This window comes from Garra rufa, chromosome 16 (assembly GCF_049309525.1).
Source record: "Garra rufa chromosome 16, GarRuf1.0, whole genome shotgun sequence".
Taxonomy (NCBI): domain Eukaryota; kingdom Metazoa; phylum Chordata; class Actinopteri; order Cypriniformes; family Cyprinidae; genus Garra; species Garra rufa.
Genome location: NC_133376.1, coordinates 42,663,132 through 42,807,310, shown reverse-complemented (window position 1 = coordinate 42,807,310; position 144,179 = coordinate 42,663,132). Strand labels below are relative to the sequence as shown.

The 144,179-nt window shown below is 34.8% G+C and overlaps 2 protein-coding genes across 3 annotated transcripts in view; both read right to left on the bottom strand.

Annotated features, from left to right (window-relative positions):
* Nucleotides 1-26,037, bottom strand: part of atp10b (ATPase phospholipid transporting 10B) — a 100,282-nt gene extending 74,245 nt beyond the window's left edge. The window contains exons 1-5 of the mRNA XM_073820261.1: nt 25,628-26,037; nt 8,798-9,002; nt 6,659-6,744; nt 3,998-4,104; nt 1,762-1,893 (exon numbers count right to left, since the gene is read on the bottom strand). Coding sequence (XP_073676362.1) covers nt 1,762-1,893; nt 3,998-4,104; nt 6,659-6,744; nt 8,798-9,002; nt 25,628-26,037 — 940 coding nt within the window. The remainder of the gene's footprint in view (nt 1-1,761; nt 1,894-3,997; nt 4,105-6,658; nt 6,745-8,797; nt 9,003-25,627) is intronic.
* Nucleotides 26,038-42,272: 16,235 nt separating this feature from the next.
* On the bottom strand, nt 42,273-127,586 carry LOC141289044 (gamma-aminobutyric acid receptor subunit beta-2-like). Of its 2 annotated transcripts, XM_073821232.1 has the most exons (10): nt 127,322-127,572; nt 127,138-127,229; nt 126,544-126,611; nt 95,923-96,143; nt 64,808-64,890; nt 59,121-59,258; nt 55,859-56,011; nt 47,425-47,669; nt 46,905-47,045; nt 42,273-44,086 (listed from the first exon to the last, which is right to left on the bottom strand). In XM_073821232.1, the coding sequence occupies exons 1-10, from the start codon at nt 127,393-127,395 to the stop codon at nt 43,742-43,744; spliced, it is 1,560 nt and encodes a 519-aa protein (XP_073677333.1). In that variant the 5' UTR covers nt 127,396-127,572; the 3' UTR covers nt 42,273-43,741. The 2 variants fall into 2 exon arrangements, with proteins under 2 accessions (XP_073677333.1, XP_073677334.1); XM_073821233.1 differs by lacking the exon at nt 46,905-47,045 and having other exon boundaries at nt 127,322-127,586.
* Between the last annotated feature and the right edge of the window lie 16,593 nt (nt 127,587-144,179).

Below are 144,179 nucleotides of genomic sequence, written 5' to 3'. Positions count from 1 at the left end.
TGTTTAATCAGGAAGTTTGCTTTTAAATGCTTTTATTTTGTACAAAATTGCAAAAGGTCACACTTCTAGTGTTCCTGGTCAAAAATGACCGGACTCCAAACAACTGCTTATAAATCTCTCATTATGCTATATTATCACCTAATATTGAATTCAATCTTTTTGTCAACTTGTTTTCTTTCATTTAGGACTGGTTTTGTGTTTCTATTTGCATCTGATTAATCGTACGCCTCATTTATCCGAAAGTAGATACCTTGTTTTTTGAGTAAAAATATTTTTTTTAATGAATAATTTTCACAATATTTTAAAATTCAAAATTCTAAACATTTGCATGGTTTCTCAAAATAGTGTGCTTTAATGTTAAATCAGGAAGTTTGCTTTTAAATGCTTTTATTTTGTACAAAATTGCAAAAAGTCACACTTGTGGTATTCCCGGGTCAAAAATAACCAGACTCCAAACAACTGCTTATAAATCTTTGATTTTTCTATATTATCACCAAATATTGGATTTAATCTTTTTGTCAACTTGTTTTGTTTCATTTAGGACTAGTTTTGTGTTTCAATTTGCATCTGATTAATCGTATGCCTCATTATTTGAAAGTATGTACCTCGTTTTTTCAGTGAAAAAAAACAAAAACCCGTATTAATAATTTTCACAATATTAAACAGTGTTTATCACACTAGTGTGCTTCAACGTTTAATCAGGAAGTTTGTTTTTAAATGCTTTTATTTTGTACAAAATTTGCAAAAAGTCACACTTGTCAAAAATGGCCAGCCACTGAAAGCTAAATGAAACTGAAAAAACACGGCACCTACTTTCGGATAAATGAGGCCTATGATTACTCAGATGCAAATAGAAACACAAAACCAGTCCTAAATGAAAGAAAATAAGTTGACAAAAACATTGAATTCAATATTTGGTGATAATATAGCATAATAAGAGATTTATAAGCAATTGTGTGGAGTCCGGTCATTTTTGACCAGGAACACTAGAAGTGTGACCTTTTGTAATTTTGTACAAAATAAAAGCATTTAAAAGCAAACTTCCTGATTAAACATTAAGGTACACTAGTGTGAGAAATAGTGCAAATTTTTTGTTTAATATTGTGAAAATTATTCATAAAAAAAGATTTTCACTCATAAAGCAAGGTACCTACTATCAGATAAATGAGGCCAATGATTAATCAGATGCAAATAGAAACACCAAAACAGTCCTAAATGAAAGAAAAGAAGTTGACAAAAAGAAAGCATTCAATATTTGGCGATAAAATAGCCTAATGAGAGATTTATAAGCAGTTGTTTGGAGTCTGTCATTTTTGACCCGGAAACACCATAAGTGTGACTTTTTGAAATGTAGTACAAAATAAAAGCATTTCAAAGCAGCCTTCCTGATTAAACATTAAAGCACACTAGTGTGAGATACAGTGCACGTTTTAATAGTTTTTTATCTCTTATTGTGAAAATTAGTATTTTTTTCATTCAAAAAACAAGGTACCTACTTTTGGATAAATGAGGCCTACGATTAATGAGATGCAAATAGAAACACAAAACCAGTCCTAAGTGAAAGAAAACAAGTTGACAAAAAGATTGAATCCAATAAAATGAATGATTTATAAGCAGTTGTTTGGATTCGGTCATTTTTGACCAGGAACATCAAAGGTGTGACAGGAATCCAAAGACAACCAGAGGGTTAAAGTAATGTCCTTTGTGCGGAGCGTGTAGTGCATCTTAAAATATCGAGGGGGTTGTTCCCCAGTACTGTACCCAGGGCTCCAATGAGACACATGAAAAATAGAAGAACCACGCAGAAGAGAACATCCGTATTCATCTTCCTCTCGATCTTGCTGCGTTTGTACCTGGGCCCGCTGTTGTTCAACATGGATTTGGTCTCGTGTCCTGAAATGAATAAATCATGGCGTAAAAACAAGAGCATTTGTAAAATAGTAACAGCCATTTATAAGCCATGTCACATGTATAATTCATCAAGAGAAAAATAGTGGCCTACAGAAGACTTGAACTGTGATATAATGCTCTTACTATATTCGTGCTCGATTTACAGACGGCTTCATTGATTATAATGGGAGAGCGTTCTAGTTTGTTGCATCGCTGCTGGTGTAAATGGGATGTTAAAGACTCTAGTGGTATAGCATGGGTTTATTGCATTATTAGATGTTACAGTCACAGTATATTAGGCTTTATCGTTACAAATGAGGATCAGGGATGATGAATAAACCTTTACATTGTGAGTTATAAAAGCAAAACAGTTTGCAGATGAAATATGGGAAAGTAAAATAATATAAAATGTACAATTTAGGGTTGACAAAAGTATTTAATGTTACTAAATATGCTCGCCAAGGGATTAAATGATTAATTGATTTAACTTCTGTTAAGGTTTTGATCTAAAATACAGTTAAAGCTGTAATTATGAATTATTACAATACAGTTTTCTACGCAAATATATTGTAAAAATAATGAAAATATTAATTTACTTATTATTCACTTACTATATAATATATAACATATTTTTTTATTATTATGATATTTTATTTACTTTTATTATATATTTATTATATATTATTATGATATTTATTTTATATTACTATTATATAATTTATTTTAGCCACACTGGTCCAATGTTACTTAGGTGTGAAAATATATCTTTTTTTTTATAAAAAAATAAAAAAATTAAATTAAATAAAAACTAGAAGTTTTAGATTTAAAAAAATAGAAGCTTTTCTAAAAATAAATTGAATATCAAATATAGTAAAATCAGTAATATTGTAAAATATTATTACAATTTAAAATAGTTGTTTTCTATGTGAATATATTGTAAAATGTAATTTGTTTTGTGTGATTGAAGCTGAATTTTCAGCATCATTATACCAGTCTTCATTGGTAAAATATTGTAGTTACTGATCATTGTATATTTCCATAAATTAGAGAAAATTATTTCATCATCAAATGTAATTTATTTCTGTGACAAAAGCTTTTCAATTTTCAATCTTCAGTGTTATTTGATAATACATTGCTTCAGGATACTCTAAAAATGTTTAAGTTCAAAACAGAATTAATTTGAAATAGAATTTTTTTGTAACTTCATAAATGTCATTGTTTGTTGAGTTTAATGCATCCTTTGCAACATTATTGGTAGTGTACATTTTACATTACAATATCTAAATATCTAAATAAATGTACCATGGTAATACAAAGGTTTTTAGGACATTTATCATCACCAAAAAACAAATATATCAATCAATACAAAAATAAAAATCCAAAATATACCACGATATTATCAATGTAATTTTAATGAGCATATGCTAATCATTTATCATAACATCTTATATCAAAGTACTTTAATACGCTAGCACTAAAGTACTTTTTCAAGAGATAGTACGATAGCAAAACCCTCAGAAAAAAGTACAAAAGTTGTCATTGCGGCAGTACGCTTTGAAAACATTTAGGTACAAATATGTATATGTTAAGTAATGTGTAGTTTTAAAGGAACAGTTCAGAGAAAATGTTGAATTCTGTCATAATTTGCTCATCCTCAATGTTTTCGATACTTGTATGAGTTTCTATCTTCTGTTGTACACAAAAGAAGATATTCTGAAGAATGTTGGCAACCAAACAGTTGACGGTAGCCATTGACTTCCATTGTATTTTTTTCCAAACTATGGAAGTCAATGGCTACCGCCAACAGTTTGGTGACCAAACATTCTTCAGAATACCTTCCTTTGTCTTCGACAGAAGAAAGAAACTCACATAGGTTTGAAAACACTTGAAGGTGAGTATATAACAGACCTTGAATTTTTGTGTGAACTATCCCTTTAAGAATCTACTTTGCACCCTTTTGGGATAAATTAGGTATGAAGGTGTGTTTTTAAATGATTAATTACTTTAATAAAAACAATAATTATGTACACAAAATACTGACATGTACTATATATAGTGTATTTTAGTGTATCCCATGTGTAATGGCAAATGTGGTGCTGAAATATACCTGCGTACACCACTATTCCAGCTGCGTCATCAGTATTTTTCACCGTGCAGCCGCGCAGCAGAAGACTATCGATGCCGAAGCCCGTTCTCCTCTTATCAGGCCTCTCCCTGTGACATCAAACACAGCATCTTCCTTAGTCACCCAGACTAATTACCTCAGAGCGAGCCACGTGAGCAACGGGCCCGTCTTTCAATGGAGGAGCAGGATAAAAGCTTTATAATGCCTGGGAACATCAGAATCATCTCTCAGCGTGATAACCCAGTTAATATGGCTGCAACGGGACAAAAAAGGGGCCAAATCTGTTTTACAGCCTACTTCATGCCCTGGATGTGTGGGGAAACTTTGCAACGGGGATTTAAAGGAATAGCTCACCCTCATATATTCACCCCCATGCCATCCGAGATGCAGATGAGTTTGTTTCTTTATCAGATTTGGAGAAATGTAGCATTGCATCGCTTGCTCCATTGGAGTGAATGGGTGCCGTCAGAATGAGAGTCCAAACAGCTCATAAAAACATCACAATAATCCACAAATAATCCACACCACTCCAGTCCATCAGTTAACATCTTGTGAAGCCAAAAGCTGCAAGTTTGCAGGAAACAAATCCATCAACAAGACATTTTTAACTTTAAACAGCACTTTAGGCCAAAATATAAGTCCAAAATCCATAATAAAAAAGTTGACGGTACCCATTGACTCCCACGGTATTTATTTGTCATTCTCTGCAAGTCTATGGCTACCGTCAACTGTTTAGTCACCCATGTTCTCTAAAATATCTTTTTGTGTGCATGTTCAACAGAAGTAAGAAACTCATACAGGTTTGGAATGACATAATGAGTAAATGACAGAATTTAGATTTTTGGGTGAACTGTCACTTTAAAAATGTCTTAATAATGGACTCATTTATTACGAACACACAACTTTTGGCTTCTCGAGATGTTAACTGATGGACTGGAGTGGTGTGGGTTACTAGGGTGCAGCCGTGGCCTAACGGTTAGAGAGTCGGACTTGTAACCCAAAGGTTGCGGGTTTGAGTCTCAGGTCTGGCAGGGATTGTAGGTGGGGGGAGTGAATGTACAGCTCTCTCTCCACCCTCAATATCACGACTGAGGTGAGTTCCTTGAGCAAGGCACCGAACCCCCAACTGCCCCAATAGCTGCCCACTGCTCCGGGTGTGTGTTCACTACTGTGTGTGTGCACTTGGATGTGTTAAATGCAGAGCACAAATTCCTAGTATGGGTCACCATACTTGGCCTCACTTCACTTCCGTTCCTTGTGGGTTATTATGATGTTTTTATCAGCTCTTTGGATTCTGACGGCACCCATTCACTGCAAAGGATGCGATAAACACACAAAAAGGGGCCAAATCTGTTGTACAGCCTACTTCATGGCCTGGATGTGTGGGGAAACTTTGCAACGGGGATTTAAAGGAATAGCTCACCCCAAAAAATTAACATTGGATGAAAATATTCTCACCCTCAGGCTATCTGAGATGCAAATAAGTTTGTTTCTGCATTAGATTTGGAAAAACGTAGCATTGCATCACTTGCTCACCATTGGAGTGAATGGGTGCCGTCAGAATGAGAGTCCAAACAGCTGATAAAAACATCACAATAATCCACAAATAATCCACACCACTCCAGTCCATCAGTGAAGCATCTTGTGAAGCCAAAAGCTGCAAGTTTGCAGGAAACAAATCCATCATCAAGACCAAGACGTTTTAAACTTTAAACAGCACTGAGTCCAAAATCCATGATAATGCTTCCTCCAGCGGAAAAAGTCCATCTCCTGTTGTCTCTCATATCAAAATCCAGCCACATATTTGTTTAGAGCTGTTTTGAGCGGTTTTGACTTGTAAACGGTGCTTGATCTGTGTAAATTTCTCTCCTGATTCAGACCAGAACCCCTTTTTTTTTTTTTTTTTTATCAGAGAAAGCGCTATTATGGATAATGGACTTTTCCATTATGGTTTTCACTTGTCTAGAAAATCCTTCTTGATTTAAGAATTTTTTGATATTTTGGCTGGAAACAAGAGTAAAAAATCTAAGTAAGAACAGCATTTTACTGATGAACTAAAGTGGTGTGGATTATTGTGGATGTTTTTATCAGTTGTTTGGACTCTCATTCTGACGGCACCCATTCACCTCAAAGGATGCGATGCATTATCAGCAGATTTGTATTTTGTGCTGAACTATTCCTTTAATTCTCATGCTGGTGTTCTCTACTAAAACCCATTTGTAACCATTCAGGTAGAGGTTACATCCATGACCTTTGACCTTTACCCATCATTTTAGATGACTGTCCTCTATAAATGTGGCGTTTATTATTTATAACGGCATAAATTCAACATGGCTGATGAAAGTGCTCGTGCATCATGCTCTGAAATATTTACCATGACTTTCTATCGCAGCAGACAGATTGTACCTCTCACAAGAAAATTGGTAATGGTGATACACTTGCTTTTAAGTAAAGGAGAAACATTAATATGTTTTCCTTTGTGATGCATCAGCAGGTTTAAGCAGTTTCCCTGTTTGGGGAATGACAAACAAATGCTGTTCATTGGTGTGGATCTGACAAAAGAGGCAGTCACGATGGAGTCGTGATGTAGTTAATCGTGCATGAAATTGAGTGATTTGACTGAAATTGATTTTAGATACTCACACATAACCTTTGAACAGGTTGAGGTTGTTGTTGGGGTTTTCACACACTACGGTACTGTCGAATGTTTGAGGTTGGAAAGGTTCACCCTGAAACACAAGAAAAACATGAAAGGATGTTTTTTCTCCTTCTGTATCCTCATTTTTTGAATGATATGTGACCCTGGACCACAAAACCAGTCATAAGGTTAAATTTTACAAAACTGAGATTTATACATCATTTGAAAGCTCAATAAATAAGCTTTCTATCGATGTATGGTTTGTTAGGATAGGACAATATTTGACCGAGATACATCTGTTTGAAAATCTGGAATCTGAGGGTGCAAAAAAATCAAAATACTGAGAAAATCACCTTTAAAGTTGTCCAAATTAGGTTCTTAACAATGCATTTTACAAAACAAAAATTACATTTTGATATATTTACAGTAGGAATTTTACAAAAAAATCTTCATGGAACATGATCTTTACTTAATTTCCTAATGATTTTTGGCATAAAAAAAATCTAAAATTTTAATGCAATGTATTTTTGGCTATTGCTACAAATATACCCCAGCGACTTAAGACTGGTTTTGTGCTCCAGGGTCACATATAATAATTTGAACTGACTAGCTAGGGTTGTACAACAAGTAGTGCTGCTGTTGACGGTAAAACTACACGTGGCAAATTGAGCCGTCATCAGCACATGAGCACAATAAATGTCAACGAGTCTTTCCTGTATGTGTTCAAAGACGGAGTGCTTTGTGTGTCACTCAGAATTGTATGACAGGAATGTAAGTGTTTGGGAGTTGTCAGTTATCTATTACACTAGAACACTTAGTTGTCTTTTACACAATCACAGAGTTACGCTTTATGAACTTCTGAGTAGGTGGATCTGTATAATGAAACGTCAGTCAAAGACTAAGGTATAAAAACATTAAAAGATAGTGATTTAAAAAAAAAAAAAAAAATTCTGACTTAAAGTTACTTTTATTCAACCAGCAAGTTTCTTTTGGCCGGAAATGACACAGGCTTCTCCCAAAAGATAATAAGATGATGTGCAAGAGGCCTCATTGTGGAAAAAAAATATTTCTCAGCTTTTATTTCCATTTGAACAAAAAGTGGCATGTCCAAAATTATTCATACCCTTCTCAATAATAAATAGAAAAGCCTTTATTGGCTATTACAGCAATCAAACACTAACTATATAATTATTTTAATTAAATTATTAAATATATTATTATTATTATTATTATTATTATTATTATTATTATTATTATTTCTATAAAACCATGTTTTCTCAACCAGGGGTCTGGACCCATGACTTAAAATTATTTTAATTTTATTTAAATTCAATAATTGTTATAATTTAAAAAAATATTAAAACATTTATTTTAATTAAATTATTAAAATATATTATTATTATTTCTATAAAACCATGTTTTCTCAACCAGGGGTCTGGACCCATGACTTAAAATTATTTTAATTTTATTTAAATTCAATAATTTTTATAATTGTAAAAAATATTAAAAAAATTATTTTAATTAAATTATTAAAATATATTATTACTATTATTATTATTATTATTATTATTATTATTATTATTTCTATAATACAATGTTTTCTCAACCAGGGGTCTGGGACCCCTATTTTTAAATTCTTATAATTAAATTGTTAAAATAAATTATTATTACTATTACTAACAACAACACATTTAAAAAACAAATTTCAAAACAATTTAAATAAATTATATGTTCTAAGTTCTATGAATATTATATTATAACAGTATATATTTCACTTGATTTAATACTTTACCAACAACATTTAAGAATAAGATTCAGCTGCAAGATTTGTCAATCAATAGGATATTAAGTAAAGATTATGTTCCATGAAGATATTTATAAATGTACAATTTTGTATTTTGTAAATACATCAAAACTTAATTTGATTACTAATATGCATTCATGTAGACAATGATTTTCTCAGTATTTAGATTTTTTTGCACTCTCACTTTCCAGATTTTTAAATAGTTGTATCTCAGCTAAACATTGCCCCATCCTAACAAACCGTACATCAGTGGAAAGCTTATTTATTCAAATTCAATAAAAAATGACCCTGAAGACTGTTTTTGTGGTCCAGGATCACATTTAGACTTCAGCACTCTTACCAAAGTAGAAAAGCCTGGCACCACCTTCCTCTGTTTGAGGTTGGTCTCTCCGTCCAGATTGGCTGTTTCCATGTGACACACTCCATTAGGGTCGGACGTGTGCAGGAGCAGGATGTCAGCTGGGATGATCTCATTAGAGAGCACTCTCACAAAATCCCCCACGCGGACATCCTTCCATCTCCTCTTCACGAAACACATCTGCTTCCTGTGAGAAGACCAGAATTAATGCCTCATACGGACCTCTTCTCATGCATTGTGGGCTTACGCTGTCTGTGTAGTACATATAAATGCACAGACACACTCAGACACCATCAGTATGGGGATGAATACATGGATGTAGACAGCATAGCATATGTATTCAAAACGAATGATCGCTTGCAGTGCTTGCAATTTTCGTTCATTACTGATTACCAATGACAAAAATTGCATGATGAAGGAGAATAATGGTCATAAAATGATCCTCAAACACTGACACCAGACCATTAGACTTAAACAGAACTGAATTTAAATACACATGATAATAAGCATCAAATGAACAACCAATTAACTAAGAAAAGATCAGTAAGATTTTTAATGTTTTAAAGAAGTTTCTTATGCTCAAAACTGTGTTCATTTGATTAAAAATACAAAAAATAATGTAATATTGTGAAATAATATTATGATGCAAAACAATGTTTTAATGTACATTAAAATGTGATTTATATCTTTAATTAAAGTCTAATTAAAGTCTAATATGTGCTGCTTAATTTTTTTTTTTTTTTTTTTTTTTTTTGGAGCCTGTGATATTTTATCAGGATTCTTTGATCAATAAAAGTTTAAAAAGAACAGCATTTATTTAAAATTATTTACATTGTTAGAAATATAAAGATTTATATTCTTAATAACTGATGTTCTTTTTAACCTCGTCAAAGAATCCTGAAAAAAGAATCACAGGTAAAAAAAAAAAAAATGTTTTCAACATTGATAATTCTAATAATAAATCAGCATATTAGAATGATTTCTGAAGTGACACTTAATACTGGAGTAACAGCTGATGAAAAAAAAAATCAGCTTTGCATCACAGGAATAAACTAGATGAAAAAGACAAGACTAACTTTAAGCTGGAACCAGAAAGTTAAAAAAAAGTTTTGATTACATTTGACGGTTTTCAGTCTGAAATAGTTTGAAGTTTAAAGTAAGCTTAAATATTAATGGATAGATAGATAGATAGATAGATAGATAGATAGATAGATAGATAGATAGAAGTTACTAGCATGTTTCTAGCATGACTAGCATTTTGCTAGCATGTTTACAGCATGATTAACATGTTACTAACATGTTGCTAGCATGATTAGCAAGTAACTAGCATGTTGCTAGCATAATTAGCATGTTGCTTGCATGTTGCTAACATGATTTTATCATGGTTAGCATGTTAATAGCTTGTTTGCTAGCATGTTACTAACGTGATTAACATGTTGCTATCATTATTTTATTACGATTTACATGTTATTAGCATGTTTTAACATCATTTGCAAGTTACTAACATGTTGTTAGCATGATTAGCATGTCACTAGCATGATTGTATCATGATCAGCATGTCGCTAACATGTTGTTACCATAATTAGCATGTTGCTAGCATGATTTTATCACAATTAGCATGTTACTAGCATGTTGTTAGCATGATTAGCATGTTACTAGCATGATTTTATAATGATCAACATGTTGCTAACATGTTGTTACCATAATTTGCATGTTGCTAACATGATTTTACCACAATTAGCATGTTACTAGCATGTTGTTGCCATGATTAGCATGTTACTTGCATTTTGCTAGCATGATTTTATCATGATCAGCATGCTAGTATGTTGTTACCATAATTTGCATGTTGCTAGCATTTTGCTAACATGATTTTATCATAATTACCATGTTACTAGCATGTTGTTACCATGATAAGTCTAGTAGCTAGTCGCATGTTGGTTGCATGATTCTAACATAATTAACATGTTTCTAACATGATCAGCACGTTACTAGCATGTTAGCATGATTAGCAAATTTATTAGCATGTTGTTATCATGATTAACAAGTTACTAGCATGTTGTTAACATGATTCTAGCATGATTAGCATGTTACTAGCATGTTGCTAACATGATTTTATCATGATTAGCATGTTACTAACTTGTGTGCTAACATGAAATTATGGTAACAACATGTTAGCAACATGCTGATCATGATAAAACCATGCTAGTAACATGTCATTAGCATGTTGCTAGCATGTTTTTATCACAATTAACATGTCATTAGCATGTTGATAGCATGTTTTTTATCATGATTAACATGTCGTAAGCATGTTGCTAACATGTTTTTATCACGATTAACATGTCATTCGCATGTTGCTAGCATGTTTTTATCACGATTAACATGTCATTAGCATGTTGATAGCATGTTTTTTTATCACGATTAACATGTCATTCGCATGTTGCTAGCATGTTTTTATCACGATTAACATGTCATTCGCATGTTGCTAGCATGTTGGTTAACGTGATTTTAACATAATTAGCATGTTTCTAATATGATCAGCATGTTACTAGCATGTTAGCATGATTCTAGCATGATTAGAAATTTGTTAGCATGATTAAGAATTTACTAGCATGTTAGCATGATTCTAGCATGATTGGGAATTTGTTAGCATGATTAACTAATTACTAGCATGTTAGCATGATTAGCATGTTACTAGCAAGTTTATAAGCAAGTTAGTTTGAATGAGTTCAAATGTATTAGAAATATAACATAGAAGGGATTCAAGGGATTGTGGGAGTTTGAATAGTGTTGATCATTTGAACATTCCGTCAATGTAAATCTATGGGATTTTTCCCAGTTTTAATCACCATTTTTAAGAAAACAGTAAGTCTGATCAATTAGAAAAGATACAGCAGCTGGAGTCAGATCAGTCTGAAGATCTGGGCTGAGTTTGGAGTTTGTAGAGTTAAAGCTCTAGGAGGGGGAGCACTCAGAAATTTTAGTCTCAGAAGAATAATAATATTAAGTTTAAATAGCATTTCAGTGAGTTTTTCTCAAGCCAACTTAATTATATTTTAAAGTATATCAAAATAAAAAACATTATTTTATATTGTATTAACATTTTGCAATATTACCATTTTTTCTGTATTTTTGATTAAATAAATGCACATCTTTAAAAAAACATTAAATGTCTTACAGATCTCAAACTTTTGAACAGAAGTGTGCATACACACATCTATAGCCTATACACACACATACACAGTATATATAAACTACCAGGCATCTTGATCTCCAGGTTTTTGAGTATGCATAACCGGCTTAAAATTTACATTTTAAGCCATGCTTTTACAATAAAACTAGATGAGTTTGCATTTTGCGGTGTCTCAATGTCAGCTGTCAACAAAGAGCAAATAGCTGAAGAATCCTGGAGTCGCTCTGTGAGCGTCAGGTATGCTGTTCTACAGGAATATCTGGGTTGGGTGGGTTCTTTACTGACTGACGGCTCTTCAGCGTCACAGTCACACCTCACACACAAAGCTGACGTACAACAGAGGAGCGATTTTAAACAGAACTTCAGGGTGGAGCTCCTGTGTTTTCCTAAAATAGCTGTGAAGTTGCACAGAAGCATTTTGACATTTCATTTAATGGTTTGGCAAGCAGCGAAGTCTGGCTTAATCTCACAGGTCGTGTTTCAGCCCAAAAACAGAAGAATAAAATACTAAATAATAATAATTATTGTTATTAGGGATGCACTGAAATGAAACTTTTTGTGTTTGTCCCCCATGTATTTTGCCAATTTCTTAACCATTGCATTAATTAAATAGCCAATATTTGCATTTAACAGTTTTGTCTTGCTTTTCAAAGAAAAAAATCAACTATAAAACAATTTAAAAAAATATTTAACACTGAACATTTTTAACATTCCAGTAGACATTATAGCTAGAATAAGTTAGTAAAATAATACTCTTTGGTCATTTTTAAGACACCCTTCTTGAATCAGGCATGTGTTTTTAACGTACAAATAAATGAGCAAAGGAGAATGTTTTATTAAATATATTAATAGAGCTGTTGTAATGATTGTTATCATTATTTTTGCCTCTTGACTTGGCATTTATACATCATCTGAAAGCTGAATAAATAAGCTTTGTTATTTAATAACAAAATATGGTTTGTTAGGATAGGACCTAATATTTGGCCAAGACACAACTATTTGAAAATCTGGAATCTGAGGGTGCAAAAAAATCAAAATACTGAGAGAATCGCCTCTAAAGTTGTTCAAATGAACTTCTTAGCAATGCATATTACTAATCAAAAATTAAGTTTTGATATATTTACGTTACAAAATTTACAAAATATCTTCATGGAACATGATCTTTACTTAATATCCTATTGATTTTTGGCATAAAAGAAAAACTGATCATTTTGACCCATACAATGTATTTTTGGCTATTCCTACAAATATACCTGTGCTACTTAAGACTAATTTTGTGGTTCAGGGTCACATTTATACATCATCTTAAAGCTGATTAAATAAGCTTTCCACTGTACGGTTTTATTGGCTGAGATGCATCTATTTGAAAATATGGATTTTAAGGGTGCAAAAAAAAAAAAAAAAAAAAAAAATCTAAATCAAAATACTGAGAAAATCGCCTTTAAAGTTGTTCAAATGAACTTCTTAGCAATGCATATTACTAATCAAACATTAAGTTTTGATATATTTACGTTACAAAATTTACAAAATATCTTCATGGAACATGATCTTTACTTAATATCCTATTGATTTTTGGCATAAAAGAAAAACTGATCATTTTGACCCATACAATGTATTTTTGGCTATTCCTACAAATATACCTGTGCTACTTAAGACTAATTTTGTGGTTCAGGGTCACATTTATACATCATCTTAAAGCTGATTAAATAAGCTTTCCACTGTACGGTTTTATTGGCTGAGATGCATCTATTTGAAAATATGGATTTTAAGGGTGCAAAAAAAAAAAAAAAAAATCTAAATCAAAATACTGAGAAAATCGCCTTTAAAGTTGTTCAAATGAACTTCTTAGCAATGCATATTACTAATCAAACATTAAGTTTTGATATATTTACGTTACAAAATTTACAAAATATCTTCATGGAACATGATCTTTACTTAATATCCTATTGATTTTTGGCATAAAAGAAAAACTGATCATTTTGACCCATACAATGTATTTTTGGCTATTCCTACAAATATACCTGTGCTACTTAAGACTAATTTTGTGGTTCAGGGTCACATTTATACATCATCTTAAAGCTGATTAAATAAGCTTTCCACTGTACGGTTTTATTGGCTGAGATGCATCTATTTGAAAATATGGATTTTAAGGGTGCAAAAAAAAAAAAAAAAAATCTAAATCAAAATACTGAGAAAATCGCCTTTAAAGTTGTCCAAATGAAGTTCTTAGCAATGCATATTACTAATCAAACATTAAGTTTTGATATATTTACGTTACAAAATTTACAAAATATCTTCATGGAACATGATCTTTACTTAATATCCTATTGATTTTTGGCATAAAAGGAAAATAGATAATTTTGACACACACAATGTATTTTTGGCTATTCCTACAAATATACCTGTGCTACTTAAGAATGGTTTTGTGGTCCAGGGTCACATTTATACATCATCTGAAAGCTGATTAAATAAGCTTTCCACTGTATGGTTTGTTTGGCTGAGATGCATCTATTTGAAAATATGGATTTTAAGGGTATACAAAAAAAAAAAAAAAAAAGTTGTCCAAATTAAAATCTTAGCAATGCATATTACTAATAAAAAATAACTTTTGATATATTTACGGTAGTTAATTTACAAAATATCTTTATGGAACATAATTTTAACCCATCCACTGTATTGTTGCCAATTGCTACAAATACACCCGTGCTACTTTCGACTAGTTTTGTCATTCAGGGTCACTGCCAGGCAAATCATTCCCACTAAACACCCCCTTTTCCTTCATGCAAATACCATAAAATGAAGACAATTAACTAATTATGATGTTTTAACTAATAAAACGGCTGACAAAAGAATATTAGCTCCGCAAATCAGACAAGACTACTGCCGTTTTGTGCCAAGCAAGCATTTCTCTGAATGAAGTGTCTGATGTCTGTTCCTGATAGTGGCGTGAGATAAATCTTGCGAGGATCTCTCGCTCCTCCAGAAGGACTCTGCGTTTGCGGTCTGTGATTAGCGAGACGTCTATTTCTGGCATTTAACTGTCAGTCAAAATGTGTGAGTGTGAAAAAATGATGATGTGTGAGACAAACACCTGCTCGTGAATACTCTATCTTTGAACGAGAGACAACACCTCGTAGCATTTCAGTGCAAACGCGTTGCAACAAAAACACCATCTTTAAAGTCAAGTTCAAATATGATTATTCACACCAGGCATTTTACAATAACAACTCACCATAATCAAATCATAATCACAATCACTGCTACTGTCTGGGATGTGTGTTATTGAACTCGAGTGTTTCTGGTTTGTATTCACAGCGAACAAGTAGATGCATCCAAACTCTTTTGCGTGCAATGCATTTCAAATCTAATCCACCAATATATCTGCATTCCTTACAGTAAAGGGCATACATTACATTAAGACACACACAGTATGTGGGAAAGGTGCATGCATGCACACAAGCGCAACCATTTCTACAAGGTCGACGTGACTCAACAGGAAGGGAGGCATTAGTTACACTGCATCCTACTCACATTTTTGTGATACAAGCGCATGCCGTGTCAAACGTCAAAACTCGCGCATGCCAATCTGAGTCAGCTGACCTGGCAGCTATCTGTTGAAGTTTGCCATTGTTTGCAGCAGATGTGTTTCTTAATGCAAGTTTGGGGGCAGTGTGTTCTATCGCAAGGAGAGGGATCTATAAATAACTACCTGCCACACTCTTGACAATTCTTCCTGCATCCCTCCTCCACACCAACTGCCCCTCTCCTCTCCATACATATGTCCAGAAGCCTGATTACAGACTGCAAGCCAAAACCTGCCTTTTATTAAGGGTGTTTGGTAAAGCATGCACCACTATTATTGTTGCCAGGGCTGTCATTCCCATTCAAACTGAGAGAGCAAGAGAGAGCAAACATCTAAAATGTTAGGTTCAAATATGCAAATGAGCCCTTATTTAATGAAATATGCACTAATTTGCATACATTTCTAGTACAAAAATATAAACACTGAATGAAGTCAGTTTAAAAAAAAATCTTGTTTAATTTTTTGACATATTAGAGTCAAATGTTTTCACTGAGGGGATGTTTAAAAAACTTCAAACAGACAGAAAACTTTTTTTTTTTTTTTTACCATTTTTGGAGAATAAAATGCATAAAATCAATATAATTACATATGAACAAATCCCTCTGTAAAAACCTTCAGGATATAGACAGGAATAAAAATGTCAAGTTTGGTGTGTGTAAGTGCTACTGAAGTGGAGATTTATGGCTCAGTGTAGAAGAAAAAAACTCATTTTGGGAAAATAGCCTTTAAAATATGTATTGTAATTGAAATCTATTGACACAAATAGATAAAGTGCTATAAAGGAAAGACTTAACAGTGTCTTTTGGGTGTTTTCTTTCCACTAGTCTGAAGAAACAATTTATAAAAAAGCAAAAAGCACAAAATCGCAAATTTGACAAGTGCATGAAAAAGTGTGTTTTTGCCTGCAGTGTTTCCTCTTAAATGATTTTAAAAAATTTAAAATATGTTTACATCTGATAATTATACAATAATAATCATAAAATGACATATTTAATCAAAAATGCAACATCCTTATGGGAGCCTTTTAAGGAAATAGTTGCCCCCAAAAAACCTTACTGTAAATCTGCTCACCCTCAGGCCATCCAACTTGCAGATGAGTTTGTTTCTTCATCAGATTTGGAGAAATGTAGCATTGCATCACTTTCTCACCAATGGATCCTCTAGAGTGAATGGGTGCCGTCAGAAAGAGAGTCCAAACATCTGATAAAAACATCACAATAATCCACAAATAATCCACACCACTCCAGTCCATCAGTTAACGTCTTGAGAAGACAAAAGCTGTGTTTGTAAGAAACAATTTTTTTATTATTAAGACATTTAACTTTTAACCATTGCTTCTGGCCCAAATAATCTATAATAACACTTTCTTTAGTTTTAGATCTGTGCATATATTTTTTTCCTGATAGAGTACAGATAGAGTAGTTGTATTTATGCAATGGTGTTTCACCACAATTTGAAGTTAAAATGTCTTCATGGATTTTTTTTTTTCTTTTGTCTCAAGATGTCAATGGACTGGAGTGGTGTGATGTTTTTATCAGCTGTTTGGACTCTCATTCTGACGGCACCCATTCACTGTAGAGGATCCGTTGGTGAGCAAGTGATATAAGGAAATTTACAGTCTTAAAAAAAAGTGCCAGAAATGTCACTAATGACCTCTCAAAAATTAGGGACCCCTCAAAAGTTTGGGATCAAATAGATTTTTTTTAAGTCTCTCATGCTCATCAAAGTTTCACCTATTTGATCAAAATACTATACATTTTTTAATTATTTTAATATATTTAAAAATATAATTTATGTGATGCAAAGCAGAAATTTAATCGGCCATTACTCCAGTCTTCAGTGTCACATGATCCTTCAGAAATCATTCTAATATGCTGATTTATTACTTTCATTAGCAATTGTGCTTAAACTTTTTTGGGGAACTTGTGATACTTTTTCCCGGATTCTTTGATGAATAAAAAGCTAAAAAGCTAAGCATTTATTCATAATAGAAATATAAGTATTTACTGTCACTTTTTGTCAATTTAACACATCCTTGCTGAATAAAAGTTTTAATTTATTTCAAAAAGAGAAAGAAAGAAAAAAAAAACACTGACCCCAAACTTTGAACATGATGTTTAAAGTTTTCTATTTTAAATAAATAATGTTCATTTTAATGTTTTATTTAAAGAATCCTGAAAAAGGTATAACAGGTTCCAAAAAATAAAACTGAACACAACTGTTTCTAAAACTGATAATAAATCAGCATATTAGAATGATTTGTGAAGGATCGTGTGATACTGAATACTGGAGTAATGATGCTGAAAATTCAACTTTTTAAATGTTCATGTATGTTAATATAGAAAAACATTGTTCTACATCATAATATTTCACAATAGTCATTTTTTTCTGTCTTTTTGATCAAATGAACACAGCCTTGATGAGCATAAGAAACCTCTTCAAAAACAAAATATTAAAAATCTCTTTAAAAAATAGGTGCAAGATGCCACTGACTGTCTTCAGAAAGTGTATGAAGTCCTGTTTACTAAACAAAAGTGAGCACTAGCTACTTATTTTCTTGAATATTTCACAGTAGTAAAAATGCTCAGCAGGAGTGAATTAAACAGCCAAGACGGAATAAGCATCGCTTTGTCTGCCCTGAGCTGTTTTAATGAAAGGGGGTATGACTACGTGTGTGAACAATGTTATAAAACTCTCTCCCTTTGGGGTAGAATAGGAACTAATCAATCATAACCGCTGGAGGAAAGCACCACAGTTCATTCAAGTCCAATATGGGAGGGAAACGTGCACATTACAAGCATTAGCAACACTGTACAGCGTAAAACCGTGTGAAGTATTAGATTAGCGTAATGATTTTGTTGCTTTCAGACAGAAGGTCCCCTTGTGGAGCCGGTGGAACGAGGGATTGTCTGGCTGCTGGGAACCGTTTGAAATCGAATTGTTTATTTACGGCTATGAAAATCCAGCATGATAAAGCAATGTCATAAAGGAAGGAAAGCGGATGAAAACATCGCCGTGCGTCTTGGTGCATGAGCACAGCAGATGTTGCTTGTACATTTATTCTCTTGCTAGACTTAAAAACATTTCACTCGCTAAATGCAGGGTATTTAAGGAATATCACATGATACATACAATGCTTTTATAGTGCAACAGTTCAGTACACAAGTAGTTTGTATTAAACTGTTTACATTTTAGACGCTATAATCTGTTTTTGCCTGGCAAATTAAAATAGTTTGAAACAAAGCCATACTGAAACAAAACATAGCAGAGGTGTTTCAGTTCTGAACGAATCAGCAAATCGGTTAAGTGAATTATTCAATGACTCATTCATATCAATTGGTTTTTGAACAAATTGGTTGAATTAAAGGTTCACTGAATCAGTTATAAAGACATGTTAGCATCATTAGCAAGTTCCTAGTATGTTGCTATCATAATTAGCTAGTTAACAAGCTACTAGCATGTTTCTAACCTGTTTCTAATATGATTAAAATGCTATTAACATGTTTCTTAAATGATTAGCAAGTTAATAACATGTTTCTAACCTGTTTCTAGTATGATAAACATGTTATTAGCATTTTGCTAACATGTTTTTAACGTAATTGACACGTTACTAGCATGTTGCTAGCATGTTTCTAGAATTATCAACGAGTTACTAGCATGTCAGCCTGATTCTAACATGATTAGCATGTTACCCAGCATCTCAACCTTGTCTAACAAGATTAGCATGTTTCTAGCATAATTAACAAGTTACTATCATGTTGCTAGCATGTTTCTAGCATGATTAGCAAGTTACTAACTTGTTAGCATGTTTCTACCATGATTAACAAGTTACTAGCATGTTTCTAACTTGTCTCTAGCATGATTAACATGCTATTAGCAGGTTTCTAACATGATTAGCAAGATAATAGCATGTTTCTAACCTGTTTCTAGTACGATAAACATGATATTAGCATGTTGCTAGCATGTTTCTAGAATGATCAACGAGTTACTAGCATGTTAGCTTGATTCTAGCATGATTAACTAGTTACTAGCATGTTAGCTTGATTCTAGCATGATTAACATGTTGCTTACCTGATTAGCATGTTGCTAGCCTGTCTCTAACATGATTAGCATGTTACTAGCATGTTAACCTTGTCTAACATGATTAGCATGTTTCTATCATGTTGCTAGCCTGTTTCTAACGTGATTAGCGTGTTGGTAACATGTTTCTAGCATGATTAACAAGTTACTAGCATGTTGCTAGCATGTTTCTAGCATGATTAGCATGTCAAACTGTTTAAATACACCATAAGATACACTCTACAAAAGTTTTCACCCCCTCAATGAAAGTCTGGTTCAGGAAAATTATAAGCCGGATCAGTTCGAAAAAATATAGCAACCAAAGTCAGACCAGTCTGAAGGTCCGGTCCAAATTTGGTGGTTGTATCTTAAAAGCTCTAGGAGGAGATACACTTTAAAACTTAGTCTTAGAAGATCTAATGATTCCAAATTAAATATTGAACAACTGGAATAAACGGCTTATCCAAGTGTTTCCTGTACCTCACATAGCGTTTAACACCATCATGCAAACCAAACGCTACGCTGCTGGATCTGATCACAGATAGGGTTGCAGAATTGATGTCTCCTCTCCAACTGAACGGGGCTGCGCTAATATCCTTGTGCTGAAATGAAAGAACTTACATCATCAAAAAAAAGCTCACCAAAGGCTCTTCTTCCTATGACAGCTCAAAAAGTTTTGCCGTATCAAAGAAGGATCGGCTCCAGTTCTATAGAGCAGCCATAGAAAGCGTATTAACTTTTTCAATCACACTGTGGAATGGCAACTCCACAGATCAGCAGAGGAAGTTGGAGGACAGTATTGTGCTCCCTGACTCAAAAAGCATTGACTGCCATCTCAAAGCAAGCAGCGAAGGCTTGAAAACTCAAGATTCTACATACAGTAATACCTTACACAATGGCACTCACTGGAAGAATATCCCAAATCTGAATTCCTACACTTTCACTGTAGAAAGTGGTAAACTGCAGTTGTTACTTATGCTTAATTTATACCATAAAACTGCTTTTGTTTGGTATAAATTATGCATTTGGATTGATTCAGTGATGCTTGATAATGTTTTAGACATAAACTAGTTTATTTAGATATTACTATTTTTAGGTTAGCATTTCAGTACATGGATCAGACGAAAAAGGATTTAAGCATAAAAACAATAAGTGTACAACTGCTTTAAAATATTAAATATTAAAAAGTTTTCTGTTTAATTTAATTGCATTTTTGTTTTTGTTTTTACAAATTTCTTTCATACCAAATACTAATTAGTTGCAATTCTACATTTTTAAAAATTGCCACGATCCTAGGTTTTGCCCATTTGTCAATAATAATTGTTTTACTCACTTAAAACACATTAAAATGTAGAATGCTCCCTTATTCTTATGCACAAGTCAGAATAAGCATGTTGTTTGAGTTTTTACATACATATTGTGTTACACTGAATGACTATTGAATTACATTATTTCAACCAAATTTTGACATTTTATTCTCCAAAAACGTATTTGAAACCTTAAAAGTAGACACTTTACTTACATTTAATGTGCTTTCTATGGACATAAAACATAAAACTTTGACGTGGACATCTTAACGTCTTTGATCCACACGTATTTTGTGTGCGCTCTTAAAGGAATAGTTTCCCAAAACTGAAAATTAGCTTAAAATTTACTCACCCTTGAAAAAAAGGGTTTGTTTCTTTATCAGATTTGGAGAAATGTAGCATTCCATCACTTGGTCACCAATGGATTCTTTGCAGTGAATGGGTGCCATCAGAATGAGAGTCCAAACAGCTGATAAAAACATGTTTTCGACTTCAACCATTTCTTCCGGCTAAAATACATGTCCTCTATCTGTAGTATTGCTTTCTCTAGTGAAAACATTTAACCAGAAGAGATGGTTTAAAGATAAAATGCCATAATAATGAATTTGTTTCAGCAGATTTTCACTTTGCAAGATGTTAATTGATAGACTGGAGTGATTACTTGCAGATTATTGTGATGTTTTTAACAGCTGTTTGGACTCCCATTCTGACGGCACCCATTCACAAAAGAGGATTTATTGGTGAGCAACTGATGCAATGCAACATTCCTCCAAATCTATGGAATTTAAAGGTTCCTCATGGAACCATCAAAGCCAAAAGGGGTCACATTTAAGATTACAATTTTTATAAAAGATTATGAAGACAAAGTATGTCTTTTCAAATGCAGAAAATGTTCTTTAGATTTTTAAAATGTCCTTCAAATTGGTTCTTTTAAGAACTGAAAGATTCTTTGGGGAACCAAAAATTGTTCTTTCATGGCATCATTGGAAAAACACAATTTGGGAACCTTTATTTTTAAGTGTAGATGACCATAGTTTTAAAATGCTATAAACAACATTTTTAAATGTGTCTTGCAATTCTGATGTTGCATTCTGTAATTTCTTTGGATGCAATTTCAAAATGTGTTTAGCATGTCAAGAGTGCCATTTTTATGTTGTTTCACTTCACACAATGTTAATTAATGGACTTGAGTGATGTTGATTACTTGTGGATTATTGTAATGTTTTATCAGTTGTTTTGGACTTTCATTCTAATGGCACCCATTCAATGCAGAGGATCCATTTGGTGAGCAACTGAGGCAATGCAACATTACTCCAAATCTATGGAAGTTTTTAAACACTTTAGTACATCCACTATAATGCCACTCCATTTGACATTACATTCTTATAAAAGATTATGGAGACAAAGTACGCCTTTTCAAATACAGAAAGAGTTCTTTATGTCAACACAGGTTCTTAATATTTAAAAAGGGTGAACTGAAAGATTCCAAAACAAAAATGGTTCTTCTATGGCATCATTGTAAAAACACAATTTGGGAACCTTTATTTTTAATTGTAGATGACCATAGATTTAAAATGCTATAAACAACTTTTTAAAATGTGTCTTGCAATTCTGATGTTCCATTCTGTAATTTTTTGGATGCAATTTCTAAATTTGTTGTGCAAACGAACCCTGTTTATTAACATTTAGCATTGCTTTATTATTTGTGGATCATTGCAATGTTTTTATCAGCTGCTTGGACTTTCATTCTGATGGCACCCATTCAATGCAGATGATCCATTGGTGAGCAACTGAGGCAATGCAATATTACTCCAAATCTATGGAAGTTTTTAAACACTTTAGTACATCCACTATCCACTATTTTTATAAAAGATTATGGGGACAAAGTACGCCTTTTCAAATACAGAAAGGGTTCTTTATGTCAAAACAGGTTCTTAATAGTTAAAAAGGGTGAACTGAAAGATTCCTTAGGAAACCAAAAATGGTTCTTCTATGGCATCATTGCAAAAACACAATTTAGCATTCCTTTATTATTTGTTGATTATTGCAATGCTTTTATCAGCTCCTTGGACTCTCATTCTGACGGCACCCATTCACTGCAGAGGATCCCTTGGTGAGCAAGTATTGGAATCGCATGGTCCCATGAGGAACCTCCATGATATCCACAAATAATAAAGCAATGCTAAATGTTAAATAAAGGTCAAAGCCAAAAGGGTCACATTTAAGCCATAAAACACTTCAGTACATCCACTATAATGCCACTCCATTTGACAAGACATTACATTTTTTTTATAAAGATCATAAAGACAAATTCTACCTTTTCTTTGAAATAACATGCACTAATAAAGAACCAAGCCTTAAGAAAGTAGATAAATAAATATGTTCACGATTCATGTTGACATTATGCCTGTTACGCCTGAATAAATATACCCCATCTGTCCAAAACTGAGACATGTTTAAAAACAACAGCCAAACACAAACTGTGAGTAATAGAGATGGCAGAAGAGGTAGCTTTTCTAACACCCCCCCTGGGCACGACAGGCATGTCAGGACAGCAGTGGGTTTGAGTTTGGGACTGACCCGAGCCCGCTCCTGCCCCGTGCCGCTGGGCCACCTGGGCTCCCCGTATGGAAACACTCCGGGAATCACAAAATGGAGCAGCGGCTTAGCTCAAAATAAAATGAAAGAGACTAAGTAACCATGGCAATAAGTGATGGATTTGGAATCTCTTTTGGAAGTAAAAATATGTCTCAGGGTGTACCTGTGACTGCTGCGAAATCTCTCTCTCTCTTTCTCTCTAACCCCTAGTCTCTCAGTCCTTCCACCTCTCAAGTGTGGTGAATTACTCATTTTTTCCCACCAGCTATTCAGTCATTTTAAAATAGATCTAAACGATGCCTCTCCGTCTACCCCTCTGATGCAACGCAGTGATGAGGATCTCGTCAAAACGCACACAATGCGTTGGATGCAAGACATTGTGCAGCTCTTCAAAAGAAGGGGAAAAAAAAATCTCCCACACAAATTTTATTTCTAGGTCAAAAATTCCCATGGGGTTTCGAAACACAGATGAAGTGAAACACAAATTCAAGCGAGCCTGCGCCACGACAGAGCTCACTGAAAGATGGAGAGAGAGGGAGGCAAGAACCAGTGCACAGAGCAAGACACATTTGACTTAGTCACTGTATAGTCACAACAAACTTATTTATTTTATATACTTTATTAAAACCTACACGCATTTTCCAGTGGAATGCACTTAATAGAGGCATTCAGCACAGACAACTAAAGGATTTATGGGCTGCTTCATTGATCTGCACTACAGTGATAAATAATTGTTACGTTAGCCTATCTAAATAAATCCTAAACTCTTGAAAATAAAGATTATTTACTGGCATTCCACGAGGTGCCTTGAACATCTATGGAACTGTTCAAATGCAGAAAAGGTTCATTATAGTCAAAAAAGATTAGATTTTTTAAATGTTCTTCAAAATAGCTCTTTTAAGAACTGTTCACTGAAAGTTTCTTTGGGGATAATTTAGCCAAAAATATATAGCATGGGTCAAAATTATCGATTTTTCTTTTATGGCAAAAATGTTATTGCAAAAAAATTCTAAATTATTTTTTTTGCACTCTCAGATTCCAGATTTTCAAATCGTTGCATCTAGGCCAAATATTGTCCTATCCTAACAAATCAGATCAGATTTCAGATGATGTATAAATCTCAATTTTGAAAAACTGACACTGATTCTTTTGGTACAGGGTCACATATAGGGGTTTCATATATTAAATTAGACAACTGAGGGCCTGTGTTGCCAAGACCACAGTTTTTACCGACAGAATTTGGTTTTAGTCCAAAGCAAAACCCCTCGGGAATGCAGTTTCAACTGAGGAAGAACTGTTTTTGATAGCCAATTCGCCCTGAAAGGCAAATGGGATGGTTTTAGTTATTTAGAGTTCAGTAACAATTGGGCTGGTTTTATTAAGCAGACCTGGCAACCCTGCTGGAGGCCTTTGAGTCAAAACAGATAAGAATCCCTGCACTAAACTAATATGTTAAACTGACAATAATACAGTTATATTATTAACATCAAAATTTAATTTTTGATTAGTAATATTCATTGCTTAGAACTTCATTTGGACACCTTGAAAGGCGTTTTTCTCAAAATAAGAAAAAATAAAATTTCTTTTAAAATAAAATTACAAATAACTTCCCTTCCTCCCTAAACAGAAACACATCGCAAAAATAGTTCAAAAATAAAGGGGCTGGTCACCCCTATGGCTCCAAGATCTCAAACAAACCAAACAAATGTCTTCCAAAACAGGCTAGCATTTGGAACAAAACCCCTCGGGAATGCAGTTTCAACAGAGGTGGGACCAATTTTGATAGCCAATTTTTCCCAAAAGGCAATTGGGATGGTTTTAATTTTTTTTTAGATTTCATTAACAATTGGGCTGGTTTTATTAAGCAGACCTGGCAACCCTGCTGGGGGCCTTTGAGTCAAAACGGATAAGAATCCCTGCACTAAATTAACATGTTAAACTGACAATAATGCAGTTATTATTTTGAGTGAAATAGGATAGGAATCCCAGCACTAAACTAACAATAATACATCATTAATATAAATACTTTATTTCAGTTTAACCGTTCTAACAGATGTGATGTGCAAGCCGTTTACCTGCTGAAGATGTAGCAGGGCATATTGTTGAGCTGTTGGTCATTCTGGTACCTCCGGAAATCCTCCCAACCATCCTTGACAGCGGTCAGCGCCAGGATGATACAAATGGGTATGAGAGCCACCTCCGGCTGGAACGCGTTCACCACCGGGACGAAATTCAAGATGGCCAGGCCCACAAAGTAAATGTTGGCCATACGGTGGAACTGCTCGAATAAGTTCATGGGGATGAAAGACCACAGTCTGTATTTGTTGGTTTTGATGGCGTTGCCCTCATACTGTCGGTTCGGCTGCTCACGCTTCTTCAGATCTTCAAAGGGCAGGTTGGAGACCACCTTCCTGATGGGTCTGTCCGAGTCCCAGTGCCTCGTCCAGCCGTGCCGAAGAAGGGTGAGAGGGTTTGTCCAGGTCATGATGTCTCAGCTAAAATAAACCTCCCCTGCATGACACTTAGAGCTTTAATATAAATCCTGAGGGTCCTCTAAGCCCTCCGGCACAGAACCTGAAACTTCTAAGAAGCTGCCCTGCACGCCTCTCACATCACCTGTATGAGTGAGACTAAAACAGAAGTCAGGGAAAAAGAAAGAAAGAAAGAAAGAAAGAGAGTGAGTGAGAGAGAAAGTGGGTTGAGTCTACACCTGTTCAACTCCCCTGACCGCTCTCTGTGTGAACAAACACCTGTCTGAGGTGAAGGTATGCTGTCAGAGCACCACATGCCACAGGTACAGCAGCTGAATCAAAGCTGCCAATAAAGATTCAGAGACACAACGACACCACCGTGACCCAATTACATTAATGTCAAAAAACAGAAATAAGAGTTGTATCCTCTTATGTTCACTACAGATGCTCAAACTAGCAGTCAAAAGCCTGGGCACACTTGACTGAGCGTGCTTTCATTACTTGCTTATTTAAAAAAAGGCTGGTTCTGAAGGCTGAAGGAGTTATTTCTTAACTACACTCTTTGAAAAAAAAGGTACAAAAGCTGTCACTAGGGAGAATGTTTAAACGATACACTGTAGCTAAAAGGTGAATTAGTTCCATTTTTGTACCTTTTGAAATCCCCAGTGACATTAGTTTAGTTAGCTTTGGTTTGTTTATTATTCTTGATTACAATCGCCATAATTCCAGTTTCATTTCCTAGTTTATTAACTATTAGTCAGTCTGTGATTATGAGTAGTGTTCAAATGTTCCTAAAGGAACAAAGATCATAAACAGGCGTGGAGATACTTTTGTCAGGTGGCAGGAATGTCCATGTGCCCATGCAATCCAGACAAACTTGTTTGATGGCTGATGTCACAATTTCCTGCAGTTTTGTAAAGACCAACATGTCATTTTACCTGAAATGAGAACAACAATTAAAATCCTGTCTATCACCTCCATATATATACACGTCACCCTCGACCACAAAACCAGTCATAAGTGAATATTTAGAAATTGAGATTTATACGTCATCTGAAATCTAAATAAATAGGCTTTCCATTTGTTATGATAAGACAATATTTGGTTGAGATACAACTATATGAAAATCTGCAATCTAAGGGTGCAAAAAAAAAAATATTGACAAAATCACCTTTAAAGTTGTTCAAATTAAGTTCTTAGAAATGGATATTACTAATCAAAAATTAAGTTTTGATATATTAACGGTAGGAAATTTACAAAATATCTTCATGGAACATGATCTTTACTTAATATCCTAATGATTTTTGGCTTAAAAGATAAATCGATCATTTTGACCCATACAATGTATTTTTGGCTATTGCTACAAATATACCATCGCCAAGCAGCTTGGTGAGAAGGTGACAATAGTTGGTGCGAATAATCACAAATGGAAGAAATGCAAAATAACTGTCAATCTCCCTCGGTCTGGGGCTTCATGCAAGATCTCACCTCGTGGAGTTTCACCGATCATGAGAACGGAGAGGAATCAGCCCAGAACTACACGGAAGGATCTTGTAAATGATCTCAAGGCAGCTGGGACCATAGTCACCAAGAAAACAATTAATAACACACTATGCCATACATGACTGAAATCCTGCAGCGTCCACAAGGTCCCTCTGCTCAAGAAAACACACGTACAGACCTGTCTGAAATTTGCCAATGAACATCTGAATGATTCAGAGGAGAACTGAGTGAAAGTGTTGTGGTCAGATGAGACCAAAATGAGCTCTTTGGCATAAACTCAACTCACCGTGTTTGGAGGAGGAGGAATGCTGCCTATGACCCCAAGAACACCATCTCCACTGTCAAACATGGAGGTGGAAACATGCTTTGGGGAAGTTTTTCTACTAAGGGGACAGGACAACTGCTACGCATCAAAGGGAGGATGGACCATCAAATCTTGGGTGAGAACCATTGAAAATGGGTCATAGATGGGTATGACAATGACACAGCATGAAAATGACCAAAAACACAGCCAAAGCAACAAAGCAGTGGCTCAAGAAGAAGCATATTAAGGTCCTGGAGTGGCCTAGCCATTCTCCAGATCTTAATCCCATAGAAAAGGAGGGAGGGAGGGAGGGTGAGGGGAACTGAAGGTTCGAGTTGCCGAACATCAGCCTTGAAACCTTAATGACTTGGAGAGGATCTGCACAGAGGAGCGGGACAAAATCCCTCCTGAGATGTGTGCAAACCTGGTGGCCAACTACAAGAAACATCTGACCTCTGTGATTGCCAATAAGGGTTTGCCACCAAATACTAAGTCATGTTCAGCAAAAGGGTTAAATACTTATATCACTTATTTAAATGCAAATCAGTTTAAAACTTGAAAACTTTAAAAAAATGTTTAAAATACATTTTCTGGATTTTTTCTGTTGTAATTTTGTCTCTCACTGTTCAAATAAACCTACCATTAAAGGGATCATTTGATGTAGCTACAAAGAGCATTATTTTGTTTATTTGTTGTAATGCAATGTGTTTATGCAGTTTGAGGTTAAAAAAGAACATTATTTCCCACATACCGTACATTATTGTTACTCCTCTTTGCATCTCAATTTTTACAAAACTCATCGTTGATGAAAAACTATGTGTTCTCTGATTGGCTGAATACCTCAAGCGTGTGAAGGAAATGTTACACCCCTATCATGTTGTGATGCCGTTTCCTGGCACAACGACACAGAAATAATAAAACCCATTATAAACGAGGCATTTGTTGCATCCAGTGGAGACATAACTACCGATTATAATGGCTCATACTGTCTTTTTACGCGTTGCATTGCATCACGTGGCAAAAACATTACACCATGTCTGCATTTGCTATCGCAGAACGAGAAACAACAAGCTCAAAACTCGCATTTGAATAGTCAGTAGCAAATTCTTTAAATGTGAAAACGTACTTACAGGCCGTCAGTCAGAAGCACAGACTGTCCTTGCAACATTGGAATTTCCCCACTTTATAGCCTTAGGGTCATTCCAGCTGGAATCATCAAATTTTGGAAAATTTCCCCACCTGACCTCCTCAGATTTGTCTGAAAAAATCCATGTGATGGGTAATATGCCCTATTTTCAGATCTCTACTGAGCGTATACTTTCTTCACAAAAAAATCTGTAAAAAAGTTTGTTTTTTGGGATGGGCAAAACCCATCCCAATTTTTTGATATTTTATCAATAAGAACATGCTCTTTCAAAAAAAAAAAAAAAAAGGTTTCATGTTCACACCTGGTGTCATTCATGAGAAATATTGCTCTGAACATTGGTGTAAATGAGTTTTTTTTTATTTATTTTTTATTTTTGGACCTTAATATCTCAACATCCATAAGACTCTATTGTCTGATATCAAAGGATGTGAAAGACATGGTACATATCAGACCATTTACCAAGATTGATGCTTATACATTGAAAATTGAGGTTTCTATGGACATCTAAAAACCCTTAAAGTAATAATTTCAAAGAAAAACGGAGGGCCAGCATTCAGGCGTAAATTCAGTAACAATGCTGTGAGTTGTAATTCATGCAGTTCTGGACTAGGACTCTTAGCCCAGAAAATTGAATGGACCTGGCACAACTAGTTCTGGAGATACTAAACATGGTCACTCAGACTGTGATGCCAAAATGGGGTAAAAAACAAACTTTTTTTTACAGATTTTTTGTAAAAAAAAAAAAAAAAAAAGTATGCACAGTAGAGATCTGAACCTTTGTATATGATCTATTGGGCATATTACCAATCACATAGATTTCTTTCAGACAAATCTGAGGGGGTCAGGTGGGGACCATTTGATGATTCCAGCTGGAATAACCCCTCAACCCTTTGTGTACAGCTGGCATTGTAAGCTGCTCTCCTAGGTTCAGGAAACAGTCCTCCGTGAAATGCGTATCACCCACTCAAATATTTGCACTGTTCCAGAACAGTGTTGTAAATATAACTTAACCACTGATGTCAAAAGTACATTTGCTTTTGCAATGAAACACACAGCGTCTTCACAACATTGCGACAATATTACAGCCGGTAAAAGTTCTTCTTTCTTTCCATATACATATGGGCGGGGTTATGCAAATCTACCGACGCTGTGACATGGACCGCAATGTGTTGGCTGAGTCTCAACTTTTATAATAAATATCTCTTTGGATTTGAGACTTTAAGCTTTGCAACTTTACAGATCTTATGTATGCACAAACAGTCCAAAGACAAAGGAAAACAAGAAAACACATCATAAAATTAAAATTACACCCCTTTAAAATTATAACCTGATCATTTCTTTGTCAGTGGGCAAATGTACAGAATCAGCAGGGGATCAAATCATTTTTTCCCTCACTGTATATGAACCCAAGCGTTTCAAATAGGCTATGGAACTTCTGCTATATAATCACTGCACCTCCAGCTACTGCATTTGCGTGCTTAGTGACTAATAAATAAATACCATACTGTGATTAAAAGCAGTGAGCTCATATATCTGTCTCAGTGCATTCTGCACAAGTATAGCAGCACACACGCGCGCACACACACACACACACACACACACACACACACACACACACACACACACAGAGCCCATTCTGCAGCTGTCACTAGCTGACATGGCCCTGCAGCGCAGCATGTGTTGTGTAAGTCTGATGAAAGCAGAGGTTCAGTAGTGGAGCGTACGGCTGCCTCGTCCCAGGATGGCTGGCCCTCTTGTTTCGTGCGGCGCGGTGGCGCAGCTGTTATAGTACGGCATCGCTCCTCTCCCTCCATCTCCTTCTATGTTTCCTTCCCCTCCCTTCCATCCCTCCACTTCCTGACAAATAGGACAAAGATCTGTGAATCCTTAATTCCTCCAGTGGCACAGAAGCATTCAAGAGCAGAAAGCATCTGGTTATTCTACTCTTCTCTTTTTTTTCCCCCAGTCCTCTCACATCTCAACAACACTAGGGCCAAAAGAGAAAGAGAAAGAGGGGGAAAGAGGTCTTGCTTTAAATCCCTAAGATATGTCGATGGTTCTCCTGCATTTACATATTTGCTTATAGGTCTCATGTGTATTTCCAGCTTCCTGGAGGAAAATGTTGCTGCTCTGAGCTTGCTCTTTCCGAGCCTAGGAGACAGCTGAGTTTTATGCCATTTAAAGGTGAAGTGTGTAATTTTTTTTATACGTTACAGTTTAATATGCAGAGAAGCAGTTATAGCTGTGACTTACTGGCAAAAAAACATTACACTGTTCATTTGAGCGGTAATACACAGCCAATAGCGCGAGCTGTCTATCTGACATGGGGAAAACATCATTTTTTTATTTGATCCAAAGGAGAGCAAAACAATAAAATTCTGAAATATTTTTAGTATTTAAAATAGCTGTTTTCTATTTGAATATGTTTGAAAATGTAATTTATTTCTGTGATCAAAGCTGAATTTTCAGCATTATTACTCCTGGTCTTCAGTGTCTAATATTTCTATTTCAGATAAATGCTGTTCTTCTGAACTTTCTATTCATTAACGAAACCTGACAAAAATCTTCTGCTTTTTTCAGCATATTAGTAATAATAAATGTTTTTTAACAGCAAATTAGAATTTTAGAATGAGTAATGATGCTAAAAATTCAGCTTAAAAATCACAGGAATAAATGACATTTTGAAATATATTCAAATAGAAAACAGTTATTTTAAATATTTTATTATAATTAATGTCATTGATTATTTATAATTAATTTATACACAGTAAACGTTGTATATATTTTTACAGTTTAAAATATCTTTTCTTTTTCAATATATGTTAAAATGTAATTTATTTTTGTGATCAAAGCTAAAGTTTCAGCATCATTATTTCAGTCTTCAGTTCCACCTTCAGATGATCCTTCAGAAATTATTCTAAAATGCTGATTTGCGGTTCAAGAAACTTTTTTTTTTATTATCATCAATATTTTAAAAATAAGCTAAGTACATTTTTCAGGATTCTTCGATGAAAAGAAAGATCCAAAGATCAGCATTTATCTGAAATAAAAAGCTTTTGTGTACTTCTGAACTTTCTATTCACCAAAGACACCTGAAAAAAAAAAAAATACTCAGCTGTTTTCAACATAATAATAAATATTTTTAACAGCAAATCAGAATATTAGAATGAGTTCTGAAGGATCATGTGACCAGGGTAATGATGCAAAAAATCAGCTTCAAAATCACAGAATTTAATTACATTTTAAAATACATTCATATAGAAAACAGTTATTTTTTAAGTAGTAAAATATTTCAATATTAAACTGTTTTTGCTTTACGTTGGATCATATAAATGCAGCCTTGGTAAGCAGAAGAAACCTATTTAAAATTTTTTTAAAACTTTACTGTTCAAAAACTTTTGACTGGTATATATATATATATATATATATATATATATATATATATATATGTATGTATACATACAGTAAAAAGAATATAATTGTGAAATATTATTAAAATGTAAAACAACTGTTTCTATGTGAATATATGTTAAAATGTAATTTATTTCTGTGACCAAAGCTGAATTTTCAGCATCATTACTCCTCATTTATGATTATTAATAATGTTAACAACCGTTTTAGTACAATATTTTCAAAATATGTTTAAAATATGTTTGATATAGAAATCTTTTGTAACATTGCACTTTTTATCAATTTAATATCAATTTAATGAATTTTTAGATAATAAAAGTATAAATTTCTTAAAAAGTAAAGAATTTTCGGTAACACTTTCTATGAAGCCCCTATTTATAATACATTATAAGGGTATTTCTAAGGCATTATAATGAAATCATAATACATTATAAAAAACCTTATAATATATTATATCATCTCATGAATAATCATAACAACAATTAAAATACATTATAATACTTGAGTATTAGAGGATATAACTTTTAAGATTATGATTATTTATAACACACAATGGACGCCATATTAAATCTACTTAATTTATTGGACTATATCATATTACATTTATTTATTTTTTACATTATATTATGTTTTATTTTGATGGCCCCCTTAGTCTATTGACTATAAGCTTAAACTTTCCAACTACATGTCAACTAACACTCCTTAGAGCATTAGTAGACTTAGGTTAAGATTAGGCTAGGTAGAAGGTTCACATACTAGCAAAGTTACTTATAATATAATAGTTTGTCTTTTGGGGAAACATCAACATTTAGTGTTAGCATATATTTAGCATACTACTAATAATAATTACTGCTAGCTGACATGGAGTTGCAGAGTTACTTATCAAAGGCTGTCTAAAGGTTACCATCAAAAAAATCAAACTGATAATACAAATGTGTCATATTACACATTAATCTGATCTGATGCCTGATTTTAGGGTTCTTTGGGAAATATTTTTATAATTACTTATAAGTGGTCTTTGTATGCTTTAAGTAAAGTGACATGAGTAACATGGCGAGATATGAGACGTATAAAACGTTATAACTATGAGGAGGTATTCATACTCTTAAAAGCTATAACCACAAATAAGTAAAAATTATAATACATTAAAACTGTTCTTATGAATACTGATGAGATGATATAACATATTATAAGGTTTTTTATAATGCATTATACATTCATTATAATGCCTTAAGAAAACCCTTACAATGTATTATAAATACAGGCTTCACAGAAAGTGTTATTGAATTTTTTATTTTTACACATGGTGGATTACTTGCCATGGAAGACAAACGGATTAGTACAGGAGTTAGTACAGAACAAAATATTATGTTTTAGATGATAATACTGACAGCCAAGTTATTAAAAATAATATATATATATATATATATATATATATATATATATATATATATATATATATATATATATACATAAGGAATAATTGGCCGTTACACTTCGAGTGTGCATTATTTTCATAGAATTCTACGGCCCGAAGTCAATTTTTCCGCATATACTACAGTTACCACACCTCAAGACATCGATCAAATGATATATTTGAAGACATTCGTCCGGTTTTTATCCTTAAAATGCTATTGTGAGTATGATTCATTTCTTACGCAGCTTATCCAACAGCTTCGTTGCTAGTTCCAAAACGTCATTTTAGACCTAGTAACGACGCTTGAGCCGTTGATCACACTGAATGCGTTTTTGCAGTGAGAGGCGCCTTTTTTGAATGGTTTTCTGTTGGCTGTAAGCGTTCTGCGCGCTGCTTATGCGCCCTGGGCGCCTCGCGTTTTCGCCGCCTGCTGCGCCTCGCGTTTTTGCAGAAGCGCTCTGAGCACCTGAAGTTGAAAAAAAAGCAACTCTGAGCGGAAAAACGCCTGACGTCATTCGCGTATTTTCCATTGTCCAATCGAATGAATGGAGAGGCGGTCCTTCTGTTGTGGTGACGAAAGTTTACCGTTGCTTAAAAAGTCCGGAGACTGCAAGAAATGGAGGAGAAACTTTTGGTGTCTGTCGTGGGTAACACAGAGCTGTATTTTTTGGGGTTTCTGCTAATATGACAGTTTAATTAACAGCAAAAACCAAAGATTTTAGAGCGCTCGCGCTATAATCCTTTGATTTGACTGACAGGACAGCTGTTTTGGTCGTTGCCTAGCAACATAGAAAACTGCAGCACACTGCTCTTTTTTAAAAGTCACCAAAAAAAGGTAGTGCTGTGCCGCCTCGCGTTTTTAGAACTAAAAGATGCGTCCGGTGTGATCGTGGCCTAATGCAGTTAATAATGAAGTTTAGACAGACCAAGGGACCGATCACACCGAACGCGTCTTTTAGTTCTAAAAACGCGAGGCGCACAGCACTGCCGTTTTTTTGGTGACTTTTAAAAAAGAGCAGTATGCTGTGGATTTTTTATGTTGCTAGGCAACGACCAAAACAGCTGTCCTGTCAGTCAAATCAAAGGATTATAGCGAGTGCTCTAAAATCTTTGGTTTTTGCTGTTAAGTAAACTGTCATATTAGCAGAAACCCTAAAAAATACAGCTCCGGGTTACCCCGGGTCTTGCAGTCTCCGGACTTTTTAAGCAACGGTAAACTTTCGTCACCACAACAGAAGGCCCGCCTCTCCATTCATTCGATTGGACAATGGAAAAAAATGCGAATGACGTTGGGCTTTTTCCCCTCAGAGTTGATTTTTTTTCAACTTCAGGCGCTCAGAGCGCTCCTGCAAAAACGCGAGGCCTAGCAGGCGGTGAAAACGCGAGGTGCACGGGGCGCATAAGCAGCGCGCACAACGCTCACTGCCAACAGAAAACCATTTAAAAAAGGCGCCTCTCACTGCAAAAACGCGTTCGGTGTGACGGTGCATTCACACTACAGCGTCAAATTTGCGCTCAGTGCCGCTGGCAACGCTACAACGCCACTGCTTTGGGGTGTGTCAAAATTAGGGCAGAGCACGCCTCCGAAAAACAATGTTCACACCCTATCTACGTTCCATTGTCTTCTTTTAACGGCGGTTCGCAAACGAAACTGTAGCGTATAATAACAACATGCAAAGTACATTTACTTTTGCGTGACTTTTTCAATAATATGTGATTTCAGCTCAGTAATCCACCAGTTTCGGAAACGCGTCATAGTCTTTCCTTGCCAACTTCTCACACCGATTGGTTGTCGCCGGCGTTTTGCGCTCGAGATTTGCATAAAGTTGAGGAATGCCCAACCTTTTGACGCTCTCAGCCGCTCTCAACGCTTTCTCCGCAACGCTTCCAATCCCAAAATGCACCACGCGACCGTTTACGCTCAACTTCCACATGAATGAATTGAAAATGCTCGCTTCGCCCCGCTCGCTACGCGCCAGTGTGAACACACCGTGAGACGGACAGAGAGGGAGAGAGGATATTAAGCAGTGTTGTTTGCGTCAACGATGACGATGACGAAATCATTTCGTTGACGCCACTTTTTTTCATGAGGATACCGAGTCGATGACGAGATAAAAATGGCTCGTTGATGACTAAAACATGACGAGACGTGTGTGAATTTTCGTTGACGAGACGAGAATAGATGAAAATGTTAGTGGGTGGTCCGTCAGACGTTTAAAATGCATGACATTTCTGCTTATTGTGCATGTCAATCAAAATCTAAAACGTATCTGCCGCTATGGCAAGCCGTTTTAGCATTAAATAGTCTTTGCCATTATTGTATGGCAAGCCGTTTTAGCATTCCATCCTTGTTTGTCTTTTATGTTTTAAAACATTCCTTCATTATTGTAATTATTGGTGAAAATAGTCGATCCGGAAGCTCACATTGTGTTGAACTATAGATCTGCTATTTTCAGAACTTATAAGTGACACTACCCAACAGCAAAATACTTACTGACCTACATTAATTTGTTAAAAGACTACTTTTTCTCCTTTTTTGACTAAAACTAGACTAAAACCTTTTTGACTTTTCGTCGACTAAAATTGGACTAAAACTATCACATATAGAAGTGACTAAAATTTGACTAAAACTAATAAGCATTTTAGTCCAAAAGACTAAGACTAAGACTAAATCTAAGATGGTTGTCAAAAACAACACTGATATTAAGTGCATATATTACCTCTCTCAAGTCTGTGTGTCTCTCAAAGGTGACTGGCAGCATCGTCTCTACTAACAGTTAAACTTTATGTTCATTTTCTTCAAGACCACGCCGTTGTTACCTCGCTTGTGAGAACTGTCATGTCGTTTTCAAGTTGTTAATCGTCAGAGCAGCGCTAACAACATTAGCACGAATGCTAACGCGAGTGCTAACTGTATGTGTGTGTGTCTGTGAGTGAGAGAGAGCGAGAGAAATAGAGTATGTGCTTTCCATACATAACAAAGCGTAATATTGTGGAAAAAACATGGACATAATCTGTAGTTTTTATCCTGATGTTTACTGTATTTATTAGTTTGGCCAGTGTCATTGTGGGTTTTGGTTATTTTGCTGTTTTGGGCTGTAAGGACCTTTGAAATAACTGAAATCGTGTTGGCGAAGTGATATAGACATGTACTGCGGTCAAAAGCTGCCTGTTCGCTGTGCGTTTCCCTGAAAATAATGCACACCTCTAGAACGTTCGCCAGCCAATCAGATTCAAGCATTCAATGGCTCTGTAGTATATATATATATATATATATATATATATATATATATATATATATATTAGATCAGGGTTTGAACCTGCGTCTCTTTGCACACTTTATGAAATAAATGACTAGACCAGTGGGAGATTAATGGGATCTTTCTCAGGCGAAAAATATGAGAAGCGGGAGACTGGATACTTTCTGAGACACGATTGAGACATTAAAGAGCCAGTCACAGGAGCGAGTGGAGCGACTGCACAGACGCTGTGTTTTGGGCAGACTGTCGTCTGTAATGGTCCCTCTATGGCAGCGGATCAGTGCAGCCCCAGACATGACAGTCTTGCCTCTCGCTGGCCGGTGTGCAGACTTTTACTATTTAATTACCGCAGCTCCCGTCACACTGACTGCCAACTCCAGCGGTGAACGTGCAACCCTGTCTTTAAGACGGCCAACTTGTTCTCTCACTTCCTGGCAGAGAGATCTCCATGGCAACTACACCTGAAATTGACTAGAGCTGTGCGGCTTTCTTTGTGCAGGTGGAGTTCTTTAACATCGTTAGCGTCAGGGCCATTAAGAAAGACAGGAATTTCGTCCTCAGGAGTGAAGCCATGACTTCTGCATATGGAAATACACTGTAAAAAAGGTAAACGAAGATTACTGGAGTACATTTGACAAGTACTATTCCAATCTTTCTCATTCAGAACTTTATGTTTTGCTTGTAATTAGTTGTTAAATGAATTACTTCATTAATTAAAGTACTTTTACAATACAATGTCTGATTTTATTAGTGTGTAATTTTTTTGTGTAAATTCTAACTCAATTATTTACTCATTTTTTAAGGTACGTGGTATTTATTTTAGCTACATTTAAAAAATGCTGAAAGTTAACTAAATTTAACTATAAAATAAACGTATTATTTAAATCTAGCTAAAATAAATCGATTGCAACCACTTACCTTAAAAAAAATGGTAGTAAATTCAAATAATAATTTTTTTCAGTGGATAATTATTATTATTATTATTATTTTGCAAGCTTAATATAATGTGAATAGCCCTGGCAAATTATCATTAATAATAATAATAATAATAATTTGCAAGGGCTATTCACATTTTATTAAAGCTTGCGAAATCATAATAATAATAGTTATACTGATAACAATTTACAAGGGTTATTCACATTTCTTAAAAGCTTGCAAAATACTATTTATTATTAATATTAATTTGCCAGGGTTATTTACATTTTATTAAAGTTTGCAAAATAATAATTAGTAATAATAATATCAATTTATAAGGGTTATTCAGATTTTTTAAAAGCTTGCAAAATACTATTAATTTATTATTATTCATTTTCCAGGGTTATTTACATTTTATTAAAGCTTGCAAATTATTTGTATTTTATTAATAATAATAATATTATTATTATTTAGCAAGGGTTATTCATATTTTATTAAAGCTTGTTAAATATTAATATAATTATTAATATTTTGCCAGGGCTATTCACATTTTTTAAAAGCTTGCAAAATATTATTAATTTATTATTATTAACTTGCAAGGGTTAGTTACATTTTATTAAAGCTTGCAAATTATTTGTATTAAATTAATAATAATAATAATAATATTTAGCAAGGGTTATTCATATTTTAAGCTTGCTAAATATTATAATAATAATAACAACAACAATTCACAAGTTATTCAAAACATTTTAAAAGCTTGCAAAATACTACTGTTATTATTAATTTGCAAGGGTTATTTACATTTATTAAAACTTGCACACTATTGTTTTTCTGATATTATTATTATTATTAATAATAATAATAATGATACAAATAATAGTACTTTGCAAGGGTTATTCACATTTTATTAAAGCTTGTTAAATATTATTATAATTATTAATATTTTGCAAGGGTTACTAACATTGTATAATCTGGATGTCTAAACATTAAAAAAATGAGTAAGAAAAAAAGATTTTTAAAGTTGTAAAAAGATTATTAAAACTACTTTTCTGTCTTTCTACTTTAATATTTAATGTGTTACTTGCCATTTCTATTGTAATTATTTACAATTTCTGAGTGATAACTGTTTCTACACCTTTTTTTTTGTTTACAGCGCATTTTCATAGTCACAAAATAACTAAATTTTCCACTTTACAACCCACTGTGAGAATAAATGAATAATAAAACACATAAACAGTGATGCCCTTTACAAACAAGCATTCACGGTTCATACATCTCGTAACCAATAAATTGCCATGATTTTGAATGTTTCCAATCAATTAATTATTAAATATGTACACAAATGTATTTCTAGCTATGTAAGCATAACAAAATTTGCATTCCTTTGCCGAAAATCACAATTTTAAAAATGAATACATGTTTGTGATTCAGTAAGAGTTCTGTTAAGGTGAAAAATCGTTATTTTATTTGATCTCTCTTTCGGCCTAGCTTTCATTTTTCATCTCCTCTGGCCTACAGGGCCATTCTTTTACACCGAGTCCAAAGTGTACTGGAACGTTCATGCCTTTCTGGCTTAATGTCCCCTGTGGCAGCCTCCATCGCCCATGAGAACTGCGTTTTTCCCCCCTCTCTGTCTGTCAGAGGAGTGGAAGTGTTGCCTTTTCGTGCATTATGCATTCTGGCACCCAGTCAGTCATAAAGCGGGCAAAACACCCCGCTCCAATCGCTCCTCAAGCACACACAGCCGCCTCAATCACCTGCGACAATAACGCGTCTTAATCTTCACTCCTTTGCATGGAGCTCACGTGGATTTATGGTAATTTAAGTGTAATACGTCAACGCACGTTGAAGGGCTATTGAAAATCTTCCAAACTTATTAAAGCGCTCATCATTTTCCAGGGAACCATAAAGATATTAGTCCAGTGCTGTGTTCGCACAATCCATATTTCAAACAAACAAGAGATAATGAACTGTGAGCAACATAATCATGTACAGGTCCCAACTGGCCTACAATGGGATTAAACGCACAACATGACTGAGAACAAATTCAATATTGTTCTTCGGGTTAATCTAATGAGCCGGTGGATATGTTCAGAATAGTACACTAGCACTATTTCTGAAATATATAGCATGCATAAAGTGTGCAATATGTTATAGAATGACCATGACCTCCTACATCTGCTAAAATGTGCAATGATGCACAGAATCACATATCCCACAATGCAAAGCACTCAACTTGATTTTCCACTATTAGTGCGAAAAATGAGCCAGAAATAATTACAACTGTGATTCTAACATCTCGCCAAGGAAAGCAAAGCTATTCTGGAATATGTGACCATGGACCACAAAACCAGTCTTAAGAAGCATGGGAATATTTGTAGCAATAGGCAAAAAATACATTGTATGGGTCAAAATGACTGATTTTTCTTTTATGATGCCAAAAAAAGAAATTTTGTAAATTTCCTATTGTGAATATAACAAAACTTAATTTTTAATTAGTTATATGCATAGCAAAGAACTTCATTCTTCAACCTTAAATCCGATTTTTGGCACCCTCAGATTGCAGATTTTCAAATAGCTATTTCTCGGCCAAATATTGTCCTATCCTAACAAACTATACATCACTGGAAAGCTTATTTATTGAGCAAAATATTGACCCTCGTGACTGGTTTTGTGGTCCAGGGTCACTTATTTAATTATAATTAAATTAAAAATGTTAAATACTGATGGCACAACGAATGTGAAGAGGTTATGTGATAACAATGAAGCACTGAAATGTTATCATCGCGTTGTTTTAGTTTTTAAAAATAGTAGGCAGTGTACACTAGCCTACTTGTAAACACATTGCCATAACCCTATATTAAACATTAGGGAGACCTTTTAAGATGGAAAAATAACGAAATAAAACAGTTAAGGAAAGTCCATGTCTAATTCCAGTTGGGAAGTATTAATTTTGAACTATTTCTAAACAATATGACGAAAATGCGGAACGTTGCATACATCTTCAAATTCAGGAATTAGGTATTAGGTATCAATCAGGAGTCAGGTAAATGACAATATTTTCTATTAAAAACAGCCGAGTTTGAGAAAAAAAACGTTGAATGGTTTGTATCCTTGAATATGTCGATTGTTTAACATTTCTGAGGTAAAAGTTGTCAAATAACGCATGTTTTGCTACTTCCATCTTACCTCCGTCTCTTTCAATGTGAAAACGGACGCTCTGGAAGAGGGTTGCCAGGTCTGCGTAATTAAACCATCCTTCAGACCTTGCCAAAAGGATCCCAATCCAATCGCGTTTTGAAGGTAACTGGTTATTAAAACTGCTCCATAATCGCGTTCCAGGCGGTCCTTCTCAGTCATAATCGCGTTTTAAGTGGGAGTGATTGTTCGTTTAAATACGCGACAATATAAAAGCATCCTAAATGCGCGCTAAAACGACAGACTTGGCAACCCTGCTCTAGAATTTGCGCTCTTTTTTCTGTAGACAGCGATTCCCGCCTACTTCGATTTGATTTGCCATTTCTATCATTTTGACAGTGAGGAGCGCCAGCTGTTAAACCAGGTTAAATAACTTTTAAACTTTTTGCTCATCATAATAACAAACAAAGTGTAGCATACTAGCATCCAAGAATTGCAGTATTATTATATCTTATTGAGGGTTTGCTCTTACGTCACGATTTACCCGGATAAGCGGCCAAACTGGCGATACTCGAATGTAAACAACAGCCTGGATTGTAAGGTAAATGTACTACCTAATATGTTGTTCTGCAAATGTATGCTGTCTAAACCATTGAAAAACGTTTGGAAGCTGCTAAATCATATCGAGAAGGACTTAGTAAACAGGAAAGGGCGGAATATTTTGACAAAGTAAAGTTAATAGGTGGTGAAGATACGAACAAGCAGTATTAATTAAGATATCAGCCAAATATTTTACCTACCTGACTGGAAATGATAAGAACAAACACAAATGTTCTTAAGATTCTTGCTTCGGAAATCCTGGTTTGGTTTGGCCGACCACAAATGGCTTTTAATTCCTCAGGCAGTTTTTTTGCTCTCTTCTTCTTGATTTGTTATAACTTCTGGCAGTCTATAGTACTCCAAATGTTTTTCCTGGTTTGAGTGATTAGTACAGGCCAAAACATGACAAAAAGTGAGAAATAATAAGCATTCACATTCAGTGTGTTTACATTCAGTGCCACCAATATGGACGATTGATGACGTGTCGTATAAACACTATTCCTCTCTGACGGTAGCCACCGTAAAACTGTAAGGAAAATTCCGTAAGGTAATGGTTTAAGAGATATAAGCTTCATTAAGCTTTAATAATTTAATTTAGATACATTTTCATTATTGTTGACAATCATTACACAATATATATATTTACAGGTCATTATGAAATATCATTATAATTTACAGGATTTTGTACAAAATTGCCTGACAGATGCCTTGATTGTATGATCCAGATCCTTCACATATTGTTAGTGAACTGAAGTGATAGTTACCATAAATTTCAAGAGTAGCAATGATCGGTTTTCTTGCTTAAATTCAACTGGTGCGCTTTGAGGCCTTTGAAAAAGATTCAGATCCTTCGCCCAATGTTTAAGAAGCAAGAAGTTTTTTTTTTTTTTCATCAACCAAAGTCTTTGACATTAAGAAATCTAATACACCAAAAAATACGTTTAAATAAAGAACCATAACATTAACATCTGATATTATAACTATTGAATCAGAAAGTTTCTTTTTTTTTTTTACCATGATGTAATATCAGCTACTAGTTTTCAACTTATATCTATCGATAGTGTTAATGGTTTACAGATATATTGCGTCTTTCTTCGTTGAGGTTAAGTCGCCTCGTCCAGCAGAGACACTTGAGAGATGTTAAACAGCCGTTTCCCCTCTCAGCGGCTCACCACACAAAGTTTATACAGTGTAGAGATGAGGACTGTTTAGCATTTACACGGCCAAGGTGCTGTTGAAACAGCCGGAGCGGACAGTGAGTCCAACCACCAGGGTAATGGTCCATGTCAGTCCGTCCTTTTTCCATGGGATCGCACGTGTCCTTCGCCGTGGCCCAGCCTGTATCAGATAAAACCTTTGTTTTAATAGGGCTGAGTTTCCTTGTTGGCCCAACATCAAAAAAACTAAAAAAACAATAGTAAAAGGACCTGTTGTGAAAATACCCTGTATGGCTTCCTGACAGTGTCTTTGCATTGCATCCTGCAAACTCATTTGAAAGAACAGAAGAACCTTTAAAATGTCAAACGAAAATGCATTGTGCTCTCTGCAAGAGATAAAGAAAACAAACCAAAGCATGCTTTTAAAAGATATCTGATATACAGCTTAACTATAGGAAAATAGACTTTCGAGACCGACTCCTCTTGTAAAGCTTTCTTGGATGCAGTTGGCTACGAAGTAAACATATACTAACCCAAAAAACAAATCCTTAAAATATATGCAAAGACAAGCATAAATAGTTGATCCACAGAGTAATCTACATATGACAAATATAAGTGGTATATTGAAACTCTGGAACAAGCCCTGTACTGCGTTTTTTTTTTAATCTTTCTCCAGTTCCACCGCCGACGCGTTTCCTCAAAGTCTTTAGAATGAAAAAACAAAAAGAGTCGTCCTGATTATTTTTTAACTTCCTTAGTCTTTCTGCTATATATTTGAAATAAATCAGCAAAAGGTGTATTGTTTTATTCTCTTTTTTACTCTTCTTTGTTTTCTTTTTCGGGTCCGTTCCGCTCTCCGGATGCTTTTAATGCACGTAGTAAAGCCAGTAAACTATGTTGAAGAAGGAAAAGACGGTGGGGAAGATCATCCTCGACCACTTGTCGATGGAGTTGACGTCGGACAGGTCCGGGATGTTAACCTTGAGCTGGGAAGCCCGTCTCCTGAGCCTGCTTTTCTTCTGGGTGGCGTGGCGTTCCAGGGCGCTGTGGCCGTAGTTTTGCCGAGCCATGGCCGCCCGACGATACTGCAGGGTGGAGCTGTCATAGGCTAGCATGGTGTTGCGTGGGTCACCCAGACCTCGGGACAAATCGGACGGGCCCATTTCGTTCTTCATCTCAACCGTGGTCAGCCGGATATCATCGGGAGTCATCTGGAGAGAGAGGAAACACTAGAATCAGGTGTAATTATGAATCACTTTCGTCAAATGGTGTACATTACTGAGCTCTTTAATATAGTAAGTCAACATTAGATTTGCAAAACAGCATTTTTCTGAGATCTGTTGGTAAGGTATTTTCAAAAAACTCTTGATGCTGCCTTTATCGTCTTTTTTGAACCACAGACCGCAGGCTAATGCTGTTTTTCCTTGAGTTGAAATGATGCACAATGATGGATTTCATGAACTAGATGTTGAAAAGAAGTGGACTGTCCCTTGAAAAACCATGATGAATGCAGTACAGCCATAGTTGGTGAAAAAGAGTTCAATGAATGCACTGCACTCATAGTCAGCTGTGGAGTAAAGCTTTTCAGGCAATAATACCCAGGATTATTTCCGAATTTCAACCATGGCATGGTTAAAATTCTGTCTGCGTATAAAATCAGCCAAATAAATGCAAATTAAAAAAGGCAAAAACATGAAGGCAAAAGTCTAGATCAACAAGGTTGCGGAGATGGAGGTAAGGAAAGGCCGGGGCGGGAAGGAAAGCATTCGCTCGCTTTCACTTTCCACGATAAACCTACTAAAACGTTTTATGTTTACATTTTAAGCTTTATTTTAGCTTAAGCTGCTCACTGATCAAAACCACTTTGCAAATTGGTTTGGTAACTGCCAATGCAAGTGTTTGGCTAGTGATACAGCAATTTATCAGAATATATGGTCAAATAATTTTGATTTCATCAAGACTAACTAATAACTAACTAGACTGAAGCCTGGTTTCACAGACAGGGCTTAGACTAAGCCAGAATTAGGCCATAGTTCAATGAAGACATTTAAGTGATTTTCATAAACATTGTTTGTGTCCATCTTGAGACAAAACAATGGCAGCAATATATTTTAAGATCCGTCCATGCAAGTATCTTTTAGCTGAAACAGTTTAGACTTACATTTTAGTCTGGGACTAGGCTTAAACCTTGTCTGTGAATCTGGGGGTAAGTGTTAGTTCCCCATTGTGTTGTTGACCTTGTCAATAGATTTTCTGTTTTGAACATTCAGTAGGCTAAATATTGTTTAACAGAAGTTTATTCAGTTAATTTTAACATTTTTAACTCTCTTAAATTTTATTATATGTGACCCTGGACCACAAAACAACTTTTTGTTTGGATAGGACATTATTTGGCCGAGATACAACTATCTGAAGGTGAAAAAAAATCTAAATGCATATTACTAATCAAAAATTAAGTTTTGATATATTATGGTAGGAAATTTACAAAATATCTCCATGGAACATGATCTTTACTTAATATTTATATAAGAAAAATCGATCATTTTGACCCAAACTGTGTATTGTTGGCTATTGCTACAAATATACCCATGATACTTATGGTTTTGTGGTCCAGGGTCACATCAAATACATTTATCTGCAATTTATTGACAATCAGCCACTTTGATATTATGTAGAGAAGAACCTTGGCTATTAAAAATTTTTCAGGACTCATTTTAAGTTTCTATGTAATTACCCCAAAATCAAATACAGCGCTCTAAATGTCCCGAAAATGAAGGCCCGTTCACACCAAGAATGATTAATGTAAAGAAGTATATATTTAAAGCAGGATGGCCAATGCCAATATTTTAATTGTTTTGACAAAATCAATCTTCTGCAGAGTTGGGGAAGGTTGCTTTTAAAAGTAATGCATTACAATATTGAGTTACTTCCAGAGGTGGACTGTAGTAAAGTACTTTTACTTTACTCAAGCACGTTTACTTTCCTTGGAAAACTTTTACTTCATTACATTCCAAATCAAAATGTCATACTTTTTACTGCACTACACTTATTCAAAAAAAGTCGCTTTATTTACCTTTAATACTTAAAAACATTACAAATGTAGTACTTTCTTGTACTCAAGTAAATTACTGAATTGCTTTTACTTGAGTAAAAGTAAGAAAATACTAAATTTCTAATGTAATTAAGTATTGAATGATGTTTAATATGAAACATAAGTGCAGTAAAAAGTACAATATTATGCTTTGGTAATGCTGTGAAGTAAAGTTTTCCAAAAATAAAACTGTATTTAAAACAAAGTAAAAATACTTCACTGCTGTCCACCTCTGGACTCAATTAAAAACTATTAACTAATTGCGTTAATTAGTTGCTTATATGGAAACTAATGAGTTATGTATACTTTGGCTTTGTTATTTTTAATAACAACAAAAAAAAAAAACGTTATATTTTTTGGCAACTGTAAAGGCCCTTTCACACCAAAAGTCAAAGTTATAAGCCTAATAAATGGAATAAGTTTTTACTTAGAATAAGCAAAATAATCTGACAATGCGATAAGAAAAATATCTTATTTCAAACAGAAAACAAGATTATTTTTCTTTCTGAAAACAAGACAATCATTTTTACACATCTAGAAAATCCATTTTTAGATATTTTGGCAAGTAAAAAAGCATTTTTTTTTTTGCAGAATGATCATTAAAACTTGTTATAGTTATCGTCCGTGGTGTGAACGAGCCTTTAAGCTACTAAGAGCTGCTAAGCATCCACTGCACAAAATGCTACGTTGGGCGATCGAAGAGGAATGGGCGTCTGGGAAAAAGGCTCGGGTGCAAACTGTAACTGAAAAAGGGCAGGACAACGTAATGGTGGAAATGATGATGGCTACCATCATTACTCTAAAGGAAGAAGAACAGAAAGTCATCCAAAGAAATGAGAATAATCAAACAGAAAGAGCTGGGGTGTGTTTACTTCTGGTAGTAAATCGATGCAGAGCCATTGCATTGTTTCTTTGACTTCAGGTCAAATATTCAGTACCTTAAGTCTTTGATCGCCTAGTCCTAATGCCGCATCCTCCGCAAAGATCGGATCCCACATCGAGTCATACCCGTCAATTTCCCTCTGTTTCATTCTGGCATAGAGAGCATCGTCTCTCTGAACTACACTTCCCACCAACCACTGCAAGCATACAAAATCAGCACTGTTACAGAGGTCTGCCGCACTCGGAGAGAGAGACACAACTCTTTCAATGAGATTAGAAGGAAAGCCCTAGAGGCTCCGCCAGGCCGCGCGCTCGGACGCTTGTTGTTTACGGCTAACAAAAGTCTGCGCCCATATATCTCATCACATGTTTCTGAGGGTAAAAGCCCATTAGGTTGCGGTTGGTGAACAAGCTTATGCCAGTGGAAAAAATACAGCTATACATCCGGTGTTTTAACAATCTGACCCTGAAAGGACACAACATGTTACCTCAGAGAACCGGCCACCTACTGACCAGAGGCCTTTGTCGGCAAACCCTAATGACGCGCCAGTGTGTGTGCGAGCAGCTCGGCAGTACCTTGTTTGGGTCGGGCCTGAGTTTCTCGTTGTTGGCCGTGGCGGCTTTTTCCGCCGCCTTCTTCTGCCGCTGAGGGCCTCTCCCGAAGAAGATGTAATTGACGAAGGCGTACTCCAGCAGCGCCAGGAACACAAAGACAAAGCAGCCCATCAGGTACATGTCTATGGCTTTCACATAGGGAATCTTGGGAAGGGTCTCTCGCAAGTGAGTATTAATGGTGGTCATGGTCAGCACCGTGGTGATACCTGGAGTTCAAAGAAAGCGTTCAGGCATAATTAAGTACAGTACAGTGGAGCTCAAGTCACTTGCAGCTTTATATAACAAGAGACGTAATTATCCGCCGAGCGCCGAGTACAAGCTGCCAACTAAGCAATTACAGAGGTTATTCATGTGTCATCTTCCAACTTGAAACCATTATGAAAACTTTGACAACAGTCAACTCCAACACAATGTGCTGATGCAAATGCGAAGCTGCAGCGCTTCCAGAGAGGAGCATTAAGGTACACCTAGAGATGTGCGTTTCATATCCTACTTGGGGTACACTCTTAAAAATAAAGAACCTTGCTTTAAAAGGTCGTTCACAGCGATGCCATAGAAGAACCATTTTTGGTTCCACAACGAACCATTCAGTTAAAGGTTAAAGATTTAAACACATTACTTTCCATAAAAAGTAACTAAATAATTAATTAGTTACTTTATTAGGGAGTAACGCAATATTGTAATGCATTACTTTTAAAAAGTAACTTTTCCCAACACTGATTACAATATTGCGCTACTTCCTAAAAGAAGTAACTTAATATGTGACCCTGGACGTCTTAAGTCGCTGGGGTATATTTGTAGCAACAGCCAAAAATACATTGTATGGGTCAAAATTATCAATTTTTCTTTTATGCCAAAAATCATTAGGAAATTAAGTAAAGATCATGTTCCATGAAGATTTTTTGTAAAATTCCTACTGTAAACCTATCAAAATGTAATTTTTGATTAGTAATATGCATTGTTAAGAGCTTAATTTGGACAACTTTAAAGGTGATTTTCTCAGTATTTTGATTTTTTTGCACCCTTAGATTTCTGGTTTTCAAATAGATGTATCTCAGCCAAATATACATCAATAGAAAGCTTATTTATTGAGCTTTCATATGATATATACATCTCAGTTTTGTAAAATTTAACCTTATGACTGGTTTTGTGGTCCAGGGTCACATATGTTACTTAGTTACTTTTCAAAGAACCACCTCTTTCTTACCTTTTTATGATCTGAAGAACCTTCCTTTGCCACAAAGAACCTTTTATGAAACAGAAAGGTTCTTCAGATGTTAAAAGTTCTTTACGGAACCATTTAAACAAAAAAAGTTCTTCTATGGCATCGTGAAGCACCTTTATTTTTAAGAGTGTGGGACGAGTTGCATTACGAAGTTTTATACCTGAAAATATTTGCAAAACTTAAAGACTTGCAGTGAAGGAGAGGCATTTTATGCTTACCAAAGCTGTATTTATTTAATCAAAAATACAGTAAAATCCAGTGTTGGGAAAAGTTACTTTTAAAAGTAATGCATTACAGTCATTGTTGGGGGTAACGCATTATAAGTAACACGATTTACGTAATCAGATTACCTTTTTCAAGTAACTAGTAAAGTAACGCATTACTTTCTCATTTACAAGAAAAATCTAGCAAGTTAGTTTTACAAAAAAGTAACGCCAGTTACTTCACAGCAAAAAAATGCTTTTCTTATTTATTTTTTGTCTTGTTTCTAGCCAAAATATCTAAACTCTTAAATCAAGAAGTTTTTTTTTGTTTCCTTTATGTATTAAATCCCATTTTATTAACCAATGTCTTTGCTGCTGACCTTTATTTCACTTTTCGGTGTGAAAGGGCTTTTACATTTGCAAAAAATCGAATTGTTTTTATTAAAAATCAAACAAGCCTTGCCCAGATTTAAAAAGTAATGTTAAAAGTAATGTAACACATTATTTTCCCTAAAAAGTAACTAACCTAATTAGTTACTTTTTTAGGGAATAACGCAATATTGTAATGCATTACTTTTAAAAGTAACTTTCCCCAACAACGATTACAATATTGCATTACTTCCCCAAAAAAGTAACTTATTATGCTACTTGGTTACTTTTTATGGAAAGTAATGTGTTTCGTTACTTTTGTGTTACTTTTTAAATCTGTACAGGGCTTCCTTGTTTGTTTTTAATATAAATTTTGGGCAAATGTAAAAGCTTTTTTACACCAAAAGCCTCAAGCTGATGGAAAAGTAAATTCACGTCTGTGCAGCAGAATGCAAAAGAAGAAAGTTCAACACACATCAAAATAAAAAAAAATAATAGATAAAAAAACAAAAACAAATGTTAGTTTATCTTGAGAAATGTTTGCTTATTAGTATGGTAGAATTAGATTGTCAGCAGCAAAAACACTTAATAAAACAGGATTAAATACAAACAAGAATATTTGTATTATTTTTATTTTTATTTAATTGAAGGTTTGTGCCATTCTGAGTTGCATTTCACAGTTTTTATTCATTTTGAGGAATACCGAAACTGTATTTTTGTGTGTGAGTGAGTGAGTGAATTAATGCATGTTCACATTTATTCTAGAACTAGAGTAACATCTTACGATTTCTCTCAGCATGGACACAGGAGAGCTTTCAACCAATTAGTTAAAGCATTAGTTAAGCTTAACTTGTGTTACTTGTAAAGCGTTACCCCCAACACTGGTAAAAATATTTTTACAATCTAAAATAACTGCTTTCTACTTGAATGTATTTTAAAATGCTATTTATTCCTGCGACGCAAAGCTGAATTTTCAGCATCATTACTCCAGTCTTCAGTGTCACATGATCATGCAAAAATAATTCTAATATGCTTCCTTAACTGGAAATTTATTATGCTGTTTAATATTTTTTGCAGAAACAGTGATAGATTTTTCAGGGTTCTTTTTAAAAGTTCTAAAGAGAATAATTTATTTTAAAACAGAATTTGAATAATAAATGTCTTTACTGATCAATTTTATGCCTCAAATGTATTTTGAATGGAGCATGTATATTATAAAATGTCAAATACAGTTTTTTTTTATGGATTTTTGCCTCTAAGCTCACCTCAAACCATCTGCCAAATCAGTCAAAGAACAATTCATCAGAATTCGTCCCTTATTCCCAAATGTTTAATTTGTTTATCATCATGTGACTCACACATATATAGCAAACATGTTCAGTGCAGAAAGCACAAGCAATTCATTCTGAACCTTCGTAGAGAAATGGGATGTCGAGTCTGTAACAGAGCTGCAGTATTTCTGTTTAAACAATACAGCAAGGTTGAGACATGTGTTTTCTTGTCACATGCCCCTCACCGCAGACAGATTCATTCTGACAAGTTCACCCAAACACAAAAGGCCCGGCTCCCTATCATCAGTGATCTATTCTCCGCCGTCTCCCCCCCAAGTATCAGCGTCAGAAGAAGCCATTTTGTCATAATGGCAGGAACATGGCCCTGGACATAAAACACGTCAGTAAAGAGCGACCGGAGGAAAGTTTGTCAGCTTAATCAGCAGTAATACATCAGCGCAGATCAGCAGAGGCTACAGAGCACTCCTAATAGAGTTCGGAGCGGGAGAGAGGGAGGGGAGCACTGGCAGCCGCACATCTTCACTGGAGTGAGGCAGATCTAAGACCCACTTGAGTCCAAGCATCATACAGTTTCATTTGCAATTTGAGCCTTCTCTTTTGAAGCACGGGCAGGTACTGCCCAAAGGAAAGCACAACCACAATATCTAGTTCCTCCCACGCAGCAATGAGGAAAAACTGAAGAGCAAATGGAGATTCATCTCGTGATTGTCTCCTTTAGAGTTTCAGAAGAGATTGCGTTCAATTACGTTGTCTTCTCAACAAACATCTGATCAAAGGACCAGCAATTAAAAAAGCACCCTCTGAGCAATTCTCTTCTTGGGGAACAGATTGATTTTGCCAAGGCATGTTCCTGAATCAACATCTTTTGTTGATCATACAGTACATTGGAAAACTGCAGTAGACTGTATGATGCATATTGCACATTTAGAAAAGTCAGAACTTGAGCATGCAAAATTTCTTCAGATACTGCAACTGCCTCTTTAAAAACTTTAATTCAACACATATGTGACCCTGGACCACAAAACCAGTCATAAGGTTAAATTTTACAAAACTGAAATATATACATCATATGAAAGCTCAATAAATAAGCCTTCTATTGATATATGGTTTTTGTTAGGATAAGACAATATTTGGCCGAGACACATCTATTTGAAAATCTGGAATCTAAGGGTGCAAAAAAATCTAAATACTGAGAAAATCACCTTTAAAGTTGTCCAAATTAAGTTCTTAACAATGCATATTACTAATCTAAAATTACATTTTGATAGGTTTACAGTAGGAATTTTACAAAAAATCTGAATGGAACATGATCTTTACTTAATTTCCTAATGATTTTTGACATAAAAGAAAAATCAATAATTTTGACCCATACAATGTATTTTTGGCTATTGCAACAAATATACCCCAGCGACTTAAGACTGGTTTTGTGGTCCAGGGTCACATGTATACAGTAATAAAAACTAGGGATGCACCGAAATGAAAATGCTTGGCCAAAGCCGAACAAAATTACACGCTGGGCAGAAAAGGCCAATTACCGAACACGGTTTTTCGTGTTTTCCCCCTTGTATTTTGCCTTTTTATTCACCATTGCATAAATTAAATAGCCAATATTTGCTTTTAACACTTTTGTCTTGCTTTTCAAAGGCAACAATTTAAAAATATTTATTTAACACTGAACATTTTTTACATTCTAGTAGACATTACAGACTACCAACAAAGCACAATTTGACTTAAAATTACTAAATTAGTCAAATGATATTATTCGGCCTTTTTTAAGATCCACTTCTTGAATCAGGCATGTGATTTTAATGTACAAATAAATGCAGCCTTGCTGAGCAAAGGAGAATTTTATAATAAATGTATTAATAAAGCGGTTGTTATGATTGTTATTGTTTTTTTTGTCCTTTTATTTTATTTTACAGAACTACAGTAAAATTACAATACTAACATTTAAGAATGTTGATTTTTATTTTAACCTCAGAACTACTTTTTGCTGACAGCAGCAGATTTATGAATGATTCTCATCGCGCAAGTTTTCCTCGCGTTTTGGACTTTGAACCCTGGCTAAGGAGCTGGTGCAGCGCTGTCAGAATAAATACAATTGGTGCATGTATTAGACCAGATAACCTTCTGTAGTTTATTGCGATGCGATAAACAGTCTCTCACTGTCGGTGCTTGTAATGATTTTTGTGTCTTTCTCGGACAGTTTTAAATGCAAAAAACAAGTTATTTGGTTGAAAATAGCAAAAGCAAAAAAATAGCAAAAAAAGCTCTTTCGGTGTTCGGCCGAATAATTTCGGTTGCCGAACATTCGGTGCATCCCTAATAAATACTTCACTTTTCTGCAGCACTAAGTTTCAAATTTGTTCTTTTAATTCAGCCATAAAGTCATTCCATGATATATCAGTCTTCTATTGATCACACGGTTTCACATGATATGAATTTGCAGCTTGAACTATGTAATACAACAAAATGCGCATGCGTATGAATGGAAGCCAGTGGAATAAAATTAAAGTGTGACGAATTAACAACAGCTAGCACCACCACAAACCCTCTTTTGGCAGTGAACAACTAAAGGCATGCAGTCAAAACTCAGTGCTTAAAAGTCATTTTTGGCTGATCTTACAGCATATGCATTTGTAGGAGTTTCCCTTTCAGACACAAAAAGGGAAACATCACATTAAACAAATGAACTGTTATTGCTCACTTTACATGTCAGTCAGACTGTCTCTGTCCTTGGGCAATTGGAAGTGTCTATAGAGCCCAAACCCTATGGCCTCAATTAAAAGTCTGGCTGAGCGAGACTATTGGACTTCCAACTTGGAAACTTGCGATGTCTTATGAACATGAGGACACCTGGGGGATGTAATCACGTTTCAGCAAATTCAATGAATTAATGAGTTGAAGCGCCAGCATTATAAGATATAACCTGATTATCAAGCATTTGTTGAGGAAAATACACCTGCAAAATTAATGCATATCACCGCTTATTCTCTGCAATTTGGTTTGTAGAAGACTCTGAACACCTGCAAAGCTAAACGTAGTGCTGATGTCTTGTTTCCTTATACGTCATCTCTCGAATGTTGAGCAAAGGAACACATCTATGGTTGGAAATTCGAGATGTTGAATAGGAATATCCTATATATGACTGTAAATGGACGGTCAAATCAGATATGTGACCCTGGACCACAAAACACAGTCTGACTAAATTGAATAAATGAGCTTTCCATTGACGTGTGGTTTGTTAGGATACGACCATATTTGACTGAGATACAACAATTTGAACGTCTGGAATCTGAGGGTGCAAAAAACTGAAAATATTGAGAAAATCGTCCAAATGACGTTCTTAGCAATGCATATTACTAATCAAAAAGTTTGATATAATCACGTTAGGAAATTTACAAAATATCTTCATTGAACATAATCTTTACTTAACATCCTTTTTCGGCATAAAAGAAAAATCGATAATTTTGACCCATACAATGCATTTTTTGGCTATTGCTTTTTGTGGTCCAGGGGCAAATATTAAGTACTTGTAATTAGATTATATTACATTTTAAAATACTAATCAGATTATAGTTACTTTTTAATGGATTACGTAATTACATATTATTCACAAAATGGCAGAAAACTATACTTAAGTTATTGATTCACTCACTTATTTTTCCTTTCTATATAAATGAGACCAATAATTATAATAAGTTACTAAACACTGCCAATGCATAGCTGAAATACTATAAAAGACATTGACTATGTAATGTTTTGATGTTTATTAATGCATGTTCCTGTAATTCCCAAGCTTTTGACATTTTATGATTTCAGTGTGATTTTAGGCTTCTCATGAACCCCAGGTTTTTTTTTTTTTTTTTTAACCAAAATTAGTTAAATAGTAGTAAGACTACATTGCCTAGTATGCGACCCTGGACCCCAAAACCATGTCTTAAGTAGCATGGATATATTTGTATACTCCATGTTCCATGAAAATATTTTGTAGATTTCCTACCATAAATATATCAAAACTGAATTTATGATTAGTAATATGCATGGCTAAGAACTTCATTTGGACAACTTTAAAGGCGATTTTCTCAATATTTAGATTTTATTGCACCCTCACATTCCAGATTTTCAATTAGTTGTATCTCGGCCAAATATTGTCCTATCCTAACAAACCATACATCAATGGAAAGCTTATTCATTCAGCCATTATTATAACCATTATGACTAGTTTTGTGGTCCAGGGTCACATATGTGTAATCCAGATTATGATACTAACTACAGTTCCATAATGTAATTTGCAGTCCGTGGTGGACTACAATTTGTAATCTATCCAGCACTGTTTGTTTGTTAAATGCCTGAAAAATGTCTGAGGTAAACGCAAGCTCGAGATACTATCAGGTGTTATTCTACACCATAAAATACCCCAGTAACACCCCCTTGTGATTTTTTTAAGCTTTTACTTGATGGTTCATAACAAGTGTCTAAATGGGTCTACAGAGGTTGTGGGGGACATTAAAGGTTATCAGACCAAACAGAAAAACTACTAGTTCACTCCCACAGCCTTGTTTCACTGCAAAAAATGCTTTTCTTACTTAATTTTTTGTCTTGTTTCCAGCTCAAATATCTAAAATTCTTAAATCAAGAAGGATTTTCTAGACAAGATAAAATTAATCTTGTTTTCAGAAAAAGAGGTCAAAATTAAGCAAGTTTTCTGTTTGAAATAAGATTTTTTTTTGCTTACCCCATTGGCAGATTATTTTGCTTGTTCTTAATTCCAACATGATTTTTTCTGAAAACAAGAATAATTTTACTTGTCTAGAACATACTTCTTATTTTAAGAATTTTTAAATATTTTGGCTGGAAACAAGACAAAAAAAAATCTAAGAAAAGCATTTTTTACAGAGTTCACACACAGGCTTCAAAATGCATAAAAGTTTGTGTAAGAAACATAAACTTTTGTTGGTCCCAGAGGTTATTTTCTGCAATAATCCAAATGCCAACATGAAAATTCTATTGGGTTTTTGTTGAGAAAACCAGGTTGAGGTTGACAAAATTATGCCATCACAGCAGCACAATATAGCAATGTTTTTCCAGGACCAACAAGGATGTTGATACAGAAACTCATCTTGGCAAAATCACAGTCGCTGATGTATTACTGAGAGGCAAACAGAAAAGAGTCTGCAAAACAAGTACTGGAAATCCAAAGAACCATCGTAGCAGATCCCTGAGCATACAGTATAAAGACACAGTGTAAAATGGTCATCACAAGCCCAACAAACCAACAATAATCACATGATCAGATGTCCCACCTAAAGCCACACGGGCAGCAGAAGCGTCGTAGTTGATCCAGAAGGAGACCCAGGACAGGATGGTGATGAGGATCGAGGGCATGTAGGTCTGCAGGATGAAGTAACCAATGTTCCTCTTGAGTTTGAAACTCAGAGACAGACGTGGATAAGAACCTGGCGCAAAAAAAGAAAGAAAGAAAAAAACAACAACAGTTTCATTCATGCTCTAATGAGAATGGTTTGGTAAAATGTTTAAATGCTCCCAAAAAAGCATCTTCTGCTCAACAAGGCTGCATTTGTTTGATTCAAAATACAGTGAAAACAGTCAAATATTATTGTAATTCAAGACTAGATAAAAAAAAGTTTGTCAAGACAAACTTTAAGTTGGCTTGAGAAAGCGGGACCAGAAAGTTTAATAAGTTTGAAAAGTTTTAAAGTTTTAAGTTAGATGGTTTTCAGTCTGAAGTAGTTGAAGTGAAGTGTAAAGTAGTTTTAAAAGCTTAAAGTTTGATAGATGATAAGCATGTTTCTAGCATGTTGTTAGCATTTCAAGTAAATCGATTAAATGCAACTTGTTTCGAGTTTTCAGATATTTATACTAGAAACCAAGAAAAAAATACAAAGAAGATATTTTTTTTGTAGTAAGGCTGAATTTTCAGTATCATTACTCCAGTCTTTAGTGTCACATGATCCTTCAGAAATCATTTTAAGTTGCTAATTTGCTGCTTAAGAAACATTTTGCATTATTAAAAACAGTTGTGCTGCTTAATATTTTTGTGAGACATTATTTTTCATGTTTCTTTGATACGTAGAAAATGTAAAAGAACAGCATTTATCGTTTTAATTTGAACATGCAATGCATTGGTCCATCTCTAGTAAACACACAGGCCACCTCAAATGTATATTTGGTGGCGGAACACTCTACGATCTTCACTGTATACATTAAATATAGAAGATTCTTATCTTTTTTTTGTATATTTGGTGGCGGAACAGGTCACAATAATAATAAGCGGCGTGTCTGAGAGTGTGGGTAGAGTCAGACAGCCAGACTGCGTGACTTTATCTGTTCCTGAAAGGCAGACCAGTGATGATAATAAGACTGGAGAAAAACACAAATTATGTGCACTTACTCACATGCTTACTCATCGCATACATCGCTTCAAGGTTTAGCAAAAGGACACTGTAACTATATATTCGTGCAGTAATGTCTGCACCACAGCATTTCAGCTTGTGATGATTTCACGCATAAACTGTGGGATCATACCGGGCCAGAAGCCTTTGAATGTTGTTCATCAATAAATTCAAGGTGAGACCCATCCATTTTATACTAGTTTTGAATAATCATATCTTTTGGTTTATGTACGTCAAGTTTCAAATACCTAAATACTAGTGTTGGGTTCGAGTCCACCTAAGTCGAGTCCAAGTCTGAGTCCAAAATGGGGCGAGTCAGACTCAAATGCGAGTCCAAACAGGTCGAGTCCAAGTCTTTAACCAATCGAGTCCAAGTCTGAGTCCAAAATGGGGCGAGTCAGACTCAAATGCGAGTCCAAACAGGTCGAGTCCAAGTCTTTAACCAATCGAGTCCAAGTCTGAGTCCAAAACGGGGCGAGTCGGACTCAAATCCGAGTCCAAATGGGTTGAGTCTGAGTCGAGTCCAAGTCTTTAACCAATCGAGTCCAAGTCCAAAACGGGGCGGGTCGGACTCAAGTCCGAGTCCAAACAGGTCAAGTCTGAGTCGAGTCCAAGTCCGAGTCCAAAATGGGGTGAGTTGGACTTAAGTCCGAGTCCAAAATGGGTTGAGTCTGAGTCGAGTCCAAGTCTTTAACCAATCGAGTCCGAGTCCAAAATGGGGCGAGTCAAACTCAAGTCTGAGTCCAAATGTGTCGAGTCTGAGTCGAGTCCAAGTCTTTAACCAATCGAGTCCAAGTCCAAAACGGGGCGGGTCGGACTCAAGTCCGAGTCCAAACAGGTCGAGTCTGAGTCAAGTCCAAGTCTTTAACCAATCGAGTCCGAGTCCAAAATGGGGCGAGTCAAACTCAAGTCTGAGTCCAAACAGGTCGAGTCTGAGTCGAGTCCAAGTCCGAGTCCAAAATGGGGTGAGTTGGACTTAAGTCCGAGTCCAAAATGGGTTGAGTCTGAGTCGAGTCCAAGTCTTTAACCAATCGAGTCCAAGTCCAAAATGGGGCGAGTTGGACTTAAGTCCGAGTCCAAATGGGTTGAGTCTGAGTCAAGTCCAAGTCTTTAACCAATCGAGTCCAAGTCCAAAATGGGGCGAGTTGGACTTAAGTCCGAGTCCAAACGGGTCGAGTCAGTGTTGAGTCCAAGTCTTTTTACCAATCAAGTCCAAGTCAGAGTCCAAAATGGGGCGAGAATGTAAAATGTACTGAAGTAAAATAAACAGTCTAATGATTAATTACAAGCAAAAGAATAAATGAATATATTAATCAAAATATAAATTAAATAGTTTAAGTTTTTTAGATTGGTCTATATAGTACAGGCTACCACAAAATAGCTTACTTCAAACATTTAATGAAGTAATAAATGTAAAAATAAAACATTCTACGATCTTCACTGTATAAGTTAAATATAGAAGATTCTTATCTTTTTTTTTTTTTTGATTATGACGCAGGTTTACGCTGCTGTCGCTTTAAGACCGGACGCACAGATCATATTTTGACACATCTGGATTTCTCTCAACTGTTCAAATTCACTCAAGACAAAACTGACTGCATTTACATGAATACTCTCCAAGACAGAGCATTTTGACATTACTTTTCGTGTTATTGTCTAGCAATAACATGCAAAAGATAACTTAATTCAGCATTCGCACGCTGACTGAGAGGCGCTTTAGGTGAGCACGCTTTGGGTGTGTGTATGCAAAGGAACCAGCAGGCTTTCAAGTACTGGCAAGACTTTTAAACACATGCCAACACTGAATGTCACTTTCGTAATAATGCATCAAGTCAGTAAAATTTCTGTCAACTGTCCCTGGACTCGGCAATAATTGACGAGTCCGAAAAGCTTGAGTCCGAGTAAAAATGCATCGGAGTCTGCTAAAAATTGTACTCGAGACCGGACTCAAGTCCGAGTTCCCTTAACTCTACTAAATACTTGTAAAATGATTATTTCATTAAATCATATGTACAGTCATCATGATAAAACGGCTCATACCGTGATATAATATTCTGGTCCTACCGCCCACCCTTAGATCAAACATTACTTTTGAACAGATCTGACTCATGGTCCCAACTGTACAACACAAGCAAATGAGAATAAAGTCAACCTGTGGAGAAAACCACGTTCTTCGAGATGAGTTTGTAGTCCACGATGGAGAACTGAGGCAGCTCAATCCTCTCCACCCCAGTAACAGCTCCATCTCCCCCTCGCCAGTAAAACTCGATATCATCTGTGGTGTAGCCATCTGGAGGACCCAAACACACGTGCGTTATAACAAACTCACATCTGAGTGCATCTAAGTACACATGAGGACAACAGAGGAACAGCAGCAGAAGATGAGCTATGCATAGAGGTTGACTTTGAGTTTTGATTCTTTCTGCAACCAAGCCTAAACAAAAAGAGTGTAAAACAGGGCCTAAAAATGCATCACTCATTTTGGTCATTATTTGGTCATATTATGTTAACTCTAAAACTAGCTATGTTTCATTCTAGGTTATATTTTAGTTACCACTTTATCTAACAAACTCAATAGCATTGGATTTGTGTTTTTAATACTTTACATAAACCGACGGAATACCAAAGTGCACCATATTCATGGAAAGTGCAGTATAAATATTGACGGTGGCATTTAGATTTGAAAACAAGTGATCATTAAATTATGTAAGGGGACAGCTGGTTATGAAACAGACACACATCCACATCCGTGAAGGAATCTGTGTGTTTGCTTGTTCTCCGTCCTCGCTGAGGTTCCTTCTCCGTCTGCAGCAGTTTGTCTGCGTGCAACTTATAATGAGAACCAGTGACCTATTTAGCGTATTGAATAATTAACGACAAGCTTCTGATTTCTTCATATTCAAGGGAGTTATCTCTGCATGACTTAGCAACCAGGTACAGACTTAAAAAGGCCTTATAAAGCATTAATGCAGCAACAGAGATAACAAACACAGCTTTTTCATTGGGTTTAATGGGGCAGAGAGCAATGTGATGTAAATACGACAAGATCTTGAGCCATGTGACAATCATAAGATGTGTCTTCCTAGTGTGGGAGCGTTTGGAGACCATCATAAGGTTGCGTCGTGTTCACCCGCTGTCTGAAAAGGCTTTTAAATGGTGAGCAGACGAAAGCGAGAGGACTCTAGAGAGAACTGCTGTTGGACTGGGAAGGACTGGTGTTTCACTTTCCATTAAATCTATTATCTCTGTGCCACCGCGTCTGATTCTGTCAATTGACTGGCTGATTACTGTCAACAGATCACATCACTTTACTGCTACGGCTCCATTATTCCCTCGGGGCCTTAAAAGAAACTACAGAAAAAGGGTGAGAATCAGACGAGCTGCAATCCACATCTGAAGTGAGCGACTCGAGCGCTGAGCTTCTGCTTTAAAATCTGCTTCTGAATCGCGGCCATTAAAAATGTATCAAGAATCAAGTTTATCAGGGAAGAGGAGGCTTAAGCTCGAGTCTCATTAGCCCACACAAAACACAGCTGTTCACTTTTACACGGAGCACAGACATGCAGATGAAAATTGTGGGGAAAAACACGCAATTGTGCACAGACATGGAAAAATAATCGTGAGAAATGAAAGCAGGGTTGCCAAATGTTCACAAGTTAAATTGATTTTTTTGAATTTTTTTCAAACATCCGTTGAGATTCTAAGATCTGTATTAATCTTTTTATATATTTTAGTTTATGTTTACTAACTATATGTGTGTGTACTTTGTATATTTAATATGTGGGTCAAAGACGAAAAAGGGTTTAAGCATAAAAACAAAAAGTGTAATGCTGCTTTAAATCAATGTTTTTCCCAAAAAATATTAAAACGTTTTTTTGTTTAATTTAATTGCATTTTTGTTTTTGTTGTTCTGAGCAAATAATAAATATCATACATTTTCCCCTAATTTACAGAAGACGCTTATTAGAATGTAAGGATTATTAACAACAAAACTCAATTAATGGCATTCAAAGATTAATTACTTTCACCTCAAATATGAATAATTCTACATTGTTAAAATTTGCCACTAAACTAGGTTTTGCCCATTTGTAAAATAGTAAGACTTTACTCATTTAAAACACAATCAAATTTAATATGCTCCTTATTCTTATATATATTTTAATATGTACAAGTCCGAATAAGCATGTTGTTTGAATTTTTACATAAATATTGACTGAATGACAATGTAACATTATTTCAATCAAATTTTAACATTTTATTCTCCAAAAACGTATTTAAAACCTTAAAAGTAGACACTTTACTGACATTTAATATCCTCTCCATGGACATAAAATCACTTTTGGAATTTTCTGGACACGTTAACATCTTTGACCCATGTATATATTAAGAAAATACGGTAACACTTTAGAATAGGGAACACTTATTAACTATTAACTACGACTTTTCCCTCAGTAAATTCCTAATTTGCTGCTTATTAATAGTTAGTAAGCTAGTTGTTAAGTTTAGGTATTGGGTAGGATTAGGGATGTAGAATAAGGTCATGTAGAATACGGCATTAATATGTGCTTAATTAGTACTAATAAATGGCTAATATTCTAGTAATATGCATGCTAATAAACAACTAATTATGAAACCGTAAAATAAAGTGTTACCGAAAATACTTATACTATAATTTATATTATATATAAATATGGATATTTTATATATAAATCTATATTTTTCCTAAATAAACTGTATATGTGTGTATTACAATATACAAAATATACACAGAACACACACATACTGTATAGTATGTAAACAAACTTTTTTAACGGGATTATAGAGAGAGAGAGAGAGAGAGAGAGAGAGAGAGAGAGAGAGAGAGAGAGAATATTGTATATAATGTAATAATTTATGCTTTGACCAATGAAATGCCTCATTTCAACATCAATTTTTATATACATCTTAATTAAAACTATAATAATATCCCAGTTATATTAAAATAAAACTGTGCTTCTAAAGGTGTCACAAAATTTAGAGCTCTTTTTAATTTCAAAAGTGTACATTTAAATTGAAACAGCCACACCAGGGTTGCCAGGTATTGCTCAATCACAGCCAAAACCACTCCAATTGCATTCCAAGGAAAATTGGCTATTAAATGTTCCAAAATTGTGTTCTAATGGGGCAGGTTGATTCACTTCAACCCCAGAACTAAAAAAAAAAAAATCTGCGATAACAGTATAAAAGTTGCCCAAAATAACTTAAATAAATTAAATAAATAAAATGTCATTTTTATTAGTTATTTTAAATGTCTGTTTCTTTAATTTCATTTTAGTATATCAAGTTTAACTACAATTGGAAATGCTGCTTTAGCATTTAAATCAAATAAAAGTAGTAGCGAAACATGTTTTTTTTTATGGTTTTAGTGGACTACAATAACCCCGAGAGGGAATGGGTAGAAAAGTGCATTGGTAGCTGAAGGAAGTCAGGCCTGACCCTCAGTGTTTCTGTGCTGCTTAACGCTTCTGGCAACTTAATGATCAAACGGAGCAGCCTGTGCCGGAGCATCACATCACAGCGCTGTAATCCAGCACTCCAGGGACAAAGATAAAACACTGAGAAGACCTCGCATTCTTCTCCTGTGTCTTTCATTTTTTATTACAAGAAAAATTGCGTTACACACAATTACAGGCAATAATGACAAAATAGAAAGCCCATTCATCTTGATAAAGAGGGAGATGATTAGCTTTTGTTATGGCTGTAAATGCATAATTTACCACCGCTGTCACGGCACAGCTGAAAAACAGATCATCAGACGGGTCGGGGGAACGGATAACCCGGAATCGCTTCGGCCTATGTTTTTAACATATTTCTCTGTTTAATGGGTTCTGTAATATCGGGTTCACAGATCAATGGCAGCGCTTGGTGTGCTTCTACAGAACAGAGCTCTAAAGCAGCATTAAAACACTGGGTGTTCAACAAGAAACGAGTGACTTTCTTAATGCATCGCTTACATCAATTATTCACCTGTAAACTTTAATCTCAAATGTAAAATGTGCAGATTTCAAGCTTAATGTTACATAGTTGCTGTCTAAAAGAAACATGAAACTGCATGTAACCATATTAGCAGTATGTATGGCATAACAAAAATAATGTCACCCTGGATCACAAAACCAGTCATAAGGGTCTTTTTTTTTTATTCAGATTTATACATCATCTGAAAGCTGAATAAATAAGCTTTCCATTGATGTAGGATAGGACAATATTTGGCCGAGATAGGACTATTTGAAAATCTGGAATCTGAGGGTGCAAAAAAAAAAAAAAAAATCAAAATATTGAGAAAATCACCTGTAAAGTTGTTTAAATTAAGTTCTTAGCAATGCATATTACTAATCAAAAATTAAGTTTTGATATATTTAGAGTAGGAAATTTATGAAATATCTTCATGGAACATGCTCTCTACTTAATATCCTAATGATTTTTGGCATAAAAGAAAAATCTATAATTTTGACCCATACAATGTATTTTTGGCTATTGCTACTTAAGACTGGTTTTGTGGTCCAGGGTCACATATAAACTATAAACAATAGTAATAATAATAATAATAATAATAATAGTTATGTTATTGTTGCATATTTAATTGCTTTTGAAAATTATTTTCTTTTAATAATTATTTTCAATATCATTATTTTCAATATATATATATATATATATATTTTTTATATATATAAAATTATTGTTTTATGTTTTAATAAAACAAAATTAAAGTAAAAAGTAAAAATCATTCTGCATACTGTTTATCAGTATATTATTATTGTTGTTGTTAGTGCAATTTTATTTACGGAATGAACAAAAAATATAAAAACAACAAAAAATATATTTTAAATATTTACAATAATTACATATTTTAATTATTACAAATAATATTAATAAAATATATATTGTTACATATTTTCTTGTTTTTAATAATATATTTCAGTATTATGTTATGTTTTATTAGAACAAAATAAAGTAACAAAAATCATTCTGCATATTGGGAATCAGCATATTATTATTATTTTTCATTATGATATAATATAACAATTTATACAAGTGTTACATATTTTGATAATACATTTTTCAATATATACTTTTTTTTATAAAACAAAATAAAAGTAAAAATCAATTTGCATATTGGTTATCAGTATATTATTATTGTTGTTCTTAGTGCTATTATATTTACGGAATGAATGAAAAAATATAAAAAACAAAAATGTCATTAAATGTCAACTAAAAATATTTTTGTTTTAAACAATATATTTCAGTATTATGTTTTAATAAAACAAAATAAAGTAACAAAAATCATTCTGCATATTAAAAATGAGTATATATTGTTAATATAATGTTTTATACATTATTGTTATTATTAGTAGTAGTAGTGGTAGTAATACTATTATATATATATATATATATATATATATATTTTTTTTTTTTTTTTTTTTAATGTTTTTCAATATTACGTTTTGCATAAAAACAAAATAAATATTGGTCATCAGCAAAACATCACTGCTGTTGTTTCATATTTCATAATAATATACGATTTATAAATGTGTATTATTATCATTATTATATATTTTATTGATTTTAATAATAATAATAATAAGAATGTAATAAAATGTAATTATTTTTCATTGTTTTTTTTTTATAAAATGAAATTGAATCAATCTTTCCTTCATATCAGTTATCAGTTCAACATAAAAATAACTGCTAGGATTCTCTGTCCTAAAAACAATATGGTTTGACCTCTGGTGAGGGTGATGATGATAAACAGATGCACAGAATGTGAGCGGGGTCAAGAAGGACAGAAGGTGCGGCACTCACAGCTCTCGATCTCCAGCGTGCAGTTCTGCTCATCCAGCGGGTATCGCCTCAGGTCCATCATACAGGCAGCGGTGGTGGTGATCCTGAATGCAAAGCAGAGACAGGGGACTGTGGGGATTACTGACGCTTCTCAAGGACAACAGAGACGAGGAGCAGCCCTCCTCCCTCAACCACACTGCTGCTCTCCACCTACAAACAGCCTTTTTCTGCCTTTTTACTATTCTTTACATCCTTTTTGCTCTTCTATAAAATATAGGAATTCTATATAATATGAAATATATATATATAATATGATCGATCTGACCCAACTGCAGCAGCAATGCCATTCTCACAGCAAGTACAAAAATCTAAAATTAAATAGATGTCTCTGAACTTCATTGCGGGTTGTTAAAACTTCATCTGAAGAACTGCTTACCTTTAATAATTTAGTGCACAACTCAATTCCAAAACCCTTTACTTGAATTCTCCAATGTTCGTGAGAGCAACTTCACTCCTTTTTCTTTTTTGGCAGAAAAAAGTGAAAGTTTTCACCATGGCTGGACTAAATTGTCTCATCAAGCCTGCGTTTATTTTAATTTCAGTCAAATGATCAGAAATACAGTAAAAGCTCTAAAATTGTGAAATATTATTACAATTTAAAATTTATTTCTGTGATCAAAGCTGGATTTTCAGCATCATTGCTGTAGTCTTCAGTGTCACATGATTCTTCAGAAATCATTTTAATATGCTGATTTGATGCTTAAAAACATTATTATTATTATTATTATTATTATTAGCAATATTTAATGTTGAATACAGTTGTGCTGCCCAATATTTTTGTAGAAACTGTGATACATTTAATTTTAATTATATATAAATATAATATAGATATAAATTACTTAAATATAATAAAACAATATAAATAATTAAAAAATTTACTATTTTTAGCAAATTACCATCAGTCAGCTTCTACGACAGCGTTTTAGTTCCACGTTAATAAATTTAAAAAGCTAGAATAACAAAAATAAAGTCGTAACAAAGTCCTAACATTTTGAGAATAAAGTGGAAATTTCAAGAATAAAATTGAATTATGAGAATAAAGTCAAAATATTTGAGAATAAAGCTGAAATTGTGAGAATAAAGTTGAAATTTCAAGAATAAAGTTGAAATATAAGAATAAAGTCATAATATTTTGAGAATAAAGTTGATTTATTTCGAGAATAGTCATAATATTTTGAGAATAAAGTAAAAATATTTTAAGAATAAAGTTTAAATATTTGAGAATAGTCGAAATTTCAAGAATAAAACTGAAAAATTCGAGAATATGAAATTCAAGAAGCTGAAATTGAGCTTCTCGTCAAAATTACGAGAATAAAGTAAAACTATTTTGAGAATGAAGTCAAAATTATGAGAATAAAGTTGAAATATTTTGAAAATAAATTCGAAATTACAAGAATAAAGTCCAAATATTTTGAGAATAAAGTCAAAATTATGAGAATAAAGTCAAAATATTCAAGAATAAAGCTGAAATTGTGAGAATAAAGTTGAAATTTCAAGAATAAAGTCATAATATTTTGAGAATAAAGTTGTTATATTTCGAGAATAGTCATAATATTTTGAGAATAAAGTAAAAATATTTTAAGAATAAAGTTTAAATATTTTGAGAATAGTCGAAATTTCAAGAATAAAACTGAAATATTCGAGAATATGAAATTCGAGAAGCTGAAATTGAGAGAATGAAGTCAAAATTATGAAAATAAAGTTGAAATATTTTGAAAATAAATTCGAAATTGCGAGAAAAAAGTCAAAATATTTTGAGAATAAAGTCGTAATATTCAAGAATAAAACTGAAATATTTTGAGAATAAAGTCGAAATTATGAGAAAAAAGTCAGTCGAATAGAGTTGAAACATGAAATATTGACTTTATTCCTTTGACTCTATTCTTGAAACATTTGGACTTTATTCTCATAATTTCACTTTATTCTTGAAATATTACGTCTTTAATCTCATAATGTCAGATTATTATTATTTTTTTTTAACATGGCACTAAAGCACTGTTGTTATTTTCCATCATAACTAATGAACTTGTCACTACTGGTTGTGACTTTAGTACCACTTTGATTTGATTTAAAGCCCCACCTAAACTTATACTTTTCATTTTTGCAGTTTTCACCGTATATGTTATGAGTTATGGTTTGTCAGCATAGCGAAAAACAAGCCTCATCTCTTTCTTTGCTCACCCAAGACAACATTCGGGGTCAGTAACATCAGTATAATAAGATAAGTATAGTTATAAATCAGTAAAATATCTGTTTCAAATAAATGAGTCTCTTTTTGATTTTGATGAAAAGCAGCAATTAAACTTGGGTTTTTCAAGGGTTGCATTTTTTACCCTATACAGTTCTGGTTTGTCAGCACAGCGATTTCTCTCTTTGTTCCCGGTCATAAATCAACATGCTTAAAACATCAATACTCCCGAGGTTGCTACTGCACCGTCCCGCAATCACAATTCCACAGGAAGCGCTGGAAGTACTGGGAGCTCTGGGAAATCAGGAAATTAGGCCAAGATGGCAGAGGTAAAAATAACAGGCTATTTATAGGTCGCTACATCATCAGCAAAAGTCTCTGTGCATTTCGGTGTCTAAGAGATGGATGGATGAGAGAGTCATTGGTCCCTACAGCTGATGAGCTTTGGTGCTTCTAGAAGCGTTGAAGAGTTGATCAGTCTCTAGATCAGATCTCTAGTTCCTCTTCTCGCTCTCTTAACATTACTGACCCTTTCTCAATCTCTTTCATCTCTGAAACCCCTTTTATCTTCTCCTTCTCTTTCCATCTTCCATCTTTCTTTCACTACATGCATATTTCTCTCTGACATGGAGAGAGACTAAATTACATTAATCACAAATCGGCTTGAATGATGACTGTAAGATTATTTTTTAAAGAAATTCATGTTTTTATTCAGCTAGGATACATTTAATGCTTCAAACGTGATGGTAAAGGTGTTTATAATGTTACAAAAGATTTCTATTTCAAATAAATGCTGTTCTTTTGAACTTTCTATTCATCTGTGAACGCTGCAAAAAAATAAATGCATCACTGTTTCCACAAAAATATTGGGCGGCACAACTGTTAAGCAGCAAATCAGCAAATTAGAATGATTTCTGAAGGATCATGTGACACTGAAGACTGCAGTAATGATGATGAAAATTCAGATTTGATCACAGCCGTTAATTACATTTTAGAATTTTTCTTTAAGGGTCATTGGCGCATAAGGATTTTTGACAGACCCCTTTAAAAAATAAAAATAAAAAAACCACATCTTTTGCAGTTGTTCAAACATTTAGAATGTTGTGTACACATAAATTCATATTAAAATGTTAAATTAAGAGATTTTTTTAATTGGCTTTAGCATTAAAAAATGTCATGTGGTGCAACCATGAGTTATATTAACATTTATTTCTTTTAACTTTTTTTTCTTTTTAAATTTTTGTAAATAATGATTTATATATTTTGTTCTATAATTTCAAAGTTGTCTTCTTATTCATACAGAATTAACATGATGCATTTTTGACATTTTCAACAATAACATTTTATTTTGCTTGACAGTCAAATCTGGTAAAATATATTAAAAAACCTAACTAACACATAAAAATACTAATAAATGCATAATTACCAAACTGAAATTACATGATCTAATTTATTTATTTAGCAATTTTTTCCTCTATATTGTACAAAGATTGATTATAAACCATCTGAAATGGCCCAAAGTGCGTAAAAATCGATTCCAAATTTTACTAAAATAAAGTATTTTATTATTTAAATATTTTTATTGAATATAAAAGCTCAATCTGGGACATATATCTAAAATGGAAAACACTCTGCAGTGTTTGAGCCACATGACTTTTAATATATATATATAACTTATTATATATATTCATTGTTTTTTTATTAAGTCATACCACATGATAAGGATTATCGACAGGCCAATTTTAAAATACAAAAAATATTAATATCTATTGCAATTGTTCAAGCATTTAGAATGTTGTGTACACATAAATTCATATTAAAATGTTAAATGAAGTGATTTAAGTTTTTTCCTCTAGATGAATTGGCTGTAGCCTTAAAAAAATGTCATGTGGTGCAAACATGATTTATTTTAAAATTGATTCTTTTCCTTAACATGTTTAACTTTTTTCAGATGTTCTCAGTAATTAAAGTAATTGCATTTCTTTTGAATTTTTTATTAATAATAATCTCATATTTTGTTCTATAATTTCAGAGTCGCCTTAAATGTTTTTAGACTTTTTTCCTGTAAACTGCAAACAACTGATAAAATGTTTTAAAAATACCATTCACTTAAGCATACTGTAGTAGTAATCCATATTTCAACCACAGAAATCACACATTTTATTTTTAATGTAATACAGTTATTGCTATTATTGGTTGCACCACTATTAATTCCCCATATTGTACAAAGATTATGCCCAAATTGCATAAAAATATATTCCCAAAATAAAAGTATTTTATGTATATAAACCATCAATTGAATCTAAAAGCACAAAAACTGCCAATCTGGGGCATATATCTATAATGGAAAACACTCTGCAGTGGTCGCACCACATGACATTTCCAAATTTAGTCAAAATTTACAAGCACAGAATTGGCCACCTAAACAAAACAATGAACAATTTAATGGATTTCAACATAAAAGTCCCAAAATAGTAATTTCTGGTTAGTCGCACCACAAGATATTTCAGACAATGGACATCATCAGACAAAGTTTGTTTGAATATTATGATGGCAATATAATACAAATGCTTTGCAATTTTATACAGGATTAAAAATTATGCCAAATAGTGCAGAAAATTAATCTGAATAAATTTAGGGTCTTTTCAAAGATCTTTCCAAAAAGTAGTTATGGTCGGACTGTCGCACCACATGATATTTTGACACTTTGAATAACAGAAATATTACAAACAACTAATGTTATTTGAAAAAGTGAGTATATACTGTACATGAGAGAGGTACTTCATATATATGGCATCTTTTTTGTGCATTTAAACCAATTTTTAAATAAAGAAAATGCAATCAGACAGAAAATTTAGGCATGCATTATTCCTGACAGCCAAAGAAATTGTAGAATTTAAAGGAGAAAACAAACTCACAAATCCATATTAAAGCAATGATATTATAACCTGTCAGTCAAGGACATATATCTATAATGGAAAGCACTCCGCAGTGGTCGCACCACATGACATTTTCAAATTTAGTCAAAACTTACAAGCACAGAATTGGCCACCTAAACAAAACAAGCTATCTTCCCACAAAATGCTTTGAATAGATTTCAACATAAAAGTCCCAAAATAGTAGTTTTTCAGATGGTCGCACCACATGATATTTCAGACAATGGACATCATCGGACAAAATTAGTTTGAACATTATGATGGAAATATAAATACAAATGCTTTGCAATTTTATACAGAATTAAAAATGATGCCAAATAGTGCAGAAAATTAATCTGAATAAATTTAGGGTAATGTCAAAGATTGCACCACATGACATTTTGACACTTTGAATAACAGAAAAATTACAAACAACTAATGTTATTTGAAAAAGTGAGTACATACTGTACATGAGAGAGGTACTTCATATATATGGCATATTTTTTGTGCATTTAAACCAATTTTTAACCAAAGAAAATGCAATCAGACAGAAAATTTAGGCACGCATTATTCCTGACAGCTGAAGAATTTGTAGAATTAAAAGGAGAAAACAAACTCACAAATCCATATTAAAGCAATGATATTATAACCTGCCAATCTGGGGCAAATATCTATAATGGAAAACACTCTGCAGTGGTCGCACCACATGACATTTTCAAATTGAATCAAAATTTACAAGCACAGAATTGGCCACCTAAACAAAACAAGCTGGCTTCCCACAAAATGCTTTGAATGGATTTCAACATAAAAAGTCCCAAAATAGTACTTTCTGGATGGTCGCACCACATGACAATTCAGAAAATGGACATCATTGGACAAAATTTGTTTGAATATTATGATGGAAATATAAATATAAATGCTTAGCAATTTTATACAGAATTAAAAATGATGCCAAATAGTGCAGAAAATTAACTTTTTTTAAGATTAAATAAATTTAGGGTAATGTCAAAGATGTTTCCAAAAAGCAGTTATGGCTGGACAGTCGCACCACATGATATTTTGACACTTTGATAATAACTAATGTTATTTGAAAAAGTGAGTACATACTGTACATGGGAGAGGTACTTGATATATATATATATATATATATAAAAAGATATATATCTTATAGACGTTTTTCCTGAACACGGAAGTAAGTCCGACTCTAACTGAAAGAATGCTTTGCATTTCCGGTCTGCATTGTTTCTAGTCAAATTAGGGTATATTCCGAGCTAATAAACTAACGTTAAACCTATTAAAATGTTTTCAAAAAGCACATGGCTCCATAGCGCCATCACTTGGCAATGTCGCAATGACCGTCATTTGTCAGTGCCTCACTTTAAAGAGTGTGTAGATGACACGAAGCAGCGGACGTTAGCTACATTAAAAACAGATGGACGCTATTTGAATGGGTTCCTATGGAAACCGGAACAGAAAAGCATTCAATCTGACGTTAGAATTCGTAATGCCAGCGCTCATCGTTTACTCAGGAAAAAGGTCTATATAAAGACATATCTTTTTTGTACATTTAACCCCTTAACTGTCACTCGTCCACCAAAAATCTACTTCATAACAGGAGTTCTGACCTTTGTCATAAACAGACTTTTTTGATGCTTTTTGATGACTTTTTCCCTATTACACTTTAGAAATCATAAGAAATGATATATCAGTTGAAAACTTAAAATATCAAAATTCACCCTTTGAAAGCCATTTAAAAATAAGACAATGAATTTACACGGAAAATGTACATCAAAATCATATAAAAAAATATTTTTGTTCATGAATTATAAAATAATTAGGTTTGAATTCTTCATTTTCACGTCTCTGTTTTAAAAGTTCAAAAGTAGATGTGACAGTTAAACCAATTTTTAACTAAAAAAAATGCAATCACACTGCAAAAAATGCTTTTCTAGCTTAGATTTTTTTGTCTTGTTTCCAGCCAAAATATCTAAAAATTCTTAAATCAAGAAGGATTTTCTAGACGAGTAAAAATCATTTTCTTGTTTTCAGAAAAAAAAACAGTAATTTTTTTGTCTTGTTTCCAGCCAAAATATCTAAAAATTCTTATCTAAAAATATCTAAAAATCATTTTCTTGTTTTCAGAAAAGTCAAAATTAAGTGCATTTTTGCTTAAAACAAGCTAAATAATCTGCCAATTTGGTAAGCAAAATAATCTTGTTTTGTCTGTTTGAAATAAGATTTTTTTTCTTACCCCATTGGCAGATTATTTTGCTTGTTCTAAGCAAAAACTCACTTAATTTTGACTTGTTTTTTCTGAAAACAAGAAAATGATTTTTAGATTTTTTTAGATAAGAATTTTTAGATATTTTGGCTGGAAACAAGACAAAAAAAATCTAAGCTAGAAAAGCATTTTTTGCGGTGCAGAAAATGTATTATTTATTTATTAAAGCAATGACATTATAACCTGGATGTGCTTTTTCATCCGAGTGGGCTAATATGATTTATTTGTCAGGTGTCATAATTGCCCCTAACCACTCCAACCACTCTGACTATGGTCTAGTCCTTCTCATTATATGTGTATTTATTGCCAAACCCACAAAGACGGGAGGTATATTTGTAGCAGACTGTGAGTTAGGAAGAAAAACGTAAAAAGATTTTGCCCCCAGTCTCTCTTACTCATCTCTCCATTTCTCTGCTCTCCGTCTCACTGTGACCCGCTGCTTACTGCTTGATTTGTATCCGCTTGAAGAGGGCTTGGCTCAATATATTAAGAGCAGAAGGAAGCTAGGCCTGACCCTCGCCGGTTTAGTGCCGCTTAACGCCTCTGGCAGCTTGTATCAGCTTGAAAAGGGTCTGAGGAATAAAAGTCGGAGCTGTTTACTCTCCAGTACCGTTAGACCGCTACTTCCCCGCATTGAAACCCACCAACGTCGAGGTCTTCTCATGTGCATGCATTCAAGAGCACTCTCTTTAGCAGCACACTAGACTTCATCTATCCGGTTTCCCCACACACCGCACAGGTTCATGTAAGGGTTGGGTACAGACCCCAAGGCAGCATGTGTACCTTTATTCCAAACGACCTTGTTTACTAAGGCTTGTGCTGCAACACACCACGCAGGGGTCTGACTAAATTACATTATGAGGGTGGCGAGAGGATGAGGAGAGCTGCAAACACTGCAGCCAAAATGGTAGTCCTGAATCGGATCAAGGATTTCGCACTAGAAAGTGATTTTTTTTTTAACCTTCTGGTCTTGTTCGGACATTTTTGACAGAAAATTCTTACATTTAGTTTTTTACATCATGTTTTTCTTGGTATTAAAGGTTTCGACATTTGCTATGTGAACACAAAAAAAATGATGGACATGATTCGAAAAGGTTAAATAGTCCTAAAAATGTCACACATATTGTTCACAGTCAAAAATTACAGCATTGGAGCTAAATCACTTCTTTAAAAAGAAACCTTAAGTTAACTTAAATATCTGCACCAAAGCACTTCTGCTTTTTTTAAAATTTAAAAAATGTGGATTTTTTCAATCCTTCAAATAAGAGGCATCATACAAAATGCATGTTATTTTTGGAATAAGATATTTCACATAAAAGACATTTACATATTGTCCACTAGAGAAAATACTAGTTGAATAGTTCTTCCTAAAAAAGTCACAGTCAGAAAATGACAGCACTGGAAATGAATGGGAAGCAAATTTCATCTAGTGGAAAATCTTTCTGAAAGATATCAACCTTAAGCTTGTTTAGATCTATGGTTTGATTTTTTGTTCATCTTTAAGCTAAAACATGTTTTGGAAAATATACGTTTCTTGTACAGTATTTTTTGTGATTTTTTTATAATAACAAATAATTAAAAGATTCAAAATAATAAAGTTTCACTTTTTGCATTTTTTTATTCACTTCAGCAACAATCAGCTAAATCTCTTCTTTAAAAAGAAAGTTTACATACACCTTGCAGAATATTCCATTTTGTTTTTTACATTATGTTTTTCTTGGTCTTAACCTTGGTAAAGTTTTTGACATTTTTGATATATGAACACAAACAAAAAATTCAAGGACATGATTTGAAAAGGTTAAATGGTCCTAAAAAGTCACACATATTGTTCACATTTAAAAATGACAGCATTGGAAATAATTGAAAAGCAAATTTCATCTAGTGGTAAATCTTTCTGAAAGATATCAACCTTAAACTTGTTTAGATCTATGGTTTGATTTTAAAACATGTAAAACATGTTTTTGAAAATATACATTTAATGCGCAGTAATTTTGTGCATTTTTCATAATAATAAAGTAATAAAAATCAAAATAACAAAGTTTCAATTTTTGCATTTTTTTTTTCACTTCAGCTAAATCTGCTAAATCTCTTCTTTAAAAAGAGACCTTAAGTTAACCTAAATATCTGCTCCAAAGCATTTTTGCTTTGTCATAAATCAGTCAAATTGTAAAAAGTTGGAAATTTTATTTTCAGGTTTTTGCTCAAAAAGTGGTCAACATCAGGTTATAAATGGATCATAACTATTCAATATATATAAATTACTACCATAAAAATCCCCTAAAAATACATCATACAGTTGAAGTAAAAAATAAATAAAAAATTGCATACACCCTGCAGAATCTGCAAAATATTCATTATTTTACCAAAAGAAGAGGGGTCATACTTTTTTTTTTTTACATTTTGATTTACAAATCAAAATTTTTACATTTAGTTTTTTACATTGTTTTTCTTGGTATTAACCTTGGTAAAGGTTTGCTATAAAAAAAAAAATCATGGACATGATTCGAAGAAGGTTAAATGGTCCTAAAATGTCACACATATTGTTCACAGTCAAAAAATTACAGCATTGGAAACGATTGGAAAGCAAATTTCCCCAATTTAATAAGTTGAGTTTTACGGTTTTGAAATGCATTCAGCCGTTCTCCTGTTCTGGCGATATCACTTGAATAGATTTCAAAACGGTAAAACTCAACTTATTAACTCGGGGGGAGTTGGAGAATGAGCCTATTTCCAAAAAAAAGTGGAGTGTTCCTTTAAGCTTGTTTAGATCTATGGTTTGATTTTTTTTTTTTTTTCATTTCTAGGGTATAACATGTTTTGGAAAATATAAATTTCATGTGCAGTATTTTGTGCATTTTTTGTCATAATATTTTTTTCCCTTTTTTCACTTCAGCAAACGTAACTTAAATATCTGCTCCAAAGCATTTTAGCTTTGTCGTAAATCAGCGAAATATTAAAAGGTTGGATATTTGTATTTTCAGGTTTTTGCTCCAAAAGTGGTCAACATCAGGTAATAAATGGATCGTAACTACTCCATAAATATAATTTAGTACCATAAAATTCCCATAAAAATACAACATACTTTACAGTTGAAGTCAAAAGTTACACCTTGCAGAATCATACACAAAGCATGTTATTTTTTATTAAGCACTGACCTGAATAAGTTATTTCACATAAAAGATATTTACATGTAGTCCATAAGAGAAAAGACTAGTTATGATTATAAAAATAACCCTGTTCTTCTTGGTATTAACCTTGCTAATGGTTTTGAATTGCTACTTGCTATGTGAACAAAAAAAAATAATGGAGATGATTGTAAAAGGTTAAATGGTCCTGAAAATAAATTACTTGTATTGTTCACAGTCAAAAGTGACAGCATTGGAAATGAATGGGAAGCAATTTCATCTAGTGGAAAATCTTTCTGAAAGATATCAATCCATGGTTTGATTTTTTTGTTCATCTTTAAGCTAAAACATGTTTTGGAAAATATACATTTCTTGTACGCTATTTGTGTGCATTTTTCATAATGAAGTAATAATAATAATTTAAAAAAAGCTTCTTTGAAAAGAAACCTTAAGTTACCTTAAATATCTGCTCCAAAGCATTTTTGTTTTGTTGTAAATCATTTTAAAAAGTTGGAAATGTCATTTTTGAGCTCAAAAAGTGGGTAACTGATAATAGATGAATCAAAACTTCTCTATAAATTTAATTTAGTATCATAAAATCTGCTAAAAATACAACATACAGTTGAAGTCAAAGGTCTGCAAAAAAATGTTATTGTTTTATCAAAATAAGAGGGATCATACAAAATGTATGTTATTTTTTATTTATTACTGACCTGAATTGGATGTTTCACATGAAAGACAGACAACTTGGTTAGATTTATGTTTTTATTTTTGTGCATTCTTCATAATAAATAAACTTATATAGCTTTCACTTTTACTTTTTTTTTCACTTCAGCAAAAATCTGCCGAATCTCTTCTTTAAAAAGAGACCTTACATTAACTTAAATATCGGCTCGTAAGTCAGCAAGAGTTACGAAAGTTGGACATTCAACATCAGGTAAGAAATGGATTGTAAGTAACCCATGAATTTAATTTAGTACCAAAAAATCCTCTAAAATAAAAGTCAAAAGCCAGCAGAATCTGCAAAATGCTCATTATTTTATCAAAATAAGAGGGATCACACAAAATGCATGTTATTTTTTATCATTTTTACTATTATTTTCTCTTGTGGACTATAAGCAAACATCTTTTATGTGAAACATCTTGTTCAGGTCAGTACTAAATAAACAATAACACGCATTTTGTATGATCCCTCTTATTTTGGTAAAATAATTAACATTTTGCAGATTTTGCAAGGTGTATGTAAACTTTTGACTTTAACTGTATTAAATAAAAAAAGACATTATCAAACTGAAGTATAGTATATTCATTTCAATGAAAAAAACACTTTTTTCATCAATTTTAACCACTGTGCAAACAACACTGGAATGTTAAGCAAGTATAGCAATTCTCTCGACAGTGAAAAACAGTTGCTATATGAAAACTAGTTTAAGGGAAGGGGCTTAAAAGATGTGAACAGACATTTGAGTGCATATACACATATAATGTGCACATATGGACTAGGAATGTGCATTAAGAAAGTGTTTCTGTAAAGCATAGCATTAAAAGCACCAAGGTCATTTGTTTAATTCCCACGAAATGCATGAACTGATATAATGTATACTTTGAATCCAGTTGCTTTGGATAAAATCATGCGCTAAATCCAAAAAATGTAAATGAAATCAATCTAATTTAAAGTTCATATTGAATTAAACCACCAAAAAAGTGTTTTTGAACATAAATCTGCAGATTGTTTGAAAAAAAACTGCAATCTCATCAATGGTATAAATAAAAACACTATCAAACTTAAATATAGTACATTCATTTCAATGAAAAAAAAAGCAAAAAAAACATTTTTGTCATATTTGACCACCATGCAAACAACACCAGAGTGTTAAAAAGTATAGCAATTACTTCAATGGTGAAAAATGGTTGTTATATGAACAAGGTAATGGGTTTGAGTCCCAGGGAATGCATGAACTGAAAAAAGCATGTGGCAAATGCAAAAAAAATGCTAATTAAATCAAAAACATAAATTAAATAAAAGTGCACATACAAATTAGAAATGTTCATTAAAATATGTAAAGCATAGCATTAAAAGCACCAAGGTCATTTGTTTAATTCCCACGAAATGCATGAACTGATATAATGTATACTTTGAATCCAGTTGCTTTGGATAAATCATGCGCTAAATCCAAAAAATGTAACTGAAATCAATCTAATTTAAAGTTCATATTGAATTAAACCACCAAAAAAGTGTTTTTGAACATAAATCTGCAGACTGTTTGAAAAAAAAAAAAAAACCTGCAATCTCATCAACGGTATAAAGAAAAACACTATCAAACTTAAATATAATACAATTATTTCAATGAAAAAAAAAGAATTCGTAATTTTTGACCACCATGCAAACAACACCAGAGTGTTAAAAAGTATAGCAATTGCTTCAATGGTGAAAAATGGTTGTTATATGAACAAGGTAATGGGTTTGAGTCCCAGGGAATGCATGAACTGAAAAAAAGCATGTGGCAAATGCAAAAAAAAATGCTAATTAAATCAAAAACAAATTAAATAAAAGTGCACATACAAATTAGAAATGTTCATTAAAATATGTAAAGCATAGCATTAAAAGCACCAAGGTCATTTGTTTAATTCCCACGAAATGCATGAACTGATATAATGTATACTTTGAATCCAGTTGCTTTGGATAAAAGCATGTGCTAAATCCAAATAATGTAAATGATTCAGAGTTCCTATTGAATTAAACATAAACCTGCAGAATGTTTGAAAAAAAAAAAAAGAAATCGGAATCACATCAGGAAAGAATGTGACATAAAGATGAGAGCATTTACTTTTATATTACTCTAATATAGATTTCTTGTGTGATCCTGCTAAGCCACTATTGACTATTGTGAGAGAAGGACACGGTATTGAATTCCGCTACCAATTCAGCAATTTTCCTTGCAGTGATGCCTCTCCTGAGTTTCTTATTGCCGCTGGTATATTCACCTTCCTCTACGCAGAAAGAAAGCACAGGAATGTGTGAATATACAAAATAAAATAACACCTCCCTTAAATAGAAGCTGTCCTATTCTGCCCTTGGACATCTTCAAGCTGCTGTAAAAAAAAAAATAACACCAGCCATATAGTAGGCAACCTTTTCTGCAAATGAGAATTAATGATCACGTCTCCATTTTATTGTGTGGCTCATCCACTGTACACGAGAAGGTAAACAGAAGACCTCTTCTTCTCTCAGTCACTATGTGTAGTAATTTAGATTTGCTCAAGTCTATTATGTCCTAAATTAGTTGATTGCGTTTAGACAGAAGGGGCCCTAACCGCACTTTAACGTTTCTTAATAGGCCTAGTACAGAGCCTTGCTGAACACCTCATGGTGTGTGCTTACCAATTTATGCTCTGTGCTTAAATGCTGAGAATGTGAGATGCCACAACAGAATAAGCTGATCGCTGCTAAAACTATACTTGAAATGTTGGTTTAATTCAGACAGGAAATTGTTTACATTTAAACCAGACACTAGTCTCAGCCTAAGGCCCTGTTTACACTAGTGCGTTTTCGTTTTTCAACGTTTTAAAATGAAAATGATCCTTGTCTACACTGGCAATTTCACTGCTTCTCAGAAAAAAATATTTTTTTCAAAAGTCTCTGTTTTGGTCTGTTTACACTGATATGCAACCCCAGAGTTTTCAAACTCTTCAGTGTTTTCGATAGTCTCTGTTTTTGATGGTTGAAAACACCGGAGTAGTGTAAACAACAGCCTTAACCATAGCAAAAGTTATGCGTTTTACAACAAAAACACATTAGTGCGAAAAAGCGAAAGAAATATCGCATGTCCTGAAATTAAACAACAGATTCCTATGGATGCGTTCACATAGACAGCAAATTTTTTTTTTTTAATAATCAGTCTGACCAATCTTTTCAGTTTCGCAAAGCAAAAACATGGCCTTCCAATAAGATATGAACATTACATCACATGCACAACTCATGGTATTTTTTATAACATTTAAGGAGGTTTATGATAACAAGCAGTGAGGCGTTATTAAACATACAAAGATAGTTTGTGTTTCTGGTGTAAAAATATAACTATTTATCATAAGTTAATGCTGTATATTAAGCATCGGATGATGTTAAATCCATATACAAGATATATATCTGAAAAAAAATGCATTGTTGGTTGACAGTATCTAGCGTGCAGGCGTGAATTAGCAAAAGGTGAACGATCGGTTTGAGCTCTGTGTGAAAACACTATTCACCAGCGTTTTCGCATCACGCTCGGTGTGGAAAAGCCTTAAGACCCCGTTTACACTTGTGCGTTTTTGCTTAAAGTGAGTCACATGACCATTCAGGCTGCTTACGTCATCAAGGATGTCTTATTTAAGATAAATTCCTTTTTCAACAGTGATATTTAAGTTACTCTTCTAAAATAAGCCTCCGAAATGAGACGCAACAAATAAGTAAGATGTTATTGTTTACATGGTCGTCAAGAATACACGGAGCGAATGTGGGCAGCCCTAACACTAAAACGCAACACCGGAGTTTGTAAAGTAAAACAGGGTCTGCAGCATTTCTAAAGTGTCTGTTTTGGTCTGTTTACACTGAAATGCAAGCCCAGAGTTTTCCAAACTGAAACAGGGTCTGCAGCGTTTTCAAAAGTCTCTGTTTTGGTCCAGTTACACTAAAATGCAAAACCGTAGTCTATAAACTAAAACAGGGTCTGCAGCATTTTCAAAAGTCTCTGTTTTGGTCCGTTTAAACTGATATGCAAGCCCAGAGTTTTCCAACTAAAATGGGGTCTGCAGCGTTTTTAAAAGTCTCTGTTTTGGTCTGTTTACACTGAAATGCAAGCCCAGAGTTTTCCAACTAAAATGGGGTCTGCAGCGTTTTTAAAAGTCTCTGTTTTGGTCCAGTTACACTAAAATGCAAAACCGTAGTCTATAAACTAAAACAGGGTCTGCAGCATTTTCAAAAGTCTCTGTTTTGGTCCGTTTAAACTGTTATGCAAGTCCAGAGTTTTCCAACTAAAATGGGGTCTTTAGCGCTTTCGAAAGTCTCTGTTTTGGTCTGTTTACACTGAAATGCAATACGTAGTCTGTAAACTAAAACAGGGTCTGCAGCTCTTTCAAAAGTCTCTGTTTTGGTCCGTTTAAACTGATATGCAAGCCCAGAGTTTTCCAACTAAAATGGGGTCTGCAGCGTTTATAATAGTCTCTGTTTTGGTCCGTTTAAACTGATATGCAAGCCCAGATTTTTCCAACTAAAATGGGGTCTTTAGTGCTTTCGAAAGTCTCTGTTTTGGTCTGTTTACACTGAAATGCAATACGTAGTCTGTAAACTAAAACAGGGTCTGCAGCTCTTTCAAAAGTCTCTGTTTTGGTCCGTTTAAACTGATATGCAAGCCCAGAGTTTTCCAACTAAAATGGGGTCTGCAGCGTTTATAATAGTCTCTGTTTTGGTCCGTTTAAACTGATATGCAAGCCCAGATTTTTCCAACTAAAATGGGGTCTTTAGTGCTTTCGAAAGTCTCTGTTTTGGTCTGTTTACACTAAAATGCAATACGTAGTCTGCAAACTAAAACAGGGTCTGTAGCTCTTTCAAAAGTCTCTGTTTTGGTCCGTTTACATTAAAATACAAGCCCAGAGTTTTCCAACTAAAATGGGGTCTGCAGCGTTTTTAAAAGTCTCTGTTTTGGTCCAGTTACACTAAAATGCAAAACCGTAGTCTATAAACTAAAACAGGGTCTGCAGCATTTTCAAAAGTCTCTGTTTTGGTCCGTTTAAACTGATATGCAAGCCCAGAGTTTTCCAACTAAAATGGGGTCTGCAGCGTTTTTAAAAGTCTCTGTTTTGGTCTGTTTACACTGAAATGCAAGCCCAGAGTTTTCCAACTAAAATGGGGTCTGCAGCGTTTTTAAAAGTCTCTGTTTTGGTCCAGTTACACTAAAATGCAAAACCGTAGTCTATAAACTAAAACAGGGTCTGCAGCATTTTCAAAAGTCTCTGTTTTGGTCCGTTTAAACTGATATGCAAGCCCAGAGTTTTCCAACTAAAATGGGGTCTGCAGCGTTTTTAAAAGTCTCTGTTTTGGTCCAGTTACACTAAAATGCAAAACCGTAGTCTATAAACTAAAACAGGGTCTGCAGCATTTTCAAAAGTCTCTGTTTTGGTCCGTTTAAACTGTTATGCAAGTCCAGAGTTTTCCAACTAAAATGGGGTCTTTAGCGCTTTCGAAAGTCTCTGTTTTGGTCTGTTTACACTGAAATGCAATACGTAGTCTGTAAACTAAAACAGGGTCTGCAGCTCTTTCAAAAGTCTCTGTTTTGGTCCGTTTAAACTGATATGCAAGCCCAGAGTTTTCCAACTAAAATGGGGTCTGCAGCGTTTATAATAGTCTCTGTTTTGGTCCGTTTAAACTGATATGCAAGCCCAGATTTTTCCAACTAAAATGGGGTCTTTAGTGCTTTCGAAAGTCTCTGTTTTGGTCTGTTTACACTAAAATGCAATACGTAGTCTGCAAACTAAAACAGGGTCTGTAGCTCTTTCAAAAGTCTCTGTTTTGGTCCGTTTACATTAAAATACAAGCCCAGAGTTTTCCAACTAAAATGGGGTCTGCAGCGTTTTTAAAAGTCTCTGTTTTGGTCCAGTTACACTAAAATGCAAAACCGTAGTCTATAAACTAAAACAGGGTCTGCAGCATTTTCAAAAGTCTCTGTTTTGGTCCGTTTAAACTGATATGCAAGCCCAGAGTTTTCCAACTAAAATGGGGTCTGCAGCGTTTTTAAAAGTCTCTGTTTTGGTCTGTTTACACTGAAATGCAAGCCCAGAGTTTTCCAACTAAAATGGGGTCTGCAGCGTTTTTAAAAGTCTCTGTTTTGGTCCAGTTACACTAAAATGCAAAACCGTAGTCTATAAACTAAAACAGGGTCTGCAGCATTTTCAAAAGTCTCTGTTTTGGTCCGTTTAAACTGATATGCAAGCCCAGAGTTTTCCAACTAAAATGGGGTCTGCAGCGTTTTTAAAAGTCTCTGTTTTGGTCTGTTTACACTGAAATGCAAGCCCAGAGTTTTCCAACTAAAATGGGGTCTGCAGCGTTTTTAAAAGTCTCTGTTTTGGTCTGTTTACACTGAAATGCAAGCCCAGAGTTTTCCAACTAAAATGGGGTTTGCAGCGTTTTTAAAAGTCTCTGTTTTGGTCCAGTTACACTAAAATGCAAAACCGTAGTCTGTAAACTAAAACAGGGTCTGCAGCTCTTTCAAAAGTCTCTGTTTTGGTCCGTTTAAACTGATATGCAAGTCCAGAGTTTTCCAACTAAAATGGGGTCTTTAGCGCTTTCGAAAGTCTCTGTTTTGGTCTGTTTACACTGAAATGCAATACGTAGTCTGTAAACTAAAACAGGGTCTGCAGCTCTTTCAAAAGTCTCTGTTTTGGTCCGTTTAAACTGATATGCAAGCCCAGAGTTTTCCAACTAAAATGGGGTCTGCAGCGTTTATAATAGTCTCTGTTTTGGTCCGTTTAAACTGATATGCAAGCCCAGATTTTTCCAACTAAAATGGGGTCTTTAGTGCTTTCGAAAGTCTCTGTTTTGGTCTGTTTACACTAAAATGCAATACGTAGTCTGCAAACTAAAACAGGGTCTGTAGCTCTTTCAAAAGTCTCTGTTTTGGTCCGTTTACATTAAAATACAAGCCCAGAGTTTTCCAACTAAAATGGGGTCTGCAGCGTTTTTAATAGTCTCTGTTTTGGTCTGTTTACACTGAAATGCAAGCCCAGAGTTTTCCAACTAAAATGGGGTCTTTAGCGTTTTCGAAAGTCTCTGTTTTGGTCTGTTAACACTAAAATGCAATACGTAGTCTGTAAACTAAAACAGGGTCTGCAGCTCTTTCAAAAGTCCCTGTTTTGGTCCGTTTAAACTGATATGCAAGTCCAGAGTTTTCCAACTAAAATGGGGTCTTTAGCGCTTTCGAAAGTCTCTGTTTTGGTCTGTTTACACTGAAATGCAATACGTAGTCTGTAAACTAAAACAGGGTCTGCAGCTCTTTCAAAAGTCTCTGTTTTGGTCCGTTTAAACTGATATGCAAGCCCAGAGTTTTCCAACTAAAATGGGGTCTGCAGCGTTTATAATAGTCTCTGTTTTGGTCCGTTTAAACTGATATGCAAGCCCAGATTTTTCCAACTAAAATGGGGTCTTTAGTGCTTTCGAAAGTCTCTGTTTTGGTCTGTTTACACTAAAATGCAATACGTAGTCTGCAAACTAAAACAGGGTCTGTAGCTCTTTCAAAAGTCTCTGTTTTGGTCCGTTTACATTAAAATACAAGCCCAGAGTTTTCCATCTAAAATGGGGTCTGCAGCGTTTTTAATAGTCTCTGTTTTGGTCTGTTTACACTGAAATGCAAGCCCAGAGTTTTCCAACTAAAATGGGGTCTGCAGCGTTTTTAAAAGTCTCTGTTTTGGTCTGTTTACACTGAAATGCAAGCCCAGAGTTTTCCAACTAAAATGGGGTTTGCAGCGTTTTTAAAAGTCTCTGTTTTGGTCCAGTTACACTAAAATGCAAAACCGTAGTCTGTAAACTAAAACAGGGTCTGCAGCTCTTTCAAAAGTCTCTGTTTTGGTCCGTTTAAACTGATATGCAAGCCCAGAGTTTTCCAACTAAAATGGGGTCTGCAGCGTTTATAATAGTCTCTGTTTTGGTCCGTTTAAACTGATATGCAAGCCCAGATTTTTCCAACTAAAATGGGGTCTTTAGTGCTTTCGAAAGTCTCTGTTTTGGTCTGTTTACACTAAAATGCAATACGTAGTCTGCAAACTAAAACAGGGTCTGTAGCTCTTTCAAAAGTCTCTGTTTTGGTCCGTTTACATTAAAATACAAGCCCAGAGTTTTCCATCTAAAATGGGGTCTGCAGCGTTTTTAATAGTCTCTGTTTTGGTCTGTTTACACTGAAATGCAAGCCCAGAGTTTTCCAACTAAAATGGGGTCTTTAGCGTTTTCGAAAGTCTCTGTTTTGGTCTGTTAACACTAAAATGCAATACGTAGTCTGTAAACTAAAACAGGGTCTGCAGCTCTTTCAAAAGTCCCTGTTTTGGTCCGTTTAAACTGATATGCAAGTCCAGAGTTTTCCAACTAAAATGGGGTCTTTAGCGCTTTCGAAAGTCTCTGTTTTGGTCTGTTTACACTGAAATGCAATACGTAGTCTGTAAACTAAAACAGGGTCTGCAGCTCTTTCAAAAGTCTCTGTTTTGGTCCGTTTAAACTGATATGCAAGCCCAGAGTTTTCCAACTAAAATGGGGTCTGCAGCGTTTATAATAGTCTCTGTTTTGGTCCGTTTAAACCAGGGCTCTGAACCGGTTCAAGGAACGAAAACGAAAACCGAAAACAAATGACATTGTAGAGGAACAAAAACAAAAACGAAAACAAAATCAAATTTAATCGTTCTGAACAGAAACGGAAACAAAAATTCCAAATTAACCGGTTAATAACGGTATTTTTATCGTTCTCTTTATTATATCAATTTGGCAGACCAAAACATGAATTCAAATTGTGTGCGCAAATGCGACGGTGACGCATACAACGTGAAATGCCCGCGAAGCAGACGTCATAAGCAGAGCCCTTTCTGATGCGACGAGCTAAAGGTTACCAAGCACCTGGCTGTTTCATGTGCAAAGGTATGTTTAGGTTTAAGTTATTGTAGCCTAATTAAAACTTGTAGTTAAAATTACACAAAATAATTTCTGATTGTCTATTGTTTTTAGATGGGTCGCCATAAAGAAAATCCCTTTCGTCATTTTTTTTCATATGACAAATCGTCTGATAAATCGATCTGTAATATTGAAGGATGCGGGGCAGAAATAGCTGGGAATCATGGCGGTAACCTGCAGAGACACATTCAACGTAAACATCCAACGAAATATGTTGATTCGACCAGCAATAAAAGGTCAGCAGCTGATGGACAAACGACTCTAGACGCGGTCGTAGTGAAAAAGCCAAAGACAGGCCTACATGTTCAAAAAATGTCTCCAGAATGTCTAAAAGATGCGTGCATAGAGCTTGTGACGGTCAACGGGAGACCATTTACATTAATGGAAGACACTGGCTTTAGAAAAATTATCGAGCCACTACAAAATGCTATGGGAAATAATTTCGTCATCAACTCCTCAAATATCCGTGACATGGTGTCAAGTGTTGCTCAGGAGGGCAGAGAAGAACTGAAAAACGACTTAAAAGGCAGGCTACTAATGCTTAAAATTGATTCTGCCACATGCAGAGACCGATCAGTTCTGGGCGTAAATGTACAATACACTGACGGAGAAAAAATTGTTCTGCGCACTTTGGCCGTAAGAGAGCTCAATGACAGACACACGGCCGAATACATTTCATCCGTCGTGCAAGATGTCTTACACGAATATGATGTTGAATTACGGCAAGTTTATTCAATAACTTCGGATAATGGCGCTAATATGATAAAGGCAGTGTCTTTACTATCTGACATACAAGAGGACACCATGTGTAATGAGGTAAATGAGGCTGATACCATGGATAAAGAAGAGGATGGGGATGAGACTAATATCCAAGACGAAAGTCAGGAATTGGTACCGGATTTGACCATCGAACTTGATTCTGTGATGCAAGAACATGTGTTGCGCAGTGTGCGGTGTTCAGCTCATACTTTGCAGTTGGCAGTTGATGATGCATTAAAAGAGCAACGGTCAACAAATTTGCTTTCTAAAGCGAGACGTGTTGCGAAAAAGTTACGCACACAGAACGTAGTTGTTCTTCTAAAAAGGATGGGGCTAAAGAGAGCCATTGTGGACTGCCCAACGCGCTGGCATTCAACTCACGATATGCTAGAGCGGCTTTTGGAGCTCAAGAATTTTTGCCAGGACATGTCACCAAATATTAAAGAAGTAAATTTAAGTGGAAACGAATGGGAAGCAATAGCCAACTTGGTAAGCGCTTTAAAACCAGCGAAAGTTGCTACGAAAAGCCTTCAGTCTGAACAGCTCACCGCCGGCGACTTCTACGGTGTTTGGCTTAATTGCGTCTTGTGCACCGAAAGAATTGACAATCTTTTTGCAAAACGACTAGTTCAATGTCTTAAGTCACGACAAACAGCGCTTTTTGACAACGATGCCTTTGTGGCTGCTTTATTTCTCGATCCGAGATACAGGTTTTTCCTCAGCGATCTTCAATCCGAAAGGGCAAAAATTCACTTAAGTCGTGCCTGGGATGCCATTCAAAATTTGTCAGCAAACAACAACACTGTACAACGTAGTCCATCGCAGGCATCCGACGATGACGACGAGATCGAACAGCTGCTGATGGCAAAAGAAAAAGAAATCACAACTGTAAAACATACTCGAGTGTCAATCTCATCTGCTTTGGATATGTATTCGAGAGAACCCCGTCTTAAGAGAAGTGAGTGTCTTTTTAAGTACTGGGCAAGCGTTGCTACCACTAAGCCAGATTTGCACAAACTTGCTATGAATGTAATTGCGCTACCTGTAACGCAAGTAAGTGTTGAGCGTGCATTTTCATGCCTCAAGTACATTCTTTCCGCTCTGAGGTCGTCAATGAATGCACAGGTCCTAGAGGACATTCTCTTTGTACGATTAAACAAAAAGTATGGACTTTAAGTAAGCCATAGAATGACTGCATTTTTTTATTTTATTTTTATTTATAAAATATTAATTTTGCTGGAGCCTATCCAGTCCTAGAGGACATTCTCTTTGTACGTTTTAACCCAAAGTAGCCTATATGGACTTTAAGTAGGCTATAGATTTACTTTTTTTTTTTTATATAAAATATTTTGCTGAAGCCCATCCAGTTTTTCCAGTACCCTTTTTGGTTTGGTATATTATAATTTAAGTTGTTGATCTGTTGTGTTAAATGTTTAAAAAAAATCTGTTGTTGTTTTATAATGTTACAATGCATTACGTTTGCTTTTACTTTTATGCATTAAATGTAAAATCATATCTATCTGGAGTTCTGTTTTGTTTGAGTGAAAATAGCCTATAATAGGCTATTATGCATATTAGGCAAGGAATAAGTCAACAGGTTTTTATCGAAGATTAAGCCGTGTGGTCAGGATGTTAAGCGGATGGTCTTGAAGGGGCTTATTTCGCTGTAGTAGGCTATTTTCAAACAAGAAAATTGTTTTAAAAAAATTATTAGCGCATTTGTAACGAGTTTCCAGGTGAACTCGTTTACTTTCGGTTTTAAAGACAAGAAGTTCAAATGACACGAACACGGAATTTGGTTTAATCATTTTTAAACATAATGCCAAACATGTTATTAAAAGGCACTATCTATCTATCTATCTATCTATCTATCTATCTATCTATCTATCTATCTATCTATCTATCTATCTATCTATCTATCTATCACGCCGTGTAATAAAATAACGTTATTAACCGGTATTTTTTCTAGAAAACCGTTTTCGGAACGTATTGTTTAATGAGGAACGCAAGAACAGAAACGTTATAATATCGATTCTGCTCGGAGTGAACCGAATGGATTTTTTTTTCGTTTTTAAGCCCTGGTTTAAACTGATATGCAAGCCCAGATTTTTCCAACTAAAATGGGGTCTTTAGTGCTTTCGAAAGTCTCTGTTTTGGTCTGTTTACACTAAAATGCAATACGTAGTCTGCAAACTAAAACAGGGTCTGTAGCTCTTTCAAAAGTCTCTGTTTTGGTCCGTTTACATTAAAATACAAGCCCAGAGTTTTCCATCTAAAATGGGGTCTGCAGCGTTTTTAAAAGTCTCTGTTTTGGTCTGTTTACACTGAAATGCAAGCCCAGAGTTTTCCAACTAAAATGGGGTCTGCAGCGTTTTTAAAAGTCTCTGTTTTGGTCTGTTTACACTGAAATGCAAGCCCAGAGTTTTCCAACTAAAATGGGGTTTGCAGCGTTTTTAAAAGTCTCTGTTTTGGTCCAGTTACACTAAAATGCAAAACCGTAGTCTGTAAACTAAAACAGGGTCTGCAGCTCTTTCAAAAGTCTCTGTTTTGGTCTGTTTACACTGAAATGCAATACGTAGTCTGTAAACTAAAACAGGGTCTGCAGCTCTTTCAAAAGTCTCTGTTTTGGTCCGTTTAAACTGATATGCAAGCCCAGAGTTTTCCAACTAAAATGGGGTCTGCAGCGTTTATAATAGTCTCTGTTTTGGTCCGTTTAAACTGATATGCAAGCCCAGATTTTTCCAACTAAAATGGGGTCTTTAGTGCTTTCGAAAGTCTCTGTTTTGGTCTGTTTACACTAAAATGCAATACGTAGTCTGCAAACTAAAACAGGGTCTGTAGCTCTTTCAAAAGTCTCTGTTTTGGTCCGTTTACATTAAAATACAAGCCCAGAGTTTTCCATCTAAAATGGGGTCTGCAGCGTTTTTAAAAGTCTCTGTTTTGGTCTGTTTACACTGAAATGCAAGCCCAGAGTTTTCCAACTAAAATGGGGTCTGCAGCGTTTTTAAAAGTCTCTGTTTTGGTCTGTTTACACTGAAATGCAAGCCCAGAGTTTTCCAACTAAAATGGGGTTTGCAGCGTTTTTAAAAGTCTCTGTTTTGGTCCAGTTACACTAAAATGCAAAACCGTAGTCTGTAAACTAAAACAGGGTCTGCAGCTCTTTCAAAAGTCTCTGTTTTGGTCTGTTTACACTGAAATGCAATACGTAGTCTGTAAACTAAAACAGGGTCTGCAGCTCTTTCAAAAGTCTCTGTTTTGGTCCGTTTAAACTGATATGCAAGCCCAGAGTTTTCCAACTAAAATGGGGTCTGCAGCGTTTATAATAGTCTCTGTTTTGGTCCGTTTAAACTGATATGCAAGCCCAGATTTTTCCAACTAAAATGGGGTCTTTAGTGCTTTCGAAAGTCTCTGTTTTGGTCTGTTTACACTAAAATGCAATACGTAGTCTGCAAACTAAAACAGGGTCTGTAGCTCTTTCAAAAGTCTCTGTTTTGGTCCGTTTACATTAAAATACAAGCCCAGAGTTTTCCATCTAAAATGGGGTCTGCAGCGTTTTTAATAGTCTCTGTTTTGGTCTGTTTACACTGAAATGCAAGCCCAGAGTTTTCCAACTAAAATGGGGTCTTTAGCGTTTTCGAAAGTCTCTGTTTTGGTCTGTTAACACTAAAATGCAATACGTAGTCTGTAAACTAAAACAGGGTCTGCAGCTCTTTCAAAAGTCTCTGTTTTGTTCCGTTTAAACTGATATGCAAGCCCAGAGTTTTCCAACTAAAATGGGGTCTTTAGCGCTTTCGAAAGTCTCTGTTTTGGTCCATTTACATTAAAATACAAGCCCAGAGTTTTCCAACTAAAATGGGGTCTGCAGCGTTTTCGAAAGCCTCCATTTTCGATGGTCGAAAACACCAGAATAGTGTAAACGACAGGCATAACCGTAGCAAAAGTTATGCATTTTAAGGCCAATTCACACCACACAGTCAAACGCCAAAAAATAAGCTGGCTCAATTTGGCTGATGTATTTAGAATTTTTGTGAATGTTTCATTTTTACATTGCTCCAACAAACACCAACAAACTGAGTCACAGAGAGTCAAGTAACACAGTTGCTGCATCCCAATTCACCTACTGTACTTACTGTATACTATGCCCTAAAAGTATGTATTCTTTTTGTGAAGAAAAACGACATACCTTTGAGTATGTAGCAGAATACTAGACAAGCTTTGGGACATACTTCATCATAGCTGCCTCTTCTAACAGACGCTCTGTTGCTTAGTTATGTGTATCTTGTCACTGTTTAAACTTCCCTGTCAATCATCTTGTCAAACTGTTAACATCATCCACATTTCATTTCATTTAATGTCCTACCGTATTGGAGAGAAATGAAGAGGCACGTTGATCTTTCATGGTGAGAACTCATGCTCATGTGTTTGCATAATGATGCATTTTAAAGGTAATGACCAAACGTATCATTATATTTAATCTACAGCAACATTGTGAACTTTTATATTGTGGACAACATTGAATAAATATTTTTTCGTCAGGTTAGACATTATTTATTCACTCAAACCCCTTTCTCTACCTGTCCGTCGGTCGCGCATATCTGCCATGTTTGTAGTTTTTAAACACTTTTTTGCGTGTTTGTAGTTCTAATTGAATCCTTGTTCACCACGCAATGTGTTGTGGGCAATTTTGGATGTTAGAGTTTGCACTGATCCGCACTATTTTTGAATACTATTTAGGACGGATAGTATGCGAATTGGAATGCAGCATGTGTCTACACGGCCGCATCCAGTTTAGACAGCGTCTCTGATTATAATCAACAGAACTTCTATTGTATTTTATCGTGTCTATTTGTTGCGTATTTTAAGTCTATTATGTCGTAAATTAGTTAACTGCATTTAGACAGAAGGGGCCCTAACTGCGCTGTAACGCTTCTTAACTGGGCCTAGTACAGAGCCTTGCTGAACACCTCATGGTGTGTGCTTACTTGATCCTGTAACCACGATCAAAATTTTACTTCTATTAATGTCTTTGCGGATCATTCTATGCCTGAAAAGACGGCAAATAAAACAAAAGAGGCCATGGGTGAAGCACACCATGCGCATTGTCATAGCAAAGGTTCCTGACCACGTCAGATTACGTCAAAGGTTGTTGGAAAACCACGACCCAACAAAGGCCGATTAAGCATGTTCAGTCGGATGAAAACAAACTACAACCAATGCCTACAGTGGCCGACAGGGGTAACACACTCATCCAACAAACTCCAACAGACTAGTTTGTTGGTGTTTATCTGTGCAGTTTGAATTGCCTTCATTAAAACAAAACACACTAGGTTTCTGGTTCAAGTCAGATAGGGTAGGGTATGTCGAAAAATTCCCATCTAATTTTCTCCTCCAACTTCAATATCATCCTACATTGATGCAGACGAATGTTTAGAAAAGTGAATGTGCAAAGAAGATCAAACGCCCTTTACAAAAAATAAAGGTAAAACAGTGATGTAGGAGTTCACACAAAGTGAGACAAGACAAGCATATAAAGTTAAAAAATATAAAAAATAAATAAAAATAAAAATAAAAAACCGATCATTTCACTAGATAAGACCTTTCTTCCTTGGCTGGAATCGTTCAGAGCCATTTAAAGTTGCATTTAAACTGCATTTTAAGGGATCAAACTTGCGGGCACCATATAAGTCCACAATATGGAGAGAAATCCTGAAATGTTTTCCTCAAAAACAATTTCTGTATGACTGAAGAAAGAAAGACATGAACATCTTGGATGACAAGGTGGTAATTATCTGTAAGTTTTTGTTTAGAAAGTGAACTCCTTTAACATACATCTTGCAGACTCCTCTGTAAAAACCTTCAGGATATAGACAGGAATAAAAATGTAAAGTTTGGTGTGTGTAAGTGCTACTAAAGTGGAGATTTAAGGCTCAGTGTAGAAGAAAAAACTCATTTCAAATATGTATTGTAACTGAAATCTATTGACACAAATAGATGAAGTGTTATAAAAGAAACACTTAACTTAGTCTTTTGGATGTTTTCTTTCCACTAGTCTGAAAAAAATATTCATGAAAAACCATAATTGCACCCCATTCCGCCCCTTTTCCAGTGGTGCGCTTTAGCTTCTCCATGAAAACCAAATTTCACATGCAAATCAGTAAAATCACATAATGTGACTTTCATAAAACGGGATGTGCTTGATTTATTAGATTTATTTATTGATTTATTATAATCATGTTAAATACTCGTGATTACAATATTGACCAAAATAATCGTGATCATGACTTTTGCCAAAATCGAGCAGCCCTAATTTACAACTTCACAGAAAATGTTTTGAGATTAGTCCATTAAACAAGGACGACACAGACTGCTAAGCTGTAACGTGATTCACTTGTTGTGTTATGACTCAGAAATTATATTTAAGCCTGTGAATTTTCATCCCCTGGCCGGCGCCTGTGTTATTGGTCGAAGTCTTTTAGGAGCAAGATAATCACATCTACCTGCCTGTGCTAAATTGTCAGACCGGGCTCTCACAGACAGCAATAGAAGAGCGCTGTTATATTCTTATCCTGGTAATTGAGGAACATGCTTTGGCAAGCTTAGAGAAGCAGGGCACCCAAGGAACACGGACAACACACCCCCACTCATCGCAAACGCATACACACTAAATCCAGAAAGCCCATCTTCCAACACTCTTTCATGTCAAGCTGCAACAGAGCACAGATTCGCACTAAATTTCAGATGTCACAAAAGAGAACGCTCTATTACTGCCTCCTCCACACATGCGCTCACATATGGCAAGCCGTTTTAGTCTGTCACTTGTCATCATTGCATTTTTACAAGTAACAATGCTATAACAGGGCTCTCTAGTTCAATTCTTTCTCATAACAATTCCAATTACAGAGCTCTCTAATTCAGTTCTTACTGGTAACAATTCCAATTACAAAACTCTCTAATTCAATTCTTTCTCATAACAATTCCAATTACAGAGCTCACTTATTCAATTCTTACTGGTAACAATTCCAATTACAGAGCTCTCTAATTCAGTTCTTACTAGTAACAATTCCAATTACAGAGCTCCCTAATTCAATTCTTTCTCATAACAATTCCAATTACAGAGCTCTCTAATTCAATTCTTTCTCGTAACAATTCCAATTACAGAGCTCTCGAATTCAATTCTTACTGGTAACAATTCCAATTACAAAACTCTCTAATTAAATTCTTACTGGTAACAATTCTAATTACAGAACTCTCTAATTCAACTCTTACTAGTAACAATACCAATTACAGAGCTCTCGAATTCAATTCTTACTGGTAACAATTCCAATTACAGAGCTCTCGAATTCAATTCTTACTGGTAACAATTCCAATTACAGAGCTCTCGAATTCAATTCTTTCTGGTAACAATTCCAATTACAGAGCTCTCTAATTCAGTTCTTACTGGTAACAATTCCAATTACAAAACTCTCTAATTCAATTCTTTCTCATAACAATTCCAATTACAGAGCTCATTTATTCAATTCTTTCTCGTAACAATTCCAATTACAGAGCTCTCTAATTCAGTTCTTACTGGTAACAATTCCAATTACAAAACTCTCTAATTCAATTCTTTCTCATAACAATTCCAATTACAGAGCTCACTTATTCAATTCTTACTGGTAACAATTCCAATTACAGAGCTCTCTAATTCAGTTCTTACTAGTAACAATTCCAATTACAGAGCTCTCTAATTCAATTCTTACTGGTAACAATTACAATTACAGAGCTCCCTAATTCAATTCTTTCTCATAACAATTCCAATTACAGAGCACTCTAATTCAATTCTTTCTCGTAACAATTCCAATTACAGAGCTCTCGAATTCAATTCTTACTGGTAACAATTCCAATTACAAAACTCTCTAATTAAATTCTTACTGGTAACAATTCTAATTACAGAACTCTCTAATTCAACTCTTACTAGTAACAATACCAATTACAGAGCTCTCGAATTCAATTCTTACTGGTAACAATTCCAATTACAGAGCTCTCGAATTCAATTCTTACTGGTAACAATTCCAATTACAGAGCTCTCGAATTCAATTCTTTCTGGTAACAATTCCAATTACAGAGCTCTCGAATTCAATTCTTACTGGTAACAATTTCAATTACAGAGCTCTCGAATTCAATTCTTACTGGTAACAATTCCAATTACAGAGCTCTCGAATTCAATTCTTTCTGGTAACAATTTCAATTACAGAGCTCTCGAATTCAATTCTTTCTGGTAACAATTTCAATTACAGAGCTCTCGAATTCAATTCTTACTGGTAACAATTCCAATTACAGAGCTCTCGAATTCAATTCTTACTGGTAACAATTCCAATTACAGAGCTCTCGAATTCAATTCTTTCTGGTAACAATTCCAGTTACAGAGCTCTCGAATTCAATTCTTTCTGGTAACAATTTCAATTACAGAGCTCTCGAATTCAATTCTTTCTGGTAACAATTCCAATTACAGAGCTCTCGAATTCAATTCTTACTGGTAACAATTCCAATTACAGAGCTCTCGAATTCAATTCTTTCTGGTAACAATTTCAATTACAGAGCTCTCGAATTCAATTCTTTCTGGTAACAATTTCAATTACAGAGCTCTCGAATTCAATTCTTTCTGGTAACAATTCCAATTACAGAGCTCTCGAATTCAATTCTTACTGGTAACAATTCCAATTACAGAGCTCTCGAATTCAATTCTTACTGGTAACAATTCCAATTACAGAGCTCTCGAATTCAATTCTTTCTGGTAACAATTTCAATTACAGAGCTCTCGAATTCAATTCTTTCTGGTAACAATTTCAATTACAGAGCTCTCGAATTCAATTCTTACTGGTAACAATTTCAACTACAGAGCTCTTTAATTCAATTCTTACTGGTAACAATTTCAATTACAGAGCTCTCTAATTCAACTCTTACTAGTAACAATACCAATTAGAGAGCTCTACAAATACATTTTTACTAGTCAAATGCCTCCATTGACTTCCATTCATTTTTAATTACAGAGTTTTACAATTGAATTCTTACTAGTAACAATTACAATTAGAGAGCACTCTAAATCAATTTTTACTAGTTATAAATCCAATTACAGAGCTCTCTAATTCAGTTTTTACTAGTAACAATTCTAATTAGAGAGCTCTCATTTAATTATTACTAGTAAAAATGCAATTACGATGAGTAACAGTATATTTTAGGATAAATAGCTTGCCATATCAATGGAGACATATGACTAGTAAAAATTCATCTGTAGAGCTCTCTAATTGGAATCGTTACTAGTAAGAATTGAATTCGAGAGCTCTGTAATTGGAATTGTTACTAGTAAAAAATTGATTTAAAAAGCTCTCTAATTTGAACTGTAATTAGTAAAAATTTAATTAAAGAGCTCTGTAATTGGAATTGTTACTAGTAAGAATTGAAATAGAGTGCTCTGTAATTACAACTGTTACTAGTAAAAATGCAATGATGACAAGTGACAGTATATTTTAGGCTAAAACTACTTGCCATACTCTCTCTCTATCTCTCTCTCTCATACACACACACACACACACACACACACACGGCCGCAGCCGGCGCTGTCTCACATGCGAAGGTCTCCATTGACAAAGTAGCGCGCTGGCAGTCCCGGCAGCGATGTTCTGTGGGCCAGGTCACGGCACACTCACACATTCCCATCAATGTTTCATCATGTGCATTTAGTGTTCCTGCACACAGATTCCCTTTTGGCTTATGTAAAAAATAACTTATGTAATTGGGCACTTACATAATGAAGCGTTATAAATTATATTTATTGATTTCGGTCGCCTTAATAACAGTGAATTATCTGCCGCAATGCAGCTTTTTAATTTTTAAGCACACTTGTGATAAGGATACTGCTGTCAGGCTGAAAAACTGCGAGCACAATGTGCAGCTTTGGAATTAGCAACAACAATTTCATCCTTTCTAAACATAGACAGCGATGTTGAGTCATTTACACCAGCATAATGCATCAGCAGCCTGGGAAAATAAAAACAGACCCGGAACATGGCCTCAACGCATCGTGTGGGTGGTTTGCAAATGGTTTGCGAGGACAGGGCGACAGCGATGACCTCGAAGGACGTACCTTAATCCGTAGAGCACGGTGCCGTCGGGGTGCAGGCGTATCATTCGGTTCTTGACCGTCACTCCGTGAACGAAGGATTTCTTATCGTTGAGGAAGTAGGTGTCGGGCACCCAGAGTTGGTCAGCCACACGGTTATCCAAGGTTAGATTCAGAGGGATCTCGGTGTAAGACAAGCGCTTGTCTCGCCAAGCCTGCTGGAAATACATGGTCAGGGTGTAGTCCTGAAAGTAAGAGCAAAATTAGAAGACTAGTGAGAAAATAAAACATTTTTCTCACACTCTTAAAAATAACGTGCCATGGAAGAACCAATTTTGGATTCACAAAGAACCATTCAGTCATCTCTTTCTTACCTTTTTTTAATCTAAAGTACCTTCTTTTGCCACAAAGAACCTTTTGTGAAACAGAAAGGTTCTTCAGATGTTAAAGGTTCTTTATGGAACCATTTAGACAAAAAAGGTTCTTCTATGGCATCGTGAAGCACCTTTATTAATTACATTAAATTTCCACCCCAAAAAAGTTTTATTTGTATCTTTTTTCTATTGCATTGCTATCTTTAAATTAATCAATAATATAACATTCCAGACCCACTTATAATTGTGCTAAGGTGAGACACTGAAGGTGAATAGGGATGCAAACATTTTTTGTATTAAGTTTTCTCAAATGTTAGGTTTAAATATGCAAACGAGCCATTATTTAATGAACTATGTGCATACATTATTAGTACAAAAATCTAAACACTGGATGAAGTCAGTTTCAAAATTCTTTAGTAAGATTTTACAGAGGGAATTTTCGGTCTTTCATTTCGTCACAAAAGTTTCACTATTTTTTTGGGGTATAAAATGTATAAAATCAAGCAAATTACATATGAACAAACTCCTCCGTAAAAAACCTTCAGGATGCAGACAGGAATAAAAAATAAGAGCAAAATTAGAAAACTAGTGAGAATTTAAAACAATCATCTTACACTCTGAAAAATAAAGATGCTTTAAAAATTTCCTCACAGCGATGCCATAGAAGATTATTTAAAGAAACCATCTCTTTCTTACCTTTTTTTATAATCTGAAGATTATATAATAATTCTTCAGATGTTAAGGGTTCTGTATGGAACCATTTAGACAAAAAAGTTTCTTCTATGGCCTCGTGAATTTTTAAGAGCACCTTTATTTTTAAGAGTGTATGTTGTGTCGACTACCTTTTTATTTTCATGTTCAATTTGATGATTCCTGGTATCTAAAGAAATATGGACATGTACTTTATGAACATGCAACTGACACTGTAATATTTTTAGATGTTTATCAATATTTAATATTAATAAGACTGACGTTAATATTTAAGAGTACACTGTGATTAATATTTAAGTATTTAATATTAAAATTTAAAACCACACTGTAAAAGTGGTAACCTGTGAATGTCACTTTAAGGAGCTCTTTCCACATGACCTAAACCTTTCTTTTAGTGTAGCTGGAACCGTCTTGAAAAAATGTCTGTATGCAGTTAAAAGATCATGTTCCATGAAGATATTTTGTTAATTATATATCATAAATAAATCAAAACTTAATTTTTGATTAGTAATATGCATTGCTAAGAACTTCATTAAGACAACTTTAGAGGCGATTTTCTCAATATTTAGATTTTTTTGCACCCTCAGATTCCAGATTTTAGTTGTATCTTGACCAAATATTGTCTTATCCTAACAAAGCATACATCAATGGGAAGTTTTCAGTTGATGCATAAATCTCAATTTTGAAAAATTGACACTTGTGACACATACATTGCCTCTTTGATTAGTTACTACTGATTGCTGAGCTGTTTTTTTTTTTATTACCATCCGCCATCTTTCAGATCATTAGTTAACAAATCCTCAGTAAACACCGCAGGTGGTGGCAGGCTCGCAGATGCACCTTTTAATTTAACCCAGCTGAGTGCTCACTAAAAACCGCCTCGCTCACAAATCACTCTGCGCTTCAAGTCATTACAAGTTCATTTCCATTCGGATGTGACCGAAAGTGATGATGTCCGAGTGTGAGATGTTTACTCTGTAATTAGCTCATCCATTTCCAGCCGTTTGACACATTCAGGCCGATACGTTGAGGAGCTGCGCTTCTGATAGGCTGCCATTGTCTAACTGACAGGCTAACCAGCCAATCACAGTGAAGCATCCGCCAATGTCACTGCTGTTAGTTCATGCTCATATTTGCTCAGTTTCTCATTTTAATTCTGTACCCAACTGTTTTCTAAGCATTGCCTCCTGGGATAAAATGCCCCTGATTGTATCTGAGGTTTGTTTTGGGAGTGCAGCGGATGTGTTTATCAGCGTGGCCAGAGGATGAGGGGACAGTGGGCTGGCGGTTTCTAGCCCCATATTTATCTCTCCGTGCTTCTCCAGCGGTGACCTGTGAGGGAACTCTTAAAACGGCCAATCACCTTCTGCCAAAAATAACCAGCACACTTGATAAAGTTACTCTCAGGCATTAAAGAAGCAAACCTCCCTCTGATTCAAAAGCTGATGGAAGAACCAGCTGTGACTCACACTGTCCTGCATGTGCACATATAAACAGCCACTTCAGCATGAGCAAACACACGCTAAACACACCTGAACACTCACATGCACGCCCCAATTCTCAAAGACACATCCTAAACACAAATATTATCCCGCGACTAGTTTTTGCACCACATTTTTAGACTAGAAGAATCCAAGAAATTGGAAAATTCTTGGCTGAAGCTGAATCCAAACATGTTTTTTTTTTGGTCTTTTACCTTCATGCATTTTGCCAATTTCTTCACCATGGGATAAATTAAATAGCCAATATTTGCTTTTTACAGTTTTGTCTTGCTATTTAAAAATATTTATTTAACACTGAACACTTTTAAACATTCTAGTAGACATTATAGCCTACCAACTAAGCACAATTTAACCTATTTAAAGTGAATACATTAGTAAAATAATATTCTTTAACCATTTTTACATCCCCTTCTTGAATCAGGCATGTGTTTTTAATGCACAAATAAATGCAGCCTTGCTGAGCAAAGGAGAATGTTAGAATAAATGTATTAATAGAGCTGTTGGAATGATTGTTATTTTTGTCTTACTTTTTTATTTTATTTTGCAAAACAACAGCAAAATTACAATACTAACATTTATGTTGACTTTTATTTTGGCGGAAACCCGCAAGAAGCCCTGAGCATGTTTACATGCACACCAGTAACTTGATAAAACAAGTTTATTAATAAATCCGGTTATTTCTTTTTAGTGACATCCAAATGTAATAATTTGAGTGTCTGACTTTGAGTATTCCATATGTTTGTCAGTTGTGATGTTAAATAAAGTTTGCAATGTCAGCGTGAAACTTACAGCTCATATTATCCTCTCATGCGGTTATAAATGCAGCATTTTGACTGAACCACATCTACTTTTGCTGCACGGGATGAGAACACTTTTTATCATTTTCTGAGTTATGAAAGAGCCTTTCTTTACTGTAAAAGATGAACTTAAATCTGCACTAACTATGCATTCCTGTCACGTATCACACATGCGCACTTCAATAAGCCGATAGAAAGCAGGTTATTGTTTTTGCATGCCGCCTGAAATCAGGGTAAGAGGCAAAAAACTACCTGTGCCGACCGGTTTATGCTTACGCCGATTATGACCTTACTCCGGTAAAAGAAAAACGGGTTACCGCTTTTACATGACCACGTGCGTTTTCGGTTTATTAAGCACAATCGGCATAAGAACGTGCATGTAAATGCACTCAGTGCTACTTTTTGCTGACAGCAGCAGATTTATGAATGATTCTCATCACACAAATTTTCCTCGCACTTTGGACTTTAAACCCTGGCTAAGAAGCTCATGCAGCGCTGGCAGAATAAATATAATTAGTGCATGTATTAGACAACATAACATTCTGTAGTTTATTTACTAATGGTTTGAGACCATTTCGTGATTTCAGTCATCATACAGTAAACAGCAACAACCAGCCCTTTCTCTTCTCATGGAAGATATGCAATGCGATACTAAACAGTCTTTCGCTGTCGCTGCTTGGAATGATTTTTGCATCTTTCTCAGAGAGTTTTAGATGCTTCCACACTGTCGACATGTTTGCTGCATTAGTGCGCGCATCTATTTAATAACGTCATGTCATTGTTCGCTATAATTTCTTCTGCCTTTTTACTTATACTATGCTATTTTCAGCTAAATAATTTCGGTTGCAGAACATTCAGTGCATCCCTAATCAAAATGATTGATAACCAAAATAGTATACAAGGCTCCTAATGAGCATGCAGATGGTTTGTCATCAACTGTCGACTCTCATAACATCCTCCGATCTTTTGCATTTGTCATTATGCAGGTTTAGGATGGTAGTGGAGTAGGTTAAGGATGGTGCTGAGCATCACCGCTGAAGGTTTTTCTCAGGAGACGCATCTGACGCCTTAGGCGACAGAGTCACTTCAGCACTCTTAAAGGGGCAGTTCATCCAAAAATTTAAAATAGTTGTCAGTTTATTCACTCTCAGACCATCCAATATTCTTTCTTTCTCTTTAGTAGAACAGTAAAGAGGATTTGCAGTTGACATCATGGTTGTTGGTGGTTCATTAAATGGCTACTGTCACTTTGAGAGTCAAAAAAAGCATATCAAGGAACACAAAATTAATAACCATGGATCCTAATGATATACTACGGTTAGGGGTGGGCGATAAGGGCAAAAAGATCATATCAAGATTTTTTTCTGAAATATCACGATTCTTTGTCAGAATGGCAGATGTTTAGGCCAAAGTGGGCAAAGATAAAAAAAACTTTGTCATTATTTTATCCTTGTTATTAAAGGGGTCATCGGATGCCCATTTTCCACAAGTTCATTTGATTCTTTAGGGTCTTAAAAATTCTCAATAGTAGAGTAAAAAACACCCTTTTACCTTGTCAAAATCAGCTCTGCATGGGCCCTTTAAATGCAAATGAGCTCTGCTCGCCCCGCCCCTCTCTGCTGAGGGATTACGAGCTGTAATGTTTACTTTAGCCGCGTTTATCGGCAAAACTTGCCAACAAGCACATTATTAAGAAAGGCCATTTGCAAAGATGCATAAAAAAGCCTTCTACTCACTCCTGCTGTGGGTGAAGCTGCATCACGAATGATTCACACGAACATAGTCGCATATGTAGATCAGGATCTGCGCTTTCATTTTAAAAACGAAAGTAACGTTAATCCTCTGCCTCTTAAGTGGCTCAGATGTCGGGAGTAAATGATGACTGCTACGTTTATTATTACATCCAATAAAAGAACATACCTGAGTCGACACAATGGCAATTGTGTTCGGTCTGTTTCAGCTCGGTGAGGGCGGGTCTAAGGTCAGGCGCTCATGTCAATCAACTGTGTTTGTCACAACAACAAGAAGCTGAGAATGACCTGATTTCAAAAAGGGGATATTACTTTAAAAGATTAAAAAAAATACCACTGGCTGGATTGTTATCATTGTAGGGTGGTTGTGTACACAAACTGCCAACACACATTAATGTTCAAACAACATGTAAAAGTTAGTTTTGCATCTGATGACCCCTTTAAAGAATATGTGACAAACACACATAATATACAAATAAAACAGTGCTTTAATTTTCTTTATAAAACGGCTAGTTCCATTCCTCAATTCTGATTGGTCAGCAGCTGTGTCGTATTCATGATACGGCACTGCTATGACCGCTTCACTCAACGGTTTTGTGTATCATTGAACCCCCTTAGCAACCACCCTTAGCAACGTAAACACAGCTGCAGCAGTTAGGGACTACTTTTTTACAGCGGAAGGCAGTTAATGATTTTACTTTATGAAAACGTACAACTTAATATATATAAATTAATATATATTTTTGATTTTAATATTTCTATTGTGTGGTAACCGTTTTATAAAAGCAATAAGGTACTTGAGGCCGTGCTGTATCATGAATAAATCACGCTTCGCGTCGTGCCTAACAACGCCCTTCAGCCGTGATTTATTCATGATACAGCACGGCCTCAAGTACCTTATTGCTTAAGTACAGTAGGTGTATTTAGCAGTACTGTCCCAGAAGCTGGGTTACACAAAAAAAGCTGTGTTTGGGTTACAATAAAATTACCATGTTTTGTCATTTATTTTTTGAGGACATGTGCACACTATAAAACAACTGATGCAAGCTGGAAATCACTCAAGTTGGTCCACCAATGTGTCCGTACCTCTCCCTATTCTCGCAATTTAAAAATTATAATCAATGTAGTTGCACAACAAATCTCTTTTTTTACATCATGTCTATACTTTGTGTCATAGTCAGCACCGGTGTGACATTGCGCCACGACATGGATTTTCTAATACCGTAATAAATAAATTATGTGCCTCACGGCTGCATTTACATCAATAACAGCTCATTCTAAATAATAAGGCATTACATTTTCTTCAAACGTTCAGTTGAGGTCTGAATACCTGTCCTTATACTATATATCTTGTTGTAAATAAAAAAGTAAAACATATTCGTATCAGCTTTGCAGGTGATAGGTAAAAGGGGAGTGGCCATTAAACGACTGGTGAAACATTGTGAAGAAAGGTCGGGCCTGTAGCCTATACCAGGAGCGGAGTGACAATGTAAAGCCGAAGGATTTACACAGTGGATCACAAATTGAGCGGCGTGAGGCGAACTAATATTGTATATAATTTTTTGCACTTTCAATATGCAGGGTATAGAAATCGCTTTTAACTGAGTGCTTGCGCTGTTTACTTTTACTTTCGATTTTGCGATAATGCACACTCTGTGTAAAGAGAGCAGCACATCTTATAACAGACATTTGTCAGTCAGTACAAGATTGCTGCAAATCCTCCAGTCTATTTTTGTCATCTCTCTTTACTTTCGACCAGTGATCATTCAAATCTAAAGGCCATTGTACACTGAGTCCGATTTTCGTATGCGTTTTTTTTTTAGTTTTCTCATATTCGCCATCCTTATCAAAATGCTTATTATGGATGCGAAAATGCAGAAAATCAAACACGATCCAAATTTTTTTATGACGGACGAAAGTTTCAGAGGCAGTGTGTAAACTCGATTAACTAAACCTGTATTTTTTTTTTAACGTGCAAAAATGTCAGACGAAAATTTCACACTCATGTGTGCAATGACATTAACTCCAGCAGTGTTGGATGCAGGGTTGCCAAGTCCGCGTTTTTCCCCACAGAATTGGTCTACTTTTAAACTTTAAATATTGCAGAAATTAAATTTCAATAAAAAATAATTTTTGTTTTGTTGTACACTAAGTAAGAACTTTAGGTTTTTTGCAAAATAAATAAGTTGAGAATGCATAATACTCTCCCATGTCTCTTTTTGATAAGGATTCCTACCATTTACTGATTATATTATAAAAATATTCACTTTATTCACATACTAAAGGGACAGGACAGGCTACTCCTCCCAAAATGTACCAAAAAAAGTAATACCGTGATATTATACCGTCACCGTTCAAAAGATGAAAAATACCATGATATTAAATTAATTTTAGGTCATATCGCCCACCCCTATTGGCTACATTACTCATAGCTACAAAAACACGCTGAACTGATATCCAGAGCGCAAACCATAACACACTGGATAGTAGGGGTGCAACGGTTCTCAGTAAAAAAACGAACCGTCCCGTTCTCCTCCTACGGTTCGGTGCACACCAGGACCACGGTTCAACTTGAAACTGACAACGCATCTGTAATATGTTTTAAATAACAACACGTAAAACAAACAGGGTTCGGCTAATGCATGTTTCTGTTGATGGATGCACATTCTGGCTTTTTAATACGTTACAACAACAGCCATTAAATAAAAAACGTGGACAAACCATTCTTGTCCAATGCGAGTGCCGTATGATGGAATATGAGCAGTCATTTATTCCGTCATCTCCTGGGTGCTGATAGCGCTCGTGTGCAGGTGAGACCTGAACAGCAAACATTGCTATCTGGACTTAAACTAAACTCATTTAAGCTTTGCCAGTTTCAACATTTAAGAGCCATAAGACGCAAACTCGCGTGTGCAGTGAGAACTGAGGAGATCTCTGTGTGCGCTCATCCGAAGATGTAAACTACACGCGCAAATATTAAGCTCTTTTATTGTGTTTGAATGGACAAATTCACGCAAAAATTGTCAAAATTCCCGTCTTGGCAAGTATCCTAGCAGACATAGCCAGCTAAACGTTAAGTATCAGAGCATTCTCTTAAACTGACAGCAATTTGTTAACATTTAACAGCAACAAGAAGGAAATCACTCACTGCTCTTGATTGAACAGCTTTAATAAACTTCAATTAATACTGCAATGCTTTTTTACATTTATTCATTTTGATCAGTTTCTGTATCTGTACCTAAAAACTAATGTTAGACCTAAAAAAAAAAACTATTTTATTTGTATCTTTACTCTATTGTATTTATTTGTGCTGTTGCTTGTAGTTTGATAAATTATTCTTATTTCTTTACTTTTATTTTTTTTTTACCCTAAACATAGCACATACTGAACCGTACCGAAACCGTGACTCTAAAACCGTGATACAAACCAAACGGTAAGTAAGTTGAACCATTGCACCCCTACTGGATAGTTTGCCAAATATGCAATTAAAAGCTATTATTACAACTGAGGGTGCTATTGATTTCATTTGAGGGCTTAGCACCCTTTAGCACCCTGTAGAACCGGGCCTAGTTCCTCCAACATTTGCTGAACTGAGGAAACGCTTCGACTCAAACCAAAGACCTATAAGTCGCTGATATGCACATGCATGAATTGATTGCATGAACAATTGTCTTGACTTTTTTTGACTTCTAACTTCTTTTGTCAAAACACAGAAGTAAGTCATAGAGGTTTGGACTGACATGAGGATGGGTAAAGAATGCAAATATCTTTATTTGAGAGTAAACTATCTGTTCAATAAAACCCTATCCGTCATGTCTGCCTACTGAGACATGAATTCCATACCTTGTGCGTTTGTGTTGAAAAAGCTGATTTGAAAAGATATAGAGACTGTATTTCACTAAATGGAATGAAATATCCATTTAGTGAAATACAGTCTCTATATGTTTTAAACTACATCTTGTTTTTATCAGCTTACAAAAAAAAACATTAGTCACCTTAATTAGTCATTCTAAACCTGCATCACTTAAGGTGCTTTCCATTCGACTGAAAGTGAACTGCAAAGTGGACTCAACATGTTATTCTGTCATCTTAAATGAGATTCTAGTCCGAAGGGAGCAAACATGTTAAGTTCAAAGGGCATAGGGTATAAGGGTACATCGATACAGCACTTTACAGCAAGTTCATTCTATTATTAAACAACACAACAGACTGTCATGCACTCTAAAAAATAAAGGTGCTTTAAAAGGTTCTTCAAGCGATGCCATAGAAGAACCATTTTTGGTTCCACAAAGAACCATTCAGCTCACAAGCATAAAATGAAAGTGAATAAGAATCAACAAAAAAGCACCATAAAAGTAATACATGCAACTTGTGTCTTATATTTAACGAAAAATATAAGTGTGTGACTTAAAAAAATGAAAGTCACTAAAAAAAAAAATAATAATACTTTTTTCGAGTAACTAGTAACGTAATGCATTACTTTTAAATTTACGCAACATATCTGATCACCATTTCAAATAAATACCACAAGTTACTTTGTTTTCCCATTTATTCACTTACAACTCTCCTGTCCCCATGTTGAGAGAAATTGAAAGTGAGATGCAGAAGCACTTCCCTCAGCTTGAGGCTTATTAATTTCACTTTTGGTGTGAAATGGCCTTTGCATTTTTCAAAAATATAACTTTTGAGTTTTTAGTCATTAAAAAACAAATAAGCAAGCTCAGCCCTGGTGACAAAAAAGTAACGCAAAAGCATTACTTTCCAAAAAAATTAATAACATAATATTGGAATGCATTTTAAAAAAGCAAATGTCTTTGGATTGATTGCATTTATTGGACACAACAAGCCAGATTTGATGGATAAATGGATAAACGAGGTACATTTCAGTCTGTTCCTCACACAAAGGTATCATTTTGTTTTATATGACTTTAAGGCGAGAAACTGCAGGTGAATAGGGTTAAAAAAATAACTAATAGTTATCACCTTACTTACTCAGTTTATTGATTACAGTGATAATTGCAAACATTTTTTGTATTACAGGTTTTCTAAAATGTTACATTTAAATATGCAAATGATGCATTGTTTAATGAAATATGCGCTAATTTGCATACATTTCTAAAACAAATATCTAAACACTGGATGAAGTCAGTTTGAAAATTTTTGTCTAATTTTTTGGACATATTAGAGACTAAAGTTTTTACAGAAGGAATTTCTCTCTTTTTTTACAGATTCTCATTTCGTCACAACATAATTCAGAAAAAAAAAAAAACTTTATTTTTTTTAATAAAACTTTATTTTTTTTTTTTTACCATTTTTGGGGGAATAAAATTTATAAAATCAAGCAAATTATTTATGAACAAATCCCTCTGTAAAAACCTTTAGAATATAGACAGGAATAAAAATTTAAAGTTTGGTGTATGTAAGTGCTACTGAAGTGGAGATTTATGGCTCAGTGTAGGAGAAAAAACTCCTTTAAAAAAAACGGCCTTTAAAAATATTGTATTGCTATCGACACAAAATAGACACACTTAACAGTGTTTTTGGATGTTTTCTTTCTACTAGTCTGAAAAAAACACTTTGTTAAAAACCAAAAAGCCCATAAACTTGATAGGGGCATGAAAAAAACTGTGTTTTTGCCTGCAGTGTCTCCCCTTAAATACAAGTTTTAGAGCTTGACAAACCTTGTTAACTTTAATCCATGTATGGAAAAGAGCAACATGAACATTCTATTAAATATCTGCTTTTATGTTTCATGTAAGAGCTTGTTTGGAACAACACAAGGTTAAGCAAACTATCCAGATAATTCTCATTTTTAGATGAGCTAAGCCTTTAAGAATTTGCTATGCATGAAAAAATGTTTTAATGATATTTATGCCTAATGATATTCCTCCATTCTGAGCTTTTTAAACACAGTGTTCCCGTGACGTACGACAGTGAAACAGCAGTACATAAAGCATATGCTGATGTATTACGGTTATTAATCACAAAGACAAAAACTGGAGAAAAATAGGAGGGGGAAAATCTGTCTGTAGATTAACATTTTGGGAAAAGAGGTTAAATATACATTTTTCTGAGCGGAATGTGGATGCCAGGGTACAGAATGTGGAACACCTGGGCTTGGAACTTTCCTCTTGGCTTCAGTGCCAAATGTGAGCATAATTACTATGGTCACAGATGGTAGCAGATGCCTCTTTGGGCTCTGTTTACTCTTCTTTGACATCAATAGATCTCAAACCGAGACGCAAACACACGGCTTCTGTGAGCTCACATGCGACCGAGTGGATTTATCCACATTTTTTACTCTCTACTAATAGAATCGTGCGTGAAAACAGAGGTGCATTGATATATAATGGGTTATTGACAAATGAACACTTTTTAACATGTACTAGCTGTTCTTTTCCAGTCAATCGCAATGAAACCAGATATGAAGCTTTTAAGTTTTAAAAAGGACGCAATGCAGCATAGAAGTGTTTAGCTGCACAGAACGTGCCCATTCAATTATTTAGAAAGTAGTGTTCTTTTGTGTTCCACAGAAGAAAGTAACTCACGCTTTGGATCAACATGAAGGTGTGTAAAGGATGACAGAATAGTGGGTTTTGTCTGAACTATCCCTTTAAAGCATTTCGAGAAGCAGGGATGTTCTGCAAGAGCAGAAAAGCCTCTGTTAGGTTGTGCTGTTTAATCATCGTTAACAGAGCTGAAATTTGCAAGTGCAAATTAATTTAATCAAGGACGTCTCTAAATCTGCAGCATAAATGTACTAATTAAGGGCGCATCGGTTATGAATTCTTTATGTGACATGAAAAATCGTCAACTAAAGAAGTCTGAGACAGGAGAAGAAGCTGTCTTTGTAGTGAAAGTCACTGAAACGGCATCCATAATTCTCGCTGCAACTGACCGACTTCCTTCTATTGGCTTGAGCAAACATTCAAAAATACCTAACCAGGACTCAACAATAAGGATGAACTCATGATGCAACAGTCACTGTGATCTTACTATATGCTGTACATGTTCTTAAGCCTGCATAAAAATGTCACCATGGTCTAGCTGGTTAACATGGACAAGATTGAAAATTATAAACAAACAAAAGAGTGTAGGATTTTTACACTCCAAAATTGCTAGCAAATTTGACAAATAATTACAAAGAAATTGCAAGTAACACTAAGTTAAATGTAAAATTTTGAAAATGATGCTACACAGCTACAAATTTTGCATCCATTAAGTCATCACTCACTGATGGATAGCTAGTTGGGACTTTTTTTAATTGGCAAACTTATTGTAAAAATATTTTCATTATCATTTTTTCTTACAATAACTTGTATAACAGGGTGGAGCTTTATTAATGATTTCAACACCACAATCAATTATTATGAGTCCAGATAATATTTAGTGTTTTTCCTAATGAATTAAATAATATAATATATTTCAAATTTTTTTCCCATAAATTAAAGAGAAATATTTTTATGATCATTTTTTCTTACAATAACTTGCATAACAGGGTGGAACTGTGTGAGTTTGATCAATGCTTTCAACACTACAATTCATTATTTTGAGTCCAGATAATTTTGAACTTTTTTCCCCATAAATGAAAGAAAAATATTTTCATGATCATTTTTTCTTACAATAACTTGCATAACAGGGTGGAACTGTGTGATCTTGATCAATGCTTTCAACACCACAATCAATTATTTTGAGTCCAGAAAATATAAAAACAATCCCATAAATAAAAAGAAAAATATTTTTTTTACAATAACTTGCATAACAGGGTGGAATTATCAAGCTTAATGAATGCTTACAACACTACAATCGATAATTCCAGATAATATATTTAAACTTTTTTTTTTCCATAAATTAAAGAGAAATATTTTTATGATCATTTTTTCTTACAATAACAGGGTGGAACTGTGTGAGTTTGATCAATGCTTTCAACACTACAATTCATTATTTTGAGTCCAGATCATTTTGAACTTTTTTTCCCCATAAATTAAAAAATATATATATTTTCATGATCATTTTTTCTTACAATAACTTGCATAACAGGGTGGAACTGTGTGAGCTTGATCAATGCTTTCAACACCACAATCAATTATTTTGAGTCCAGAAAATATAAAAACAATCCCATAAATAAAAAGAAAAATATTTTTTTTTACAATAACTTGCATAACAGGGTGGAATTATCAAGCTTAATGAATGCTTACAACACTACAATCGATAATTCCAGATAATATATTTTAACTTTTTTTCCCATAAATTAAAGAAAAATATTTTTATGATCATTTTTTCTAACAATAACTTATGTAACAGGGTGGAATTTTCAAGCTTAATGAATGTTTGTATGGTTTTTATGCCTGCATAAATATTTTACAATGTCTAGCTGTTTCTTTTTTGTTGTTGTTGTCAAAATTGCAATAATTATTTGTGATAATAGAAGTACTCTCATAATGTACAACTTTGAAAACATCTTTTACAGTATAGCTGTGCATTATTGCACATTAAATACATCAAAATATATATAGTAATTTCTTTTGGAAAGAAATCTTAAATGTAGAATTTGCTGTGATTGGGTAAATAAAAATGGCAGAAGTAAAAATCAAATCTACTGAACTGAACTGGCCCAGCAGAAATAAAACAGATCCTTATTGTTGATCCCAGCAGTAGTCTGATCTACAGCGGAGCATGCCGGATCTGAGAAACAAGCTTACGTAAGACAAAGTGAAGCATGCCAGCTCCTCAGATGGATATCCAGATCGATAGATCATATTGAGATTGTGACAGGATGACACAACGTCATTTGTCGGGTCTCTCCCACTGAGCTGACACTGACGCAGAGGCTGCTGGGAGTTCTCCATTAAGCCTGTCACAATCCAAATCCAACACTCATCATGTTCAGCAGACATCCATCTCCACGGCACACAACGGAAGTCATGCAAAATGAACAGAATGCAAAACAAAAGAGGATTCTCTTCTTCCAGGCAGTGAAATAAATGCCACTTTCCAAGAATAGGGTAGTACTTTTTTATAACAAATAGTCAATGAAAGAAGGTGTTAACCTTTAGAAAATTATGTTCTTCTACCTCAGAACATTAAACTGCAAATTATATTTTTCTATTTATTTCATATGAGGTTTGTAATTTTGGTAACCCTTTTGTACCCAAGGATAGTTGTTTTTTTTTTATCTTTGTGCACAAAATGTATTCTTGTAGCTTCATAACATTATGGTTGAACTGATGTCACATGGACTATTTTATCGGGCCTTGAACATAGTAATTACATTGCCCTCCAGGAGGGTCAAAAAGCTCTTGGATTTCATCAAAAATACCTTAATTTGTGTTTCAAATTTAAACAAAGGTCTTACCGGTTTAGAACAACATGAGAGCGAGTAATTAATGACAGAATTTTCAGTTTTGCATGAACTGTCTCTTTAGAAACATGTTCAATATCAGGATTTTTACATTTTCTATCAATGAACATTGAATAGACATGCAAAGTAAACTTAATAGACATGTGTAACAGGGTGGAATTGTGAGCTTGATGAATGCTTTTAACAATACTATCGATTATTTAAGATCAAGATAATAGTGAAACAATTTTTCTCCCATAAATTAAAGAAATATATTTTTATAATACATTTTTTGTATTATAATTTGCATAACAGGGTGGAATTGTGCAAGTTCGGTCATTGCTTTCAACACTACAATCCATTATTTAAAGTCCAGATAGTATTTTATCAATTTTTTTTCCCCATAAATAAGAGAAAAATATTTTTATGATCATTTTTTATTACAATAACATGCATAACAGGGTGGAACTGTAAGAGTTTGATCAATGCTTTCAACACTACATTCAATTATTTTGAGTCCAGGTAAAATAAAAAATACAAAACTTTTACCATAAATTAAAGAAAATATTTTTATGATCACTTTTTCTAACAATAACTTGCGTAACAGGGTGGAATTGTCAAGCTTAACGAATGCTTTCATCACCACTCTGTTCAACACTGCTGTAACAAAAGATGGTACACCCAAAAATAAAGTTGTTATTTTTGTTTTCTTTGCACACAAAAAGTATTCTTGTAGCTTCATAACATAATGGTTGAACTGATGTCACATGGACTGTGTTAACAGGCCTTGAACATAGTCATTCCATTGCCCTCCATGGAGGGTCATAAAGCTCTTGGATTTCATATAAAACATCTTAATTGTGTTGCAAAGTTGAACGAAGGTCTTACAGGTTTGGAACGACATGAGGGTGAGTAATTAATGACAGAAATATTTTTATGATCATGTTTTTCTTACAATAACTTGCATAACAGGGTGGAACTGTGAGAGCTTGATCAATGCTTTCAACACTACATTCAATTATTTTGAGACCAGGTAAAATTGTAACAATTTTTGTTCACCATAAATAACATTATGGTTGAATCACTGATGTCACATAGACTATTTTATCGGGCCTATATTGAATATGGATATGGATTTCATACAAAATTTCTTGTGTTGCAACGAAGGTCTTACAGGTTTGGAAAGACAAGAGTATGAGTAAATAATGACAGGATTTTCCCTTTTGGGCGAACTATCCTTTTTAAAACTTAAAATAATGATTTTTTTCATTTTTTATTACTAAACAATAAATAAACATGCAAACCTAGCTTGTGTAACAGGTTGGAATTGTGAGCTTGATGAATGCTTTTAACACTAAAACCAATTATGTTGAGTTCACACATATGTTTACATTTAGTCTAGAACTAGGGGAGCTATTAGTTAATATACTGAAAACAAAGTAACTGGCCTTAAAAAAAGGAAACTCTGATACTTTCTTGTAAACTATAAAGTAACGCATTACCAGTTACTTGAAAAAAAGTATTCTGATTACGTAACTCACATTACTTGAAATGCATTGCCCCAAACACTGTTTAAAACAACGATAACATAAATGCAAGCTGGTTAATTGTTATATAACATCTTTATAATATCGCACGTACAAGTCTTTTCATTTCCTTTTAATAATAACTTGCATAACAGGGTGGAACTGTCAAGCTTAATGAATGTCAAGACTGCAACCAGTAAATAGATTATTCCTTTGCCCTTCCATCATGCAACACAATTTTAAGCAAAAATACATTTTTGTGTAAGTAAATCATGCGGTAACAGGGTTGAGTAGAAAATGTTTATGATGAAATCTTATTCCAGGCAAGTTTTCACAAGAAAACATGGGATTTGTGGCTCTAATGCTTTAAATAAATCATGAGGGATCAAAGCGTTTCTGTTCGTCCCTATTTGTGGAATGTGCCAAATGAGGACGCGTGGAGATTGTGATGGAGAACACTGGCAACGGGGCACTTAACATCACCGCTGCCATAGTCTCGGTGTCTCTCCAAATAAGAGAAACACCAGCACAGCTGCTGCAGACTTGAAGACTTCATTAATCGTTCATGACAACGGAACCATGCGAAAGGCTGGTTATGCACAAGCCTCTGAATACTGTAGGTTGTAAGAGAGATGGACTTAAGATCCAGCGGTCACACCCGGGGTGCTGATAGCATGACTGGCCCGATTAGCCTTTATTCTCAACGGAGCGTTTTTTACAGCTACTTAAACACGTTTGATTTAACGCCCCATCAAAGGATGATATATTAACAGATTACACAAGGCAAATCTGTCACATTAACTTCACTTAATCTAAGCTCATAACCGCAAGTGCCGTGATGAGGATGTTGATGACATGTTTGGAGATAAACGTTTGATGTCGAAGACGTGATTAAGTGGCAAAGTTTACTGCAATGTCAGACAGACTCCAAACGCCAGGTGTTTCAAATTAATCTACAACCGAGCGCCTCTTCGCAGAATTAGCTTGGAAATTAGACTTTAATGTTGTTATTTGATTAAACTTTCTTACCAAAACATTCCATGTTCGATTTTCACGTATAGACACTAACAAACTAGTCCCCCAGTGGGTTATCAGAACCTTGATCAAAGCATTAGCCTGCTTATTACACGCCTACTACCAGGCAAATCAATAAATGGACATGAAATGATAATTGAATTAACTTAAAAACTCCTTTAGTGAAAATCAGGTTGTTTTCGTGTCTCTCTGGTGTTTAAAGACAAACCATGTGCAAATGCATCAGTCAACACCATTGCAGAGCATTTTCTAAATTAATATTAATATCATCATTTACTCACCCTCAAGTTGTTACAAACCTTTATGAGTTTCTTTCTTCTGTTGAACACAAAAGAAGATATTTTGAAGAATGTTGGTAACCAAACAGTTGACAGTAGGCATTGAGTTCCATAGTATGAGAAAAAATGACTCCCTGCGTTTATATAATTCTCACTCAGAGTGTTAAAAAGTAATACTAAAACAATGAAAAGTTAATGAGATAATTAATTGATTGATTGAGTAATGATTGAGCATTAATGAAGAACACCTGCTGTTAACAAACTGAATCACTGAAAGATTAAGAAACAAGTACAGAACAAGAACTTTAATACTCTGAGTGAGAATTATATAAACACTGGGGCCCGGTTTCCCAGACAGGGCTTAGACTAAGCCAGGATTAGACCATAGTTCAATTAGAACATTTAAGTAATTTTTATAAACATGCTTAGAAAAAAACATTACGGGTGTGCATCTTGAGACAAAACAAAGGCACTGATATATTTTAAAATCAATCAGTGCAATTTTATTTCAGTTGAAACAACTCAGACTTACATTTTAGTCTAGGACTAGGCTTAAGCCTTGTCTGCGAAACCGGGCCTGGGAGTTTTATTGTACACCATCAACTTTTTTGGTTATCAACATTCTTCAAAATGTCTTCTTTTATGTTTAACAGAGGTTTAGAATGACTTAAGGGTGAGTAAATGTTGACAGATTTGGAACAACATGAGGGTCAGTTTTGCATAAACTGTCCCTTTAAAAACATGTTTAAAATTACGATTTTTACATTTTCTATTAATAAACTTTAAATAGACATGCAAAGTAAACTGGTGTAAGAGGGTGGAACTGTGAGCTTGATGAATGCTTTCAACAATACTATCAACTATTTTAGGTCCAGATGATATTTTACAAATTTTTGAACCATAAATTAAAGAAATAAATTTTTAAGATATGTTTTTTCTTATAATAACTTGCGTAACAGGGTGGAATTGTGTGAGTTTGATTATTGCTTTCAACACTACAATCCGTTATTTAGAGTCCAGATAATATTTTAACAATTTTTCAACCATAAATATTTTACGATATTTGTTTCTTATAATAACTTGCATAACAGGGTGGAACTTTGTGAGTTTGATCACTGCTTTCAACACTATAATCCATTATTTAGAGTCCAGATAATATTTGAACAGTTTTTCAACCATAAATTAAAGAAATATATTTTTAAGATATTTTTTTCTTATAATAACTTGCGTAACAGGGTGGAATTCTGTGAGTTTGATTATTGCTTTCAACACTACAATCCATTATTTAGAGTCCAGATAATATTTGAACAGTTTTTCCCCTATGAGTTAAAGAAATATATTTTAAAGATATTTTTTCTTACAATAACTTGCATAACAGGGTGGAACTGTGAGAGTTTGATCAATTCTTTCAACACTACATTCAATTATTTTGAGTCCAGGTAAAAAACAAAATGTAAATAATAATTAACATAAATTAAAGAAAAATATTTTTATGATAATATTTTCTAAGAATAACTTATGTAACAGGGTTGAATTGAGTACTAGATGAATGCTTTCAACAATACTACTGATTATTTAGGTCCAGAAAATATTTCAACAATTTTTCAACCATAAATTAAAGAAATATATTTATAAGATATTTTTTTCTTGTAATAACTTGCATAACAGGGTGGAACTGTGAGATCATTGCTTTCAACACTACAATCCATTTAGAGTCCAGAGTCTTTTTAGAGTCCAGATAGTATTTTAACATTTATTTTTCCCATGAATTAAAGAAAAAAATTGTATGATTTTTTTTTCTTACAATAACTTGCATAACAGGGTGGAACTGTGAGAGCTTGATTAATGCTTTCAACACTGCATTCAATTATTTTGGGCCCAGGTAAAAAAAATGTAAATAATAATTACCATAAATTAAAGAAAAATATTTTATGATCACTTTTTCTTACAATAACTTGCATAACAGGGTGGAACTGTGAGAGATGGATCAATGCTTCCAACACTACATTCAATTATTTTGAGTCCAGGTAAAAAAAAAAAATTTGTAAATAATAATTACCAATAACCAAAAAAAAAAACAAAGACCATCAATTAAAGAAAAATATTTTTATGATCATTTTTTCTAACAAAAACTTTAGTAACAGGGTGGAATTGTCAATCTTAATGAATACTTTCAAAACCACACTGTTCAACAATGTTGTAACCAATATGAATATTGTACACAACAATCCCATTTAAATCTATAGCATAAATTAAGTAGGTCAAAAGTAATCTAAAAGTAATCTGAAAGTAGTTGGAATTAGGGGTGGGACTCTTTAGGCACTTCCGGTCTGATTCTGGGAGTCACGATTCGATTCAAAAATGATTCTTGATCTACATTTTTCCCCAATCAATTCTTCTAATGTGCAAATACATTTTTACAACTTTACATTTTAACAAAATGTAAAATTGCAGTTTCTATGCTTTTTGTTTATGTTGGAATCTCTGTAGGGGTGTGAATCTTCAACTAAATATCACAATGCGTCACATTCTCTGTTTTCAATATTACTGCATATGGCTACATTTTCATATTCATTTTATATCAAATTTATTTTGTGCAAAATGTACTTATTTTTTTATTATATAAGCAGGCTACTTTTTAAAACAATTACTTATATAACATAAGTGTTCTTTAAGTATCTGAAAGTTAACAGACAATAACTATTGGTTTTTCTGTTTTTCCTCAGCATTATTGCCGTTTTATTATTACTGATGAGATTATAGACAGTGGCTGATTTAACAGACTGCATTCAAACTAATGCACAGATCTATTTCCATATATCAGATGTTTTGTCCTGCTCTGAAAACATAACTGACAGTGTGTACATCAATTTCGTATAATAGTATTCGAAAATGCAAGTGCATTTAACCAGAGCCGCAATCAAGCTTTAGGACGAACAAACACAAAGTGCACGTGAAAGTCTGTCAATATGCGAGTTTTGTGCACCTAATAGTACTGCATTCCAAACTGCATAAATAAAATAATATCTAAAGTAAACAGTGAAAATTGTGCGATGAAGCCTGCCATATGCGGAAAAAAACAAGCTCAAAATCGTTGAAGAGAAAATCGCGATGCATCAGAGAAACTATATTTTCTCCCACCCCTAGCCTTAAGGCTAATATTTTGCTGTGTTGAGTCTCTGGTCCAACATATATAGGGTACGATGGGGCTGATGACGCCGTAGGGTAAAAGATGTCTTTGATATTACTTTCCTTGAAACACTAGATCGCAAAAAACGTGCCGTAGCACTTTCCAAAACATCTGCTTTTCAAGATACACATGCAACTGATGATTTTCAGTTTTGTTTAAGATAATTAAGGCAGCAGTTTTTAAATAACGAAAGAATATGTAAAAGTATGGTATTTGGGGTAAAAAGTTGCTGTTGGGGCTAAAAGGCACAATAATTAACATGATAATTAATAGAAGGCTGACTTTTATATTTGTTGACATGACATTGTTAGATTCAGATGGTAAATATCCTTTATTATGTCATCTTAAAGATAATCGCCCATGTTTAGAATGAAACCATCATATTTAAAAACATGTTATTAATCATATCATATAATAATTCACACCACTACTTTTAAGATGGCAGTACTGACATACAGAGATTCCAACTATAAACAAAAAGCATAGAAACTGCAATTTTACATTTTGTTAAAATGTAAAGTTGTAAAGATGTATTTGCACAGCAGATTAATTAATTGGGAGAAAAAATGTAGATCAAGAATCGTTTTGGAATCGGATCGTGAAGTTCCTTGAAGATTTCCACCCCTACTTGAGGCTTCATGTATGCATCTAAACCAATCACAATTTAGTATGCAAATGAATGTAAAAAAAAGCAGCTCTAACAATCATCACAGCAGCTGCAGTCTCTAAATATGTCATCTTTAACCTTAAATGTGTCAGACGAAGTCTAAACGCAGTCGTGCGACGCTGACGCTAACGGGTCGTGCTGAATTAATCACAGAAGAAAAAAAGCCTTGCACAAACTATAATAAGCTTCTCAGTAGAGTGAGATGTGCTGCAGATCTCATCAGTGTATGAAATTATAATACAAGTTGCTGCTGTCTGGCAGAACATCATGTGACGACACCCTTGCTCCTCTATTTCTGGCTGTGGCTAAATCATACATGCAACCACACGGCACGACGTCGAGCTCAGAAGAATTCATCAAAACAATCCGCAGCCTTGCCTTAAACGTAATCTATGGAAACAGAGAAGAGCCCACATTAACCCCGCAGTTTTTGAGAAGGGTGGTGTTGTCATAGCAACAAAAAGTAAAAATAACACTAAACAACAGACTGTTTATCAGCTCGGAATTCAATAAAACAGGACTAAACAGACACTAACTGACTAGCCAGAAATAATCAACAATTACGCACACTAGTACTAATTAAGTCGAGCGATCTAATTGAGTCTAAATTTGTCTTTTCATCCATTTGTTATTTCGCAGGCTATCATTGCGCGGCCCTGCCTCTTATTCATGTAGGCAATTAATGCTTGTCAGGATAATGATACATATAAGGGCAATGTTTCCGCCCCGGTAATTATTTAGCCCATGAGCTAACAGAAGTCTGCTCCCGTCGTTTCCTTTGAAGTGACTATTATGTTTTCAGAGAAAAACGCTCAACGCAAACAAAGGCCATCTTGAGCGTAATTTATGCACGGGGTGACAAACGGATCGATCGGGATATCGCATTATCCCGTTTATATTAGGCTTCCTCCAAAAACTCAAATGAGTCATCAGAACCTGCCTCAGCCAGAGAGCATGGCCCACGAGCACAGCCTCTCTCCAAAAATAGCCCGCATTTTAATGTCAAGCGACGAGAACGCAACTGGCGTGGACTGGCCTAAAGATTTGCATTGCCAAACAACACGGATGACCTTTGGTCGAGGCTTCTTTGGCCACGTTTAAACCACAGCGAACGCTCTTGTTTACATGCGTGTGAAATGGCAGGCAGGAGGAGGTGCGGAGAAGGGGGGGTGCTTCTTGGTTTTAAAACAAAACGCTGGAAGCAGTTACGCCTAGCAAAGACACCTGGGGCAACCGTGCTGCTCCTAATTAAGAGATCATACATCTGTCTAAGACGCAGGCATCTATGGCAAGCCGTTTTAGCCTAAAATATACTAAGCGTTACTCATCGTAATTAGTAACAATTTCAATTACAGAGCTCTCGAATTCAATTCTTACTAGTAACAATTTCAATTACAGAGCTCTCGAATTCAATTCTTACTAGTAACAATTTTTAATTACAGAGCTCTCGAATTCAATCTTACTAGTAACAATTTCAATTACAGAGCTCTCGAATTCAATTCTTACTGGTAACAATTTCAATTACAGAGCTCTCGAATTCAATTCTTACTAGTAACAATTTCAATTACAGAGCTCTCGAATTCAATTCTTACTAGTAACAATTTCAATTACAGAGCTCTCAAATTCAATTCTTAATAGTAACAATTTCAATTACAGAGCTCACTAATTCAATTCTTACTAGTAACAATTTTTAATTACAGAGCTCTCGAATTCAATCTTACTAGTAAAATTTCAATTACAGAGATCTCGAATTCAATTCTTACTAGTAACAATTTCAATTACAGAGCTCTCGAATTCAATTCTTACTAGTAACAATTTTTAATTACAGAGCTCTCGAATTCAATTCTTAATAGTAACAATTTCAATTACAGAGCTCTCGAATTCAATTCTTACTAGTAACAATTTCAATTACAGAGCTCTCGAATTCAATTCTTACTAGTAACAATTTCAATTACAGAGCTCTCGAATTCAATTCATACTAGTAACAATTTCAATTACAGAGCTCACTAATTCAATTCATACTAGTAACAATTTCAATTACAGAGCTCACGAATTCAATTCTTACTAGTAACAATTACAATTAGAGAGCTCTCTAAATCAATTTTTACTAGTAACAATTTCAATTACAGAGCTCTCGAATTCAATTCTTACTAGTAACAATTTCAATTACAGACTTCTCGAATTCAATTCTTACTAGTAACAATTTCAATTACAGAGCTCTCGAATTCAATTCTTACTAGTAACAATTTCAATTACAGAGCTCACTAATTGAATTCTTACTAGTAACAATTTTTAATTACAGAGCTCTCGAATTCAATCTTACTAGTAACAATTTCAATTACAGAGCTCTCGAATTCAATTCTTACTAGTAACAATTTAAATTACAGAGCTCTCGAATTCAATTCTTACTAGTAACAATTTAAATTACAGATCTCTCGAATTCAATTCATACTAGTAACAATTTCAATTACAGAGCTCTCCAATTCAATTCTTACTAGTAACAATTTCAATTACAGAGCTCTCCAATTCAATTCTTACTAGTAACAATTTCAATTACAGAGCTCACTAATTCAATTCTTACTAGTAACAATTTCAATTACAGAGCTCACTAATTCAATTCTTACTAGCAACAATTTCAATTACAGAGCTCTCTAATTCAATTCTTACTAGTAACAATTTCAATTACAGAGCTCTCGAATTCAATTCTTACTAGTAACAATTTCAATTACAGAGCTCTCGAATTCAATTCATACTAGTAACAATTTCAATTACAGAGCTCTCGAATTCAATTCATACTAGTAACAATTTCAATTACAGAGCTCACTAATTCAATTCTTACTAGTAACAATTTCAATTACAGAGCTCTCAAATTCAATTCTTACTAGTAACAATTTCAATTACAGAGCTCTCGAATTCAATTCTTACTAGTAACAATTTCAATTACAGAACTCTCAAATTCAATTCTTACTAGTAACAATTTCAATTACAGAGCTCTCGAATTCAATTCATACTAGTAACAATTTCAATTACAGAGCTCACTAATTGAATTCTTACTAGTAACAATTTCAATTACAGAGCTCTCGAATTCAATTCATACTAGTAACAATTTCAATTACAGAGCTCACTAATTGAATTCTTACTAGTAACAATTTTTAATTACAGAGCTCTCGAATTCAATCTTACTAGTAACAATTTCAATTACAGAGCTCTCGAATTCAATTCTTACTAGTAACAATTTCAATTACAGAGCTCTCGAATTCAATTCTTACTAGTAACAATTTAAATTACAGATCTCTCGAATTCAATTCATACTAGTAACAATTTCAATTACAGAGCTCTCCAATTCAATTCTTACTAGTAACAATTTCAATTACAGAGCTCTCGAATTCAATTATTACTAGTAACAATTTCAATTACAGAGCTCTCCAATTCAATTCTTACTAGTAACAATTTCAATTACAGAGCTCACTAATTCAATTCTTACTAGTAACAATTTAAATTACAGAGCTCACTAATTCAATTCTTACTAGCAACAATTTCAATTACAGAGCTCTCGAATTCAATTCTTACTAGTAACAATTTCAATTACAGAGCTCTCGAATTCAATTCTTACTAGTAACAATTTCATTACAGAGCTCTCGAATTCAATTCATACTAGTAACAATTTCAATTACAGAGCTCTCGAATTCAATTCATACTAGTAACAATTTTAATTACAGAGCTCACTAATTCAATTCTTACTAGTAACAATTTCAATTACAGAGCTCTCGAATTAAATTCTTACTAGTAACAATTTCAATTACAGAGCTCTCGAATTCAATTCTTACTAGTAACAATTTCAATTACAGAGCTCACTAATTCAATTCTTACTAGCAACAATTTCAATTATAGAGCTCTCGAATTAAATTCTTACTAGTAACAATTCCAATTACAGAGATAATTAAATTCTTACTAGTAATAATTAAAATTACAGAGCTAATTCAATTATTACTAATAACAATTACAATTACAGAGCTCTACATATTAATTTTTCCAAGTCATATGTCTCCACTGACTTCCATTCATTTTTAATTACAGAGCTCTACAATTGAATTAATACTAGCAACAATTACAATTAGAGAGCTCTCTAAATCAATTTTTTACTAGTAACAATTACAATTACAGAGCTCTACATATTAATTTTTCCTAGTCATATGTCTCCACTGACTTCCATTCATTTTTAATTACAGAGCTCTACAATTGAATTAATACTAGCAACAATTACAATTAGAGAGCTCTCTAAATCAATTTTTTACTAGTAACAATTCCAATTACAGAGCTCTCTAATTCCATTTTTACTAGTAAAAATTCTGTTGTAGAGCTCTGTAATTAAAAATGAATGGAAGTCAATGGAGACATATGACTAGCTCTGTAATTGGATTTTTTACTAGTAAGAATTTAATTAGAGAGCTCTTTAATTGGCATTGTTAATAGTAAAAATTGTATCATAGCGCTCTCTAATTGAATAGTTACTAGTAAAAATGCAATTACGATGAGTAACGCTTAGTATATTTTAGGCTAAAAGGGCTTGCCATATGCCATAGGCATCGAGCTGGACTAATGAGACAGTAAAGAGGCGAGCGTATGAGCGAATGAGGCGTGATGCATGCTGGCTTTGAATGGAAATATCTGATACTAATGGCTGCGAATCTCCCTGATCGGCCCTGTCAACCCTTAAGACAGTCGAGGATCCTGTCGGCTGTGGGCTTGGTGAAAATCCAATTTTGCTGGAGCTGCGGAAAACAAACTTTTTTTTGCAACTCTTTGGGATTCCAGAGCTCAAGCGTGACAAGCAACAAACCTGACAGATCTATAAAGGTAATTTGTAAGCACATCGCTGTAAACACAGTACGAAGCATCTGTCCAGAGGTCTGTCCGCTTGGAAACAGCAGGCTTTCTCGGTTTGTTCGTGATTAGTCAGTGGAAAGTCAAAAGAAGTGCTTAATATTTATCAAATGTGATTCTGATCAACCTTACAAGGTCAAAAAAAAAGGTTGGAGGTTTTATTAAAAAAATAAATAAATAATAAAACTAAAACATAATATGTGAGCCACAAAACCAGTCAAAAGGGTCATTTTTTTATTCATACATCATCTGAAAGCTAAATAAATAACTTTTCATGTATGGTTTGTTAGGATAGGACAATATTTAGCTGAGATACAACTATTTGAGAATCTGGAATCTGAGGGGGCAAAAAAAAAAAATCACAAAACTGACCTTCAAAGTTGTCCAAATGAAGTTCTTTGCAATGCATATTAAAAAATCAAAAACTATGTTTTGATATATTTATGGTAGGACATTTACAAAATATCTTGTATAAAAATGTATAATTTTGAATTAAATCTGGTTTTGTGGTCCAGAGGTGCATATAATAAAATAAATATATAATAAAAAATAAATATATAAAAATTAAGAATTAAATATATTTTTAAAGTGGGTTGGATGTAACAGGATTGGAAATTAAGCAGTAATTAGTAATTAGTATCAGTAGTTTGGTACTAAATAGTTCTTGATCAACTTGAAATTTAAGAAAATAATTTGTTTCGTCATTCTGTAATAAAACAATACTAAAAAAATATATATTTAACACATCATCTGAAAGCTGAATAAATAACTTTACAAATCAAGTTCTTAGCAATGCATTCAACTAATGAAATATTTATGGTAGAAAATGTACAAAATATCTTCATGGAACATGATCTTTATTTAATATCGCACAAAACATTATGTGTTTTGATGTAAAAGAATATATATGTTTAATAAATTAATAAATAATTAACATTATTTAATAATATAATGTAATGTAACACATTGCTTTTTATTTCAATTATCTCTCTGTAGGTTATTTAACCATGTATTTCTATGCCTTTAGAAGGCTTTTGTCTTTCGAACCCATTAAAATGCAAAAATTCATCAACTTTTTTGTCATCTGATCCTCTTTCACCTGATATATTTACTTGAAGTACCCCTGAGATTTTAAAACAAATATTTTAATAATTAAGTCTCACATCTGCATGAGAAAATCGCCTTAAAAGTTGTCCAAATGAAGTTCTTAGCAATGCATATTACTTATCAAAAATTAAGTTTTGATATATTTACAGTAGGACATTTACTAAATATCTTCATGGAACATGATCTTATTATCCTAATGAGTTTTGGCCTAAAAAGATCATTTTGACCCATACAATGTATTTTTGGCTATTGCTACAAATATACCTACTACTTAAGCCTGGTTTTGTGGTCCAGGGTCACATATGGTACAATAAATAATAATATAATTATAAATAAGTAAATGTATAAATTTATTTTTTTTAAATGGGTTGGATGTAGTAGGATTGAAAATAAAGCCTAAATAATCTATCAGGACTAAATAGTTCTTGCCCAACTTGAAACTTGTCATTCTGTATTAAAATAACATTTGTGATAATATTGAAGGTCAAGATACGAATACCAGTCCAATTTATGTTGTATGTATTATTTTAATCATTGGGTAAAGTCAAACAGATCAAGACCTCAATCACATTTTAAGAGGAAGAAATAGACATTTGTGACCCTGAACCACAAAACAGTCATAAGGGTATTTTTTTATTAAGATTGACACATCATCTGAAAACTGAGTAAATATTTCCATTGATGTATGGTTTGTTTTGATAGAACAATATTTGGCCGAGATACAACTATTTGAAAATCTGTAATCTGAAGTTGCAAAAAAATCAAAATACTGAGAAAATCACCTTTAAAGTTGTCCAAACGAAGTTCTTAGCAATGCATATTACTAATGAAAAATTATGTTTCGATATATTTACGGTAGAAAATTTATCTAAATATCTTTACTTAATATCCTAATGATTTTTGGCATAAAACAAAAATCGATCATTTTGACCCATACTATGTAAGTTTGTGGTCCAGGGTCACATATAAAAATTAGAAATTAAATATGTTTTAAAAATGGGTTGGATGTAATGTGATTGAAAATGAAGCCTAAATAATCGTATCAGTTAGTAGTTTGAGACTAAATAGTTACTCAACTTGAAATTTAAGAAAATTATTTGTTTTGTCATTCTGCAATGAAATAACGTGACAAGGTTGAAGGTCAAGATACGAATACCAGTCCATTTGATGTTGCTATTGTTGTTGTTATTTTGATCATTGGATAAAGTTTTCCATTGGATAAATGGTGGAACAGGCCAACATCACATTTTAAGTTGGAGAAACAGACATGTGATGCATTAAAAACTAGTTCACCTTAATAGGTGAATTATATGTTAAATGCATTAATGAATGATGTTAGTTCACTAAACAGGTAATCAGTAGCTGGGTAGTAAAAGATTACATGTAATCTGAATTACTTGTAATTAGATTAAATTACATTTTTAAATACTCATATTTTTACTAAAGTTTTTTTTTGTGGATTACATGATTATATATTATTAACAGAATAGCAATAAATTATTCATTATTTATTGATTCTCCCTATTACCTCTTTTTTCATCTTTTCAATTTTCCTAAAATAGCCTACTGCTGACATTAACAGAAAGATCTGTCAATATTCAAGCAGCATTTGACCACTGATTTACAAAAATGATTTCAGGTTTAATAAGTGTTTCAGTATTGCATCAACAACTGATGAACACATTGATTTTTATTTCTATTTTCTACGTCTTTAAAAGCTGTTGTCTTTCAAACACATTAAATTGCACAAATACACAAACTTTTTTTGTCATCTGATCCTCTTTCACCCAGTATATTTACTTGAGATTTTCAAATAAATATTTTAATAATGAATATCTGCATGTTCATTGGTTCTCTGATATTGGTTATGGTCACATGACATGAAGGCAAACAAATAAAATATTTATTTTTTTATTTACTTTAAAAGATATATATATTTTTATATAATTTATTTAAATTATTAATTTCTCATTAAACTCATAAACTCCCTTGCAGTTCCTTGACAAACACCAGTTTCACGTTCTTAATGCGCTTCATGTTGTTAATAACAACAAATGGAATATATTTTCTTATGCTTTGTATTTTTATGTCAATATGGTACAAGGTTATCCAATTTTAGGTCAGAAGTAGTAGTCTGATTATATTGCATAAAATGTCTAATGTAACCGAGTACATTACTAACTACAATTTTCATCGAGTAATTTGGATTTAGCAACGGATTACAATTTGTAAGTAATCTATCCGGCTCAAAAACTTTGGATTTCTGCCCATAATGCTATTATTTAAAAAATAAACAATTGGAAAATTTTTACCTTGTTCATGGAATATGATGCATGTGCATTAAAAAATATATTTGTCCTATAACGAGAGTATTGCAGCTGAGAGTAACTACAAGAATTTATAGTCACTCACAGAAATTCCCATTATATTTATTTATTTTATTTGCTATGTCTATGGGATATCCTGACCTTGGCTGTCATACTCAAATGATTTTTCTGAAGCCCTGCTTCAAGCATCCAATCTATAAACAGGTAAGATCCTTCTAACAATTAATAATGAACTGTAAAGAAACAACATTGCTTGCATTCTAGATTTGACCATTCGTGTGCATGCACCACCCACAGCGCTATAAATACACGTGTGAACTCGATTTGCAAACGAGGCATGCTTTTGTTTTTCCACACAAGACTGATTGGTGATGAAAACGCAGAGCTCCTGGCAGAGGCCATTTCACCTTCGTCGAGTGAAAAGGAGCGACGGGGAAATGAATTGAAAACAAACTCTATCACCCCCACTGAAATGATAAAGCTGCAATGAGTACGAGCCATAAATCTTTAATTTCACAGCCATACATATTCCCCTGCAATTACAGCTGCGCTGCCAGCCGCGTCCGACAGAGGGTGCGCTTGCGCGGAATAAACTTTTCAGCGGTCCCCATCAACAGTATGTTGCTTTTACATCACAGTATGATATCTGAGGATTTCAAAAAGAGCATACACCTGTAAAAACGTCGATGGGTGCTGTTTACACACGTGCATTCCCTAAAATCCAGTCTCTGGCGAGTGGCGACAGAGAAACGCGTGATTGTGTCCGCGTACGCGACACATGCCGTCTTTCTCCTTGAGAGGGCAACGCTCACCTTGAACTAGATTTGCGATCAAACCCAAGACACAGAGTGTAAAGGTGCATCCACGGACCTGGCCGTCGCTCGGTGGCATATCAAAACCAATGGGCTCAAAAACACAGTGTGAGACATGCTGAGCGCGTGCGGGTGCGCGTGCGAGTGCGCCAGTGCGCGTGTGTTTTGAATTCAAATGTCAGCAGCGAAATGCAGAGCAGATACCGCAGCATGCCAATGAACTTCTGCAGTTTCACATCTAATCGTCATGTGTGAGCCACATCAGCTGGTGCGCCTCAAGTTTAGCGTTGCATTTTAACAGCAGGACACAGAAGAGCAATGGAAAACTGTTACATGCAACATACCATGTTTACTTCGGATACCATGTCTATGCTGGCTATGTCTATATTCATCCCTACCGCCACCGGAGCTCCTGATGGAGAGAAGAGAAAAATTATTGAAAGGGAAATTGCATGCATGCACATATTCACACTTGGTGCCCAATTACGCCAAATCTCATTCTCGTATGGCAAAACATCACGGTTTATATGTGCACGAAACACCAACACCCTAAATTCACGTGGCATTGCGCATGAAACTGTTGATTTGTTACAACGCACAAATGCAACTGCATGACTGACAAACGCACAGGCTATCGATAACAGCTTCGCGCATCGAAGGAGATTTTAATTTTTGATATTTCATTTGCTGTCATGATGCAACAAAAGTTGCGCTGCAAATTGAATTGATCCCTAAGTTGGCGTCTCTCTCTAAAATGGCAAAATAGCAGGGAAGAAGCGTGCGTGCGTTCGTTTTTCACCCCCGTCTCTCATGCATTGACATGCACGCCTCAGATCAGAGACTGAGATGAATGAACAAGGTTTGCATGAGTAATTGGGCATGTTAGTGCGCGTGACAAGCCAAATGCAACAATTATAGGAATTTTACTCATGCGTTACCTCCGAAATCCGGCCTCAGTCGAATGTCGTATCCTTTCATGAGTCTGTCCACGGTGTCTTTGACCACCGGCATATTGCTCGGGTCTCTGCTACTGCAATAATATCACGAGATGTTCTTAAAATCTTCTCGCATCGGCAGAACACAACATTTTCTTTTGAGAAACGGCACAAAATGCAAGCCTACCTTTGCGCGCACGCCACCGCCACGATGAGCGGACATAACAAGAAGATATGCGGGGTTTTTCCGATACTCTCCATCGCAACAGTTTTGATGGGCTTTCGGATGTGATGATGAAGACAGCGCACATCCAACTTACTGAAGCCAGTGCAGCGAAGGCAATGAGCTGCGCATGCGCACACGCCAGCTCCAGATCAAAGAGCAGCTCCTGATGATGCTGGATGAGCTGTTTCCATTGCGGGGGAAAAATTAAAGGGACGACTGAATAAACCAAGTCAAGAGAAGAAGACATCAGGTGATCTTCATGCAGCATTTTTTAGTCCTGTGTGAATGTGGAGCTTGACGGGTTAGTGCAGCGAGCTGAAGGTGACACGAAGGGGTTTCGGGCTTAGCGAACTTCAGGTAGCCTATCATAATCAATAACGTTTGCTTTAAGGTCTCAGAATAAAGAGCCGCCGAGAGTTTCTTCGTAATGTGTTTATTGTGAGAGAAAATGAGAACGCATATTCAACATGTTACAGAGTAAATGATAGGTGCATTCGCTATTTGCTATTGAAATGGTCTTTAAGTTACAACCCAAAGCGAAACAGGTGGTATTAGGGGGAGGGGCTTTTTCATTCTAGGAAGCATTTGATTGGACGAAAAGTCGAACACGCCCCTGAGTGCAGGATAAAGTCATCGATATATTTAGTCTTTCTTCCCAAGAATCTGTTAAAAGACTGATTTGTCAATTTTCAGTAGATGACCTCAAAGCTAAGACATACACAAAAAAAGATCATTAAAGATGTGAAGATAAACAAGTGTGCAATTTCTGTGCTGTAAGAGCCATCACATTTTAAAAAATATCACTTTTTAACCTTTGTGCTAAAAATCATTTTACCAATTTGGTGATCCTGGTTAAAATGAATATTATGCATTTCTATTTGGTACTGATTGGTTGAATTCCTCAGGTGTATTTGTGGTAGTGCTGTCAAAAATATTTGTTATGTATACATAAATACACACACACATGCATGCATACATTTAGGAAAAAATATGTTGTTTATATATTAAAATATTTATATATATGAATATAAATATATGCATGTAAATATTTTATAAATTTATTCTGTTTGTGTGTGTACATACATAATAAATCTATATAGTACACGCACATAAATTATGTAAACAAAAACTTACCTTGGATGCGATTATTTGTGATTTGACAGAACTAATCTGTGGATGATTTTGACAAGGGTTCACTCATATATGAAGAGTTCATTTGCAAAAACAAATAACTCTGTTGTTAAAAATGTTAATAAATCATGTTTTTTATTCTGCATTCCAAGTAATATCAATCAAACAGCAGTTGTGGGATGTTTTTATTAAATAATGAAATGAAAAATAAAATAAAATAAATAAAGATAACTATCACAATAAAAAAATAAAAAAAACATGATTTATGGAAAGTTATCTGTTTTCGCAAATAAACTCTGCATATATATATATATATATATATATATATATATATACATACACAGAGAGAGAGAGAAAGATATTGATATAGATAGTATATAAAAGTGTCTGCTAAATGAATAAATGTAAATATATAAACAGTGCACCGCATAAATGAGTACACCCCCTATGAAACATAACAAATTCATCAATTAGTCTTTACTTTGAAGACATTTAAGGGTTCTTTACAGATATAATATGTCAGCAAATCTGCTTGTTCAGCAACCAAAGAAGAATGTTATTCAGGAAAAAAATAAATAAAATCTTATCAAAGTGATAAAATGTAGTGTTGCAAAACTTGGTACACCCTCATGAAAGTTACTAAATCAAATGAAATCAAATTTTCTGGTGTAAGGTTAAGGCAAGTTTTGATCAGCAGGTAAGTATGTTGAACCAAAACTGTCAAAGATAAGCAATTTTTGGCAATTAAAAGTGTTATAACATCCACAGAATCATTCTCAGGCTGAATGCTGACAACAACGAAACCGCTTGAGAGAGAGAACTGTCAGGATATTTATTTTTTTGCATAAAAGAAGACAATGAAACAAGAGGAATACTGTTTTAAGTGTAAAAACATAGAAGAAGTAACACCGACATTTAAAAACAATGGACTTGTGACAAGCAGGGGCGCCGCTCACAATTTTGGGCCCTATGACAAAATATGAGGTTGGGCCCCCCCTACCACACCAAAGCAGATCTCTGGGGGCCCCTAAAGGGCGTAGGCCCTTAGAATTGTCCTAACTTTCCCCCCCTTAGCGGCGCCCCTGGTGACAAGGCTCCAAATAATCAGGCTTTCACTTTAAGTTTTCATTCAGTAATGAGTGTGTTTTTGCTATAAAAAAGCAGGAGAAATACAATGTAAGTGTCTCAGAGTCAGCAAAAGCTGTGACTGTTTATCTGACAGAGTAAGACGCAGCCTGCAGAAGTGACATGGATGGCTGTTTATCCACACCAGAACTATCTACTGTAGCCAAAGCACAATAAACCCATTTAATCCTTCCAAGGCCCATATTTACAAAGTATAGACTTCTGGGAATCCATACTCTAAGTCTAAGTCATTTCAGATCTAAAAGCATCCAAAATGTTTATGTTATGTTGTTGCTAGAAGAGGAGTACAGTGAGACGTGCCTGGTTCCCACAGTGACCTTCAGTCTTAGTAAAGCTCTTCTATAGGGATGTATGAGTGCTGAAGGTGTGAGAAAGTTATGCTTTATCAATGCTGTCATCAATTCACACACCACTGTGTGATGTAACAAAACCCTGAAACAGCATTGTTGGGCATTTTTCAACATGACAATGAAGATATGCATTATTCCGACATGAAACTCCTTTAGTGATCATGTATTTCACTCAATCTTAACACTCTTGAGCACCTGTGTCAGATTCTGTAGAGACGCGCTGAGCAACACTCCCCATTAAAGACCAGGGCATTCAAGGAGGTCGTCCTCCAGGAGTTAAACAGGACAGATGTGACAATTTGTCATGAACTTGACTAGAATATTATACATCTGGGCCCGTATTCACAAAACATTTGTGACCCTGGACCACAAAACCACAAAAAAGTCTTAAGTCGCTGGGGTATATTTGTAGCAATAGCCAAAAATACATTGCATAGGTCAAAATTTTTGATTTTTCTTTTATGCCAAAAATCATTAAGAAATTAAGTAAAGTTCATGTTCCATGAAGATTTTTTGTAAAATTCCTACTGTAAACATATCAAAATGTAATTTTTGGTTTGTAATATGCATTGTTAAGAACCTAATTTGGACAACTTTAAAGGTGATTTTCTCAGTCTTTTTGATTTTTTTGCACCCTCAGCTTATTTATTGAGCTTTCATATGATGCATAAATCTTAGTTTTGTCAAATTTAACCTTATGACTGGTTTTGTGGTCCAGGGTCACATTTTATCTTAGCACTAAGAGTTCTCATAAATAGCACTAAAAGTTTTTAGCTAAGAGTTTTTTCTTAAAACCCATTCACAAAGCTACAAACTTTTACTAAGGAATAGAGAGAGGTCTTAAGCTAAGAGTAAGGGCGGGGTTGACCTTGTTGCTACTAACTATGCACACAGCGATTGGCTGATAGAGGAGGAGTCTCTGTCAGAGATTTATTCATAAAATATTGTAGAGGGCGATATTATGTTGCCATATTCAAATAAAGGTTTAAAAATAAAGATGTTGCCACTAATGTCAACTATTGTCAATAATTAAACAAGTATATGTGACCCTGGACCACAAGACCAGTCTTAAGTCGCTGGGGTATATTTGTAGCAATAGCCAAAAATACATTGAATGGGTCAAAATTATTGATTTTTCTTTTACGCCAAAAATCATTAGGAAATTGAGTAAAGATCATGTTCCATGAAGATTTTTTTGCAAAATTCCTACTATGAATATATCAAAATGTAATTTTTGATTTGTAAAATGCATTCTTAGAACCTAATTTGGACAACTTTAAAGGTGATTTTCTCAGTATTTTGATTTTTTTTTTTTTGCACCCTCAGATTCCAGATTTTCAAATAGATGTATCTCGGCCAAATATTGCCCTATCCTAACAAACCATACATCAATAGAAAGCTTATTTATTGAACTTTCATATGATGCATACATCTCAGTTTTGTAAAATTTAACCTTATGACTGGTTTTGTGGTCCAGGGTCACATATGTTCAGCTAATTGTCAGCCACTCATGTGTGCTTCTCATAAACAATTAGCAAATATGCATATAAACATTTTAATTGACAGACTAGAATAATCATGGCTACTAGTAGTAAGGCATGCAAACGTAAAATAAAACCAAACTGGACTCAAGAACAGCTTCTTACCCAACCTGTTAATGAAAACAAGGATATAATCAAATGAAAATTTGGATATTTATGGATAACCTCCAAAACCAAAAAAAAGATGCGCGGGAAAACATGTGTGCCAATTAATGCAACATGTTCCTAAAATGTTTATGTTCCAAGGCAGAAAGCTGGCAACAGTCATTTTAGCCCTGAAAAATTACAAAATGTTTATGTTTTTACTGGTTAAAAAATGATGTCCCATAAAACAGTACAGGAAACCATTTATTTATGATTTTAATTGTTAAAAGTTGATGGTTTGTAATATTTGTAATAGTATTTGTAATGGAAACAATTAGAATTTCTTTGATGAATGTTTTTTTTTTTCAGCAGAGAGGATAGGCCTAGTTTGGGATTTGGTTTTAGTGACTTACAAGTCCTCTTCACTACTCCTAATGTTTCACAGATTTAGGAGCTAGTTTTAGCCCTTAAATGCTTTGTGAAATACTCTTAGAGGAGTCCTAAATTTAGGATTGACGCGCCCATTATTTTTAAGATTTTCTCCTAAATCGGCAAGTTATGAGCTACTTTTACTCCTTAGGATGTTTTGCGAATACAGGCCCAAATGAATTAAATCTAGGGTGTACTAATTTCTTACTTATTTCTTACTTATTTTACAGAAAATATTAGCATATTTTTTTTTGTTTTTAGTTAAGTATATGTTTAATACATTTCAATTTTGCCATTTTTCCATTAATTATATTAGTGAAAATTAAGAAAATACCTATTTTATATTTATTCAGAGGGGGTGTACTTTGTGCACTGTGTGTGTGTGTGTGTGTGTGTGTGTGTGTGTGTGTGTGTGTGTGTGTGTGTGTGTAAATATATATATATATATATATATATATATATATATATATATATATATATATATATATATATATATAGTAAATGTTTATTCAGACACCTTCAACATTTCTCACATTATCAGTTTATTCGCTATAGTTTAGAAAATGGTAATAAAATATGACAAGATCTCAGAGTTAATCTGTGTCAGAACAAATTTACCTTGATAATGTCAGATAACTTTAATAGAAAGGTATGTAATGAATCAAGTTGAATAGCTGTCAGCTGTTAAATTTAAGTACACAATTAGATAATACCAATTTAGTTCAAGCAATTACCAAGCAATGCTTAATTTTGTTCAGTCTGTGGTGTAAAAAGGTCACATTAGCAAGTTAAAGAAAAAAACACTTCAGCAAAACAAGGTCAGGTCATAGTGTCTGAATAATCTTTGGTCCCAAATTTTTATAAATTTTACTGGTAGTCCACCGTATGAGGAATTTTTGGGTATAATATGTCACAGTTTACTTCATTTTGCTATAAATTGTAGTTTGACTATATATATATATATATATATATATATATATTTAAAAAATATCTTAATGGAACATGATCTTTGCTTTTTGGCATAAAAGAATTTTTTTTAAATTTTGACCCATATAATGTATTGTTGGCTATTATGACAAAAAAAAAACTCAGTGATCCTCTCAGAAAATGACCGTAACACAACATGAAATATTTAGCGGATTGCATGAATTGACCATCAGACAAATGCATTAAGAAAACAACAACACTAAAGCATATTACGCAAGTACATAATGCAAGTATAAGTACTTAATCCCTGAGATTTTTACATTAGCACCTTCATGTTTATTTTTCAGGGCCACATTGTCTCCTCCAAATAGGATTTTAAAAGCCATTGCAGAGTTGTTTGAATTGTTTGCATTTATTAATTCCTGGGCAGGTGCATGTTCTCCCAACAGAGAGAGAGCTGAGATCTAGATGCACAGAGAAACATCAGAGAACATCAAATAGACCGTGAGCTGAGAATACATATTAAATATCCACCCCCCACACTGAGATTTACTTTATCTCTATATTACGGCGCTGCCGCGTCAGGAGAGCCACCGTACGCGTCTGTGTGAATGGCGCCCGTAAAAGTTCAGTTCTGTGGATGCACTTTTTCTCCTTTATTTTCAAGGCGAATTCTTTGAAGCCTTCTCTATAAACCCAGCGCTTTTGATCTAGTGCAGTGTGAGCCGTGTCTCTGTAGAGGGCAGGCCACTGAAAGCATTGGTTCAATGTTGCATCACCAGTTAGAGCTGCAGATTATGTCATCAACTCCTTAGTGTGCTGCACACACACACATGCAGAAGAGCAGAACTAGAGCAGAACCAGAGAGTTTGCAGCGTACCAGGGTTAGGATAACGACGTGGCCCTCGGCTGCGAATATAAAGGCAAATGGAGTGGAAAGTCTATATAGGTGATAAAATAGGAAAGGAACAGGATCAAATGCTCGTCAAATAGTGTCAGACAGCCTCGCGCTCTATCAGGGATGAAGTTGCGAGATGACGAAAGTGAGAGACAGAGAAAGAGCGGTCCAAAGGAGAGCACACGCTCTTACTGCCGAAGAGAAACTCACTCGATCTCCCTGTGGAGATAAAACACAACCAAAGACAAATACAAGATCAGCAGAGATGAAAACGTGGCATACAAGCGTTCACAGCCTCGCACGCACTTTCATCGCTCGTGTCCTGACGTCAGTGATTAATGTTTGATGAAAATCATTTTTTCCGTGTGAAATCAGGGTGCTAATGCAGAGAGCGTACGTTATTGCATTGTATATTTCTGGCGCTACGTTGTGAAAGGCCTCAAATGACTGCCTTTAGCTGCCCTCGGGAAAACAAATAATGAAACTTCAGCGTTTGAGTTTGATAAGTGACTCTATTTTCAGAGGATGTGTTGATTTTCTTGATTCGGTAAATCTCACGCCTTCGGCACTGAGGGAAATTTGGGATTAAATGTGACGTTTGCCTCATGATCCCTTTCAACAAATCAGATGAATCAAGGATTCTGGAGAGGAAAATATATATATAGGCTATAGCAGAGGATTTTTTTTTTTTTTTTAAAGAGTTGGCCTTGATAAATCTTGGATGGGGCTCTGACCTCAACAACCGCAGCAACAGAGTCACCCAGAAGGAACATCATCTCCACTGTTTTCACCTGCTTGAGTCCTGCGGCTGTTTAAGTTCAGAAATTATTTATGTATTTACATCCTCATGTGGAAACCTGTGTGCCATCATAGTTTACTCAAAAATACATCTACGGCATTCTGTGGAGATGGGATGAGAGGATAAGCTACAGAGCAGAAATAAATATGAAAACCACACCATGTCCAATTCGGGAAAAATAAATGGGAAAGAAATCACAATACAAGACCTTGTCCCTTTAAGAGGCCTATATATTATGCATTATGGCCTATATCCAAAATGTTATTGCTCGTTTTTAAGATTGTGAAACATAATGTCTCAATTATGTTATAAATTTGGACTCGTGTTTATCCTACAGTTTTCAGAGATAAAAAATGGATACGAGTCAGACAAGTTAGTCTTTGTCTGATGAGATAAAAAATGTTTAGAATAAATAAATAAATGATACAGGGTTCGCACAGATACTGTAAAATGAAATTCCAGGCCTTTTAAGCACTACTTTTTTAATTTTAAGGACTTCAATAAGAGATCTCACTTTTTCTTCTACACTGAGCCATAAATCTCCACTTCAGTAGCACTTACACACACCAAACTTCACATTTTTATTCCTGTCTATATCCCGAAGGTTTTTACAGAGGGATTTGTTCATATATAATTTGCTTGATTTTATACAATTTATTCTCCAAAAAATGGTAAAAAAAAAAATATATAGTGTTTCCAGGCTGTTCTACGTTTTTTTCTGAATTATGGGGTGACGAAATGAAACACAAAATTTCCTCTTTAAAAACGTTTGACTCTAATATGTAAAAAAAAAATGAAACAAACATTTTGAAACTGACTTCATCCAGTGTTTAGATTTTTGCACTAGAAATGTATGCAAATATTAAAGCGCATATTTCAATAAATAATGCTTCATTTGCATATTTAAACCTAACATTTTAGAAAACTTGTAATACAAAAGATGTTTGCAATTATCAATGTAATCAATCAACTGGGTAAGTAAGGTGATAACTATTAGTTAATTTTTCTACTCTATTCACCTGCAGTGTCTGGCCTTAACTAGACTTTCCTGCTGAATCAGCACCATGTTTAGTTTCCACATGACGTGAACAAGAAAACAAGATAATTTCTGTCAGACAATTTAGAGTTTACAAGTTGTAATTTGAGCTCTACTAGGACGTGAGCACACATTTCATTTCATTGCTGCCTGTGATTTCCCCTCTTTATAACTAATTACATTCTAAAAGAACTGAGAGAATGAACACAACGTAATAAAAATGCTAAAAACTCCCTCGTTAATGTCTAGTAGATCGTTTTTTGTGTCAGTGAGCAGTTATAAGTGCACAAACCTGGGCTTTTCCAAGGTGTCTTTGCTGAGGTATATGTACCAGTAGATGAGGTTGAAGAGCCCAAAGGCCAAAGGGAAGAAGATGCGGGCGTATTTGTCTATGTTACTGGTGCCTGCCAACATCATGTTGGGTGGGACAGCTGAGCCCTGAAGGAAGATGGGAAAGCGAGTCCTGGGTGCCTCGGACACAGAGTTTGCCCGTCTTCTGCGGCTAAAGCCACTGGTATCAGACTGAGGCTGTGGCAAAACAAACAGTAAATGAATCAGTTCCACCTGATATATAAGACATATAACAAAGACAGAATCCAACACTTTGGGTATCCATACTATGGAAGTCAATGGCATCATCTGTTCTGTGATCAACCTTCTACACTGTAAAAAGTGAACAGTTGGATCAACTTAAAAAAATAATATCAATTGGTAACACCTAAAAAATTAAGTTGATTGAACTAAGATTATCTAAGTGTGGTCAATCACACTTAAATAATCTTAGTTCAATCAACTTACATTTTTTAGGTGTAACCAATTTAAGTATTTTTTTTAAGTTGATCCAACTGTTCACTTTTTACAGTGTAAGTAGCTTATTTAGATATTTTGAAAAATGTTATTTTAGAGAAGTACAGTCTTTTAAGTTATTGTGAAAATGCACAGATACTTTGAATTTTGTGTGTTTTATCCTGTTAGATTTGTGTGACGTCTTCAACATGGAAAGCAGTTAAATTTGGTAGGAAAAAATGGATATTTTCTCTCTAAACATCATAATCTTTTCGTTTATTTCAGCTAATCTCGTAAAATTAGGGAGCTAAACCAATAGTAGTACTGGCAGTGTCGTGCAAACATGGCTGAAGACGCGAAAAGCGGAAGAACAAACTGAATAAACTGAGTGAGTCATTTGCACTGGAACTTCTCCGAATGACTCAAACTCGTGACTCTGATCATTCAGTTCAAGCGATTCGCAAAAAACAGATCAAAAGAGCCATTCCTTTTTGAATTTCGACATCGCTTGTAATGGTTTTAAATGGTTTTAAGCACATATAATGATGGAAACAGAGCTTTTTGAAACTCTTAATCAGTTAAACCTTTGCATCACAAAATTATTCAAGTTTCGAAGCACTCCGATTGGATCATGAATTTGATTCGCAAATGATTTTATTCATAAGCGGGTTTGTGAGTCATTTGATGCAGATTGGAACTTTGGAGCGCGAATTGCGAATCATTTGATTCAGATCGACCATTCAGAATGCGAATGGCGAATCATTTGATTCAGATCGGAACTTTGGAGCACGAATTGCGAATCGTTTGATTTATATAGGAACCGAGCGCAGTTCGCGAATGATTTTATTCATATGCGGGTTTGTGAATCATTTGATGCAGATTGGAACTTTGGAGCGCGAATTGCGAATCATTTGATTCAGATCGACCATTCAGAATGCGAATGGCGAATCATTTGATTCAGATCGGAACTTTGGAGCACGAATTGCGAATCGTTTGATTTATATAGGAACCGAGCGTGGTTCACAAATTATTTTATTCATATGCGGATTTGTGAATCATTTGATGCAGATTGGAACTTTGGAGCACGAATTGCGAATCATTTGATTCAGATCGGAACTTTGGAACACGAATTGCGAATCGTTTGATTTATATATGAACCGAGCGCAGTTCGCAAATGATTTTATTCAAATGCGGGTTTGTGAATCATTTGATGCAGATGGGAACTTTGGAGCGTGAATGGTGAATCATTTGATTCAGATCGGAACTTTGGAGTGCGAATCGTTTGATTTATTTAGGAAACGAGCGCGGTTCGCGAATCATTTGATTCAGATCGGAACTTTGGAGTGCGAATCGTTTGATTTATATAGGAACCGAGCGCGGTTCGCAAATTATTTTATTCATATGCAGGTTTGTGAATCATTTGATGCAGATCGAGACTTCAGAGTGCGAATGGCGAATCATTTGATTCAGATCAGAACTTTGGAGCACAAATTGCGAATCGCTTAATTTATATAGGAACCAAGCGTGGTTCGCAAATCATTTGATTCATATGCGGGTTCGCGAATCATTTGATTCATATGCGGGTTCACGAATCATTTGATTCATAATTTGATTCAGATCGAAATTTTGGACGTAGAGCGGACCGCAAGGGCACTTTACTTGATTTGACTTTGCAAATCGCGAATCATTTGATTCAGATCAGTACTTTGGAGTGCAAATTGTGAATCATTTGATTGATATTGGAACTGATTCGGGATTCACAAATTATTTGATTCATATTAGGACTTCGGTGCGGGTTCGAGACTCATTTGATTCAGTTCGGGACATCATTGAGGGTCCGTGATTCTTTTTATCTGCTTTCTTTTTTATGATACAGTACGAAACATTAAACTATTAAAAATCTTAATTAAATTAAGCTTAAATATAGTAAACGTGTGGTAACCATCGTTTGATTTATATAGGAACCGAGCGCGATTCGCGAATGATTTTATTCATATGCGGGTTTGTGAATCATTTGATGCAGATTGGAACTTTGGAGTGCGAATCATTTGATTTATATAGGAACCGAGCGCGGTTCGTGAATCATTTGATTCAGATCGGAATTTTGGAGCACGAATTGCGAATCGTTTGATTTATATAGGAACCGAGCGCGGTTCGCGAATGATTTTATTCATATGCGGGTTTGTGAATCATTTTGATGCAGATTGGAACTTTGGAGTGCGAATCATTTGATTTATATAGGAACCGAGCGCGGTTCGTGAATCATTTGATTCAGATCGGAACTTTGGAGTGCGGATTGTTTGATTTATTTAGGAACCGAGCGTGGTTCGTGAATCATTTGATTCAGATCGGAATTTTGGAGCACGAATTGCGAATCGTTTGATTTATATAGAAACCGAGCGCGGTTCGCGAATGATTTTATTCATATGCGGGTTTGTGAATCATTTTGATGCAGATTGGAACTTTGGAGTGCGAATCATTTGATTTATATAGGAACCGAGCGCGGTTCGTGAATCATTTGATTCAGATCGGAACTTTGGAGTGCGGATTGTTTGATTTATTTAGGAACCGAGCGTGGTTCGCGAATCATTTGATTCAGATCGGAACTTGAGTGCGAATCATTTGATTTATATAGGAACCGAGCGCGGTTCGTGAATCATTTGATTCAGATCGGAACTTTGGAACACGAATTGCGAATCGTTTGATTCAGATCGGAACTTTGGAGTGCGAATCATTTGATTTATATAGGAACCGAGCGCGGTTCGTGAATCATTTGATTCAAATCGGAACTTTGGCGTGCGAATCGTTTGATTCAGATCGGAACTTTGGAGTGCGAATCGTTTGATTTATTTAGGAACCGAGCGTGGTTCGCGAATCATTTGATTCAGATTTGAACTTTGGAGCACGAATTGCGAATCGTTTGATTTATATAGGAACTGATTGCGGTTCATGAATGAATTTATTCATATGCGGGTTTGTGAATCATTTGATGCAGATCGAGACTTCAGAGTGCGAATGGCGAATCATTTGATTCAGATCGGAACTTTGGAGCACGAATTTTGAATCGCTTGATTTATATAGGAACCAAGCGCGGTTCGTGAATCATTTGATTCGGAACAGAACTTTGGAGCACAAATTGTGAATTGTTTGATTTATATAGGAACCGAGCGCGGTTCGCAAATCATTTGATTCATATGCGGGTTCGCGAATCATTTGATTCATAATTTGATTCAGATAGAAATTTTGGATGTAGAGCGGACCGCAAGGGCACTTTACTTGATTTGACTTTGCAAATCGCGAATCATTTGATTCAGATCAGTACTTTGGAGGGCAAATTGTGAATCATTTGATTGATATCGGAACTGATTCGGGATTCACAAATTATTTGATTCATATTATGACTTCGGTGCGGGTTCGCGACTCATTTGATTCAGTTCGGGACTTCATTGAGGGTCCGTGATTCTTTTTATCTGCTTTATTTTTTTATGATACACTACGAAACATTAAACTATTAAAAATCTTAATTAAATTAAGCTTAAATATAGTAAACGTGTGGTAACCATGTTTTGTTTTGTTTTTTTGTTTAAAAACCCCAGTTTTACTACAAATACTATTGTGAAACAATGGTTAGTGTAGCAAAACCATGGTTAATTTATGGTTGCCATAACTACAGTCACAATTGTGTAAGTTACTTTTTCTTATCTGGCCAAAATGTGTCTATTTGGTTCATTGCCGAAACAAGTGAATGACATCTTCCTCAGAAGAGTGACAAAAACAGCAACTCACTTCCATGTCTGACTTATATTTTAATTACGTCCAAAAGCTTTCTCTGAAATTTGGATGAACTTACTAATCTGTTGTTTGACCTCTTCATATTTAAGGAGAGAATGGACAGTTATTAAAGATCAAAATTTACTTAAAGGAGCCAACACATTTGTTCACACCATTAGCAATCCATACAACCAAGAATTTTGTTACAGCAATATATTTCCACTCAATTCCATATAATATTTCCACAAAATTCACAACGGCTTCCTGCGTGTTCATATTTGCACCAAAATTTGGTTTATTCTGTGTATGGTAAACATTGCATGAACTCATAAAATGACTGGATTTCACCAGGAATCATTTGCTGAACAGAAGCCAAAATATTCTTAAAATAGCCATTGGCCTATCCAATATATTCCAATATATTCAAAAACACTTTACTGCACTTTATAAAAATAAGAGGTTAAACTACACCCCTCATGCCCATATACTACCTTCCCATCCATCTGTAAGCCAGAGAGAACTGGAGCAAGTGGATCCGCAGCACAGGTGAGAGATTATAAGAGTCATGGCTCGCAGTTTTAATACGGACGGCTATTTTTAAAACACCAACCATGAGCTCCCCGCGTGACAGCGGTCCCGAGAGATGCCACTCGCCTGTAGAATTACCATATCCAACTCAGCACAACAGATAAGAACCACTATTCACACGTGGCTGCAAGAGAGCAGATAAATGACCCCTCACTGAACACCTGAACAATTCGCTTTTGAACACAACAGTGGACACATTAAAGGTTAAGCCATGTGCTATGATTAGTTATGCGTGCTAAATATGTCTTTAGAGGTATTTAAGCATCCCTGTGGGAGGCACATATATGCAGCTTCAGCGACACTCATTTAGCATCACAATAACGGTGACACAGCTCACTGGTTTGTGAAGAGCAGCGCTCGTGTTGTGCATATCCTATAACTGGGAGCTCCGTCGGCTGTGCTTTTTAACCAGAGTGTGGTGTTAATTAAACAAGGCTCACAGGAGATAGTTACCGTCTCTGGCTCGTCGTCGCTGCCCTGAGCTATGGACTCAAGAACGGAGGCCCTTGAGAGCCGGCGTTTTTCCCTGTTGGCCTCGAGCGTGGCAAAGTAGTTGACCGCAGCAAACTCAACGAGAGCCGAAGCCACGAAGGCAAAGCAGACGGCAATGAACCAGTCCATGGCAGTGGCGTAGGAGACTTTAGGCAGTGAGGAGCGGGCACTGATGCTCAGAGTGGTCATGGTGAGCACAGTGGTGATTCCTGAAGGTCACAGGAGATTATGTGAAGATGCAAGTACAGATTTACATGAAGACATTATCCCAGAAACATTGAAAACATGAAAAACGAACCCTGAACAGGAACTAGCTAAAATTAATGTTTTGCTACATTTATTCACCCTCATGTTGCACCAAACCTGTATTAATATTGGTAACCAAATGTCTGCTGAATATTCTTTTTTCCATAGTATGGAAGTCAATGGCTACCATCAACATCCGGTTACCAAGATTCTTCAAAATATTCTTTGGTGTTCAACAGAAGACAGAAACTCAGGTAAGTTTGGAATACATTTTTGGGTGACCCTGCTGAAAAAAAATCAGCATATGCTGGTTAGGTAGGTTTTGGTGCTATGATGCTGGTTTTAGCTGGTTTATGCTGGTCCTTTGCTGGTTTATGCTGGCCATTTGCTGGTTTATGCTGGCCATTTGCTGGTTTATGCTGGTCCTTTGCTGGTTTATGCTGGCCCTTGAGGACCTGCATTAACCAGCTAAAACCAGCATCCCAGCACCAAAACCTAGTTAACCAGCATATGCTCTTTTTTCAGCAGGGGAGCTGTCCTTCAATTCAATTGAGTGAGCCATTTGTGCTGGAATCGCTCTGATTGATTCAAACTTGCAACTCAAGCGATTCACTAGCAACCAGATCAAAAGAGCCATTCATTTTTGAGTTTTTTTCAAACTCTGAATCAGTTAAACCATCGCATCGTAAAATGATTCACATTTTGAAGAGCTCCAATAGGATTGCGAATCATTATTAAAATCGGGACTACAGAGCACAAATCATTTGATACAGATTGCAACCTCGGAGCGAGTTTGCAAATGTTTTAATTAGTGGTGGGCCGTTATCAGCGTTAACGTGCTGCGTTAACATGAGACTCTTATCGGGCAATAAAAAAAATACAGCCGTTAATCTATTCTCAAAGTTGGGTTGGGACTTGGAAGCTGGGTCTATACAACGCAAGCTATGATGACTTTCACCTTGATATTTTAGCGCAGATGTATACCTAGCCGAATTGCACTGTAGGGGGCGAGAACGAGTCTTCAACCTGTGTGTATGCCTACTGTGAAATTACCACATCAAATGTGATGTGCTGACATGGATGCAGTTATGAAGCCGCCGGGTTTGCTTCAGGGCAGGTGCGTTGCTAGACCCTTTTTACTGGGGCACGCACCCCAGCGAAAATCAGCTGTGCCCCAGTAAAATCTCAAATTTGAGTTATAATTTACTTTGATAATCCCGAAATAAAGACATTAAACTATATGCAACCACTGAATTGACGCTTCTAAAAGCAACGCAGTTTAACCGAAGACTATGCACGCAGATTTCCATGCTCGTGCGCGTCTGTGTATTTAGTTAATTGTGTTGTAAATGCAATTGTCGAGCAGTTTGGGTTGCATTTTGGAAACAGGAGATGACCGCCTGATTTAATGCGCCACCTGGCTTGAGAAACCCGTTCTCAAAGACTTACTTTTAGTCATTATTTGGGTAGCACACATATTCTGAATAGGGATGCACCGATCCGAATCGGCCGATCATGCTTGCGCGTTTTGTCAGTAACGCCGGCTCTGTAATCAGCGGTAAATGCCATCAGATGCGTGATTTCACGTTGAGCCGTATATACTACACACAGCCGTTGTTTACCGACGAGCTGCGCAAATCAGTGTTCATTATCAGTGTGAATGTGCGCAGCTCGTCAGTGAACAACGGCTGTGTGTAGTATATACGGCTCAACGTGAAATCACGCATCTGATGGCATTTACCGCTGATTACAGAACCGGCTTTACTGACAAAACGCGCAAGTGATCGGCCGATACGGATCGGTGCATCCCTAATTCTGAATGCCTTCAGCAGAATTCAAATTAGCCATTTTAATCTAGATTAATTCCAAGATTACAGTGAGATTAATCTAGATTAAAATTTTTTATCTATGCCCACCACTACTTTTAATTGAGATATGATATGGAGTGGATCGTGAACAATTTAATTCAGATCGGGACTTCGGAGCGTGGTTCGCGAATCATTTGATTAAGATCAGTACTTCAGAGTGTGGTTCGTGAATAATTTGATTCAGATCGGGACTTCAGAGTGTGGTTCGTGAATAATTTGATTAAGATCAGTACTTCAGAGTGTGGTTCGTGAATAATTTGATTAAGATCAGTACTTCAGAGTGTGGTTCGTGAATCATTTGATTCAGATCGGGACTTCAGAGTGTGGTTCGTGAATCATTTAATTCAGATCGGGACTTCAGAGTGTGGTTCGTGAATCATTTAATTCAGATCAGGACTTCGAAGCATGGTTCGCGAATCATTTGATTCAGATCGGGACTTCAGAGTGTGGTTCGTGAATCATTTGATTCAGATCGGGACTTCGGAGTGTGGTTCGTGAATCATTTGATTCAGATCGGGACTTCGGAGCGTGGTTCGCTAATCATTTGATTCAGATCGGGACTTCAGAGTGTGGTTTGTGAATCATTTAATTCAGATCGGGACTTCAGAGTGTGGTTCGTGAATCATTTAATTCAGATCAGGACTTCGAAGCATGGTTCGCGAATCATTTGATTCAGATCGGGACTTCAGAGTGTGGTTCGTGAATCATTTGATTCAGATCGGGACTT

Excerpts from the sequence above, each read along its gene's own strand:
- LOC141289044 (XM_073821232.1), bottom strand. The coding sequence starts at position 127,395 with ATGGAGAGTATCGGAAAAACCCCGCATATCTTCTTGTTATGTCCGCTC. Across the intron at positions 127,230-127,321 it reads GCGGTGGCGTGCGCGCAAAG|TAGCAGAGACCCGAGCAATA; the intron begins GTAGGCTTGCAT and ends ATATTATTGCAG. Across the intron at positions 47,046-47,424 it reads TCAGGCCCGACCCAAACAAG|TGGTTGGTGGGAAGTGTAGT; the intron begins GTACTGCCGAGC and ends GTATGCTTGCAG.